Source organism: Bos javanicus, chromosome 28 (genome assembly GCF_032452875.1).
Source record: "Bos javanicus breed banteng chromosome 28, ARS-OSU_banteng_1.0, whole genome shotgun sequence".
In the NCBI taxonomy this organism is placed as follows: Eukaryota; Metazoa; Chordata; class Mammalia; order Artiodactyla; family Bovidae; genus Bos; species Bos javanicus.
Window position 1 is genome coordinate 5,483,322 of NC_083895.1, and position 144,179 is coordinate 5,627,500.

General features: G+C 40.5%; 1 protein-coding gene across 2 annotated transcripts; it reads right to left on the reverse strand.

Annotated features, from left to right (window-relative positions):
* Window positions 1–4,990: 4,990 nt before the first annotated feature.
* EGLN1 (egl-9 family hypoxia inducible factor 1) lies at window positions 4,991–66,979 on the reverse strand. 2 transcript variants are annotated; one of them, XM_061404823.1, is made up of 5 exons: window positions 65,717–66,979; window positions 15,597–15,716; window positions 9,504–9,640; window positions 6,871–6,938; window positions 4,991–5,855 (listed from the first exon to the last, which is right to left on the reverse strand). In XM_061404823.1, the coding sequence occupies exons 1-5, from the start codon at window positions 66,587–66,589 to the stop codon at window positions 5,791–5,793; spliced, it is 1,263 nt and encodes a 420-aa protein (XP_061260807.1). In that variant the 5' UTR covers window positions 66,590–66,979; the 3' UTR covers window positions 4,991–5,790. The 2 variants fall into 2 exon arrangements, with proteins under 2 accessions (XP_061260807.1, XP_061260808.1); XM_061404824.1 differs by lacking the exon at window positions 6,871–6,938 and having other exon boundaries at window positions 5,693–5,855; window positions 65,717–66,974.
* Window positions 66,980–144,179: the final 77,200 nt, after the last annotated feature.

Sequence of the window (144,179 nt, forward strand, 5' to 3'; positions counted from 1 at the left end):
GAGGCCTTGGGGGTTTGAAACAGAAGATCATGCAAGACTTTAAGAAAAAAGTAAACTATAAAAGTCATCATGATTTATTCTACATCTCACCTTTGAATAGCACAAATACTTTTTTTTCTTTTGCTTTGGCTGTGTCACATGGCATGTGGGATCTAGTTCCTAAACCAGGAATGGAACTCTTTCCCCCTGCAGTGGAAGCACAGATTCTTAATCACTGGACCACCAGGGAAGGATCACCAGGGATGTCCCAAATAGTCTTTGACTATTCATGTGATCTAAAGTTACAAGATAGTTATGTAAGGAGGTCAGGGAGGTATGGTAGAGGCAGAGGAGGAGGGCTGGAGAGACACCTGTATTCTTACCTCCCACGTATGGAAGTTCAGAGATAATGAATAATCTAGAATGTGGCAATGCAACTCTATTATTTAGAACTAACTGGGCACAAATGGAGAAGGAAATGGCAACCCACTCCACTATTCTTGCCTGAAAAATCCCATGGACACAGGAGGCTGGCGGGCTACAGTCCATGTGGTCACAAGAGACAGACACCACTGAGTGACTAAGCACAGCAATTGGGCACATACCCAAAAAATCACTTAAAAGAGTTAAAATCTTTTCTCAGGGGAAGAACACAAGGGGCTGTTTTTCTTACCAAGCCTCACATAAAACAAGCTGACTTAACCTACAAGTGCACTGTAACTTTGACTTAAAAAAAACTGTAATGCTATTCTATAGAAGACCATAGAAATAAGACAATTTTGGCAGAAAAAGGCCTATCTCAATAAATATAGACCTCATCCAGTAACTTCTTATCCAGTAACGTCTATAACACCTGTTCAGAGCTCAGAAATGATCCATTTGATAAGAAGCTGCCTGCAGCTGTTCAGGCCCTCTGTGTCTTATGACCTGGTTTATATTTAAGTGTTTTCTACTTGTAAAACTCTTCCCAGCTCATGAGGCCAGGCCCTTTATACATATCATTGGTCCAATGGTGTGTCCTTGAGCACTGCCATGTTCCAGGTGAAATTTACTTTCTGGTGATCATGAAAAAGCAAGAGAGTGGCGGAGAAACATCTATTTCTGCTTTATTGACTATGCCAAAGCCTTTGACTGTGTGGATCACAATAAACTGTGGGAAATTCTTCAATAGATGGGAATACCAGACCACCTGAGCTGCCTCTTGAGAAATCTGTATGCAGGTCAGGAAGCAACAGTTAGAACTGGACATGGAACAACAGACTGGTTCCAAATAGGAAAAGGAGTACGTCAAGGCTGTGTATTGTCACCCTGCTTATTTAACTTATATGCAGAGTACCTCATGAGAAATGCTGGGCTGGAGGAAGCATAAGCTGGAATCAAGATTGCCTGGAGAAATATCAATAACCTCAGATATGCAGACACCACACTTATGGCAGAAAGTGAAAAACTAAAGAGCCTCTTGATGAAAGTGAAAGAGGAGAGTGAAAAAGTTGGCTTAAAGCTCAACATTCAGAAAACTATCATGGTATCTGGTCCCATTACTTCATGGGAAATAGATGGGGAAACAGTGGAAACAGTGGCTGATTTTGGGGGCTCCAAAATCACTGCAGATGGTGACTGCAGCCATGAAATTAAAAGATGCTTACTCCTTGGAAGGAAAGTTCTGACCAACCTAGACAGCATATTAAAAAGCAGAGACATTACTTTGTCAACAAAGGTCCAACTAGTCAAGGCTATGGTGTTTCCAGTAGTCATGTATGGATGTGACGGTTGGACGATAAAGAAAGCTGAGCTCCAAAGAATTGATGCTTTTGAACTGTGGTGTTGGAGAAGACTCTTGAGAGTCCCTTGGACTGCAAGGAGATCCAACCAGTCCATCCTAAAGGAAATCAGTCCTGGGTGTTCATTGTAAAGACTGATGTTGAAGCTGAAACTCCAATACTTTGGCCACCTGATGCGAAGAGCTGACTCATTTGAAAAGACCCTGATGTTGGTAAAGATTGAAGGCAGGAGGAGAAGAGGATGACAGAGGATGAGATGGTTAGATGGCATCACTGACTCAATGGACATGAGTCTAGGTAAACTCTGGGAGTTGGTGATGGACAGGGAAGCCTGGAGTGCTGCAGTTCATGGAGTCACAAAGAGTCGGACATGACTGAGTGACTGAACTGAACTGATCATGAAAAGACTCTGCCTTAAAATCAACAGCAGAATCTGGGGAGTGCATTCTTGACAGTAAGAGGCCTAAGAGCCTATTCCTGAAGCAGTGGAGACTGGGTACTTCTAAAAACCCAGGTACAATTATTAAATATATGGCATAACTACATATAATTGCCATCCACAACCAAGATAGAGCTCACATTCTCAGACCCTCTGCATCTTGAGAATACTCTGTGTTTCACTTGGGTTGTGCACAACTAACTCTCTGTAAGACTGGAGCCACTGTGTTTATTTTCAGATGCAAAAGGCTCCGAAGGTCACACAATTCAGTGGTTGCATCAGAACTAAACAGATCTGTCAATCCTGTCTGTGCTCTTTTTGCCACAACACCAAAAATAATCAGTTTTCATCCCTAACTCACACTGGCCCTCCCCTTTAATCCATTCAGCTATATTTCAGTAGAATTTTACAAATGCCCTAAGGGAAAGTCGCTCAGTTGTGTCTGACTCTTTGTGACCCCATGGACTTCTTCAGGCCAGAATACTGGAGTGGGGTTCCTTTCCCTTCTCCAGTGGATCTTCTCGACCCAGGAATCGAACCAGGGTCTCTTGCACTGCAGGCGGATTCTTTACCAACTGAGCTATAGAGGGAAGCCCTAAGATAGGTTGAAACATAACAAAAACACCACACCAAAAAATATTTTAAATAAGAGGTAAATGAATATGTATATTGACCTCATGTTGTAAACAGCTCTTTAGTTCATGACCACACCGATTATACTTTTCTGCATATATACACACAGGATACCTGTGACAGTTAAGAGATAAACCTCATGGCCCTTCGTTTCTGCAGCAGAGGAGCAACACAGATTGGCTCAGTAGTGTATTAGAGTCATTAAAAAAAAATCCTATCAAAAGGGCAAGAACCTAAATGTTGAGAATACAAACACAGAGCTCATGGATCCCATGGACAGTCCAGCTACTCCCAGGATTGCTGAACTTGTCACACTCCATGTTTGCTGTTCTCTTTCCCTTGTTATCATTTATAAAAAGTAGTACCAAATGCTCTGGGCTAAGCCAGAGATGAGTGAGAGAAAAACACAGTATCTGATGGAGGAGCCCATTAAGAAAGTCAGTAGTATATGATAAAGAATCAAAAAACAACAAGAGACAGGTGGAAATAAGCATAATTTTTTTCAAGAACATTTATACATCTGTTTAATTAGATTAGCTTTACAAGCATTTTGAGAGCTTTTTCATAATGAAACACTGCTTTTCAAATTACATGACTTTATAGTCTATCTGTATGTAAATCCTGAAATTCTTTGCCTGCTGTTGATAAAGGTCTGTGTTTTACAGCTGGTTAATATGTTGAATAAAAACAGTATTAGAAGCTTTATCTTTTACCAGGATTAAACACATATAGGCCACAAATAGTTTTAAATTTTGTTTTATATAGAGTCCTGCTTGGTGACAAGTTAACAGTCCCACTAACATGAAAAGAACAGATTTTAAATGGATATTAAAAGAAATGGCTATCCTGATTTCTCCATCCTTTCACTACAATCTCCAAGAAATTATAAACTTTTCCAGAAACAAACAAAAAAAAAACCCACAACAAAATTTAAAACCTGTCAGGCAAGCACAACCCACAGACAGTAGAATCGGACACTTTGCACAACTGCAGAAATACATACAGAATGACACAGGGGCTCCCAGATTAAAGGCTGTTATTGTACACCTTGACAAACAAACCTCCCACCAACATCACGTCATTTCTACTCCACCTAAAAATAATAGCGGTTTTGAGCTGTGGCCTAAGGCAGTGCACCGCACTGCAGCCCAGGCTGGGGCGGGAGGGGAGAGCGGGGGCAGAGGCACTTACTGTTGAGATGCTGCATTGGACTAATGTTATCTGGGACTAGGAAGGAAGTAGAACAAAACTGCAGTGGGTGAGGAAAACCAGCAATCACTACAATTGTCTCCTGCAAGTTCTCCAAAGTGAGATCACAGTACTGAATATTTAATCCCACCCTAAATCCATGCTGCCAGTTCACTAAACAACTTTTTTTCATGTTTTACATGAACAGTAGCAATCTTTTAATAAAAATTACTGAGCTTTCCATAGAAAAGGTCTCTAACTGAATACAAACTATACAGATGCTAAAACTGTCATAGGTTGAAATATACAGAAATATTTCTGTACACTCACATTATTTTGGCAAAGAAGATCAAGGACAGAGATAGAAAACTGAAGTGGGCAAGGTCTTACACCCATAATTCATGCAAAATACAGATACCACCTTTTGGGCTTTGCTAAACAGCCTAGGAAACTCAAGTCTAAGACATCCATCCTAACTGAGGTGTTACGTAACTCAAGTCTGGGAGGACTTACGTGATTTTGTAGGATTCCCTCTTTTTTCTGAAAAATAAAAAAGAAGACTCATAGAAGTTATCTGGTTTTTTGCTTCGTGCTTTGATTTTTAAGCCGAACATCCATCTTTCAGTACTGACGGAGAGCACCGCCTCTAGGGAGTGCACCAGCAGTGGCCTGAGGAGTCACTGATGTTAAGTCTGTAACAACACCATTCGGTCTGGAGGCACAGTCTCCCCCTGACGCTACCCAACAGGAATGAGGTTCTGATCTGCTGGCCAGATGGGCACAGAAGTAGGAAGAAAACAGCAAAACTCAAAAGTACAATCAACCTGACGGGAAGCACAAGGAAAAGTCTAGGAAAGGGGACAGTACGTTCTACATCTATAGGCTGTACCTGAAAGCAGAAGAAAGCCCTTTATCTTGGGAACTTGATGCTGAGGAGAACCTCAAGTTCATTTAGTGCCAGTCACTGTAGTTTTTTGTGTTTTTTTTTTTTTTTAATGTAACTTAAAAGATAAAACCTTTTTACTGTGTATTTTTCTTATAAAACATGAACTAAAAGTTACTGGTAGTAAATGGTAAAGTAAACAGTGACGGTTTTACTGTTATGTTTCACTATTAACAATGTCAGAAAAACAGCAGCAGCAGTCTTTTAGGAGTTCAAATTAGTGTAAGGATTACAAAACAATCTGATTTTTCAGTTGGTGATTAAAGTGCTCCTTTTCTTATTTTAAGTAAAAACAAAATTAATCATTAGTCACTGGCAACAATCATTATAAGAGGCTTTTCAGGGCAAAATTTAATAGTACGAAGAGGTTTACAAAAATAGATTGATGCTATTTTGGGAAATAATACTGTAATTTTTTCTCAATTCAGTTTTGATAAATTGTACCTGATTATACAAAAATTATTTCAAATTCAAACTTGACTATATAAAAAAAGGGAGAGATGAAATGAACTCAGCTAGATGACAGATCTGGTAAAATATAAGAATGAAAAAAATTCTACCTAGGGCACTTATTTCATGTCCAGATGTAAACACCACTTTCAGTTGGTAACTCATATTCCTCCCATCACAGGTCTGGAGTCAATCATGCAGTACAAAGCCACACAGTCAAAATCTTTGTTTTGATGCAACACAAAAAAGTCGTTTCTGTTTCCTTAAACTGCCAACTGGTTGTCTATTTTTCTTTATCCCATTTATTTGTATTCACAAGTTAACAAAGAGCGTCAATAATTATTGTAGGTGAAGTGGGGTATTGCTGATGAAAGGCTCTATAAGACGTCTTTACTGATCGAATCAGAAGGTTTATTGAGTTCAACCCTCACACCTTTTTCACCTGCAAAGTAAAAAAAAAAAAAATTCATTCATTCATTAAGTACCAGAGAGCTTCTGTTCCTGCATCCCACTGAGCTCCTAACAGTGTGCACAGCATTTCAACTTGCAAACACACATCATTTGAGAGTGATCACACCCAGATTCCCAAAAGTTACCCTCAGGGTTGATTACGGTAAATGCAGGGACTCTGGACTAGTAAACCTTCAATGGGAAAAACCACTCTCTACACAGGGATAATGATTTTTGTCTTTTTTTTTTGAAAAACAAACTGAATTGCTATAAAATATTAATAGCAGTGGGTTCAGCCTCACTGAAAGCACACTACTAGGCTTCTGTCACAAACAGTGACTTTGAAAATAAACAGAAACTCGTGAATATTCAATTTTTATAGTTTTATAGAAGGCTGATGTGGGATTATCCATGGCTGGTGACTGTACAGGTAGTCAAATCAGTAATGTGAACTGGAGCAGATTTGTGAGATACAAAGTGGGGTTAAAGAAAAGACAGGTCAGCAGTCCATCTGCTGGAAGCCTCAGGCCCAAGTGCTCCAGGAGGGCATCCACAAGTGGCGGTGACTAGACGCCACTTGCAGATTGGACTCCGCATGCCTGTCAGATCCACTGACTACAGCATCTCAATTCATCTCCTTTGCGTTAATTCTCTTCATATCCACATTTAACGTGGGAGACCTGGATTATTCTCCAGAGCATGTACATCTAAAGAGGAAAGGATATGACCTTTCTTCCATGGGGAGAATGAGATGAAGACAGCCTATGACTGAGAAGGATAATCACAGAAAACTCAGTTTGCTCAAACCATTTCCCCAGATTGCTTTGTTTCAAACTTGCCTCACCTTTGGGCAATTCTGATGGTTAAAGGTGACTTAAGAGCAGCCTTCTTCTAAATAGAGGAATTAAGAATCTGACAAAAACAAAGAGCAAGCCTTCTGGCTCGTGGACAGCACCGCCTGGCTGCGAGTCTCTTCCTTCTAGTGTACCCAGGCCCCAAATGTTTACCTGTTAGATATTTTACTTTAGCTCGCGCTCTCTCATCTGCATCAAAATACCAAACAGTTATTGCGTACCTAAAAGAAAATTTAGAACAGGGTAAGAATGATCACACTGGGAGGAAAAAAGGGAATGCTGTCGCAAAGATCTAGTAAAACTCATCATGGCAAAACAACACCTAACTTGGAGGGAATGACATCAGGTGATACGTGGGCACAGTATCACTTGGATAACCCACTTATCCAAGAACCCCAACGGTCAAGAGCATAACACAGAGGCAGGACTAGCTCAAATTAACACTGCAGAGTTTGTGACTTTTTATGGTTTTCTTAGTACCTACATAACCAGTTTATTATCTGTTTTGCAAGCCTATAGCAGATTAGAAACAGACACCAAGAAGGAAAGAGTGGCTGTCAGAGAAAAAGCATGTTATCAATAGCGTTCCAGAAGAAAAGAACAGAAACAGGAGGACACCAGAGCAGAGGCCTGCAGAGCAGGGGAGAGTGGGCACTCTCAGCAACATCAGAGGATGTCACTACACTCGTAACAACAAAGAGTCATGACAGGCGTTTATAATTTTACAACCTGGAGTCATCAAGAAAGTTCGATCATGCGAAGAATTTTTTAGGATTTTAATCAAAACAATTGTACTATGTCTTGTTTTATTTTTCTGAAAATTTCAATCATTTGGAACATCTCATTTGACAAATGAATGAAGACTCTCGTTTATTAAAGACCACAAAGCGCTTAGTTACACTTTTTGGTACTAAAAATGCAGAAAATCTGCAAACACCACAGGGAGTGAAAGCATGTTGGAAAGGATCAGCTCCTTAGAAGAATGCAGCAATCAGTAAAGTATCCTGCAGATTCTGGCCTGTATTCACTGGGAAAAAACAATACTGATCAAATGAACCAGCAAACTGTCTGCAGTCAAGAGTCAAAGGCAGAGCAGAGGCAGAGCCTGGGAGGCTGGAAAGGGACAGAGCCGAGGTCAAGCTCGGCTCCAGAGATCCAGCCCCTATCCTATCACACAGGTGGCCATGGCAATGGGGAAGGTACACAAATATTTTCCTCTGTCTTTTGCACCCGCCCCAAACTCTTAGTTCCTCAGTAACCAGAGTTCAGCTATCTGCATCAGGTCCCTGCACTGTCCAAGGCCTTCCCAGAAGACAGCTGTAAACCACCACACATCACTGTTTCTCCTGCCTCATCCCCTATCTCTTTAGATTCCTCCTCCACATATCTGCCTCTGCTCTGACTCCACAGCCTCGCCCTTTCCTCCCAGCCTTGCCAATACTGTCTACTCCTTGCTTCTCCTCACTCCAGGCCCAGCAGCTACACTAGACCAATCGATTCCAATGTAAGACCACTTTTTCCTCCTCCAAACTCCTGGAGCAACCCATAATTGCATGGCATCTATTCATTACCTAAAATATTCACTCTATCTCCATTGAGAAAGGATACACCACATCACATTCAAGACTCAATACAAAGGAAGATCAATGAAGCAGTTTCAAGTTCAGAAATGATTTTTAAGAAGCAGTTGGGGCTGAGATGGGCACTGGGGTGATGGAAGGAGAGACAGGATCCAGGACAGAGTCTGCGATGTGATGGGATCCCCGGGTTCCACCCAAGAGCTCTTACGGCCTCAAGTCACACCACTCAGCCCGCTACTCACTAAGATGCATAAGGGCTGAGGCAACACGGCTCAGAAAGAAGGAAGGAGGGACAGGTGACAAAACCTTCACCGTCTGAACCTCATGAAATAATACAACATCACTGTCAAGAGGCAGCTCTTCCTGTGTTTCTAAGGGATCTCACCAGATCTAAGCCACTGTGTGCCAGTAATTCACTATAATGTCCCAAATCCCTTCTATAATGAAAAACAGGTATTGAAAAAGTACAGCTTTTTTTTTTAAAACAAATATATATTTTGCTAACAATGTAACATCTTCCATTTTAATAGTCTACATATTTTAATTAGGTCATGGTAAATGGTAAAAAAAAACTTTAAGAATACAGTAAAAAATTGGTTTAGAAAATGAAACCTTGTAGAAAGAGTATAAAGCAGAAAATGTAAAAAACAGTATAAGCCTAAAAGATGCTGTATATTAAAGCAGAAGGGTAATTTTTTTTAACACACCTTTTCTCTACTTCTCTTTGCTGTATTCTTTTTTCTCTACACTTCCACTCTCTGATTATGTATTTTTCTACCCTGTATCATTTTTCCATACCATCCCTCTGCCCCCCACTTCTGCTGGACCCCCTTTAACAAAGCTGCCCTTTCTCTTCTCTGCCTAGTCCTTATTCCCCACGTGAATACTCTCACCAGGTCTGAGAATGGATACTAGTTAAGAGATGCACAAACCAAGGAGACAGGCCTGGGAAGACAAGAACCCTGAGCCTCCCCGTCTCACCCTAGACAAGGAGGGGCTGCACAGAGACTCAAAGACATTTGGGACTAACTGTGAACACCCTTATAAAATCATTCAGATTAAAACAGTCATGACTGAAGCCTTATGATAAAGGTAACTGAAGGACAGGAAGATATTCATTAGAAAATGTTCACGTTTATGCTATTGAGCCCCTCCTATCTTACTATGCTCTTTACCAATTTTTTTTTTCCTTTAAAGGAATACTACCTTGTAGCATATGCTGGTTGTACTTCATGAGGGTTGCGACGGTCAGACCAGAAAAACAGCAGTCTATCAAATTTGGGTTCAATGTCAGCAAACTGGGCTTTGCCTTCTGGAAAAATTCGAAGTATACCTCCACTTACCTAGGAAAGGAGCCAAATATGTAAATATGAGCAACCAAGAATGCAACAAAATTAAATTTAGGGGGAAAAGACCACTTCAGTAAATCGAGTCTTAACTGAATTGTTCACATAACATCTCAATTAATAATGTCTGGAATTGAGATTTCAAGTACATGCAGAGATACAAGGAAAAATTCATTCCTTGTTTTAGGGAATTTTGTAAATATTTGATGAAACAGATGAATATTCTCTGAACTCAAAAGTCTTAAAGTGACACTTGAAAGTCTGAAAAACTAGTAAGCATTCCTTATTTATGTATGGTGATGACTTGCTTTACCTACTCTTTTTTCAAATCATTCTGAAGAAAATTACTACAAATGATTAACTGTGTCAAAGAAATAGTTCATCATATTTTAAAAGTTCAACAGATAATATTAATAGAGCAGTCTTATTTAAGGAACTCAATCTATCAGGAGAAAGTGTCATTTATCATCAGCACTGGGCCTATATAACTGAACTCGTCCACAGAGGGCCACTACCATTTACCCCAGTAGGTATCTGTCTCTACGGGAGACCAGAGGGACTCCCCATGCATTCTGATACTGACTCTTCCAGGATCTGTTGCTGGCCCTTGGTGCAGTTCAGTTCAGTCGCTCAGTTGTGTCCGACTCTTTGCGACCCCATGAATCGCAGCACGCCAGGCCTCCCTGTCCATCACCAACTCCCAGAGTTCACCCAAACCCACGTCTATCGAGTCGGTGATGCCATCCAGCCATCTCATCCTCTGCCGTCCCCTTCTCCTCCTGCCCCCAATCCCTCCCAGCATCAGGGTCTTTTCCAATAGTTAACTCTTCACATGAGGTGGCCAAAGTACTGGAGTTTCAGCTTCAGCATCAGTCCTTTCAATGAACACCCAGGACTGATCTCCTTTAGGATGGACTGGTTGGATCTCCTTGCAGTCCAAGGGACTCTCAAGAGTCTTCTCCAACACCACAGTTCAAAAGCATCAGTTCTTCGGTGCTCAGCTTTCTTCACAGTCCAACTTTCACATCCATACATGACCACTGGAAAAACCACAGCCTTGACTATATGGACCTTTGTTGGCAAAGTAATGTCTCTGCTTTTGAATATGCTATCTAGGTTGGTCATAACTTTCCTTCCAAAGAGTAAGTGTCTTTTAATTTCATGGCTGCAATCACCATCTGCAGTGATTTTGGAGCCTCCCAAAATAAAGTCTGACACTCTTTCCACTGTTTCCCCATCTATTTCCCAAGTAGGGAACAATTCAGACAGATGTCATTGTGGTGATTATAATCTTGGCAGGACTTAAGCAAGGTAACCCCCACCCAACTGAGTAACTCTTTACTCTTGAAAAACTAAACTCCTAACAAGCAGACTCCTGAATTGAACGGAATGTTGATACTTGATCAAGACACTGGAGGCTGAGCCTATTCCTCAGTTCCGCAACAGTCAGAGAAGCTGTTCACCAGGCTCATAGTCAAGTGAGTTAGATTCAAGCTACTTGGTGCCCTTGCCCGCCTTCTGCAGGTTCAAGCATTGCCCTGAGAGGCTCCCAGGGCACTTGTGAACATCTAAAGGGGGTCTAGACTGTGACAGACAGCGTACCTTCTTTTCTCTTCCTGCTTCTCTCTGTCCTTCCCCTGGAGTCAATGGGAATAGAGATAGGTTTTAAAGCTTCCTATCTTCCTCTGCAAGGAGATCCAACCAGTCCATTTTGAAGGAGATCAGCCCTGGGGTTTCTTTGGAAGGAATGATGCTAAAGCTGAAACTCCAGTACTCTGGCCACCTCATGTGAAGAGTTGACTCATTGGAAAAGACTCTGATGCTGGGAGGGATTGGGGGCAGGAGGAGAAGGGGACGGCAGAGGATGAGATGGCTGGATGGCATCACTGACTCGATGGACGTGAGTCTGAGTGAACTCTGGGCGCTGGTGATGGACAGGGAGGCCTGGTGTGCTACGATTCATGGGGTCGCAAAGAGTCAGACACGACTGAGCGACTGAACTGATTTTCCTCTGGGAAGAGTTCCCTGACTCCCGCATCAGGTAGCCTTGCCATGTGTTCCCACAGCAATCTGTCCTGCACTTGGTATAACCAACTGTAATCACCAGTCCATCTGGTCTGCACCCTCCACTGGAGCCCAGCTCTGTGAGGGAGAGCTCCGTTTCTGCTCGGTTTCCAGTGCCCAGAGCACCCTCTGGTACGGTGTACTTATTCAGAGCAAAATCTTGCAAGGAAAGTTTTCAGTTTTACATATAAAAGCACTGAAGACTTTTCTCTGCTTATGTACTAATTTAAAAATTATATATTGATGACCTTAGATAGGTCATATAAAGGATCAGCCTAGAAAGAACCTAGACTCTAACAAAATGTGGAAGAGTTGATCAAACATATTTCTAATTTTCTAGAGATTTACAAAATGTGAAAAAAAAATGTTAAGTTTTAACTAAATTTACACCAGTTGTTTTGTATGTTGAGCTCAAGGTGAATTAACAATTTCTTGATTTCAAACTTTGAAAGTTTTAACAAAAAAACCGTGTTTGTTGATATATGGCCTCAAAATATACTAGCAATAAAACTTACCTCCATTTTGAACTTAGAGTATAGGACAGAGGAAATTCTTTCTTTTCAAAAAACAACAATATTTTTTATTTTTAACTGCTTGTCACGCTTCTATAATATTCTTGCATTTGTTACTTGCTCTTTAAAAAAAAAAAAATTCATTCGTTTTATCTTTGGCTGTGCTGGGTCTTGGCTGCTGTGCACAGGCTTCCTCCAGCTGTGGAGAGTGAGGGCCACTCCCTAGTTATGGAGCGTGGGCTTCTCATTACAGTGGCTTCTCTTGCAGAGTACAGGCTCTAGGGCGCATGAGCGCAGTAGCTGTGGCTCCCCAGCTCCAGGGGACAGGCTCAGGAGTTGCACAGGCTTAGGTGCTCCACGGCACGTGAGACCTTCCTAGACCAGGGATTGAACCTGTGTCTCCTGCATTGGCAGGCGGATTTGTTACCGCTGAGCCCCCAGGAAAGCCTTGTTACTTGTTCTTTATTTATTCATTTTATCGAGGTATAGTTGATTGACAATACTGTAATAGTTTCAGAGGTACAGCAAAGTGACTTGGTTACACATATATATGTATTTTCCTATACTCTTTTCTGAAAATTCTTTTCCACTACAGTTTATTATAAGATACTGGATACAGCTTCCTCTACTAAAAGTAAATCCTTGTTTATCTTATATATGGTAGTGTATACCTCTTAATCTCATCCTCCCAATTTATCCCTCCCCACCTTCCCCTTTGTTAACCACAAGTTTGTTTTCTAAGTCTGAATCTATTTCTAAATATTTTGTAAATAAGTTCATTTGTAGTATTTTTAGATTGTACACATAAATCATACATAATAATATTTGTCATTCTCTTCTGACTTACTCTGCTTAGCATGATAATCTCTAGGACCATCCGTGTTGCTGCAGATGGCAGTTTCATTCTCATGGCTGAATAGCGTTCCCTTGTAAGGACTTCTCTGCCCATTATCTGCTGGTAGATGCTCAGGCTGCTTCCATGTCCCGGCTACTGCAAACAGTGTTGCTAGGAACACTGGGGGTGCATGTATCTTTTTGAATTAGAGTTTTCATCTTTTTTGGACATATGTCCAGCAGTGGGATTGCAGGATCATATGGTAACTCTTCTAGTTTTTAAAGGATCCTCCATATTGTTTTCCAGAGTGGCTCCACCAATTTACATTCCCACCAACAGTGTAGGAGCGTTCCCTTTTCTCCACACCCTCTCCAGCATTTATTATTTGTAGACTTTTTGATGATGGCCATTCTGACCATTTTGTGAGGTGTTACCTCATTGTACTTCTGATTTGCATTTCTCTAATAACTAGTAATGTTGAGCATTTTTTCACTTGTCTATTGGCCATATGAATGTCTTCTTTGGAGAAATGCCTATTTAGGTTTTCTGCCATTTTCTGACTGGGTTTTTGTTGTCATTATTGAATTGTATGAACTGTTTGTGTATCTGGAAATTAAGCCTTTGTCAGTCACACTGTTTGCAAATATTTTCTCCCAGTCCATAGGTTGTATTTTTGTTTTAAGTTTGACTAAGTCGTATTTATTTTTGCTTTTGTTTCTATTGCCTTGGGAGACTGACCTAAGAAAACACTGGTACAATTTATGTCAGAGAATATACTGCCTATGTTCTCTAAGTTTTATGGTGTCATGTTTTATATTTAAGTCTTTAAGCCATTTTGAGTTTATTTTTGTGTATGGTGTGAAGGAGTGTTCTATTATGTGTGTGTGTGTGTGTGTGTGCGTGTGTGTATATATATATATATATAAAATATAGCAACTTCACTGATATACATGCATCTGTCCAGCTTTCTTAACACCATCTGCTGAAGAGACTGTTTTTTTCTCCATTGCAAATTCTTGCCTCCTTTGTCAAAGATTAATTGACTGTAGACGTGTGGATTTATTTCTGAGCTCTCTATTCTATTCCATGGATCCACATGTCTGTGTCTGTGCTAATACCATGCTGCTTTGACTACTATAGATTTACAGCACTGCCTGAAGTCTGGAAGGGCTGTGCCTCCAACTTTGTTCTATTTCCACAAGATTGCTTTGGCAATTCTATATAAATTTTAGGATTACGTGTTCTAGTTCTGTGAAAAATGTCATGGGTAATCTGATAGGGATTGCATTAAATCTGTAGATTGCTTTAGGTAGTATGGCCATTTTAACTATATTAATTCTTCCAATCCAAGAGCATGGGATATCTTCCCTTTTCTTTGCATCATCACTGATTTCCTTAATCAGAGTTTTATAAGCCTTAGCATATAGATTAGGTATATTTCTAGACACATATTTTCTGACGTGATCTTAAACAGGATTTTTTCTACCTTCTCTTTTCACTGTTGGCATAAAGAAATGCAACAGACTTCTATATATCAATCTTATACCCTGCCACCTTATTGAATTCATTTATTAGTTCTAATAGTTTTTGTATGGAGTCTTTAAGGTTTTCTATAAGAGTATCAAGGACAGAGGATATTCTTTAAATCAGTATGGTACAGAAAGATTACTGGATCACTAAGTTTTAGGATATGCTTTTAGAACAGGACTAAGTTTTTGGACATTTAGGACCTGGTGATTTTCATTTATGCATATGTATGTGTGGCAAAGGAAGGTGTTTTAAAGGTTATTTGATTTTTAAAAATTACCATGGCTACACAAGTGTGTTCACTCTGTGAAAATCCACTGGGCTATATATTATGTTCACTTTTCTATTTTGCTTCAATATATGTAAATAAAAAAGATTTTAGAGAAATCAACCAAAATTAGTTTATACAATCTCCAATGCAATCATACATGACACATTTCTGAAGTTTAAATCTTTTAAACTTAAGTGAAACTAAGGCTGATATTCAGGGAATATATTTTTGAAACAACAGAGATTAGCTGTATTGTACATTCTGACTGTACCATAGAATCTGTCAGTATTGATAAACTTCATAATCAGAGAAAGAAGTCCTGTCTCCAACAGTCTAACAACTCAATGCCAAACAACATCTCTGCAACAATGCAAAAAATAAAATGTAGGAGTTAAATAGCAAATAATTCTTAATAATCATTTATACATAATCTCCCTCAAAAGTCGAAATAGAGCAAAAAATTCTCATAAGTGTTTTGGGTATTATTTTAACAAAAGATACTTTTGTAAAAGTTAAATTTTGGATGAATGCTTCAATATCCAAAATAAGGGAATCTACTTTTTGAGCTATATTAGTATCTGTTTCGTTTTAATAAAGATCCACCCCTAATACCTTACAGTAAAGCATATCTAAGGAGAAATGTTTAACTGTTCCACATTTTAAAGTCAGTCTCACCTATGAGGAGTATTTGTGAGAAAAGAACACCTGTAAGATAAAAAATAAATGCTCAATTAGGTGGCATACCTTGGCATCCCAGTCTTTATTAAGATAATATATACATGTCACACATCTTCCATCTCCATTTGGATTATCGACATGACGTACGTAACCTGTTCCATTGCCAGGGTAACAAGCAACCATGGCCTGTAACAATAATAATAATAATAATAATAAAAAATTTAATAGTCCAACTATGAGTAAAAAGGGAAAACAGCTTATAACAAAGATCTCTGATTTTTGGCTATTCTGACTTACATTTAAATTCTTTCTCTAGTAAAAAATCATGTTTGTAGATAAGAAGAAGTAAAGACCTTCTACATTTATGTGTATAAAAAGCACAGGGTAGGCTGGTGAACAATGCAAGGTCTGGAGAACTGTCTCACAGTGATGGGAAGAGCTGACATGGAAGGATCAGAGAGACTGCAGAAAGGCCTCTCTTTTGTGACCTTTATTCATGCTGATAATCAAGATCAAGTGGGCTTTGTCCTGCTCCATGGAAGATGGCCATTCTCCCTGAGCTCACCACAGAACATCTATGTTACCATTTGACAGTCACAAACCACCTCCAACACTGTCTCTGAGTGGAACCAATTTGGAAAGACACAATTTAGAAGATCAATGCTGAACATTAACTCATTTAATATTAATGAGACTAAATGACAAATTAGCATGTAACACTCCCCTCTGTTAAGGAAACTGAGGCCCAGGACGGTTAATGTTCTTAATGACACATGACAGGAGATCAAGTATGAATGTGGGCAATCTGGCTTCAGAACCCAAGTTACTGACACTACACTATGTTATCCATGTAACACACCGCTACACTCGTGTGTGTTGGGGGTCAGGAGGTGGAGAGTGAAAAAAGAAGACTGCTAGCTGGCTATTGCAGTTTGTTTCCAGGAGAAAAACAAAAATCAGGTTGACTAAGGTGGCAAGGTAGGATGTATTGTGAAGGCAGAAAACCAACAGGGTTTGCTCATGGACTGGAAGTGGAAAAAAAGGAGAGTGAAGGATGATTCTGCTGTTTCCAGCCTATGTAACTGAATGAATGGAGTATTTACTAAAAACAAAAAAAAAAACCCAGAAATACTAGGTGAAAGAGTTAACACCATGCACAGGGTACAAGAGGAGCTTCCCAGCAGGGGTCCTGATAAGCCAGATATTCCAGAGTAGAACAAAACTGAAGACACTATGATTATGCTTCAGAATGAGAAGTTTGTGTTAGGCTCTTCTACATTGTTCTCCTTTAGGGTTCTATGGCGGTACCTAGGGGTGACTGATAGGCAGTCCAGAAAAATGTTGTTCAGTCGCTAAGTCATGTCCGACTCTTTGCAACCCCAGAGACCCATAAAATGACAAGAGACCAAACAAACAGGTCTTGCCCCAACCCTCAACTGGGATACCATTTATCTGGTTCCACTGAATTCCAAGCGAGACTTTTTGGAAAAAATAAAAGATGTAATAAAAGTTTTAAACAACTGTATTAATTAAATTTTATAATCCTGAAGTAGCTCAGTTACCTCCACCTAAATGTATTATCTGAGGGGCCATTATCACCGGAGCCTTGTCTGCTGTTCCCTAGAGCCCTTTAGCTCTGCTCTGGTGACAGGGACACCACGGAGTGAAGAGAAAGGAAGGCAGGGGAAGGGAGTCAGTGCTACACAGGGCCTGCCTGTTTGCTGACTCAACCTGTCTATAGCAGCCATAGCAAAGGCAGCAGGACATTATTACAACTGTAAAAAGGATAAGATGAGAAACCCCACCACAACCCAGCAAACTAGAAGGCCTACTGATAATCAGAGCTAAATGCAGGTGGCTATAAATGAGTAATGTATAAAAGAGAAAGAAGCAAGAGGATCCTACTCCCAGAAGACAGACAAGCCCTTCTGTGCCTACAACTAGAGACTCTAAGAGGAGAAGGGAAAACCAAGCACAGCCAGAAAAAGCAGATCACCTTGGAAAACCTGAAACCTGAAGGAGTCAAACTCCTAGAGGTTCTGGGGAAAGATAAATACTGCAGGAAACATGCAAAGATTTGGGAGGGTCATGAATTCATTCAAATATCCGCATGGCCTAAACACGACACAATGAAACGCACTGAGCAATTCACGCATGTCCTGAAACTCCTCCCCACTTGGAGTCTAAAAAACATAAAAAGACATTTCTATAAAATCTCATGAAATCTAGAAGCTGTTATGTTTAAAATAAGTATTCACATTTAAACAAATGTGAATTTAAACAAAGTTATCCTTAGCTACAATTTGGACTATCAAAATTTTAAGTTTCTTAAATGTTACACAGTGCTTATAGGTTTTAAATAACATTTATGCTTTATGTCTTAATTGGTAATTTTGTTTTCTAGGTATATTATATATATATATATTTGTGTAAAAAAGACTATTGCTATTCTTGACTTTTTTTTAATATACAGGTTCTTGTTCACAATACTTTTAATAAATTCATCTTCTCTTAATCTCTTGGTAAAACAATAACAACTCATTCCACACCTGGTTTTACCTGCTTGAGACCATTATTAGTCTAGAAGTCATTAGCAGTATTAAAAAGTATTATGAAATACCTACAATATCCCACTACAAAAAGGGTCAGTATGGTATGTCTGAAAGGGCTTAGCTGGAAAGAAAGAAAACACCAGGCACTTGCAAATCAACTGATAAACTGAATAGTGCAGATAAGAAACAGAAAAGGAATTCGGAAGAAAGGAATTATTCATGTGGGATAAAATAAAAGGACAAGGCTCTGAGCTACACATGACCTTGGCTCACCTTCAAAGGACAGGTGTGATTTGGAAAGGTAAAGGGATAAAAAAACCAACAGTACGGGCATGGCAAACACAGGAAACAGCTGAGTGACAGCAGGGTCGTTTATAATGGTCTGCTTTGTCACTTAATAACTAATTAAGCAGGTAAAGTTAATTTGGCACAAATAAGATGAAATCTTGGAAATTCAGCAGAGGAAGAGCAACAGTGAGCCACTGTGGTCCTTCTGCAGGGATGGCTACAATGAAAGCTTTGAAGAAGGCAGATTCCTTATTCTAGGATTTATATGAAAGATTATGTAAGTAAGATAAAGGACATTGCTATGATCTGAATGTTTCCATCCCTGCATAGATTCATAGGCTGAAACTCTGAAGTCCCGAATATTTAAGAGGTGGAACCTTTGAGAGCCACTGAGGTCACAAGCAGGGAGCCCTCATGAATGGATAAGTGCTCTTACAAAGGGGCTCTGAGAGTAACCCTGACCCTTCCTCCTTGCGAGGACACAGCCAGAAGTGGCTATGAACCAGGAAAGGGGCTTCACCAGACAGTGGCGAGCATGGTCACCTTGATCTTGAGCCTGCCAGCCTCTAGAACTGTAAGCAATACATTTCCGTGTTTATAAGCTACTCAGTCTGTGTTATTTTGCTCTAGCAGCCCAAATGGATTAAGACATACCTATACCTATAAAGATAGCAGAAAATTCAGCAGAGGAAGAAGGCATACCTATAAAGGATAAAATTGTTTCAAGAGATTTACACTGTATATAGTGGTCCTAAGGATAAGGAAAGTCACTGAAGTCTATCAAGTAAAACAACTCTCTCTAGAGATTTGATGAGGACTGGAGTGCTACTCCCTGGGTATTCTTCTATCCTTTCTGAGGAGTAGCAGACATGACCTCACACTCCCATGAGGGCAGGCTGGAAGACAGTGGAAAAGACTCGACATTGCCTGAAAAAGAAACAATGCAATTGCCTGCTCTACCATTCTGAGGCACATTCCTAATCTGACATGTCTTTGAGACACCAATTTTAAACATTTCAGTTTCTCGTTGGGAAAAACCTATTTAAACATAAGCAAAACAATTAAATGCTATTTTTTTCCCTTTCTGACATGAAAATATACATGATTGAAGATGTTCTTAGGATAAGAAAAACCATAAATTTGTTTTTTACTCTTAAGAATAAAAGGAAGGAAGAGGTTTGTGGTACCTCTCTGGAATCTGAAGACATTTATTTCTGGCATTGGAAGGCTTGTATTCAATATGAAGTTGAACCAGGAAACTCACTTTTTTTCCTTCTTGAACTGAATTATTTTAAAACACTGATTCAAAGCTAAGAAAAGTAAAATTTTATGGCTAACAAAGTATTATTTTTTACCTGGAATGTGGGGAAAAGCTTTACTATTTGAAAATTTATTCTATTAAAATATATTGTCCCAGGTCTACAGCCCTCTGCCCTTTGCAGACACAGACAGTTAACGTTTAGTAAGCACTCACCATAAGCCAGGCAAGGATCATCCCGTTCACTCCTCACAACAAACTTATGAGGTAGGTCCAATTAATCTCTTCATTTTGGAGATTAGAAAACATAGCTATGAGAATGAAAACCTTGCCAAACGTCACAGAGATCCTGAGGAGTCTGGAGGGGAAAACCGCCTGCTTTACGTCCTCCTCAGTTCCTGCTTCCAGTAAGGCTGTGTTCAGTCCGAGTGAAGAGTTCAGGTGAACCAGGAGCCGGCTCCTGAGGGACTCCCCACCGGCCACAACAACAGACGGACACATACACACGCACGCACACACGCGTGCATGCACGAGGTTCAGTTCTCCCACGCGCTTTGGGAGGTCTCCTCCAACTCTGCATTACTGCTCTGAAGTCTCTTCCTCCTCCATTCCCACAGCACAGGTACCCACCACGAGCACTATCATTCGGGTTTACGCAACTCTAGCTCAAATATGGTGGGACACATATCATTGCAAGAACTAGACTAAAAACGAGTTGGTATCTACTATAATCTTATTCCTTAAACTGCAGATTTCAATTATACTTGTTTAGGTAATCTCATTTCCTAAAAGATATAACTAAAAACTTTATAAAATTATGAATTTTGTTCACTGTATTAATTAGCCTGTTAAACAGAGGTGATAAGGAAGGACAATCCATAGGCATTTAAAAATTTAAATCTCTTGACTTATTTGCTAAACTTTAATGTTATAAATAACATACAGTGTTAGTTGCTCAGTTGTGTCCAACTCTTTACAACTCAATGGATTGTAGCTGGCCAGGCTCCTCTATCCATGGAATTTTCCAGGGAAGAATACTGCAGTGGGTTGCCATTTCCTTCTCCAGGGGATCCTCCCCACCCAGGGATTGAACCTAGGTCTCCTGCATTGCAGGCAGATTCTCAAATTCTTTACCATCTGAGCTGGTGGGAAATCCCAATTTATGAGATTTTTCATATTTTTACTTGCTGTTTCATTCTTTTGTCAACTGCTTACTCACATCCTTTATTCACTTTCCTAATGGGTTATTCATCACTTCTCTCTTGATCTTTGAGAGATCTTTAAGTATAAATCTTCTATCATATGATAAAACAATTTCAACATTTTTATATTCCTATAGAATATTTAATACGAGCTAGTTATAATTTGTATACAAAGGCCGAGTATAATCATATTAATTATAAATTAAAGTTTTAAAAAGTCCAAGAGACTCCTCTGACCATACTCATCGGAATGAAATGCAGGGGGAAAAAGGAAAGATAATATAATAGTATTGCTACAAATTACTCCTTAAATAGCCCAAGAATGATAGGTTGTTTAATTCAATACCAGACACACTATTTTCCTTCTTGGGCCCTAATTCTAGCCTGAGAGAAAACAACTCCAATATACATTTAAAAATCAACTTACTTAAGAGCAGTGTTTCAACAGGTAGTGTATTCATCTTTAATGAGGCCTTACTGCACTCTTCCCTTTTAGCAAGGAATTGATAAAATTCTACTTTACATGTCAGGAACTGGTCTGTGGAGCAGTTTATATTTGGGCTGCCTGGCTCTGCTGTCAGAGGAGACCTGTGATTTGTTAGCCTCGGCTGCAAGCTCACCAGCTCTGCACAGCCCTTCCTCAGGTCCCCAGGCCAGGCTTTGCAGTTATGCCATTCACCCACAGCACCTGAGGAGGGCCGAGCAACCTCTCCCCACAAGGAGGCAGGGGTCCAGGCAGGCCTCAGCTTGATCTCCAGGAGAGACACTATTGCATTCCAGCCCCGGCAGGAAGGCGCTCTGCTAAGACATGGTCTCTGACAGCTGTGGCCAACTTGTTTTATTAATAAAATAATTCTCCGGCAAGCTTGCAATTTAGCATTCAAACAAAGAAAACAAACAAAACCCCCAGCTGCTGAACATTACCAACAATAATTTCAGCACCTCTTAAGGCCCACAGAACAGGCAGTGCACTAAGCCTGGGGATACAGAGATGAAAAGTTCAACACCTGCTTCCTGAAATTCCAGAGTCTGGAAGAGAGGTGTGATTTAAACTATGTAAGTTATTTCAGCATAGAGAGTGTTGATTTGCTTTGATGGAATGGAGGACTTGAATTAGAGGGTCCTATTATTCATCCTGGATCATTAGTGAACATCTGCAAAACCACTCCAGGACAGAGTTACTGATTAATGATGAAAGCTTCTAATCAAAAACCTCAGGTAAGCCCTCGATCCTTATCTCTTTTCAAATCGACAGACGTTGGTAATTAGCATAACAGGTATTAGAAATGATGACAGTATAGAAGAGCGGTGAATAAGCTATGTGGTTTGGTTAGATACCACACAGGGACCACTGCTCTTACATGAGTACATGCATAGGAGTCTAATGAACCCAGGAGCCTATTCTCTTTGGGATGGTTCCCTAGGGCTTAAGATTCCTACAGGTTCTGTGATAAGTCCCCTACAAGGGAATTTTGTTGTCTGATCCTACCTATGTTAAAATGAATACTAAAACCAGATTAGCACTTCTGCCTAGAATAAACCTTTCCTAAGCTTTCTAAAATGGAGAGTCTCTAAGACTACTTTTGTGGGTGTAGCAGAGCTCTGAGTTTTGTTTTCATAGTAACATGCCATCTAGAAGCTGTTTAGCAGGACTAGGTCAACACCGCTCATTTATCTGAAGCTGCAAACTTGAGCATTATCTCTCAAAGAGAAGCTAATACCTAAACTGAACTGGCTCAGGTAGGTCGTAACAGGGAGACAGTCACGCAAAGGCATCCAGGACAGTGTAATAAACAAAGCAGGGTCTTACACAAGGTACCCAGACAGCAAGGATGATAAATGCTTTAATGGGAATGGGGCATCAGAAAACATTTTATAGGGAAAGTGACAAATGAGCATAATTTTGAAGGATAGTAATAGAACTTTTCCAGAGTAGAGGGAGTTTTCAAGTAAAGGAAACAGTATTTTCAAAAACCATGAACAAATATGGCACCCTGAGAGGACCACCACCAGGTAAGTACCATTGGAAGATGAAGTCCCACCAGGGCTGTGGGAGACAGGGAAGGACAGCTGGGCAGGGGCCAGCAGAAAGGCCCTCGCCAGATGTTCAGGTTTTTTTACAAGTCAGTGAAGCCAAATGAATCACCTGGTCTTCTTCTTAAACTATGATTCCAAACGCCATACTTGAAATCCTGATTTAGTAAGTATGGGATGAGGCCTGCGATCTCAGAATTTTAAACAAGCACTCCATAGGATTCTGATTAACAAAGGCCCAAATTTCCACTCAATCCTAAAGGAAATCAACCCTGCATATTCATTGGAAGGACTGGTGCTGAATGAAGCTCCAATACTTTGGATACCTGACGCAAAGAAATGACTCATTGGAAAAGATCCTGATGCTGGGAAAGATGGAGGGCAAAGAGGAGAAAGGGGTGAGAGAGAACGAGATGGATGGCATCACCAACTCAATGGACATGAGTCTGAGCAAACTCAGGGAGATCGTGAAGAACAGGGAAGCCTGGTGTGCTGCAGTCCATGGGGCCGCCTAGAGTTGGACATGACTGAGTGACTGAACAACAGTAACAAATTTCAAATAACAGTAGCAAAAAAATATTTCAACTCTCCAAACATCACTTAGGCTACTCATAGGGGATGGAGTGGATGACCTGGAATTAGAGATTACTGACACATAGACAAGAGATGCTAACCCGGATGAGGGGCACAGGACTGAAGCACAAGGGAATTAAGGCAAAATGAAGACTGTGAAACAGTCAGGACTTGGTGCAGTGACAGAGAAGGAAGAGTGCATTAAAAAACAACAACCTCAAAAATGTCCACTATTGTTCATTCATTCAACAAATCTTTTCTGAGCATTTCTGAGCATATGTCAGGTACTGTTCTAGATCTTAGGGATACAATAATGAAGAGAGAAAAAAGTGACTGCTTTCAGGGAACATATTCTGGTAGGAGGAGAAAGGACAAACAAAAAAATTAAGTTAACACAGAGCATAATAAATAGTATGTGAGAAGATTAGTATTTTGAAAACACAAGGCAGGAATGGGGAATACAACGCTGGGGTGTTAATGGGGTGGGTCCAGCAGACCCATCTGAGCAGACCTGAAGGAGATGAGGAGTGAATGTTCCAGGTGGTGGGCCTGGCCTGTGTGAGGAAAAGGAGGGTCAGTGTGCCTGGAGATGAGAGAGCAAAGCCGTGGACAGTGCAAGATGAGGTCAGAGAGGGGAAGAGCTGGGGCTTTAGACACCACTGAAAGGACTAAGAGAGAGGTCACTGGAGGGCTTTGAGCAGTTTGGCTGCCATGTGGAGAGTGGCTGGAAAACTACTACCCACTGCCCGGTTTTGTAAGTCAAGTTTCACTGGAACACTCGTTTGTTTATGTATTATTATCTATGGCTGTTTTCAGGCAATAAAAGAATTAAGTAGCTGTGATAGAGGGTATGGTCCACAAAGCCTCAAATTTTTTACCACCTGGCCTTTCGCAGAAGTCTGCAACCCCTGATGTGGAAAACAGACCAAGGCTGGCACAAGTGGAAGGCAGAAGATGAATGAGAAAGCTTTCCCCACAATAAATCAGATGAAGTATGCTGACTGCTTGGATCACAGTCTTAAGAAGTGACTGGATCCTCAACCTGTTCTGAAGGAATCATAAGCAGGATTCCCAGAAGGACTGGTACAGAGTAAGAGAGAGAGTATGACTCTAAGGTTTTTGGCTTGAGAAGCTGAAAAACTGAAATTACCTTAAATGGACAAAGACAACAGGTGGCACAGCCTCAGTGCAGGGGCCTTGTGAGGAGTCCAGTTTTGAACATGCTGAGACTTAAAGAGTTCACTTGCTCGGAGGCAGGAAGACAGTCTGTGAAGAATGTATAGTCCAATGGAACAGAAAAGGAAAACTCACCATTTCAATCAACCAACCATTAGGGGAAGCTGGGATCGGGGAAAGCTTCTTGATAAATGGGTCTTGAAAGAAGAATATAAATTGACCAGGCAGAGAGGAGAGTGAGACTATTCCAGGAAAAGAAGTCACAAACAAAGACGAGGAAGAGCACGGTCAATGTGCTCAGGTGTGCGCTTTGTATAAACTGCGACTGGGGGGAGAGGGGCCCAAAGTGTGAGCAAGGGGTGTGACAGACAGGGCTGGACACATCCGAAGTTGCTTCCTAGAAGGTCAGCATTCTTTAAATTAACTCGGTTTTATCTCATGGGTAATGGAGCCACCGAGGAGTTTTGAGTGACGAAGTGACACGATCAGCTCAGCAGGTTCTCATTCACTTGAGTAGGTGACAGAGTAGCACCAAAGTACAACTGCAACATAATGAGTCTGCTTCTCTTACCAGAGTTGGTACACAGCTAGCCATTTCCTCTTTGTGTTACTCGATAAAGGAGAAAAAACAGTTTAAAAAAATTTTTTAAATTACAAATCCTGTAGTTTTGTTTTTTTTAAGTACAGTTAATTACCATGTTGTACCAACCTCTGCTGTATAGCAAAGTGACTCAGTTATATACATACATACATTCTTTTTTCATATTCTTTTTCATTATGGTTTATCAAAATGTTTGGTTTTAATTTTCTTGATGTAGAATCAATGCAACAGTAACAACAACAATCTGACTTTTTAAAGAAAATTTCCAAAATGAATGAGCTCAAATGCAGTACTTAAATGTTTAAACTTAGCCTGAGCCTTAATGTTTAGAGAGATATTTAGTAGTCACTAAATGCTTTATTCATTTTAAAACTTAACAGAGTCAGCATTCTGTTCATAAGAACATGTAACGCATGGTTATAAAAATATATAACTCAAGACTTAAAGAGATCAATAACTCCAATAACGAGCTGATTTTTTCTATAACAGCGCAACTCTCTTTGTAGGCAGACAATCAAGCACTTCTGAAAAGCTTTTGTGGTGTGACTGACAGAGACTCAGGCTGCAGGCTTTGTGAGAGGACAAGTGTTCCCGGGAGAGAACCCCGTCTACAGGACATCTCATGTCAGTCCTGCCACGGCTCCGTGAGTCAGGCAGTGACTATCCACATTTTACAAGGAAATCTATCTGGGCCTTGTTTTAAGTTCTGCCTCTCCAAACCACTGCCCAAGAGTGTAACCAGTGTAAGAGCCAGATCTGGTCTTAGAAAATAATAATGGCCCAATTCAAATAATCTTAATCTCTATTCTACTTTCATCACCTTGAATGAGTTATGTTCTTTACTGTTCTTCGCTCATTCTAAAGATAGCTGCTTAATTGTTTATGAACTACCGTATCCAGACACCATTATAATACTTATTTTCTGGATTTTCCCAATCAGATTCTGGATTCCTACAGGGTATGAATCAGGCTTTATTAATCTGTGCCAAATACAAGTGCTCAACTATCTGTTGAATAAATTAGTTAATGACTAAGGGGGTGGTGGGATTAATGTAAATAACTTATATTTAAAATAGAAGTTGAGTTTTACCATCTATGCTAAAGGTTGACAGAAACATTGTTAGGTTATAAGAAATAAATTTGAAGTTCAATAGCTTTCCACTTGCAAGGGATGACAAAAATTACATACACACACACACATTCTTCTGTATTTGATATGATGTCGAGACGTGAGCTATACAAACCTAAGAGACTGCTTCTCCCCCATCTCTAGATGTGAGATAAAATCCCACATCTAAGTCTCCGTCTGCCTGGAAGGAGATTCTGTTATGTCTCAGCCTCTAGTTAATCTATATTTTTATCAATGATTTTTTTTGGGGGGAGTGGTGTAAACATCACATTATTTTTTGGCCGCACCACACAGCAAGCAGGATCTTAGTTCCCTGATCAAGGATTGAACTTGTACCCCCTGCAGTGGAAATCCAACTTCTTAACCAATGGACCATGAGGGAAGTCCTAGACATTATATATTTCAAAAGGCTTTGCAGAGGATAGTACTGCAATAATACAAACTTTTCTTCTCCCACACATGTAACATGTAAAACCAAACGACAGTGACCAAAATTACCTAATATTATTTAAAACGAACAGCAGAAGCATGAGAATATGATTCTCAAATGTTACTTCCCATTTCTCTACAATCCTTCCTTAAACTTAACTTCACTTACATTTATTTCTACTCAAATATAGCTGCTCAGCAACTTGATCACAAATTTTTATCATTACCAATGATCTTGAATCACAAAAACAGAAGAATCTATCCATATAACTTCTGACTAGGAAAAATTTAGATAAATATATGTAACAGGAAAACCACCACCATTTACTGAGGTATCACCACCTGATGGTCACTGTGCCAAGAACTTTATACTCACTCTTTCATTTAATTCTAGTAACTCCCGGAAGGCAGAGTAAAACTATAAAATGGGGATAAGACAATTTCCAGAAGATAGCTTTAAAAAAAAAAAAAACCTCCCCAAACCCAGGAGTTTAGGTTGACCATAAACTTAAACCAGTTACTACGTTGCTAAAAAGCCACTACAACATTAAGCAACATTAAATGGTTCCTAGATTCTGTACTACTCAGGCCATATCTAAGCAGTATAATGGATCTACTGTATCCATTTCTGGGGATACATTAGAGGAAGACTACTGACAAGCTGCAGTATTATCAAGGGAAAAAAAAGGCGGAAATGCTAAGGGCAACGTCTAGCAGATGGGAGAACTGAGGAGGTTTAGCGTGGAGAAGACATATCCCCAGTGGACTGTAATCTCCACATCAGATAAAACAGCACTGCATCGTACATAGAGCTTTCCAGTTTGCAACATGGCTCTTTACCATCCCCAAAGGCCACACAAAATAAAGGAACGACACAGAAACTGCCTGCACTCAAATCCCAAATCTACAGGCTCAGTCACTGGAAAGTTAACCAAACCTTTGTGTGCCTGATTTCTCTTGTCTGTACAGTAAAAATAACAACAGTACACCTGACTTACATGGCAAATCAGCTAGGACACAAAAATTACTTAAACACTGCCTGGGAAACACAAAGCGTCAACAGTGCTGGCTAAGACCAACAGCTGCAGGGCGCAGGAGAAGCCCCACACCTTCAGAGCCGCTGCCTCACTGGAGAACTCAGAATTATCCCTCTCACAGGATGTGAGCCAAGCAAGACAACAGATGAAAGAGTTCTGTAAATCTTAATCCCTTTCTACCTCCATCATAATCTCTACAAGGGCCTCCTATATACCAGGCACCATGCTAAGTATAATCTTTAGTAGCTCATTTAATCCTTACAACTACTTACCTGAGGACGCAGAACTAAGCGGGCAGCTAGATTGTGGACCCAGATTTGCTGGGCTCCATATTCCCTCATTAATGCATCTTGGCAGCTAGCAACATTCCTAATAAAAATGCCTCATAGGTATAAAATAATCCAGGCAAGAATACTGCAGTGGGTTGCCATTTCCTTCTCCAGGATATCTTCCCAACCCAGGGAATGAACCCAGGTCTCCCGCATTGCAGGCAGATGCTTTACCATTTGAGCCACCAGGGAAGTTGTATAAGATAATCAGTGTTTCTTTAATCAAATAAACACCAGGTACAACTATTCTGAGGAAAGTGTGGAGCAGCAGAGATGGGAAAGCCCCACCCCTGCAACGCCTCCCCCTTAGCTGTGGAGCTCATGGACCACATCACCGTGCCGGGGTTCTCAGTCTCCGGAACTAGGAATCTGGACTGCCATAACCTTCCAATCTAGTTTGAAGACTGTGTGTTCCATCTGGCACTACTTCTGATACAGCAGAGACTTAAAATAAATAAACTCCAGAATTTAAAAATGAAGAGACCATAAAGATCCGGCCCAAATTCTTCAGTTAGATTCATCTAACTAGAGAGCCAAAGGATAAAATCTGGGTCTCCCAATTTCCAATCCTACATTGCATCTCTTACAAAGACATACAGCAAACATTTTAAATAGATGGGATTAAAAGAAATATAACTGGCATAACAAAGCATGGAACAATGGATGCCAAAATTAAACAGTACTTGATAACTTTTATTACTCTAAAAATGCAAACCTTGTTAGTACAGAACACTCATTGCTTAAAATACACAGCTCACACAAGGACACCTTAGGATACTGTCTCAGTTTTGTGAATACCCAATTGTAATAAAAAACAGGGTGACCTCAAATAAATTACTTTGATAACAAAAGCCCTGGAGAAGCACTATTAGTTTTATTTTGCTTTGGTTTTCTGAAAAGTATTTATAGAAATACTTGATAAGATGCTGAAACTACTGTTAGAAAGGTTTATCCAAGATTAACAGAAAAAGTTTCATTATCTCTAGAGATACACTAAAATGCAACAATTCAACTAGAATTTTACATAGTCAAGAATGGTATAAAAAGTCTTAAAAAAAAGAAAGTGTTCTGGGGCTGATTGTAAAAAGCCACGTGTGAGATTAAAATAGAAAGCACAGAGAATCCCGCAGCAGCCCAGTGGCTAGGGCTCTGTTCTTTCACTGCCAAGCAGCCTGGTTCAGTCCCTGGTTGGGGAACAAAGATTCCACAAGCCATGCAGCACAGCCAAAATAAACACACACACACACACACATATCACAAAAACATTTTTAAAAATAAGAATTTAATTTTTTAAAAAACAAGCAACCCCCACTATAACATTTAAGGTAAATGTTAAGTCACATTAACAAATGTTTATTAAGCATGTTATTAATGTATAGAATGGGGTAACCTAGGTCTTCACTATACTCTAAACTGCTGTAATGGAGAAGGCAATGGCACCCCACTCCAGTACTCTTGCCTGGAAAATCCCATGGACGGAGGACCCTAGTGGGCTGCAGTCCATAGGGTCGCTAAGAGTCAGACACGACTGAGCAACTTCACTTTCACTTTTCACTTTCTTGCATTGGAGAAGGAAATGGCAACCCACTCCAGTGTTCTTGCCTGGAGAATCCCAGGGAGGGCGGAGCCCTGTGGGCTGCCGTCTATGGGGTTGTACAGAGTCGGACACGACTGAAGCGACTTAGCAGCAGCAGCAAACTGCTGTAATTCCCCAACAATAGTAGACAAAATGTAAAAAATACAATGAAAAATAAAACACAAATAAAATATTATGGTAGTATAGAGGAGATAAAAAACTTATAGTATAATGACTAAGTATATTAAGATTGCAGCTGGCCAACCTGTATTCAAGTTTCAGCTCCACTACTTAGGAGCTACATGTGGAGACACCAACAGTGTAACTGTCCCTCAATATCAATGGTGATTTGTTTCTCGGATACAAAAATCATGGATGCTCAAGCCCGTTATATAAAATGGCATAGTATCTACAAATAATCTATACATCCTCCATACATTTAATATCATCTCTAGATTACTTGTTTCCCTGGTGGCTCAGACGGTAAAGCATCTGCCTAAAATGCAGGAGACCGGGGTTTGATCCCTGGGCTGGGAAGATCCCCTGGAGAAGGAAATGGCAACCCACTCCAGAACTCTTGCCTGGAAAATCCCATGAACGGAGGAGCCTGGTAGTCCATGGGGTTGCAAAGAGTTGGACATGACTGAGTGACTTCACTCACTCACTAGGTTACTTATACTGTTTAATACAATGTAAACGCTATGTAAACATGGCTGACTCTTGAACAGAGATTAGGGGCACCAACCCTTCACACAGCCAAACACCAAGTATAACTTACAGTCAGCACTCCATATCCGAGGTGTCACATCCACAGATTCAACCAACTACTGACAATAGGGTGGTGGTGGCGGCAGTTTAGCCTTTCAGTCGTGTCTGACTCTTTGCAACTCCATGGACTGTAGCCCGCCAGCTCCTCTGCCCATGGGATCTTCCAGCCAACAATACTGCAGTGGGTTGCCATTTCCTTCTCCAGGGGATCTTCCCAACCCAGGGACTGAACTCGCCTCTTCTGTCTGGCAGGTGGATTCTTTACCACTAGGCCACCTGGGAAGCCCGCCAATGGTACACTACTGCAATACTTATTAATGACAAAAAGGGCACTGAAGTGGACCTGTGTTGTGTAAACCTGTGTTGTTTGATGGTCAACTCTAAGTAACCAGCACTGCAGCAAATTTGGGTTTTGCTTTTGGAACTTTCTGGATTTTTCTCCCAATATTTTTGATCCACAGTTGGTTGAATCCATGTATGGGGAACTTGCAGATAAGGAGGGGTGTCTGTATATAATCTCAAAAGGCTACTGTGTGAATTAAAAAGAAAATGTATATACAGATAAGCCTAAAGCAGAAGTAGAGACAGATGTAGAGAACAAACATATGAACACCAACGGGGGAAAGGGAGGGAGAGATAAACTGGGAGAATGGGACTGACACATAAAACAGATGGCTAATAAGAGCCTACTGTACAGCCCAGAGTGAAAAAAAGTACAATCTGTTTGTATGACATATATTAAGTTAACCTTAAAATGCATTCCAGAGGGAACAAGATGGCGGCGGCGGAGGTGGACGTGGAGCACATCTCTCGCCACAGATACATCAGGAATACACCTTCAGACACAGAAGTGCATTCAGAACACCAGCGGAGAGCAGACAGGAGTACCTGACCAGCGGAAAGAATGTGTAGAATCATGCAAAACTCGGTAGGAGGAAGGAACTAGGGAGAAAAACAGGAGTGTTTGTAGGACAGGACCTGCCCTTGGCGGGTGGCGGAACTGAAGCAGGGGTCCAATCCCCACATCAGGGCAACTGTCTGAGTCAGAGGAGAAACATTCAAGGCTGAGACTGAAACAGCTGATCTGTGGCAGCCTTAATAGAATGAGAATCAGACAGTCCTTTCTGCAGCCATACATACCCAGGACAGGATGCAGGTCCTCTATAAGGAGCAGCAGCTGGGAGCTGAAGTTTGGGGATTGTGGAGCAATCCCAGGGCGAGGGCTGCTACTGACTTCGGAGAGACGGATCAAGGGGATGTCAGGGAGGAGACTGTGGTGGGAAATACCTGTGGAAGAAAGCCGGGCAGCCATGGGGGCAAGGCGATACCGCTGAGTCACACATAGAGGGTGGAGCCATCACCATAGCCTCTCTCCCCACACGCCAACATTGGCAGGGGAACAATAGAGAGGCTGGCCCCATCAAACACCTGATGGCACTGAACTACAGAGCAGGACCACACCCAGAGTGCCCCTTTAAGTGCCTGATGCGCCGATCTGCAGAGTAGGACCTCAGTCAGGGGGGCCCCTCTATGTGCCTGACGCACCGAACAACAGAGAAGGACCCCAGGCAAGGGAGCCCTCTAAGTACCTGAACAGGCAGAGCTACGAGAAAGACTGGCCAAAGAGGCCTTGTGATGGCCAGCTACAAGAGGCTTGAAAAGACTCTGATAGGGTCATAACTCCTGCGGTGGAGGCAGTCCGTGTCCCTGCACACTTGGTGCCACCAAGTTGCCCGCAAGCCAAGCAGCTGTGCCACCTTCATGCTCAACTCTAACTGGGGTAGAGCTGCCACAGGCAGAAAAAGACTTGCAGTCTATGCATACAGTGTCGCTTTGGTCATGCCCACCTCTTTGTGACCCTGTAGACTGTGGCCTGCCAGGCCTCTCTGTCAGGGAGGGGGGTTCTCCAGGCAAGGATATTGGAGTGTATGGGCCAATACTGGTTGCCACACCCTTCTAGAGCACTGTATTTCCTCCTGCCCTAGCCGCCAACTCCCCTGAATGTCTGATGGTGCCAGAACCCCTGCAACCCAAGCAGCTGCACCATCTCCACACCTGGCCCCCACAGGGGCAAACCTGAGTCCTCCAGGGCAGCCTCAGAAGCAAACCCCAGTGGACAACCCACATGCAGAGGTGGAAATAAAACCACAATTGAAACCCAGGGGCAGTGTGGCTAAGGAAGAAGACCCAAAACCTTCCCGCCAGCTGCACAAGCTGCAGATTAAATCCACACAATCAACTAGGCAGACTCTGTGTCTATGAAATAGATAAAAGGCCACTGAGAGCTTCCAGAAAAGAAACTGCACTAGCTCTGATAGCTGCAGACACTGGAGGCAAGAACACACAGAAGTAGGACCAGACTAGAATCTGAGCTGCCCCCACAGCAGGTCCAGAGACTAGCACAGTGCTGGAGAGCATCCCAGGGAGGTGAGGCGGACTGTGATTCCCAGCGAGCGGAAGGGACTCTGACAGCAGTGACTCAAGAAAAACGTTTACTATTCTTATGTTTTGACTTGTTCTGTAGATTCTTTTGGATTTTTTTCCCCGCCTCTGTTGTAGTTGTCAATTTTATTGGCACTATGAAATCTAATTAAGCTTTTGAGCTTTTTTTCTTTTTCCCCTCAGTCACATTTTTTATTGTTGTTATAAACCTCTGCCTCTACGTTTGGCTTTTGCAGTTCTGTGGAGTTTTCCTTTTTCCTCTTTTTTAATTGTTTAAATCTATTATTATTTTTTCTATATCTATTCCTTTGTTTGTTTTTCCTCTTCTTTTCCCCTTGCCGTTAATCTTCAGTGTATATAATCTTCTTTATCTACCCCTATTTAACTCTACATATGTATTCTTTCTTTCCTTTCCTCTCAATATATTTGTTAGTTTAGTTTTCACTGCTTTATTCCCCAATTGGCACTTTGCTTTAGTTTTGTTTTCCAGTTTGTGCTTTTATTAGTTTTGTTCTGGTAGATGTCATTTTTGGCTTCCTCTGTTCGCTGGGTCAATCTATTGTACTTTATTTTTGTTCGACTGTTTTAATTTTGCATATGGGTGTATATGTATATGTGTATATTCAGTCACAGTTTTTATTGTTGTTATAAACCTCTGCCTCTACGTTGGGCTTTTGCAATTCTGTGGAGTTTTCCTTTTTTTTCCCCTTTTTTCTTTCTTCTTCCATTTTTTTCCTTTCTTTTTTTTATAATTTTAAGTTTTAATTTTTTAAACCTATTATATTTTTTCTAAATTTATTCCTTTGTTTGCCTTTCTTACTGTCCTTTTCTCCTGGCAGTTAATCTTTAATGTATATAAATCTTCATTTACCTCTATTTAATTTTGCATATCTTTCCTTTCTTTCTTTCCTTTCCTCTCAATATATTTGTTAGTTTTGTTTTCATTGCTTTATTCCCCACTTAGCACCTTGCTTTAGTTTTGTTTTCCAGTTTGTGCTTTAGTTTTGTTCGTAACTGATAAATATAATTTTTGATTTCTTTTGTTCACTGGGTCAATCTACTGTACTTCATTTTTGCTGGACTGTTTTCACTTTGATCAAAACAGTGTATATGTAAAAGGGTGTATATGTATATGTGTATATTTCATTGTTTTAATTATTATTTGCCTGATTTTAAGTGCCTTTTCTCGTTTTTGGATATTTGTTTTAATCTCACTAAATGCCATAACAAACCACTTGTGGAATCTTTGTTCCTGACCAGAGATCAAGCCATGAGTCTTTGTAGTGGGATTATTGACTCCAGACCCTAGACTACTAGAGAACGAACCCTAGTGCTATTGCTAAGTCACTTGAGTTGTGTCCGACTCTGTGCGACCCCATAGACGGCAGACCACCAGGCTCCCCTGTCCCTGGGATTCTCCAGGCAAGAACACTGGAGTGGGTTGCCATTTCCTTCTCCAATGCATGAAAGTGAAAAGTGAAAGGGAAGTCGCTCAGTCGTGTCCAACCCTTAGCGACCCCATGGACTGCAGCCTACCAGGCTCCTCCATCCATGGGATTTTCCAGGCAAGAGTACTGGAGTGGGGTAGAGAACTAACCCTAGGGAGTATCAAATAGTGAGAACTTACACAAAGGAAACCACCTGAATACAAGACTCGGCATCACCCAACCTCCAGATGTGCTGGACGCCTCATCTAAACAACAGACAAAACAAAAATACAAACCCAGTCATCAGCAGACAGGATTACCACCTCACTCAGCCTTGCCCATCAGAGGAAAAACAAACAAAAATTGAGCACAAATCTCACCCTGCACAAAGCTTACACAAACCACTGGATCAATCTTTGGAGGGCAGAAACCAAAAGGAAGAAAGAATTCAACTCTGAAGCCTAGGAAAAGGACACCTCAGACACAGTAAGTTAAAAATAATGAAAAGGCAGAGAAATACTACACAAATGAAGGAACAAACTAGAAACACAGAAGTCCAAATAAATGAAGAGGCAACAGACAAACTACCTGAAAAAGAATTCAGAATAATAATAGTCAAGATGATCAAAAACCTTGAAAACAAAATGAAGAAAATGCAAGAATCAATTAACAAAGACCTAGAAGAATTAAAGAATAAACATAGAGACAAACAACACAATTACTGAAATTAAAAATACTCTCAGTTCAGTTCAGTCACTCAGTCGTGTCCGACTCTTTGCAATCCCATGAATCGCAGCACACCAGGCCTCCCTGTCCATCACCATCTCCCGGAGTTCACTCAGAATCATGTCCATCGAGTCAGTGATGCCATCCAGCCATCTCATCCTCTGTCGTCCCCTTCTCCTCCTGCCCCCAATCCCTCCCACCATCAGAGTCTTTTCCAATGAGTCAACTCTTCGCATGAGGTGGCCACAGTACTGGAATTTCAGCTTTAGCATCATTCCTTCCAAAGAAATCCCAGGGCTGATCTCCTTCAGAATGGACTGGTTGGATCTCCTTGTAGTCCAAGGGACTCTCAAGAGTCTTCTCCAACACCACAGTTCAAAAGCATCAATTCTTCAGTGCTCAGCCTTCTTCACAGTCCAATTCTCACATCCATACATGACCACAGGAAAAACCATAGCCTTGACTAGATGGACCTTTGTTGGCAAAGTAATGTCTCTGCTTTTGAATATGCTATCTAGGTTGGTCATAACTTTCTTTCCAAGGAGTAAGCGTTTTTTAATTTCATGGCTGCAGTCACCATCTGCAGTGATTTTGGAGCCCCCAAAAATAAAGTCTGACACTGTTTCCACTGTTTCCCCATCTATTTCCCATGAAGTGATGGGACCGGATGCCATGATCTTCGTTTTCTGAATGTTGAGCTTTAAGCCAAATTTTTCACTCTCCTCTTTCACTTTCAGCAAGAGGCTTTTTAGTTCCTCTTCACTTTCTGCCATAAGGGTGGTGTCATCTGCATATCTGAGGTTACTGAGATTTCTTCCGGCAATCTTGATTTCAGCTTGTGCTTCTTCCAGCCCAGTGTTTTTCATGATATTCTCTGCATATAAGTTAAATAAGCAGGGTGACAATATACAGCCTTGACATACTCCTTTTCCTATCTGGAACCAGTCTGTTGTTCCATGTCCAGTTCTAACTGTTGCTTCCTGACCTGCATACAGATTTCTCAAGAGGCAGGTCAGGTGGTCTGGTACTCCCATCTCTTTCAGAATTTTCCACAGTTTATTGTGATCCACACAGTCAAAGGCTTTGGCATAGTCAATAAAGCAGAAATAGATGTTTTTCTGGAACTCTCTTGCTTTTTCCATGATCCAGCAGATGTTGGCAATTTGATCTCTGGTTCTTCTGCCTTTTCTAAAACCAGCTTGAACATCAGGAAGTTCACGGTTCGTGTATTGCTGAAGCCTGGCTTGGAGAATTTTGAGCATTACTTTAGAAGGAATCAATAACAGAATATCTGAAGCAGAAGAACACATCAGTGAGATGAAAGATAAAATGGTGGAAATAATTTCTGAAAAGCAGAATGAAGTAAAAAGAATGAAAAGAACTGAGGACAGTCTCAGAGACCTCTGGAACAATATCAAACACACCAACATTCGAATCATGGGGTCCCAGAAGAAGAGGAGAAAAAGAAATGGTATGAGAAAATTTTTGAAGAGATTACAGTTGAAAATGTCCCCAGCATGGAAAAGGAAATAGTCAATCAAGTCCAAGAGGCACAAACAGTCCCATACAGGATAAACCCAAGGAGAAACATGCCAAGACACATACTAATCAAACTAACAAAGACAAAACACAAAGAAAGAATATTAAAAGCAGCAAGGGAGAAGCAACAAGTAACATACAAGGGAAACCCCATACGTTTAACAACTGATCTTTCAGAAGAAGCTATGCAGGCCAATAGGGTATGGCTGGATATATTTAAAGTACTTAAAGGGAAAAATCTACAACCAAGATTACTGTACCTGGCAAGGATCTCATTCAAAATTGATAGAGAAATAAAAAGCTTTTCAAACAAGCAAAAGTTAAGAGAATTCAGTACCACCAAACCAGCTTTACAACAAATGTTAAAGGGACTTATACAGTCAAGAAATACAAAAGAAGAAAAAAGATCTACAAAATCAACCCCAAACAATTAAGAAAATGGCAATAGGAACACATATATCAATAATTACCTTATATGTAAATGGATGAAACACTCCAATCAAAAGACACAGACTGGCTGAATGGATATAAACAAGACCCATATATATGCTGTCTATAAGAAACCCACTTCAAACCTAAAGACACACATAGACTGAAAGTGAGAGGATGGAAAAATATATTCTATGCAAATGGGAAGTAAAAGAAAGCTGGAGAAGCAATCCTCATATCAGACAAAATAGACCTTAAAATAAAGAAGATTACAAGAGATGAGAAAGGACACTACGTTAACGGTCAAGGGATAAATCCAAGAGGAAGACATAACAATTGTAAATATCTATGCACCCCACATAGAAGCACCTCAATACGTAAGAGAAACACTAACAGACATAAAAGGAGAAATTGGCAGTAACACAATAATAGTAGGAGACTTCAACACCCCACTCACACCAAAGGACAGATCATCAAAACTGAAAATTAATAAGGAAACACAAGTCTTAAATGATACATTAGATGAAAAGGATCTCATTGAGATCTTCAGGACATTCCATCCAAATGCAGAAGAATACACCTCCTTCTCAAGTGCACATGGAACATTCTCCAGGATAGACCACATCTTGGGTCACAAATCAAGCCGCAGTAAATTTAATAAAACTGAAATCATATCAAGCGTCCTCTCTGACCACAACACTATGAGACTAGATATGAATTACAAGAAAAAAAACTGTAAGAAACACAAACACATGGAGATTAAACAAGACGTTTCTAAATAACCAAGAGGTTACTGAAGAAATCAAAAGGGAAATTAAAAAATCTCTAGAAACCAATGACAATGAAAGCACAACTCAAAACTGATGGGACGTAGCAAAAGCAGTTCTAAGAGGGAAATTTATAGCAATACAATCCTACCTCAAGAAACAAGAAAAACATAAAATAGACAACCTAAGTTTACACCTAAAACAACTGGAAAAAGAACCCCCAAAAAAACAAAATTAGTAGAAGGAAAGAAATCATAAAGATCCAAGCAGAAATAAATGAAAAAGAAATGAAAGATACAATAGTAAAGATTAATAAAACTAAAAGCTGGTTCTTTGAGAAGATATACAAAATTGACAAACCTTTATCCAGACTCATCAAGAAAAAGAGAAGAATCAAATCAACAAAATTAGAAATGAAAAAGGAGAGGTTACAAGGGACAATGTAGAAATACAAAGTATTGTAAAAAACTATTATGAACAACTATATGGCAATAAAATGGATAACCTGAAAGTTCAATCTTCCAAGACTGAACCAGGAAGAAATAGAAATTATGAACAGCCCCATTACAAGCACTGAAATTGAAGCTGTGATCAAAAGTCTCCCAAAAAACAAAAGCCCAGCGGCAGATGGCTTCACAGGAGAATTCTATCGAACACAGAAGAGCTAATGCCTATCCTTCTGAAACTTTCAAAAAATTGCAGAGGAAGGAACACTTCCAAACTCATTCTACGAGGCCACCATCACCCTGACAGCAAAACCAGACAATGACAACATAAAAAAAGAAAACTGCAGGCCAATATCACGGATGAGCATAGATGGAAAAATCCTCAACAAAATGTTAGCACACAGAATTCAGCAACACATCAAAAAGCTCGTACACCACGATCAAGTTGGGTTTACTCCAGGGATGCAAGGATTCTTCAGTATACACAAATCAATCAATGTGATACACCATATTAACAAACTGAAAGATAAAAGCCACATGATCATCTCAATATATGCAGAAAAAGCCTTGACAAAATTCAGCACCCATTTATGATTAAAACTTCAAAAAATGGGCATAGAAGGAACCTACCTCAACATAGTAATGGCCATATACGACAAGCCTGCAGCAAACATTATTCTCAATGGTGAAAAACAACGTATTACCGCTAAGATCAGGAACAAGACAAGGGTGTTCACTTTCACCACTATTATTCAACATCGTTCTGGAAATCCTAGCTACAGCAATCAGAGAAAGAAATAAAAGGAATCCAGATCAGAAAAGAAGCTCTCACTCCTTGCAGATGACATGATTCTGTACATAGAAAGCCCTAAAGATAGTGTCAGAAATTACTAGCGCTAATCAGTGAATTTAGCAAAGTTGCAGGATACAAAATCAATACACAGAAATTAGTTGCATTTGTATATGCTAACAATGAAAAATCAGAAAAAGAAATTAAGGAATCAATCCCATTCACCATTGCAGAAATACACTGCCCTAAGGAGACAAATGAACTGTACACAGAAAATTGTAAGACACTGATGAAAGAAATCAAAGGCAACATAAACAGATGGAGAGATATTCCATGTTCCTGGGTAGGAAGAATGAATATTGTGAAAATGACTACACTACCAAATGCAATCTACAGATTCTATGTGATCCCTATCAAATTACCAATGGCATTTTTCACAGAACTACAACAAAAAATCTCACAATTCATGTGGAAACACAAAAGACCCCGAATAGCCAAAGCAGTCTTGAGAAAGAAAAATGGAGCTGGAGGAATCAACCTTCCTGAATTCAGATTTTACTACAAAGCTACAGCCATCGAGACAGTATGGTAGTGACACAAGAACAGAAATACAGGCCAATGGAACGAGATAAGAAGCCCAGAAATAAACCCACGCACCTGTGGGTATTTTTGAGAAAAGAGGCAAGAATATACAATGGGGTCAAGACAGCCTCTTCAATAAATGGTGCTGGGAAAACTGACACTACATGTAAAAGAATGAAATTACAACACTTCTTAACACCATACACAAAGATAAACTCAACATGGATTAAAGACAAGACCAGAAACTATACAACTGTTAGAGAAAAACACAGGCAGAACACTTGATAACATAAAGCAAGATCCTCTATGACTCACCTCCTAGAGTAACGGAAATAAAAACAAACAAGTGGGACCTGATTAAACTTAAAAGCTTTTGAACAGCAAAGGAAACTACAAGCAAGGTGAAAAAAGAAGCCTCAGAATGGGAGAAAATAGTAGCAAATGAAACAACTGACAAAGAATTAATTTCCAAAATATACAAGAAGCTCATACAGTTCAATACCAACCCAATCAAAAAGTGGGAAAAAGACCTAAACAGACATTTCTCCAAATAAGACATACAGATGGCTAACAAACACAAGAAAAGAAGCTTAACATGGCTCATTATTAGAGAAATGCAAATCAAAACCACAAAGAGGTGTCACCTCACACTGGTGAGAATGGCCCTCATCAGAAAGTCTACAAACAATAAATGCCGGAGAGGGTGTGGAGAAATGGGAACACTCTTGCACTGCTGGTGGGAATGTAAATTGATACAGCCACTATGGAAGACAGTACAGAGACTCCTTAAAAAACTAAGAGTAAAACCAACCTATGACCCAGCAATCCTACTCCTAGGCATATACCCTGAGGAAACCAAAACTGAAAAAGACACATGTATCCCACTGTTCATCACAGCACTATTATAGCCAGAACACAGAAGCAACCTGGATGTCCATGAACAGATGAATGGATAAAGAAGTTGTGGTACATATACACAATGGAATATTACTCAGCCATAAAAAGAACGCATTTGAGTCAGTTCTGATGACATGGATGAACCTAAAACCTATTATACAGAGTAAAGGGAGTCAGAAAGAGAAAGATAAATATCATATTCTAACACATATATATGGAATCTAGAAAAATGGTTCTGAAGAATTTATTTACAGGGCAGCAATGAAGAAACAGAGAGAGAATAAACTTGTAGACATGGGGACAGGAGAGGAGAGGGTGAGATATATGGAAAGAGTAACATGGAAACTTGCATTACCATATGTAAAATAACATAGCCAATGGCAATTTGCTATATGGCCCAGGAAACTCAAACAGGGGCTCTGTATCAATCTAGAGGGGTGGGACGGGGCAGGAAATGGGATGGAGGTTCAAAAGGGAGGGGATATATGTATACCTATGGCTGATTCACGTTGAGGTTTGAGAGAAAACAACAAAATTATGTAAAGCAATTATCCTTCAATAAAAAAAAATTAATTAAAAAGAAAAATGCATTCCCATCTACATGAAGTGCAAGTACTGTATGATGATTCCACTTACACGAGATACTAGAAGAGTCAAATTCATATAGAGTCAGAAAGGACACGGGTAGACTCCACACTTCCCCATCCAAAAAAACCCTGCTTCACTGCAGAGCAATGTCCCTGGAGAGCAATTCCTCATTAATAAAAGTGTACTGTAAAGCAGTCTCTAAAACCAGAACTCTAGGAGTCATTCTAGTCATTCTTCCCTGTTAGCCAATCACTCACCAAGTCCTGATCAATCTCTACAGCCTGACAAAAAAGAATTTACCTCTTCCTGGTAGACAGGAATAGGGCCAAACTCCTCCAAACCCAGGATGTGTGACCTTTTCATTGGCTTTCGAGACCTCCAATCCTTCTACCCACCTTCTCATATTTCTCCTTGTGATTTCTTTCTTTTTTATCCAGGATAGAGTTTTGGTTAGCCCTTTTATTTGTCCCTTAACCTCACCCTGCAAATGAACAAATTTATACCCCAAGCTATTCAGCACCACAGGAAAAGGTTATAACCATGCAGACAAACACCTGAACAACTAAAAGTAGTCTCTGACCTCAGCCAGACCTTCAGAATTGCTTGCCAATTTCTACATTCCTAGTCAATTTGTTTGCACTCCTCAAAATGGTTATTCTGTAACTCACCTCTTCCAGCCATTATTTCAGCTCTAACTTTTCAATTCAATAGATGCAGAGATGTTTCCTACTTACCGGAGGTAATTAAGGCAATCAGGTAGAAACTTCAGCTTCTTAGACTCAGGCTTCTTAGAAAGTATGTAAATCTATAGGCCTCACTAACTCACTTTCCTCAGTCAGAATGGCTGGTGTGTACAAGACACACATGTGGTGATGGAATTTTAAAAAGGGTCGTTCTTTCTCCTATGGAGGGATAATCCTGCCTATATAGTGCTTCTGAAATTTTAACATGCATTTCCTCACCTAGGAATCTTACTGAAAATTCACATTCTGATTTAGGAGGTCTGGAGTGGGATGTGAGACTCTGCACTTCTTCCAGCAAACCAATGCTGCACGTCTGGAGCAAGGTTTGGGAAAGTGGAAGTGAAGTCACTGTTGTGTCTGACTCTGCGACCCCATGGATTTAATAAGCCTGCCACACTCCTCTGTCCATGGGACTTCCCAGGCAAGAATACTGGAGTAGGTTGCCATTCCTTCTCCAAGGTTTGGGAAAGCAGGGTCCAGATTCCATCCTGTCTCATCTCTTCAGAGACTTTCACTCCAAGTTAACACCTTTCTTTATTTGCCGTATCTTCAGATCTGTTTCTCTCTCAGCTGCTCCCTCCCCCAGCAGGTAACATACCTGTCTTTTCTATCAATACTTTAAAATAAAGCCCTTTCTCAGCTACCATCCAATCTCCAGTTGCTTTGCTCCACAATAAGTTTCTATGAAGAACAGTTACACCAACAGTTTCCAAATTTTTTTTTGTTCAAGAGTAATTAGTGTCACAGTAATTTTTTCATGGCACTCATAGGCCAAAAGAAATATCTAATGGTTCACTTTATTAAAGAATACAGGCCAAACTACTTAGCAAGTACTTAAATCCTAATAATTTAGCATCTGTCGGGCACTACATAATTTTTCAAACTGTGGAATCAGCCTCATTTCCTGTTTCACACTGATTTTTAGGCAGTACTTACTTTTCCTTTTTTTTTAAAATAAGAGTAAACACTGAAAACCCAGCTTCACAAAGGTATGACAGCACCAAAAGGAATACAGTGTGGTGTCCAAGAGATACTACTGTACTTTCCTTGAAATTTAAAAATAGTCATGCACCCCTGTGAGTTAGCTACAGTGCCCTGGGATGCCTTCAATGTACAATCTGTTAACTTTAAGTCTGTGTAGTTTTCAGAATGGCAGCATTTCCACTGCTTGGGAAGTTCTTGGAAATGCAGAATCTTGGGATTCACCCAGACTCACTGATTTCAGAATTTCTACTTTAACAAAATATTCAAATGACTCACTGATTCAAGTTCAAGAAGACTGGTCCTTGCCTACATCTTCTCACTTACCATTCAACTCACTGAAATCACCACAAGTGAAGTCCCAAACTATGCCCCCCAACCTTTTTAATAAAAGCACTGCATGCCATCAGTTCTAATCCTAATTAACCCTCTTTGCAGTACTTGATACTATCAATTTTCTATTCTTCCTTGGTTTCTAAAACATCATTGTCTTCTGGTTTCCTTCCTTTTCTTTCAATACACTTTCCTCTCATGCCCTTTCTCCACCAATGAAGAGTTTTGTTTCCCACAAGGCTTCTGTAATTAGCACTACCATTGCTGTAAAAAATGCTTTCTCCAGGGGACTGCATTCAATCAATCCTGTGGCTTCGGCTAAGGTCTATATGCTAACCATCCTAGTCTAGATGGCTCTCTGCAGTCTTAGACCTATAAAACAATTTCCACTTGTATCTACACAGGCTTATTAAACTCAACAATTCCAAAACAACTTACCTGGCTGTCTTCCCTGGCCTTCAAGTTGCTGTTCTTCATATATCCTTCCTTTACCAAGTGGCGTCCTCGGTCAACCAATTTCCCTAGAGAAGCTCAGAAATCATTTTTTACTTCTTCTCCTCCACTGCCCTTGCTTATATCATCAATCAGATCAAACATCTTTTGCTATGTATGTATGGATATCTCTACCTCTATTAATTCTATTTTAAAAGAGGTCCTTAATCTTTTTTTTTTTTTTTTTGGCTGCTATATTCTTTTTTTTTTGACAGCTTTAATTTTTCAGCACTTTATTTTTTTTTTTATTTGATAAATTTAACGCCTTTTATTGCCATACCTCATTTTACTGTGCTTTGCTTTAGTGAGCTTTATAGATACATGTTTGTTTGTTTTTTTTTTCCCTTGTTAATTTTCTGTTTAGTTGATCTATCCGTAAGTGTGAGTGGGGTATTAAAGTCTCCCACTATTATTGTGTTATTGTTAATTTCTCCTTTCATACTTGTTAGGATTTGTCTTACATACTGCGGTGCTCCCATGTTGGGTGGATATATATTTATAATTGTTATATCTTCTTCTTGGATTGATCCTTTGATCATTATGTAGTGACCTTCTTTGTCTCTTTTCACAGCCTTTGTTTTAAAGTCTAATTTAGGTCCTTAATCTTTTCCTTGGATTCCTATTAACAGCCTCTTGACTCCTCTCCTTGCCTCCAGGACTGCCGTGACCTGCTCTGTATCATTCTCCATATTCCATCCAAGTTAACTTTCTAAAATCAAAATCTAATGTCATTGCCTGCCTCTAACCCTTGCATGGCTCCAAATGCCTAGCAGTGCTTGTCAAAGTTTTCCAGCAAACAGCAGAAGGGTTTGCTGATATAGATCTTAGAAGCTCACTATAAACAAGACATTTCTTGCAAGGCTCCATTTTATCTTGAATAGTCATTTTCATTTTGCAACCTATTCCATGGTTAGCCACTTGTGTTACGACAGATTCGAGTAGTTGCAACAGAGACCACATAGCCCACAAAGCCTAAAATAATTACTATCTGGCCCTTTGGGAAAAAAAAATCTGCTGACTCCTGCATTACACCATGAGTACAGTTAAGACGAGGATTGTGTTTTACTTGTCTTTATGCCCCCAGCACACGTCTAGAGAAAGTACTAAAAAATATTAACTGAAGGAATTAGAATGTTGTTAGGAAGAGCTCCAAGGGCTCATAAGGGATGTGTTCACCAAGTTGATATGGAATGCCCTCAAGCCCTAAAGAAGATACACAAGATCAAACAGAGATGTTCTTCAGTAAAGGCACAAATCCATATCACTTGCCTCCTGGTAAGAGGCACTGAGAAGAACACAGCAACACCTGAGTAATATTCCTGACAAAGACAAATAACTCTAATCTAATGGTTAGACAATGTCAGAGAAACCCAAACTCAAGGACATTCTACAAAATAACAGGCCTGTACACTTCAAAAATGTTAGTCATAAAACAGGAGATCTGAGGGACTAGTTCAGATCAATGGAGACTTAAAAGACATGATAACTGAATGCAGTGCATGATCTAAGATTTTCATTTGTTACAACAGACAATACTGGAATAAGCTACCATATCAGAATAAGATCTGTATATTAAATAATAGAATTATATCAGTGTTAGTTTCCTAATTTTGATTATAGTTGTGTGCTTATATAAAAGAATGTACTAAGGGAACATGTATCATGCCTGCAATTTATTTCCAAGTATTTCAGAATATACTGGTATATTTTGAGAGAAAAAAATGAAGATCTCAAAGGCTGAGGCAGGCAAAATAGAATACTATTATACAGAGGTCAAAACAGGTTCTGAAGAAACTGACACTAAGTCCTTCACTATGTGTGAAAGTCGCTCAGTCGTGTCCAACTCTCTGCAACCCCATGGACTATATACAGTCCATGAGATTCTCCAGGCCAGAATACTGGAGTGGGCAGCTGTTCCTGTCTCCAGGAGATCTTCCCAACCCAGGGACTGAACCCAGGTCTCCTGCACTGCAGGCAGATTCTTTACCAGCTGAGCCACCAGGGAAGCCCAAGAATACTGGAGTGGGTAGCCTATCCCTTCTCCAGCCGATCTTCCCGACCCAGGGATCGAACTGGGGTCTCCTGCATTGCAGGTGGATTCTTTACCAGATGAGCTACCAGATGAGCTACCAGGGGAGCTCTAAGCCCATCAGATCTAAAGCTATTTTCCTAAAGAACTTCCATGTACCACTGTATCCCTTACACACACATTAGAATGACTAAGAAAGTGTTAGGAACTACCATTCAGAGCAATTGGTATGAGAATTAATATTTCTGAAACCTTGCATCATATTTTTCTTCTCCAAACAATGAGATGTAAAACACTTAAAACCAAAATACTTTAGATAAGACTAGGAAAGTAGGTCGCTAGGAAGACTGTTCTACCTGGCAGTATTTTTTTAAAGGAAATTATTTCAAGAAAGAAAGGTAGGGAGGGAGAAAAATTTAAAAGAACACACAGAGTGCTTACTCTAAGACCTTAACCAACAAAAGAACCATGAGATGCCCTAATTAAGCATGGCATGTCCAAAGAACAGGTCGTTCCGTTTGCTAAAATAAACAATGTACAACAAGGAGTAAAGGGAAATAAAGCTAACTTGAGGCGGCGGATCTCAAGCACTAAGCTAAGGAATTCAGTTTTATTTTTCAAGCTACAGAATGCCTGAAGTCATATAAGCAAGCACTGACAATAATCTGAGTTGTCATTTAGGATAGCAATCAGCAAACTCTGACCTAAGGGCCAAAGCTAGCCCACCTCCTATTTTTGTAAATAAAGTTTTACTGGAACACAGCCATGCTCATTCATTTACACATTGACTATGGCTGCTTTCCTGTCAAACAGTAGAGTTCAGTAGCTGCAACAAAGAATGTTTGACCCACAAAGCCTAAAACACATAACCCTTTTGGAAAAACTTGCTGACCCCCACTTTAGGAGGATGAATGTAAAGATAAAATAAAGGATAGATTAGGGAGAACATGGAATACTGGAAACAGGGAGATGACATATATGGCTATTAGGAAAAAGAACACACAAAAAGACAGTGCGAACTGAAAGCCAAAGATGGGTGTTTGAGCTCAGTGTTGGTGAGAATGGAACCCCAACTGGAAGAGGAAGCAGAGACAGAATGAAACGAAGTATGATTCAATCCAGTGCTAAGGTACCACAACTGGGAGGATGGCCGAAAAATGGAACACACAATAAAGAGCAAGTTTCCCAGGGAAGATGACAGAGGAGTAATTTGATATCAGATAGGAAAACTCTAAAATACCAGTAAGACATACAGAAAGTACACAGTGGGAGAAGAAAATCTAACTTGGGAAACAGAATTAAGAATCAAAAGTTCAGCAAGCTAGAAATGACAGCAGAAGCAGCAGATCCATCAGCTCAGCCCTATACTGAACATTCTGTTACCTTTAATCTTCCCAATAATCCTGAAAAAAGGAATTGCCCTTAATTTACAGAACAAAAACATGAGCTCAGAAAGGATTCAGGTTAAAATTGGAGGTCATACAGCTAATATGCAGCAGGGGTAGAACTGAAACCCAGGTCTACTTGATCGCAAACCCAGTGCCCAATCTCCATACTACGTGTAAAGAGAACAATGCTGATGCCAAAGAGAGGGAAGTACCTGCACTTAGAAGGAAGCCAGCAGAGAAGGAATAGTTTGAGAATTACAGAAAGCCAGGGCAGTGCAGTATCAAGTCAGCCAAGGAAGGAGAAAGAAAAAGGGATGGGTGGATAACAACAGGTGAGAATTCTGATAGCTTACCACATGCCAGCTACAACACTTTTCATGCTCATTTCAGTTCAGTTCAGTCGCTCAGTCGTGTCCAACTCGTTGCGACCCCATGAATCGCAGCACACCAGGCCTCCCTGTCCATCACCAACTCCTGGAGTTCACCCAGACTCACGTCCATTGAGTCAGTGATGCCATCCAGCCATCTCATCCTCTGTCGTCCCCTTCTCCTCCTGCCCCCAATCCCTCCCACCATCAGAGTCTTTTCCAAAGAGTCAACTCTTTGCATGAGGTGGCCAAAGTACTGGAGTTTGAGCTTTAGCATCATTCCTTCCAAAGAAATCCCAGGGCTGATCTCCTTCAGAATGGACTGGTTGCATCTCCTTGCAGTCCAAGGGACTCTCAGGAGTCTTCTCCAACACCACAGTTTTTGGTCATAACTTTCTTTCCAAGGAGTAAGTGTCTTTTAATTTCATGGCTGCAGTCACCATCTGCAGTGATTTTGGAGCCCCCCAAAATAAAGTCTGACACTGTTTCCCCATCTATTTCCCATGAAGTGATGGGACCGGATGCCATGATCTTCGTTTTCTGAATGTTGAGCTTTAAGCCAACTTTTTCACTTTCCATTTTCACTTTCATCAAGAGGCTTTTTAGTTCCTCTTCACTTTCTGCCATAAGGGTGGTGTCATCTGCATATCTGAGGTTATTGCTATTACTCCTGGCAATCTTGAGTCCAGCTTGTGCTTCTTCCACCCCAGCGTTTCTCATGATGTACTCTGCATATAAGTTAAATAAACAGGGTGACAATATACAGCCTTGACATACTCCTTTTCCTATCTGGAACCAGTCTGTTGTTCCATGTCCAGTTCTAACTGTTGCTTCCTGACCTGCATACAGATTTCTCAAGAGGCAGGTCAGGTGGTCTGGTATTCCCATCTCTTTCAGAATTTTCCACAGTTTATTGTGATCCACACGGTCAAAGGCTTTGGCATAGTCAATAAAGCAGAAATAGATGTTTTTCTGGAACTCTTGCTTTTTCCATGATCCAGCAGATGTTGGCAATTTGATCTCTGGTTCCTCTGCCTTTTCTAAAACCAGCTTGAACATCTGGAAGTTCATGGTTCACGTATTGCTGAAGCCTGGCTTGAAGAATTTTGAGCATTACTTTACTAGCATGTGAGATGAGTGCAATTGTGCGGTAGTTTGAGCATTCTTTGGCATTGCCTTTCTTTGGGATTGGAATGAAAACTGACCTCTTCCAGTCCTGTGGCCACTGCTGAGTTTTCCAAATTTGCTGGCATATTGAGTGCAGCACTTTCACAGCATCATCTTTCAGGATTTGAAATAGCTCAACTGGAATTCCATCACCTCCACTAGCTTTGTTCGTAGTGATGCTTTCTACGGCCCACTTGACTTCACGTTCCAGGATGTCTGGCTCTAGGTCAGTGATCACACCATCGTGATTACCTGGGTTATGAAGATCTTTTTTGTACAGTTCTTCTGTGTATTCTTGCCACCTCTTCTTAATATCTTCTGCTTCTGTTAGGTCCATACCATTTCTGTCCTTTATTGAGCCCATCTTTGCATGAAATGTTCCCTTGGTATCTCTAATTTTCTTGAGATACTCTTGCTTTCATGCTTTCATGCTCATTTAGTCCTCGCCAAAATCACGACATGAGTACTACTGTTATCCCATGAAACAAATGTGAAAACAAGGTGGGTAACTTGGTAGCATCACACAACTAACCAATGGCAGAGGAGGGCTTAGGATCCAGGCATTCTGACTGAATCCTTCATTCTTCACCAGTTATATCACATGCCCTCCAGTCAAATGCTACAGAGTAACAAAGGAGAATAAAGGCAGGAGAGAGCAAAGGACAGGTCCTCATATAATAGAGGAGTAATAACTTAAAAACATTCCTTCCTTTTAGAACATCACTTGAAAGCACATGTCATGTTACAAGTAGGTTAAGGAATAAATAAGTGATGACCAAGTGAAGGCAGATACCATCACCTACTTGTAAAAGCCCTGGGAGAAAAAAGATGAGAACATTAATTTATGGGATTAATATAATCAAGGAAATGTAAACCAGCTGCTTTCATCAACAAAAGACTTCTTTTCTTTGCTAACATATTGGTTGTTAAGAGATATTTAGAATAGTTAATAAATGTCCCTTGGGTATCTGAGATATGACATGTCACATTTTTTTTAATCTCTCTTACTGATCAAGAATATACCTTATGTAAGTTTTCTCGGACCCAAAAATGAATTAGAAACTCTATTCAGTTTTAAGAAGTTGTCTGGCCTTCACCTAGGATTCAAAATTTCTGATTCAGAAGATTTATAGTGGGTTGCTGACATTAACACGATTCCAATGCAAAGCTTACACACTTAAAGGAACTACATCTTCTGCATATATGGCCTATTTGAAAATGGAGCACGCCAGGCCTCCCCATGGCGAGATACAGGGAGGCCCGGTGTGCTACCATCCAGCACGACTCTTTTCACTTTCATGCATTGGAGAAGGCAATGGCAACCCACCCCAGTGTTCTTGCCTGGAGAATCCTGGGGGAGGCTGGTGGGCTGCCGTCTATGGGGTCGCACAGAGTTGGACATGACTGAAGCGACTTAGCAGCAGCAGCAGCATGACTGAACAAAAATCTAAGTAAAGGTTAATTTTACTACTTGACCAATATCTTTTATGATCTACATGAAAAAACTAACCTGCCCAAAGAATTGTACGTTATGTTTGTACACTATAAAAACAGTGTTCCTTGAAGTGAACAATTGGTATTTTTTGTGAATATGATTTTGTCTATCTTAAACAACATTCCAATAGTGCATTTCTGAAATTATTTCAGTAAGGAAAAAGAAAGGCTTGCCTTATCCCCAGTGTTTTAAAATTAAGAAATTTCTGTAATGCATAGTGCAAGTTCAAGCAGGAAACCTAAAAGTAAATACAACTCCCCTAAAACATGCATAAATAGAAAACTACTTCACATGTCGTATGTAGGAGGTCAAGCTCTGGAGTCAGACCATCCCACTTTGTGCCCTGGCTCTGTAAGTCCCCAGCTGTGTGACTTGGAACTTTTTTTTTTTTTTTAATCTGTGCCTCAGTTTCCTCAACTGTAATATAAGGAAAATAATAGTACCTATACTTCATACAGTTATTGTAAAAATTAAACAAGAAAATCTGGGTAGAAGGAGTATTATGTACCATGCACTTATAATAGTGTGTGGTACATAATGAACATTAAGTAAATGTTGGCAATGTAAGTAAATAAAAATCTTCAACTCAGCAATTCTATTATTACTTCTAGAAATTTTTCTTATAAAAACATTACTAAAATGCACAAGGTTCCCCTTAAGAATATCTGATGCAGAATTGTCATAGCAAAAAATTAGAAATAACCCAAACTTTGATCACAAGGAGCTAAATAATTTATGGTACAATGTTTCACTGAGCACAATGCTTCTGAGATTCATCCATGTTGTTGCATAAAAGAGTAGTTCACTTTATGGCTGAAGAGTATCCCAATGTATGATGTACCACATTTTATTTATCCAGTCACCAGATAATGGACATTTTGGGTTGTTTCCTATTTTTGATGATAATGAATAACACTCATATCTTTGGATATGTTTTTATTTCTCTTAGGAGATACTTACAAGTGAAATCCTTAGATACTTAGTTAAGGTCATATGATGAGTCTGTATGTATTTAACTTTTGGGGCAGTGGCTGACCTGTTGCCCAAAGTGGTCATACCACTCTGTATCCCTACAAGTGATGAATGAATGATCAGTGTATAAGGATTCCAGCTGTTTCATATCCTTGCCAAAAGGTGGTATCGTCAGTATTTTAAATTTTAGCCATTTTATAGTGTATGTACAGTGCTTTTTCACTGTGCCTTAATTTTCATTTCCCTAATAACCAATGATGTTGAGAATCTTTTCAAGTACTAGGTCATTCCCATATTTTCTTTTGTGGATTATCTCTTCAAATCTTTTGCCTATTTTTCTGTTGGGCTGTTTCCCTCCTTGTTATTGAGTTTAATGAAAGTTTCCTATATTACAGATAAAAGTTTTTGTCAGATATGTTTTATAAATATAAAACGTATTACTATTTTATGTCAGATATGTTCTATATATATAAAACATATTATATAAAACCCTTTTCTCCTAAAAGGGCTTGTCTTTTTTTTTTTAATGGTGTTTTTCAATAAGCAAACTGCTTTAATGTTTTAAGTTCAATTTGTCAGTTTTTTTCTTTTATGGTTCATCTTTTTTTTTGCCTTAAGAAATTTGCCTATCTCAAGGTCATAAAGATTTTCTCTTATCTTCTTTTAAAAATATCTGTCTTACATTAAGGTCAGTGATTCACTCTGACTTAACTCTTTGTGCATGAAGTGACGTAAAGGTCATGTTCACTTTTTCCATATAGATATCCACCTATTCCAAAACCATTCATTAAAAAAAAATACTATCCTGCTTAGTGTTTTTGTAAACAACAACAAAAAACCAACTGATATTTTTCAATGTGAGTCTATTTCTAGATTCTTATTCCTGCCCATTGACCTCTATGTCTACATCTATTACTTCTTTGACTTATAGACTTTTTAGGAATATGTTTTTCAATTTCCACATATATGAGATTTGCAATCTCACTTCTACCTTAATTCTTCTGTGGTCTAAGAATAGCCTCTAAATGACTTCAATCCTTTCAGGTCCACTGAGACCTGTTTTATGGCTCAGCACAGGGCCTATCGGAGAAGGCAATGGCACCCCACTCCAGTACTCTTGCCTGGAAAATCCCAGGGACAGAGGAGCCTGGTAGGCTGCAGTCCATGGAGTCACTAGGAGTCAGACATGACTGAGCGACTTCCCTTTCACTTTTCACTTTCATGCATTGGAGAAGGAAATGGCACCACCCCAGTGTTCTTGCCTGGAGAATCCCAGGGACGGGGGAGCCTGGTGGGCTGCCGTCTGCGGGGTCGCACAAAGTCGGACACAACTGAGGCGACTTAGCAGCAGCAGCAGCACAGGGCCTATTCCCCATGTGTGCTTACAAAGCAAGTATTTTATTCTGTAATTTTGAGGGGTGTTCAATAGTTGTCAATTAGGTCAAGGTGACTGACAGTGTTCAAATATTTTATACATGCTTGCTGATAATCTATTTGCTTGGTTCTAACAATTACTAGAACGAAGTATTGAAATCTCTACCTATAATTTTTATCTACTGTCCCTTTCTATTCTATTAGTTTTGCCTTCATGTATTTTGAAGCAATTCATTATTTTTATTATCAGACAACATATAAAGTGCCAAAGCAGCAATCTTTCTTTCATATGTAAGATCTTTACAGTTAAGATATACAGCAATTTCTAAACTGAAAGATAGCAAGCATGGAATTATGAAGTATTTAATCTAAATATATTAAATTATAAAAAGTACTGTAAAATTCAAAGAAATCACTCTTCTATATCTAGATAGCATATGTTTCTTTAAAAAAGAAGTACAGCTATGGACATATGCAATTTAACTTCACTCTCCTCTCAATTCTCTATTCCAAATAAGCTTTATTTTATTTGTAAACAAATAATTTTGTCTAGTGTCAACATAAAAAAGTTATTTCCTATAATATGTAAGTAGAATAGTTCATATCTTACTGGTTTCATGTTCCAACTGTTAAAAATGATCAATTTTAGGAAAAAATATGAAAAATATAAGCAATTTTTTAAATCGAGGATAACATGAGCTTCTTAAAATGCATTTTTCACTAGAAGCACAATTATTATGAGTCAAATTCAACAGTGCAGACACCAAAGTAATTCTACAAAATGATAATAGCCAAAAAATAATATTACTAAAGGTAAAAAAGACATAAAGCATGACTGAAAAATAGCTTACTCCAAAAACCCGCCTCATTATTTTAGAGAAGGAAGAATTACCTTCTCAGACTGTTTTAAAAGCCCCATAGCCTATATGGCAAATAAGATAAATACTGTCAACAAATTACAAAATGATCTAACCTATGTTTATATCAATAATAACTATAAAATAAGTATAAATTTATTTGTGTGAGACATGATCCAATCACTTTATAGGCACTTGCTCATTTGTATGCATGACTACCTCTAAAATTAACATCTAAAGGTTTCAATTTTTTAAATGCACCTTAAATGACTCAGTTAATGATTATAAATAAAATATCCATTGCCATTTGACTTCATTCTGCTAAAGGGGAGAACATGGAGAGAAAGAGCCTTTGATACAGGTGTCTTCAGACTGAGTTATTTCATTACCCATGACATAACACAACTTCTGAACTGAACTTCCTTCAGTTCAAGGTGCCCTTATCAACTGACCAGTCTGTTTCCACAATGCCAAGGCTATGAGCCAACTGCCTAAGTAACAACAGATTTCTTTTAATTAAAAATATGGTTCTGGTATCCCATTAAAAGGGCTTCCCAGGTGGCTCAGTGGTAAAGAACCCACCAGCCAATGAAGAAGACATAGGAGACATGAGACTCGGGTTCACTCCCTGGGTCAGGAAGATCCCCTGGAGGAGGGCATGGCAACCCACTCCAGTATTCTTGCCTGGAGAATCCCAGTGACAGAGGAGCCTGGCAGGCTAGAGACCATGGAGTCCCACAGAGTCGGACACGACTGGAGAGACTTAGCAGGCACATATGAATCTCATTAAAAGCAAGTTAAGAATTGTTAATCTAAAACTGAATTTGAATATGTGATGTTAAGATGATGCTAAGTCCCTTGGACAGCAAAGAGATCAAACCAGTCAATGCTAAAGGAAATCAACCCTGAAAATTCACTGGAAGGACTGATGCTGAAACTGAAGCTCCAATACTTTGGCCATCTGATTTGAAGAGCTGACCCATTAGAAAAGACCCTGATGCTGGGAAAGATTGAAGGCAGGAGAAGGGGAAAACAGAGGATGAGATGGTTGGATGGCATCACCAACTCAATGGAAATGAGTCTAAGCAAGCTCGGGGAGATGGTGAAGGACAGAGAAGCCTGGTGTGCTGTAGTCCATGGGGTCGCAAAGAATCAGACACGACTAAGCAAATGAACAAGAAAGGTTTACCAACACAATGAATGCGGGCAAAGGTGTAGAGTTGAGGAGAGCCAAGACCAAGGCTTAGTGATCAAAAAGGCACTGCAGAGAGTGAAATAGTCAGTCACCTTTTAAAAAAGCTTCTTACAATCACCAATGATTCAACATTTCTCCTGTTAATCAGGTCAGCATTATTCCCATTTCAGAGACAAAGAGGCTGGGAGGGGTGCTGAGTGACTTGCTCAGGGCTCAGAGAGCCCAATGACAAGCACTGCTTTGCGAGCAGGTCCGAATCCCACTCCTGGCTTCTATCAGCAGTCACCCCTGTCCCCAGACACTTCTAAGACAAAGAAACACCTGAGAGAATCTTTATATATCAGAGACCAAGCTCACAGTTATTATGCAACACCAAAGCACAGTTCCTCAAAACAAGATGGACAAATTATTCTCACACATCTTTAAAATATTTTCTACCAAAACTATCAAGAGATCCTTCAAATCTAACAGTTATAGGATCTATTTTTAATAAAAACAAAACCAACCAATATGAGTCCTAGTTTCACTTTTGTTATGAGGGTACTGCTCCCCACTCCCAGCCCTAGTGCTCTATTACTACCACAGTTTCTATTTTTTAAAAAATTCAGATTTAATCTTACTGACATGCCAGTTACAAGTTAAAAAAAAAAAAGTGAAATATACATGAACGTATTCAGTGGGAGTAGGAAACAAGACAGTGTAAAGTGTAAAGGGAAAGAAGAAGAGAAAGAATCATAATCCAGTATTATTTTTTGGTAATAACCTCAGTCTTTTATGCCGAAACTGCACATCCAAAATTCTAAAGCAAGGATAACCTAGCAGACGTGCTTGTGGAGGTATGTCCTCTGGGAAGGCATTCTTGCTGAGGTCATGGTTTCCATCCTGGTACACACCAGTTAATTCTGTTCTGTTTTACAGCCAGACAGTACAAGGCAAACATCTTTCAGAAGTCTGTACATATACACCAATACTGCTGCTAAGTCGTTTCAGTCATGTCCGAAATACACCACTAGATTTAAGTTGTAATATAGATCCTTTATCTGGGTCTCCATAACTTAAATTGACTATTATCATGGGATAGGGGAGGGGATTCAAAGCATAGTTCTGTGGACATGGAGCAACAACAGCAACCGAATAAACCATAACCAGACATGAAATGCTTAAAAATGTTTTGTTTTGTTCTTTAGAACTCGTCTTAAAACAGAGATTCTTACTATAGGATCTATGGATAGGCTTTAGTATAAGCAAAACAGGCATGTATGTTCATTTTTAGAATAAGAAGGTGCATGGCTACCATTAGATACCTAAGGGGGTCCAGATACAAAACAAAGCTACAAACAAGTGTATATAATTATCTTGGGGGGAAAAAAACCCTGTAAACTATTATAGAGGGTGCTATTTTATTACTGTACATGATTTTTAGCTGAAATTTTTTTTTAGAGATTTGATTCCAAATACTCTGGATGTAATCATCCACAACTATGCCCATTCTTTGCACACGTATTATCTGTGGTGAAATAGTACATCTTCTGGCTCCTTTCTTCCACCTAAAAAATTGTTCTCAGAGAATGAAAATACATTTTAAATACCACAGTTGAGCAAAATTGGAAAGTGAAATTCTTTTTAAGCATAAAATGTATGAATGCACTTCAAGACCAAACTCAAATGACCTTTATACCGCACAGTCTCTATCATGTGCACCGCCCCCTTTAACACAAGCAAATCAACCGTCTCCCCGAAGCTGACTAAACACACGAACGTGGCTAAACCCACAGATTTTCTGATCATAAAGAAATATTTATCATCTTGTTTAACTCACTCATGCCTTCTCTTGTTAAAAAAAAAAAAACTCTTAAACCTCCTTTAATGTGATCCGAAATTCTGAATAAATTACCAAATACTAAAACCAAATCAAAACTATGATAATTTTGCTCTTGGAAAACTTATTTTGCACATCAATCCCATGGTATAAACATGATGAGCTCTGTGTCAGCTTGCTAGGCACAAGCTTCAAGAGGAGCGTGTGACAGGTCACTTTCAATGTCACGTCTACTATGCAGCTTTATTCTAAAGTGACACATGTTCCCTGGGGATTCTCACTGGGGGCTGAAGGAGGAGAGATGTACATGCCTTTCCCCATGAGATTCATGGATGTGTAGGGTTCTACCACAGTGGCTATAACTTCATTTCACTTTCAGAACTTTCTCCCAGTACTTGCAGTTAAAAATAGTTCAGGCCATGTTGGCCTGGGTTATTTTTATCTGGAAAATAGGGACTAGAAATAGCATAGTAAGCATAGAAAGGAGAGTTGACCACAATAGGCTGCAAATGCTCACAGACTTTCAAAAAGTCTGACTGTAGTCAGATGACATGGAAAGAGGGGCAGCAGAGGAGAGAGGTACAGGCTGAGGGCAATTCACTGAATGTTAACATGTGAGTAATAAATAACAAGAACAATGAAAGGTTTTCTGTCTTGTGTAAGACAGAAGAGTATAAAACAGTGCCTTGTCCTTAGAACTTTCTGAAGAAGATACTTCAGGAATAAAAGATATATAAAGTTTTTGAGAAAAGCAAGATCAATGGAGGTTCAGAGTTGAGGGAGACAACGGGGATGGGGAACGGGACTTAAGCTAGATGCAAAGGAATGTGGAAGATCTGAATTGTGGGAGCATAAAGCAGCCAAAGAACTCACAAATGTACTGAGAGGAGAGAGAAGGGAAGCAAAAAGGCAGAAAATAGTTGTTTGCACCAATATATCAGGAATTACTTTTGATATTTTATGGTCATTCTCCCTCAATTTTCTACAGTGACTTTACTTCCAACAGCAGGCTTAAATGAAGATGTTCTGTTCCTAATTTTATTCTGAAGTTTAATCTAAATCTATGCTTATCTCTCCGGAGAAGGCAATGGCACCCCACTCCAGTACTCTTGCCTGGAAAATCCCATGGATGGAGGAGCCTGGTAGGCTGCAGTCCATGGGGTCGCTAAGAGTCAGACACGACTGAGCGACTTCACTTTCACTTTTCACTTTCACGCACTGGAGGAGGAAATGGCAACCCACTCCAGTGTTCTTGCCTGGAGAATCCCAGGGACAGGGGAGCCTGGTGGGCTTCCGTCTATGGGGTCGCACAGAGTCGGACACGACTGAAGCGACTTGGCAGCAGCAGCAGCATGCTTGTCTCTCACGTTGAACCATCCAATTTTCTACAATTTTCCCTAAATTTCAGAATCTATACAATTCTTTTTATGTGGATCTGTATCTACAAGCCATCTTGAGTGAGCACAACCCTACTTGTGGACAGCACCAGAAGCACCTCAAGACGTCCTGCAAGGATCCCACAGCAGCCCCAGGGCGGGCACGTGGAGCACAGGGTGAAGATGCCAGAAAGCCTCTGGAAAGGGGAGGATGGCGCTGGGAGGTCAGCAGCGGTAGCAGTGAGCACAGCCAGCTGAAAGGAATGTGGAGTAGAGCATGGAACTTTTTTCTTCTGGCTTTGGCTGCGAAATAAGTGTCAACAATTTCTGCTATAAATGGAAGGTTAAAAAGTGGGGCAAGAGGAGAAATGCAGGAGAGTCAGAGCAAGATAAAACAGTAATTATTTCCTTCCAATTGCTCAAGCCAAAACCCGGAGATGTCCTCAACTCCTTCCTTTCTCTCCTTCCTCCATCTAATCCATAAACAAATCTCACTGACTCTACTTTCAAAATATACCCAGAATTCAACTAATTCTTCGCAGGTCTGCAGCTACTAACGAAAGCCACCACCTCCTAGAGCCAAGGCTACTGCAAGAATTTCCTTCCTGGTTCTGTGTGTACTCTCACACAGCAGCCACCAAGATCTTCCAGAACAAACTCTCCAGTGGCCTTCCACAGCACCCAGGATAGAACCCAGGGCTCTCGCCATGGCTTAGAGTCGAAATATTCCATAAATGACCCTGTTTCCCAGCCCCCTCTTCACTGACCACGTCTATCATGCCCCCTCCCCCTCTCCCTCCACTGTGACTGCAGTGACTTTCTCCTCACTGTTTTCTGAACACACCAAGCACGTTTCACGTCAGGGTCACTGTTCTGGCTATTTAATACTTTTACTTGGAATGTTCTTCTCCCATGTTTCCCTAGAATCCAGCCCCCTTCACCTCATTCGAGTCTTTTATAAATATATCATTTAACCAATCCTACGTAAAAAAATACCCGCCTTGATCATCACTCGGTCCTTACCGAGTTCAATTTCTTGTCTTAATGTTTACCATCTAACATATCATGTACTTACTTACACATCTCTTTATTAACTCCCTCTCCCCACCCCACACCTCAAGGGGAATTTACGCTCCATGAGAATGGGGGCATTTTTGTTCCCGTTGTTCAGGTACTCCTAGCCCTGAGGATAGCACCTGTGCATAGAAAGTACTTACTTCATATTATCTGGTGAATCAACAAACAAATGAAAAGATTATCAAGACGGGACTCAGAGAATATGACAAGGAGGAGCCAAGAGTACATGTATTTTGCTTTGGAAAAGAAACTGGACTGGGGACACTAAATAAAGAAAATGAAAAATCCAAACCTAAGAAAATTTTATAGTGATTTCTATGAGCAAACAGACAGAGGGTACAGATACTATCCAAGCTCTTCAGAAATAAAACTGTGGGGCTTCCCTAGGAGTCTAGTGGTTAAGAATCGACCTGCCAATGCAGGGGACATGGATTCAATCCCTGATCTGGGAAGATCCCACATGCTGCGGAGCAACGAAGCTTTGCACCGCAACTGCTGAGCACTCTCTCTAGAGCCGTGCTCCCCAGCAAGAGAAACTCCCACAGTGAGAAGCCCATGCACCGCAGCTACGACAAGCCCCTGCTCATCACAACTGGAGAAGGCCCGGGTGCAAGAACCAAGACCCAGCACAGCCAAAAAGAAATAAGCACGCTTTTAAAAAAGAAATAAAAACTGTGACTTGGTTCTGAAAATAAAGAGTCTGGATTAAGAAATACGGTATGAAACAAACCAAAGTAAGGGAAGACTTTGGTTAATCATTTGTCAGTTTTTTTTTTAACTGTTTCTTAGAATGGAAAGTTTTTAGCTGGAACAGAAAGAGTCAAAGACAAGCTATGAATATGGTTCAATATGATCTGAAGGCCATCCTGTAGTCACAAACAATGTTTCAAGTGCAGACACAGGGCAAAGTGGAAAGGGAGGTAGAATACAAACGCAGCATTAAAATGCATCTATGAAACGCTGTCCAGGAATGTGTGCAAATGAAAGGCAGACTGAAACAGTGGGTGCTGCTTTAAAAGCCTAAAGAGAAAAATTAAATAAAAACAACTAAGCTGATAACATCAATCCAAAGGCATACTGGGAAGGCTAAGGCTTCAGAAAACGTGCTAGAAGATGAACAAAGACAGATTTCATGCCTGATAGGGGAAAAGGGGGAAAGGAAAGCAGAGAATGAACACATAAATCAGAAACACAGAGCGGGAAGACAGTTCCAACTAAGGAAGTGAGAGACAGTAGGCCTGCTTCAGGGAAAACGGCTTTAACAGCAGAGCAAAAAAAAGAGGTGGATAAAGAACACCTAGGGCGGTCAGGGAGGAGTTAGAGAGAGGAGGAAAGTTTAACTAGACTATAAGATAAGCCAAACAAACCGTAGAGTGATGGGAATAAAAGGGAGAAGGAAGTCATAAATGTTCAAGCATAGCCTCAAAAATGGCACAAAACACGCCAAAATTAGTTAAGTGGGAATAGTTAACTTTTATAGGAGACGCGGCATCAAGTTGCAGATACAAGAATGAAGTAAGTCAAAAAGTCAGTCAGTTTTGTCACTCACCAGCCCTCTGACCTTGAACAAGTCACTTAACCTCTCCGGGACTTATTTCCTCTCTTTAAAAAAGAGTGTGTATGTGTATGTGTGTGTGTGTGTGTGGGGGGGGGAGTAAAAAATGGGTGATCATTCTAAGTCTTTTTTTCCTCCAGCTTATTAAAGAGGGAAAGACAAGAAAAGCACAGAACTCTTTTAAAGAAAGAAATCAGAAAAGGAGAAATTTTTTTTAATAAGAAAAGTTAAAGAGTTTTGCATAGTGCTTTACAATTTAAAAAGTACTTTTACAGGCTTGATTATACACACTCCTCACAGGAAGCCTGAGACAGAAAAGGCAGGCATCATTTAACACTATTTTCCAAATGGAGTAACTGAGGCTCAGAAAGCTTAAGCAACTGGCTCAAGGACACAGAAACACTGGCAGATCCAGGATCCAACCCAGGTGTCATCGCAGCACAAAGTCCACTATCCTTCTGAGTTCAGATGGCCTCCTCCTGGGTGACTAAGGTGTTTCAGGACGTTTCTGAGGCTTATTAGATAGTAGATAAGGGAAGAGTTATACACATTTAAACAACAATCTGTTAATTTAAAATGAAACTCCTTTAGAATTAAAGAAACTCTTGAGAGTCCCTTGGACTGCAAGAAGATCCAACCAGTCCATTCTGAAGGAGATCAGCCCCGGGATTTCTTTGGAAGGAATGATGTTAAAGCTGAAACTCCAGTACTTTGGCCACGTCAATCGAAGAGTTGACTCACTGGAAAAGACTCTGATGCTGGGAGGGATTGGGGGCAGGAGGAGAAGGGGATGACAGAGAATGAGATGGCTGGATGGCATCACTGACTCGATGGACGTGAGTCTGAGTGAACTCCGGGAGTTGGTAATGGACAGGGAGGCCTGGTGTGCTGCGATTCATGGGGTCGCGAAGAGTCAGACACGACTCAGCGACTGAACTGAACTGAACCCTATATGTAAACTACTTCACCATACAAAACTATTTCCTAGAAAGTTGAACTTGTTTGTCATAACCTATTAAGACTATTCTTTCAGGGGCTTCCCTGGTGGCTCAGTGGTAAAGACTCTGCCTGCTAATGCAGGAGACACTGATCCCTGATCCAGGAGGAAGCCACATTCCCCACAGCAACTGAGCCCATGCACCACAGCTACTAAGTCTACGCTCTAGAGTCAGGGAACCCCAACTACTGAGCCCACACACTGCAGTTTTGTTTGGTTTTCTTTGTAGTATCTAAAAGGACTGACACCACATCTCTGTGGTAGTGATGATAAAGGATCAGGTCGGTCCTTTGCTCTAAAAGCCATCATCAGCTGCTGCTGCTAAGTCGTTTCAGTCGTGTCCAACTCTGTGTGACCCCATAGATGGCAGCCCACCAGGCTCCCCCATCCCTGGGATTCTCCAGGCAAGAACACTGGAGTGGGTTGCCATTTCCTTCTCCAATGCATGAAAGTGAAAAGTAAAAGTGAAGTCGCTCAGTCTGTCCGACCCTCAACGACCCCATGGACTGCAGCCTATCAGGCTCCTCCGTCCATGGGATTTTCCAGGCAGGAGTACTGGAGTGGGGTGCCATCATCAGCTAGAGCTGCCCAATTAATTGTGGGACTGGTGGAAAATCTCAGGAATACAATCTGCTGCTTAATGGTCTTGTTTTATCATTCCTTAGAGTAAGCTTTAGACAAAATTAGAAAAATACGTATACGATCCTGGCAGTTTTATTTTAACAGGCAAATGGTTTCCTTCAGAGTGGTTAAGAAGCTCCTACTGAACAGTTCCTCGTTTCCCCAGGACTTGCATTCCTCTGAATTATTCTTCCTCTACCCCACAAGTTAAAGGAACCTATGATTTCTTGTAGCCCACACAACATTACCCTTCACAATCAGCTGGCCATGATTCCCTCCTCTTGGACACCACAGCAAGTCGTCTTGACGAAAGAAAGGGTATGAAAAAGCATTAAAATCCATTAATTAAAGGATTAAAGGGCAGTTTAAGGGCAGAAAGGAGGAAAATCCCAAGAAAGGACCAGAGAAAATGGAAACTGGAACTCAGTGACTACAATCATGTTCCTTTTTTTCTCCTTCATGTTCCTGTACTTTTTTCATCCTTCCCTTCCAGTTCCTCTTTTAAAGTAGCTGGACAAACAGTGGCCAGATAAGCATACCGGAAGCAGAAACTTGGGAGACATTGAAAAAAATACCAAAAGAGCCACAGCCAATTATAAGTTATACATCATCTCATCAGCACGCCCTGACATATACAAAGACCATACAGAACAGATAATGTAAATGAAGAATATAAAATCTTGGTCAGAAAACCTGAATTTAAGTCCTGGTATGCTTCAGGATTAGAAGGAAATGGCAACCCACTCCAGTACTCTTGCCTGGAGAATCCCACGGACAGAGGAGCCTGGCAGGCTACAGTCCAAGGCATCATAAAGGGTCGGACACAACTGAGAGACTCACTCACACACACACACGCTGCAGGATTTCCAACAAATGACCTAACTTTTCTGAGGCTCACTTTTCTAATCTATAAACAGGTATAATACACCAACAACCTAAATATTTTACAGAGCTGCTGTGAAAATCTGAGAAAAATACCACATATTCGAGGCAAGTACCTTTCAGAGTCACCATAATGTTGTAAAGGATAATAAAATACTTAACTGAAGACCCTCTCTTGCAATCAAATTGTTGTTGTTATTCGTTCTGAATATCCAGCACCCATATATATTATGCCTCTTTTAAGAGTTACACCGAACAGACTTCCCTGGTGTCCAGTGGTTAAAAAATCTGCCTGCCAATGCAGGGGATGCAGGTTTGATCCCTGGTCTAGAAAGATTCCACATGCCATGGGTCAACTAAGCCCGTGCACCCCAGAGGCCATACTCTGCAACAAGCGAATTCACAGCAATGAATACTAGAGTAGCCCCCACTCGTCACAACCAGAGAAAGCCCGCAGAGCAATGAAGACTCAGCACAGCCAAAACTAATTTTTTTTTTTTAAAGAGAGAGAGAGATACTGAAATAAGCATGATGAGGCAGATAAATTTAACTGGCTTTTCAGTCACTACCTGAAACAAATACTGTATAGTCACCTATTAAAACTGTTTATATAGTGCTAATATAAACTACAATTATTCACATACAAGGCTAATGCTCTCACAAAATATGTACACCAAATTTTAGTTCCAATAGTGTGCTAAGCAATCTGTATCTTCTCATTTAATATCCTCCCCATATCCAGTATGGTAGAAAAAGCACCAGGCTTGATGTCTGAATGACCTAAGTTTGAATCCCAGCTAGGTTATTTTAAGTGGTAGGTCTTCACCAGCTAGAAGCTAAAACATCCTCAAACATAAAGTAAGAATAATACTACCTACTTCATAGGATTAAAATTACTGCGACCATGTCTGTATTGAGCCTAATCTGGTAACAGAACACTAAGTGCTAATTATATGGTGGCTGGTACTTTGACTACCTTCCCATTCCTGAAAGTAAGCATCTTCAATTTCTTTTAGGAATGCTTAAAATCACACACCAACAAGATTACCAAAACCTCTCTCATCCAAGAAGTACAATGAAAGGGAGTCCCTGAGACTATTCACAGATCCTGAAACTGTGTCTCTAAAATTAAGGTAAGCAAGCCTAAGATCAAATCTCAAGAGTTTAAAATCCATCCTTCCTTCACATGATCTGTGTAGTCAGGTGATTTAAAACCTCAATGGCCCTTCAGCCACAAGCACTCCCAGGAAGGGGGTAGCTCTTTTCTAACAGCCTCCCATTAGGAGACACTTTTGTAACAGCTGGGCTGACTGCTATTCCTTCCCTGAGAAGGACAGTTAAAAACAGGAAGATCGGAGAGAAGAGGATTTAGCTTAATTTGGAAAGCTAAATTAACTAAGGAAAGCAGCTCAAGGAAGATTTAGGACACTATCTTTTTCATGACTTCACATTAAGCTTGTGCCCCAACCACATACATACTTGGGTCAGTTTTGCACTGTTACATTAATACACCTTCAAGCTGCTCCTGCTCTAGAGTTCATGACTATATTCACATTTGGTCCATAATAAAGTTGAAAAATATACATGCATATAAATGAAAATTTCATTAAAGACCAAAGTTGAGGTTTAATCAGGCCCTTTTTTCCTTCCAGCTTAAAGTTTAGTAAGCGTTCAACTTTTTTCTTTGAGACTGTATGATATTAAGACGTGTGCCTTCATCCAACAGCGAAGCAGCAGTTCACAAATTCGACTTTATATTGTATTTTCTCACCGAATTTTCATGTTTAGAACTTTCCTTATTGCCTATGCTCAGCCTTGAGTCACACATAATGACTGCCAAAACAGATGATGTGACACACACAAAAGAACTACTGGGAAGATTCAGTGTCTGTGTATAAACACCCACGTGTGATGACCTCTTTAAACAATCTCCTCAAACTCACAATATCGGACAGAGATGGATGGTGGAAGAAGGTGGAGTAGAGTGGCCTGGAGTGGAACTGGATACAAAGACAAGACTAAGACCTGGGGAGTCAAACGGAGAGTATAAAGAAGGAAAGAGTTTATCATTTACTGCACTGAGGAGGGAAGAGGGATTAGACCAGGTAGGAATGAAAGAATCTGTTAGGGAAAAATCTACAAGAGAAAACAAAGAGATTTCATCAAATTGAGACGTTAGAGTGAGCCCTCCCTCATGATCCAATTCCGTATTTTTTCCAGAAAGCTAAACAGTTCTTTTTCAACAGAAGGCATTATACTAACAAAAGCAAATAAAGGAAACCCATGCTAAAAATGTAACCTACCTACACAGAGAGGTCTGAAAACGGAAATACTTCTTCTCCTGTTAAGTAATGGGTTTCAAAAGAGTAGGGACAGGGAGATGGATGCGAGCTCTAAGAGGGGGAGGGGAGAAGCCAAGCTCTTCCTGAAGGCAAGGAGTCTTTGGCCTACATGCTTATTTTAAATGTACCTTTTTGTGGTCAGCTGGCAGATTCTTAACTAAACACACAACCTTGGACTGTGTAAGCCAGAGTCTGATGAGTGGTTCAAAGCGCATGGGGACTTGAAGAGCCGATGCAAACATCAGCCGGAGGTAGAACCCAGCACTTGCTCTGGGTTGCACTCCGATAATCCCCATCGCGCGGCTACAACTCCTGCGACGTTTGAAGCGACTAAAACAGTGTAATGGAGGAGACAAAACAGCAGCGTTCAAGGGGAGCCTAAATTTAGACAGAAGACCAGACAATTAGACCAAGTGCGTGAACCGGTAGTAGGTGGATGATATCCGTTTTCTCCACGGGTTGCTGCACAAGAAGGAAATCCCTTTTACACACACAAACTGCGTTCCTCGCCCCGCGCCCACCCCTAGCACACACTTACTTTCGTCCGGCCATTGATTTTGTAGTTGCCCAGCTTCCCGTTACAGTGACGGATCAGGTCGTCCATGTTGTTCATGAGCAGCCCGATGGTTTCGCAGCCGGGCTCCTTGCCCTCGATCCAGGTGATCTTATCGCCTCGGATGTCCTTGGACGAGTCGCTCTTCTGGCTGACCAGCTGCCCGTCCGTGAACTTGCCGGTGTCGTGCAGGGCGCGCACCTCGTCGCCGATCTGCTGCCCGGTCTCCTTGCCGAGGAAGTCGTCCACCACGCAGATGCCGTGCTTGTTCATGCAGGGCACGATGTACTCCAGCGCCAGCTTCAGTGCCGGCAGCGGCTTCGTCTGCCCGTTGGGCCGCAGGCCACCGCCGTGGCTCAGCCCGTCGCCCGGCGTGTTAATAAACGAGCGGGACAGCAGGTCCTCCTTCGCGGGCTCCGCCTCGGCAGCCGCCGCTACCCGACCCTGACCACCCGGGGCCGCGCGGGGCGGGGACGCGGCCGCCGCGGGGTCGGCCGTGGGCTTGGCCTTCGCCTTTGCCTTGGCCGCGTCTCCGGGGGCCCGCGGGCCCGCGGTCTCGACGGCTCGATCCCGGCGCGGCGCCGCCTTCCTGGCCTCCCTGGCTCCGGTGGCCCTGGGCAGCGGCGCGGGGCCCGGCTGCTGCTGTTCGCCCGTTCCGGGGGCAGGAACGTTCTCGCCGACCTGGCACACGAGCTTGTGCTTCTTCCAGTCCTGGCGCTGGTGCTCCTTGCTGCAGTAGAAGGAGCTGCGGCAGCGGCTACAGCGCAGCAGGTTCTCCATCTTCCCGCACAGCTCGCAGTACTGCCGGTCTCGCTCGCTCGGGCTCGGCCCGCCGGGCCCGCCGCTGTCATTGGCCATGGCGGCGACTGCGGCGGCAGTGGAGGCGGCGGCCGAGCAGGAGGGGTGGCGGCCGGACGGCCTACCCTGGGGCCGGGGAGCGGGCGGAGCTGCAGGGGCCGTCACTGCGCCATGCGCCCGCCGCCCCTCGCCTCAGGAGACCGGCGCCCGCGCCCTCGGCCCGGCCGCTTCCTCGTCCTTTGGTCGCGCCGCGCAGCGCCGGCCGCCGCCTCAGCGCCTCATCACTGCCGCGGGCTGAGGGAGCGCGGCCTGCGCGGCGGACGGCGACCTCCGCTCGGGCACGCGGGCCCGGCGCGCGAGACCCGCCACCTTGGCCGCCGCCGCCTCAGCGTTCCGGGCGGCCGGGCCCGGCCGGCGGAGCAGCGCAGGGCGTGCGGGCGCCACTCGCTCGGCGCGCTCTGCACGTACACCACGGCCCCGCGACGACCCGGGCGGGCGGGGGGCGGGGCAGGGCGAGGGGAGGGCCGAAGGAGCAGCCGCCGCGCGTTCGCGCCTGGGCCCGGGCGGCGCCGGGGCCGCCTCCGCGCTCCCGCACTCGGCCAGCCGGGCCTCAGAGCCGGCTCCGGCCCCCCTCCCGCCCCCGCTGACCCCGCCCCGAGCGAGCCTGGGACGCTGAGGGGCAGGCCTGCGAGCGGCGGAAGGGTGGGGGCCGCGCCGCCGCAGCAGGGCCCGCGCCCCGCACGGTGCCTACACCTGCTGGGCAGAGCGCGGCCGCGGAATCGCCGCGGAGCTGGGCGGCCTTAATATGGCTGCTGTTTGTGTGGGACCAACTGGCTGTGTTCCAGGCGCGCTCCAGACTAGGTTGCAAGGTGGCTGTTGCCATCGTCGTGTCGCGTCGGAGGAAACGGAAATTCAGAGAAGTAAAGAAACTTGCCCAAGGTCACGCAGAACTGAAACTGAATCCAGGAATCAGATTCTGCAAGATTCCAAGGCTCCTTTTCCTTGGTGTATGGTAAACAAGATGTAAAACAAGGTGTATTGTATTTCAAGAAGGCCTGGAATGGTTAAAAGCAAAAATGTATGGTGTCAACCTGTGTGGTGTCAACCCAAGCCCCTGCGCCCATTTTGAGCCAAATTTAAAGGTACTGAAGTGTGATTTTTTTTTAAAATCATTTTTAAGCCCTGTGAAATCTTGCCGAGTTTAAAACCTCGTGAAAAAAATGTTTGGCTACCTGGTTAATTAAGGTAATCAATGTTCACTTCAGTGTCCACATTCAGGCACTGAAGCTCAGACTGCTGCAACGACTCCTGAAAAGTGGATGGGGGCGGCGGGCGTTACTACATTTACGACTTCTTAAACAAAAATATGTTACTAAAATATTTGCTATGCTGATGAATACAATTCTTTCTTTTATAGAACATAAAAACCTTACCAGAAATAAGCCAAGGGTGTTTCTTTCTGCCTGCCATTTATTTTTAGAATAAAAAGGGCTGTGATTTAGATTTTTACAGTCTTTTGAGCACATGCTAATGTGGGAAGTGCTGTGTTAGACTTGTGTATCATTTGAATAGACTGCAGGTAACTCCAGCAGTCCTTGAGATGAACAACACAAGAGCTGAAATGTGTGAGGTTAAAAGCAGAAGACCATAAGGAATTATAATTCACTTTATAGAATATTTTTAGAAAAACTGGTCTGAATCCAAAAACTCTTGATCAACTACACAGAACTTAAAACTGTCATTAAATTCTGCTGTATAAGTAAACAGTATATTGGGGATCCAATCTGGTGAAAGTAATTGCAATTAGCTTGACCTTTGGAATACTCAAGTAAGTATTTTGTCCACAGCTTCAAATTCCAAACCAAACTAAAAATCCAACTCTGTAAAAAATAAATACTTGGATCTATCTCAGATGTATATCCAATTTTTCTCAGAGCTTTATTAAATAAAGTGTCATTGTTTCATATATTACTGATTCGACTGTTTAACAGTGTATTGGGCTTCCCTTGCGGCTCAGGTGGTAATCTGCATGTAATGCAGGAGACCCAGGTTCCATCCCTGGGTCAGGAAGAGCCCCTGGAGAAGGGAATGGCTACCCACTTTGTGTTCTTGCCTGGAGAATTCCAGGTACAGAGAAACCTGGCAGTGTACTAGGAGAATGCTGCCTGCCAGAGAGTCCAGTGTCACACCAGTGAAATAGCTACTCTACATACACTCAGGAGGTATATAGTTCAATGCAGGAGGCAGAAATGTAAACAAATAATGACAACCTGGAGTTCAGAGTAAATGCCTTAAGAGAGAGATCCGGGTAGGGTGGGATGGGAAAGAAGAAAAAGGAATTGCTCAGATGGTAAAGAATCTGCCTGCAACATGGGATTCCTGGGTTGGATCCCTAGGTGGGAAAGATCCCCTGGAGAAGAGCATGTTAACCCACCCAGTATTCTTGCCTGGAGAATCCCATGGACAGAGAAGCCTGGTGGGCTACAGTCCATGGGGTCACAAAGAGTCAGAGATGACTGAGCGACTAAGCAGAGCCCTGGCCATTGCACTAATCAAGATTTCAAATAGATTAATTTAGAAAGTCTTAAAAATGGCTTTTAAAAGTTAGCTTTTAAAACATTTTGATGTATGTGAATTATAAAAATAAAATAATTTCAATACAAGTGAAATCTAAAACTTCTTTGACTTCCTTTTGCATAATAATGATAACTGATTCTTAACAATTCTCACATTTACTAAGATAATTATTCTACAAAGACTTTGATTCTTCTAAATTTAATTTTTTGTAGATATTAAAAAGTAGTCCAGCTGTATCTTTGAAACTTCCTATTAGGTCTATGGCATTCAAAGAAGCATTCAATATGCCAGCAAATTTGGAAAACTCAGCAGTGGCCACAGGACTGGAAGAGGTCAGTTTTCATTCCAATCCCAAAGAGAGGCAATGCCAAAGAATGCTCAAACTACCGCACAATTGCACTCATCTCACATGCTAGTAAAGTAATGCTCAAATTCTCCAAGCCAGGCTTCAGCAATACGTGAACTGTGAACTTCCTGATGTTCAAGCTGGTTTTAGAAAAGGCAGAGAAACCAGAGATCAAATTGCCAACATCTGCTGGATCACGGAAAAAGCAAGAGAGTTCCAGAAAAACATCTATTTCTGCTTTATAGACTATGCCAGAGCCTTTGACAGTGTGGATCACAATAAACTGTGGAAAATTCTGAAAGAGATGGAAATACCAGACCACCTGACCTGCCTCTTGAGAAATCTGTATGCAGGTCAGGAAGCAACAGTTAGAACTGGACATTGAACAACAGACTGGTTCCAAATAGGAAAAGGAGTACGTCAAGGCTGTATATTGTCACCCTACTTATTTAACTTATATGCAAAGTACATCATGAGGAACGCTGGGGTGGAAGAAGCACAAGCTGGAATCAAGATTGCCGGGAGAAATATCAATAACCTCAGACATGCAGATGACACATACACTTATGGGAGAAAGTGAAGAGGAACTAAAAAGCCTCTTGATGAAAGTGAAAGAGGACAGTGAAAAAGTGGCTTAAAGCTCAACATTCAGAAAACGAAGATCATGGCATCTGGTCCTATCACTTCATGGGAAATAGATGGGGAAACAGTGGAAACAGTGTCAGACTTTATTTTTGGGGGCTTCAAAATCACTACAGATGGTGACTGCAGCCATGAAATTAAAAGACGCTTACTCCTTGAAAGGAAAGTTATGACCAACCTAGACAGCATATTCAAAAGCAGAGATATTACTTTGCCAACAAATGTTCGTCTAGTCAAGGCTATGGTTTTTCCTGTGGTCATATATGGATGTGAAAGTTGGACTATGAAGAAGGCTGAGCACCGAAGAATTGATGCTTTTGAACTGTGGTGTTGGAGAAGACTCTTGAGAGTCCCTTGGACTGCAAGGAGATCCAACCAGTCCATTCTGAAGATCAGCCCTGGGATTTCTTTGGAAGGAATGATGCTAAAGCTGAAACTCCAGTACTTTGGCCACCTCAATTGAAGAGTTGACTCATTGGAAAAGACTCTGATGCTGGGAGGGAGGGATTGGGGGCAGGAGGAGAAGGGGACGACAGAGGATGAGATGGCTGGATGGCATCACTGACTCGATGGACGTTGAGTTTGAGTTAACTCCGGGAGTTGGTGATGGGCAGGGAGGCCTGGCGTGCTGCGATTCATGGGGTCGCAAAGAGTCGGACACGACTGAGCAACTGAACTGAACTGATGTGTTCTTTTTCCATATATTTCACTGATATCTACTTAATAGCTGTCCATATCAAAACCTTTATTAGCTTTCATTTTGTTCCAATTAAGTATACAAAATCACAAACTAAACATGTATGTTTAGTATGTATGTATGTTGATAAACATGTATGTATGTTGAAGATACTTAGTCAAATGTGACACTTTCAACATTTCCATGTGTAGAACGAATATAAAATGTTTCAAATATTTGCAAAGATCAGTGATTTCAGAGTTTTCACTTATTCGGGTTTAATAATCTGTGAACTCATTCCAAATTAGTGAAGTTTCACCAAACTATCTGCTGACCATGCAATAGCCAGTGAATGACCTGTTCACCAAGGAGATCCTAGAACTCCTAACAATGTAGCTGTTGTCATTTATTCAAATATTATAGAGAAGATCTACACTGCCATGCAGGAATTTATGTTATAAACCCTATAGAGGGTACTTTGTGCCAAAATCTCTGTTCTAAACATTTTACAAGTATTAACTCATTTAATCTTTATAATGACCATGAGATGAGGACTATTCTTATGTCCATTTATAGAAAATGAAACGAGTAAGGCAATGAGGTGAGTAGCACTAGAAGTGTTACCTAATGCTTCGGGGAGAACAAGAGCTTGTGTCTTCCCCAAGCCAGGAATTAGTACAACTCATTCCCTTCCCCCAACCTAATCAAAATCAACTGTTCTAAAAATTGAAGGAAGAATTAAAAAAGTAGAACTGCTGTCATCACCATATCAGACCAACTTGGACCAACACCTCTTTGGTTTTCCTGTGTTCTTCTGGCAATGTTTACTGAAACTATAAAGCAGTAACCTCTATGAACTGACAAGAGTCTTCCAAAAACAAAAAAAAGAGGCAGAGCTGAGGTTAAATGCAAAGGACAGAGTTAAATGAGGAAATGAATTTAGAGCGACTGTGTTGACTCTTGAGGAAAACCCAGTGAACAGGCTTTGTCGTCAAGGGACTAGTCCTATTTCTCCTTTAAAAATGTTTAAAATGCACAACAGAGTGTCTTTTCTGCTCAGGAAATCAAACATCTGATTATTAACTAATGACCTCTTGTTTTCCCATCTGTGACAATCTTGTTTTAATAGGTTACAGAGAGCAGAAAAATCACAAGTATAATATAGGCATCCCACCAAGATAAACAGGAAAGCGATCTTTGAGTTCTGGGAAAAGCAACTAAAAATTCGAGCCATTTTCTAACTATAGTATCGGGACACACACAAGGAGGTGTTGTTGGAAAACAGCACCTGCTCTTCCCTGTACTGGGGGTTCTGCCAGTGGCACACATGAGCTATGAGTTTTTCCACGTAGTTGAACCAGCTTTACTGCTCACCGGGCTTGTTTCCTTATGAAATAAAACACTTAGATAGACTTTCTGTATACGCAGGAAAATTTATCTATCACCCACCTTATCAGCTAATGATTTAAAACTTACCCACTAATCCAGTTAATAATCAATCATCTCATCTCAGGAAATATAACGTGAAACTTTACAACCATTGCTCATTATAATGATTTATAATTCTGCAATGCGGGAGACCTGGGTTCAATCCCTGGGTTGGGAAGATTTCCGGGAGAAGGGAAAGACTACCCACTCCAGTATTCTGGCCTGGAGAATTCCAAAGGGGGTCACAAAGAGTTCGACACAACTGAGTGATTTTCACTTTCATTCACTTATTTATTTATAAAATATGAGTAAATATAATCGGTTGATGTAATTACACTGTGAGTTGTGTTTTTGCTGTTAACAAACATTACCTTAATGTTGAACCACCTTTTAATGTAGTCCCAATCAGTAACTTACACCATCCCAGGTTAAAAACAGCTCCATTTTTTCTGTAACTTTTTTTGTAGAAAAACATAAACATACACCAAAATAGAGATAATAGTATAATCAACCTCAGTCCTAATTAGGTCAATAATTATCAGCTTCAACAATTATCAACATTTTTATACTCTTGTGGCCTCCCTACCTTGCCTTTTATTTTGGGGAGAGGGCTGCACTGTGTGGCTTGGGAGATCTTGTTTCCCTGACCAGGGATTGAACTCAGGCCCATGGCAGTGAAAGTGTGGAGTCCTAACCACTGGACTGCCAGGGAATTCCCTCCATTTCATCTTTTTATTTAAATTTATTTTTTTGGGTTATAATTGATATATGACAATTGTATTCATTTTAGATGTACAATATAATGACTTAATATGTGTACATTTTGTGAAACAATTACCACAGTAAGTGTAGCTAACAGTCATCATCCCACACAATTACAATTTTTTGTGTGTGGTGAGAACTTTTAAGATCTACTCTCTTCAGTTCAATTCAGTTCAGTCGCTCATTCGTGTCCGACTCTTTGCGACCCCATGAATCGCAGCACGCCAGGCCTCCCTGCCCATCACCAACTCCCGGAGTTCACTCAAACTCAACGTCCATCGAGTCAGTGATGCCATCCAGCCATCTCATCCTCTGTCGTCCCCTTCTCCTCCTGCCCCCAATCCCTCCCTCCCAGCATCAGAGTCTTTTCCAATGAGTCATCTCTTCAATTGAGGTGGCCAAAGTACTGGAGTTTCAGCTTTAGCATCATTCCTTCCAAAGAAATCCCAGGGCTGATCTCCTTCACAATGGACTGGTTGGATCTCCTTGCAGTCCAAGGGACTCTCAAGAGTCTTCTCCAACACCACAGTACAAAAGCATCAATTCTTTGGCACTCAGCTTTCTTCACAGTCCAACTCTCACATCCATACATGACCACTGGAAAAACCATAGCGTTGACTAGATAGACCTTTGTTGGCTAATGTCTCTGCTTTTGAATATGCTGTCTAGGTTGGTCATAACTTTCCTTTCAAGGAGTAAGAGTCTTTTAATTTCATGGCTGCAATCACCATCTGCAGTGATTTTGGATCTCAAAAAAATAAAGTCTGACACTGTTTCCAATGTTTCCCCATCTATTTGCCATGAAGTGATGGGACCAGATACCATGGTCTTAGTTTTCTGAATGTTAAGTTTTAAGCCAACTTTTTCTCTCTCCTTTTTCACTTTCATCAAGAGGCTCTTCCATTCCACACTTTCTAGCATAAGGGTGGTGTCATCTGCATGTCTGAGGTTATTGATATTTCTCCCGGCAATCTTGATTCCAGCTTGTGTTTCTTCCAGTCCAGCGTTTCTCATGCTCTCTTACCAACTTTTAAACCTGCAATACAGTGTTGTTAGCTATAGACACTATTCTGTACATTAGAGCTCCAAGACTTACTTATGTGTAACTGAAAGTTTACAGGTTTGGACTATTTCACCTACCCTCTACCTACCACTTCTGGCAACCATTAATCTTTTCTTGGTATCTGTGAGTCAGTTTTTTATTTTAGTTTTTTAGAAATCACATGCAAATGGAATCACACAGTATTTGTCCTTCTCTGACATTTCACTCAGGATAATGCCCTTGCAGTCCACCAGTGTTATTGTAAAAGGCAAAATATACTTTATTTTTATGGATGAATAATATTCACATATATATTTATAGTTATACATCACATTTTATTTGTCATTCATCTATCAATGGTCATCTAGGTTGCATCTTTATCTTGGTAATTTTATGTAATGTTGCTATGAACACGAAGGTGCAGATATCTTTTCCAGGTAGTGTTTTCCTTTTCTTCAGATAAATACCCAGAAGTGTAATTGCTAGATCATTTGTAAATTCTACTTTTATTTTTCTGGGGAACCGCCATACAGTTTTTCACAGTGGCTGCACCAATTTACATCCCCATGAAAAGTGCACAAAAGGTTCTCTTTTTATCATATGCTCGCCAACACGCATTTCTTGTCTCTGATAACAGCTGTTCTAACAGATGTGAGATGATATTTCATGGTGCTTTTGACTTATGTTTCCCTGATGATCAGTGACGTTGGGCACCTTTTCATATACCTGTGACCAACTGTACGTCTTCTTTGGGAAAATGGCTATTCAGACCGTCTGCCCACTTTTTAGTTGAATTGTTTATTCTTTTTCTGTAATATATATAGCATATCAGATACATGATTTGCAAATATTTTCTCCCATTCTGTAAAGGCTTTTTTATTTTGTCGATGGTTTCTTTTGCTGTACAGATCTTTTTAGTAAGCATGCAGTCCCATGTGTTACTTTATTCCGTTGCCTTGTTTTTGGTGTTAAATCCAAAAAAATCACTGCCGAGACAAATGTCAGAGAACGCCCCCCTGCCGTATTTTCTTCCGAGAGTTTTATGGCTTCAGGTATTACATTCAAGTTTTTAATCCATTTTGAGCTAATTTTGCGTGTGGTGTAAGATAGGAGTCCTGTTGCATTCTTTTGTATGTGGCTGTTTAATTTTCCCAACACAACTTATTAAAGAGACTATCTTCTCCCCATTATATATTCTTGATTCCTTTGTCATAAATTAATTGACCATATATGTGGGTTTCTTTCTAGGCTTTCTGTTCTATTTCTTTGACCTATGTGTCTGTTTTTATGCTAATACTATATGTTTGTGTGTATTTTTCATCTTTTATATACATTTTCCCTGATCCCATCTCTTTGTCAGGAGACATTCTTATTTAAATATGCTTGACAGTCCTACCCACATCAAATGGAAGGTCCAGTTCTCTCCCTAGGGGTCTGCAAATCTCTGAGCAGGAGCAAAAAGATGGGGGAAGTTGGGCAGGGGGAGCACAGTTTTCATTCTTACAACCATCCTTGACTCTGAATTTCTGCTCTCATAAATCTAAAGTTCTCACTCTTTTCCTTGTTCTCTTTCTTCTGCTCTGAAAAGACCCTCGATTACTTTTGGACTCTGTGGGAGAGGGCGAGGGTGGGATGATTTGGGAGAATGGCATTGAAACATGTATAATATCATATAAGAAACAAATCGCCAGTCCAGGTTCGATGCAGGATACAGGATGCTTGGGGCTGGTGCACTGGGATGACCCAGAGGGATGATACGGGGAGGGAGGTGGGAGGGGGGTTCAGGATGGGGAACACATGTACACCTGTGGCGGATTCATGTTGATGTATGGCAACACCAATACAATATTGTAAAGTAATTAGCCTCCAATTAAAATAAATACATTTATATTTAAAAAATAATAATAAAATAATTTTTTTTAAAACTCAACTCTTTTTAAAGGTCTTTTTCTTCTGTTCCTCCTTGGGAGTCTTTTCACATTGTTTTGGCTACTCCATTTTAGGGTACCCTTCACACTAAACTCTGCAGGAAACGGAACTTTCTTGTTATATAGCTTAATCCCTGGGCTCTGGGTTGGCCTTCAGATATCAGGCTGCTCACTAACATTATCTCTAAGGCAGTATACTCAGGGACTTCTCTTGAGTAGCCCAGAACTGGATGAATTTGAAATTTCACCCTTTCATATGGAAGAAAATGATATGCGATTTATATTCCTACTCATATGGTATTTATACACTCTTCCTCCACCTTCAGGAGGCAAAAGTAGTCATAGTTTAAAATAAGATTTTTCCTCCATTACATTCCTTCTTATTAATATTTAGTCATTATTTTATTTTATTAAAATGTTTTCTCAGCTCATTCTTTTTTTTAAATTACTCATTATTATATCATACCATTTCCCCACAGCTGACTGATCTCTTTTCTGCAAATCTAACTCCTACTCACTCAACAAAGATCATCTGAAATCCCGTTTCTCTCACAAAATGTGTGAATACAAAAGCTTGTGTAAATAAACACCCCACTAATCTTAATGTAGTTTTTTACACTTCACAAAGGACTTGCACATACAAATTCTCATTTGATGCTCTCGATGTTGTTAGGACTTTCATTTTACACAAGAGAAAATTCAATCTTTGTGCAACCGAACAACTAACCCAAGGATATACAGTTAAATTGACTGGAGCTGCTGCTGCTAAGTCGCTTCAGTCGTGTCCGACTCTGTGTGACCCCATAGACAGCAACACACCAGGCTCCCCCGTCCCTGGGATTCTCCAGGCAAGAACACTGGACTGGGTTGCCACTTCCTTCTCTACAGTTTTGCATTTCAGGGAAAGATCTGTTTTCCTTTTACCTTTTGACCCCTTCACTCAAGGCCTGTTTGTTTTTTAGTTGTTGGCGTTTACTATAGCTTTGCAATATAGTTTGAAATCAGAAACTGTGACATCTCCAACTTTGTTCTTCTTTCGCAGGATTACTTTGGTTATTCAGGGTCTTTTGTGGTTCCACACAAATTTTAGATTTGTTTTTTTCTGTTTCTATGGAAGTCTCCTGTGGGGTCACTGCTCCTGTCTCTTGGGTCCTGGTGCACACTGGGTTTTGTTTGTGCCCTCTAAGAGTCTCTGTTTCCCCAGTCCTGTGGAAGTTCTGTAGTCAAATCCCACTGACCTTCAAAGTCAGATTCCCAGGGGCTTCCCAGTCCCTTTGTCAGATATCCAGGATGGGAAGCCTAGAACTTTCACAACAGTGTGAGAACTGCTTTGGTGTAATGGTGCTGCAGTTGGTATATCCCCCACCTGGTGGCTCAATAGTGGGCCTAATGGCAGCCTCCTGCACAGTGACTTATAACTTCTCTGCAGAGTGCATCATGTGAAATGCCAGACTGGATGAAGCTCAGGCTGAAATCAAAATTGCCAGGAAACATATCAGTAACCTCAGATATGCAGATGACACCACCTTTATGGCAGAAAGTGAAGAAGAACTAAAGAGCCTCTTGATGAAAGTGAAAGAGGAGACGGAAAAGTTGGCTTAAAACTCTACATTCAAAAAACTAAGATCATGGCATCTGGTCCCATCACTTCATGGCAAATAGATTGGGGGAAAAATGGAACAGTAACAGACTTTATTTTCTTGGGCTCACTGTGGATGGTGACTGCAGCCATGAAATGAAAAGACGCTTGCTCCTTGGTAGAAAAGCTATGATAAACTTAGACAGCATATTAAAAAACAGAGACATCACTTTGCCAGCAAAGGTCCAGTCAAAGCTATGATTTTTCCAGTAGTCATGCATAGATGTGAGAGTTGGACCATAAAGAAGGCTGAGTGCTGAAGAATTGATGCTTTGCAATTGTGGTTCTGGAGAAGACTCTTGAAAGTCCCTTGGACTGCAAGGAGATCAAAACAATCAATTCTAAAGGAAATCAATCCTGAATATTCATTGGAAGGACTGATGCTGAAGCTGAAACTCCAATACTTCAGCCACCTGATGGAAAGAACTGACTCACTGCAAAAGACCCTGATGCTGGGAAAGATTGAAGGCAGGAAAAGAAGTGGATGATTGGATGGCATCACCGATTCCACGGACATGAGTTTGAGCAAACTCTGGGAGATAGTGAAGGACAAGGAAGCCTGGTGTGCTGCAGTCCATGGGGACACAAAGTGACACAAGTGAGTGACTGAGGAGCATTTCTGTGGGAAAATGCCATGGGAATTTTCATAGAGATCACATTGAAACTGTAGAATGTTTTGGGTTGTATGGACATTTTGAAAATACTAATTCTTCCAATTTATGAGCGTGGAACATGTTTCCACTTATTTGTATCTTCTTCAGTCTCTTTCATCAATATCTTACAGTTTTCAGTGTATAAGTCTTTCACCTCCTGGTTAAATTTATTCCTAAGCATTTTATTCTTTTTGATGCAATTTTAAATGGCATTGTTTTCTTAACTTCTCCTTCTGATAGTTTGTTATTGGTGTATAGAAACAAACTGATGTATATGTATATAGATCTTGTATCCTGAAACTTCACTGAATTGGTTTCTTTGTTCTAATAGTTATTTGGTGGAGTCTTCAGAGTTTTCTATATACATAATATCATGGCATCTGCAAATAGAGAACTCTCTGTGATTTGGATTCCTTTTCTTTTTCTTGCCCAGTTACTGTGGCTAGGACTTCCAATGCTCTGCTGAATGAAAGTGATGAGAGTGAGCATTCCTTTTTTGTTTCCGATCTTAGAAGAAAAGCTTTCTACTTTTCACCATTGAATATGATGTTATCTGTTACTCTTGTTGTTGTTCAGTTGCTAAGTCATGTCCGACTCTTTGTGACCCCATGGACTCCAGCATGCCAGGCTTCCTTGTCCTTCACTATCTCCCAGGATTTGCTCAAACTCATGTTCATTGAGTCAGTGATACCATCCAACCATCTCATCCTCTGTTTCCCTCTTCTCCTCCTGCCCTCAATCTTTCCCAGAATTGGGGTCTTTTCCAGTGAGTCAACTCTTCACATCAGGTGGCCAAAGTACTGGAGCTTCAGCTTCAGCAACAGTCCTTCCAATTCAGGGTTGATTTCCTTTAGGATTGACTGGTTAGCTGTGGGCTTCTCATGTAAGCCTTTATTATGTTGATGTAGATGGCTGGATGGCATCTACAATGGACGTGAGCTTGAGTGAACTCCGGGAGTTGGTGATGGACAGGGAGGCCTGGTGTGCTGCGATTCATGGGGTCGCAAAGAGTCAGACACAACTGAGCAACTGAACTGAACTGAACTGATGTTTCCCTTGCTACCCAGTTTGAGAGTTTTTATCATGAATGGATGTTGAATTTTGTCAAAAGCTTTTTCTGCATCTACCGATATGATTTTATGGTTTTTATCCTTCATTTTGTTAACATAATGTATCACATTGATTCATTTGTGGACAATGAACCATCCTTGCATCCCTGGAATAAATCTCACTTGATCATGATGTATACTTTTAATGTATTGCTGAGTTTGGTTTCCTGATATTTTGTTGAGGATTTTGCATCTATGTTCATCAGGGATATTGGTCTTGAATTTTCTTTTTTGTGTGATATCCTTGTCTGGTTTTTGTTTGGCTTCATAAAAGGAGTTTGAAAGTGTTCCTTCCTCTTCATTTTTCTTTAAAGAGTTTGAGAAGGATGGGTAATAAGTCTTATTTAAGTGCTTGTTAGAATACACCAGGGAGATGTCATCCTAGACTTCTGTTTGTTGGGAGGTTTTTGATTACTGTTTCAGTCTCCTTACAAATAATCAGTCTGTTCAAATATTCTATTTCTCCATGATTTAGTCTTGGTAGGTTGTCAGTTTCTAGGAATTTGTCCATTTTTTCTAGTTGTGCAATTTGTTGGCATTTAATTCATAGTATTTTCCAATTTTATCCTTTTTTTTCTGGCTAAGGTATTATAAAGCATACTCAATTTCAGTATGCATGTCCAATAAGGACTTAAATAAAATCATATCCCCATATCATTATCAGACGCACCAAAATTAAGAAAATCTCCTCATACGACCCATCATCCAGCAAATATTAGAATTCATATGATTGTCTCACAGATTCTCTCTACTGTTGCTTTATCTTATTTAAGAGCTAAGCAGAGTTTACACCTTGCACTTGACTGTCATGTTTTAAGTTCCTTTTACTCAATTTAACTACTACCCTGCCATTTTTTCCCATACCATTAATTTACTGGAGAAATAATATCACTTGCACTGTAGAATATTCCCTGAATTTACAGCTGATTGTTTCCTTATGATATTCCTCTTATTTTTTTAGATAGTTAGATCTGGAATGTTTATTAAATTTAGGCTCTATATTTTATGTAAGAATACGTCATAGTGCTTGGTATGTATTTCCTATTTTATCACCTGTTGGAAACATAATGTCTAATAGTTTCATGTTTCATGATGAAATATGGCTCCTGGATTTAAATGATACCAGCTTCATTCCTATTTAGAATATTTTTCATCAACTTTTCACCTGTTTTAGCAATTGATAATTGTGAATAGATCCAGCATTTCTTTCAGTTCAGTTCAGTTCAGTCACTCAGTTGAGTCCAACTCTTTGCGACCCCATGGACTGTAGCTAGCCAAGCTTCTTTGTCTGTCACCAACTCCTAGAGCCTGCTCAAACTGATGTCCGTCAAGTCAATGATGCCATCCAACCACTCATCCCCTATCATCCGCTTCTCCTGCCTTCACTCTTTCCCAGCATCAGGGTCTTTTCCAATGAGTCAGTTCTCTGCATCAGAGGCCAAAGTATTGGAATTTCAGCTTCAGCATCAGTCCTTCCTATGAATATTCAGGATTGATTTCCTTTAGGATTGACTGGTTCAATCTTCTCGCAGTTCAAGGGACTCTCAAGAGTCTTCTCCAATACCACAGTTCAAAAGCATCAATCCTTCAGCGCTCAGCTTTCTTTATAGTCCAATTCTCACATCCATACATGACTACTGGAAAAACTATAGCTTTGACTAGACAAACCTTTGTCAGCAAAGGTTATGTCTCTGCTTTTTAATATGCTGTCTAAGTTGGTCATAGCTCTTCTTCCAAGGAGCAAGCGTCTTTTAATTTCATGTCTTCAGTCACCATCTGCAGTGATTTTGGAGCCCAAGAAAATAGTCTCTCACTGTTTCTCCTTTTTACCCATCTGCCATGAAGTGATGGGACCAGATGCCATGATCTTAGTTTTTTGAATGTTGAATTTTAAGTCAACTTTTCACTCTCCTCTTTCACTTTCATCAAGATGCTCTTTAGTTCTTCTTAATTTTCTGCCATAATGGTGGTGTCATCTGAGTATCTGAGGTTACTGATATTTCTCCCGGAAATCTTGATTCCAGCTGGTGCTTCATCCAGCCCAGCGTTTCGCCTGATGTACTCTGCATATAAGTTAAATAAGTAGGGTGACAATATATAGCCTTGATGTACTCCTTTCCCAATTTGGAACCAGTCCATTTTTCCATGTACATTTCTAACTATTTCTTCTTAACATGCATACAGATTTCTCAGGAGGCAGGTCTGGTGGTCTGGTATTCTCATCTGTCAAAGAATTTTCCACAGTTTTTTGTGATTCACACAGTCAAAGGCTTTGGTGTAATCAATAAAGCAGAAGTAGATGTTTTTCTGGAACTCTTTCGCTTTTTTCTATTATCCAATGGATATTGGCAATTTGATCTCAGGTTTCTATGCCTTTTCTAAATCCAGCTTGAACATCTGGAAGTTCACAGATCACCTACTGTTGAAGCCTGGCTTGGAGAATTTTGAGCATTACTTTGCTAGCGCATGGGTTGAGTGAAATTCTGTGATAGTTTGAACATTCTTTGGCAGTGCCTTTCTTTGGGATTGGAATGAAGATTGACCTTTCCAGTCCTGTGGCTACTGCTGAGTTTTCCAAATTTGCTGGCATATTGAGTGCAGCACTTTCACAGCATCATCTTCAGGATTTGAAATAGCTCAACTGGAATTCTATCACCTCCACTAGCTTTGTTCATAGTGATGCTTCCTAAGGCCCATTTGACTTCACATTCCAGGATGTCTGGCTCTAGATGAGTGATCACACCATCATGGTTATCTGGATCATGAAGATCTTTCTTGTGTAGTTCTTCTGTGTATTCTTGCCACCTCTTCTTAATATCTCCTGCTTCTGTTAGATCCATACCATTTCAGTCCTTTATTGTGCCCATCTTTGCATGAAATGTTCCCTTGGTATCTCTAATTTTCTTGAAGAGATCTCTAGTCTTTCCCATTCTATTGTTTTCCTCTATTTCTTTGCATTGCTCACTGAGGAAGGCTTTCTTATCTCTCCTTGCTATTCTTTGAAACTCTGCATTCAGATGGGTATATCTCCTTTTCTCCTTTCACTTTTGCTTCTCGTCTTTTCACAGCTATTTGTAAGGCATCCTCACAACCATTTTGCCTTTTTGCATTTCTTTTTCTTGAGGATGGTCTTGATCCCTGTCTCCTGTCCAATGTCACGAACCTCATTCCATAGTTCTTCAGGCACTCTGTCTATCAGATCTAATCCCTTGAATCTATTTGTCATTTCCACTGTATAATGGAAAAGGATTTGATTTAGGTCATACCTGAATGGTCTAGTGGTTTTCCCTACTTTCTTCAATTTAAGTCTGAATTTGGCAATAAGGAGTTCATGACCTGAGCCACAGTCAGCTCCTGGTCTTGTTTTTGCTGACTGTATAGAGCTTCTTCATCTTTGGCTGCAAAGAATATAATCAATCTGATTTTGGTATTGACCATGTAGTGATGGTCATGTGTAGAGTTGTCTCTTGGGTTGTTGGAAGAGGCTGTTTGCTATGACCAGTGCATTCTCTTGGCAAAACTCTGTTAGCCTTTGACCTGCTTCATTCTGTACTCCAAGGCCAAACTTGCCTGTTACTCCATGTATCTCTTAACTTCCTACTGTTTCATTCCAGTCCCCTGTAATGAAAAGGAAATCTGTTTTGGTGTTAGAAGGTCCTGTAGGACTTCATAGAACTGTTCAACTTCAGCTTCTTTGGCATTATTAGTTGGGGCAGAGACTTGGATGCCGTGATATTGAATGGTTTGCCTTGGAAATGAACAGAGATCATTCTGCTGTTTTTGAGATTGCATCCAAGTACTGCATTTTGGAGTCTTTTGTTGACTATGAGGGCTACTCCATTTCTTCTAAGGGATTTCTGCCCACAGTAGTAGATATAATGATCATCTGAGTTAAATTCACCTACTCCAGTCCATTTTAGTTCACTGATTCCTAAAATATGGATGTTAACTCTTGCCATCTCCTGTTTGACCACTTCCAATTCATCTTGTTTCATTGACATAACATTCCAGATTCCCATGCAATATTGTTCCTTACAACATCGGACTTTACTTCCATCACCAGTCACATCCACAGCTGGCTGTTGTTTTCACTTTGGCTCTGTCTCTTCATTCTTTTTGCAGCTGTTTCTCCACTCTTCTGCAATAGCATATTGGGCACCTACCGACGTGGGGGAGTTCATCTTTCAGTGTCATATCTTTTTGCCTTTTCATACTATTCATGAGATTCTCAGGCAAAAATAGTGAAGTGGTTTGCCATTCAGTGGCAATCCAGTGGACCACATTTTGTCAACATTTCTTTAGAAGTTAAAAAAAAAAGTTTCTAAATCTATCATTCCTTCTGAATTTCCTAACTAAAATCCTACCGTATAGAACTTTTTCATCATTTTTTTTGGTTGCCCTGAAAACAATTTGTAGATGGAAAATAGAATCAATGATTATTTTTTATTTATCAATTTTCAGAATAATGAACTGGTGTTCTAGCAACTTCCAGTTGTGACAAATGAGGGCTTTTAAATATTATTGTGAATGCACTGATTTTCATATATTTGAATTGCTTTAATTATTATTTTTGATGATTAAATTGTCCCATTTTGGTCAATGAAAAATTATTAAGTTGGTTCCTATGTATTTTAGATTTGTTCACCTTAATTTTTGATAACTTTCTTGCTTTCCGGCACAAGATGGCCCGACTTATCTTGTGCATTTACTGTCCCTGACCTGGAATCAGTCATTTTTTCAGAGTCCTGACTCTACTTAGTAGGAAATGGTGGCAAGAGTGGGCATTTTTGTCTTGTTCCAGATTTTAGAGGAAAAGCTTGCAGTTTTTTACTGTTCAGTATGATATTAGCTGTGGGTTGTCATAGGTGGCCTTTATTATGTTGAGATATGTTCTCTCTATATCAAATTTGTTGAAAGTTTTTTTTTTTTCCATGAATGAATATTGATTTTTCCAAGTGCTTTTTCTGTGTCTATTGAGATAAACTGAAAAAGGTCAGTTTCCATTCCAATCCCAAAGAAAGGCAATGCCAAATAATGCTCAAACTACCACACAGTTGTACTCATCTCACATGCTAGTAAAGTAATGCTCAAAATTCTCCAAGCCAGGCTTCAGCAATATGTGAACTGTGAACTACCAGATGTTCAAGCTGGTTTTAGAAAAGGCAGAGGAACCAGAGATCAAATTGCCAACATCTGCTGGATCATGGAAAAAGCAAGAGAGTTCCAGAAAAACATCTATTTCTGCTTTATTGACTATGCCAAAGCCTTTGACTGTGTGGATCACAATAAACTGTGGGAAATTCTGAAAGAGATGGGAACACCAGACCACCTGATCTGCCTCTTGAGAAATCTGTATGCAGGTCAGGAAGCAACAGTTAGAACTGGACATGGAACAACAGACTGATTGCAAATAGGAAAAGGAGTACGTCAAGCCTGTATATTGTCACCCTGCTTATTTAACTTATATGCAGTGTACATCATGAGAAACACTGGACTGGATGAAGCACAAGTTGGAAAAAAATTGCCAGGAGAAATATCAATAACCTCAGATATGCAGATGATACCACCCTTATGGCAGAAAGTGAAGAACTAAAGAGCGTCTTGATGAAAGTGAAAGAGGAGAGTGAAAAAGCTGGCTTAAAGCTCAACATTCAGACAACTAAGATCATGGCATCTGGTCCCATCACTTCATGGCAAATAGATGGGGAAAGAGTGGCAGACTTTATTTTGGGGCTCCAAAATCACTGCAGATGATGACTGCAGCCATGAAATTAAAAGACGCTTACTCCTTGGAAGGAAAGTTATGACCAACCTAGACAGCATGTTAAAAAGCAGGGACATTACTTTGCCAACAAAGGTCCGTCTAGTCAAAGCTATGGTTTTCCAGTAGTCATGTATGTATGTGAGAGTTGGACTATAAAGAAAGCTGAGAACCGAAGAATTGATGTTTTTGAACTGTGGTGTTGGAGAAAACTCTTGAGAGTCCCTTGGACTGCAAGGAGATCCAACCAGTCCATCCTAAAGGAAATCAGTCTTGAATGTTCACTGGAAGGACTGATGCTGAAGCTGAAACACCAATATTTTGGCCACCTGATGGGAAGAGCTGACTCATTTGAAAAGCCCCTGATGCTGGGAAAGATTGAAGGCAGGAGGAGAAGGGGACGACAGAGGATGAGATGGTTGGATGGCATCACTGACTCAGTGGACAGGAGTTTGAGTGAACTCTGGGAGTTGGTGATGGACAGGGAGGCCTGGTGTGCTGCAGTCCATGGGGTTGCAAAGAGTTGGACATGACTGAGCGACTGAACTGAACTCAACTGATTGAGATAATCATGTGATTTTGTTGTTGTTCTTCTTCTTCATTTTGTTAATGCATTGTATTTAATTGATTGATTTGCAGATATTGAACCATGCCTGCATCCCTGGAATAAATCCCACTTGATCAAGGTATTTGAAAGTTTTGCTGCACTCAATATGCCAGCAAAATTGGAAAACTCAGCAGTGGCCACAGGAATGGAAAAGGTCAGTTTTCATTCCAATCCCAAAGAAAGGCAATGCCAAAGAATGCTCAAACTACTGCGCAATCGCACTCATCTCACACGCTAGTAAAGTAATGCTCAAAATTCTCCAAGCCAGGCTTCAGCAATATGTGAACCGTGAGCTTCCTGATGTTCAAGCTGGTTTTAGAAAAGGCAGAGGAACCAGACATCAAATTGCCAACATCCACTGGATCATGGAAAAAGCAAGAGAGTTCCAGAAAAACATCTATTTCTGCTTTAGTGACTATGCCAAAGCCTTTGACTGTGTGGATCACAATAAATTGTGGAAAATTCTGAAAGAGATGGGAATACCAGACCACCTGATCTGCCTCTTGAGAAATCTTTATGCAGGTCAGGAAGCAATAGTTAGAACTGGACATGGAACAATAGACTGGTTCCAAATAGAAAAAGGAGTTCGTCAAGGCTGTATATTGTCACCCTGCTTATTTAACTTATATGCAGAGTACATCATGAGAAACGCTGGACTGGAAGAAGCACAAGCTGGAATCAAGATTGCTGGGAGAAATCTCAATAACCTCAGATATGCAGATGACACCACCCTTATGGCAGAAAGTGAAGAGGAACTCAAAAGCCTCTTGATGAAAGTGAAAGTGAAGAGTGAAAAAGTTGGCTTAAAGCTCAACATTCAGAAAACGAAGATCATGGCATCCGGTCCCACCACTTCATGGGAAATAGATGGAGAAACAGTGGAAATAATGTCAGACTTTATTTTTCTGGGCTCCAAAATCACTACATATGGTGACTGCAGCCATGAAATTAAAAGACGCTTACTCCTTGGAAGGAAAGTTATGACCAACCTAGATAGCATATTGAAAAGCAGAGACGTTACTTTGCCAACAAAGGTTCATCTAGTCAAGGCTATGGTTTTTCCTGTGGTCATTTATGGATGTGAGAGTTGGACTGTGAAGAAAGCTGAGCGCCGAAGAATTGATGCTTTTGAACTGTGGTGTTGGAGAAGACTACTGAGAGTCCCTTGGACTGCAAGGAGATCCAACCAGTCCATCCTGAAGGAGATCAGCCCTGGGATTTCTTTGGAAGGAATGATACTAAAGCTGAAACTCCAGTACTTGGCCACCTCATGTGAAGAGTTGACTGAATTGGAAAAGACTCTGATGGTGGGAGGGATTGGGGGCAGGAGGAGAAGGGGACGACAGAGGATCAGATGGCTGGATGGCATCACTGACTCGATGGACGTGAGTCTGGGTGAACTCTGGGAGTTGGTGATGGACAGGGAGGCCTGGTGTGCTGGGATTCATGGGGTCGCAAAGTGTCAGACACGACTGAGCGACTTATCTGATCTGATCTATATATTATTGAATTCTATCTGCTTATACTTTGTTAAAAATTTTTGCATCTATGGTCATCATGGATACTGGCCTTTAATTTTTTTTTTTTTGGTAGAGTCTTTGTCTGGGTTTGGTATCAGAGTAATGCTGACTCTGTAGAATCAATCTGGGAGTATTCCCTCTATATTTTTTTAAAACAATTTGAGAAGGATAGCTTTTTAACTCATCTTCTTCTGTTTGGTAGAATTCCCCTGTGAGTCTGTTTGGTCCTGGACTTTTGTTTCTTGGGAGTTTTTTGATTACTGATTCAATTTTAATGCTAGTAATTTGTTTAGATTATTTATTTCTTCCTCATTCAGTCTTGGAAGATTTATGTTCCAGGGAATTTATCCATTTCTTCTAAATTGTCCAGCTTGTTCACATACAACTCTTTATAGTATTCTCTTATGATTGTTTGTGTTTCTGTGATATTTTGCTTAGTATTTCCCCACTTTCATTTCTTATTTTATTTATTTAGGTCCTCTTTTTCTTAATCAGTTCAAGTCATTTCAGTCTCTCAGTCATGTCTGACTCCTTGTGACCCCATGGACTGCAGCATGCCAAGCTTCCCTCTCCATAACCAACTCCCAGAGCTTGCTCAAACACTCATGTCCATTGAGTCAGTGATGCCATCCAACCATCTCACCTTCTGTCATCCTCTTCTCCTCCCGCCTTCAATCTTTCCCAGCATCAGGGTCTTTTCCAATGAAACAGTTCTTTGCACCAGGTAACCAAAGTATTGGAGTTTCAGCTTCAGCATCCGTCGTTCCAATGAATATTCAGGGTTGATTTCCTTTAAGATGGACTGATTTGATCTCCTTGCAGTCCAAGGGACTCTCAAGAGTCTTCTCCAACACCACCGTTCAGTAGCATCAATTCTTCAGCACTCAGCTTTTATAGTCCAACTCTCATATCCATACATGACTACTGGAAAAACCACAGCTTTGACTAGATGGACCTTTGTTGACAAAGTAATGTCTCTGCTTTTTAATATGCTGTCTAGGTTGGTCACAGATTTTCTTCCAAGGAGCAACCATCTTTTAACTTCATGGCTGTAGTCACCATCTGCAGTGATTTTGGAGCCCAATAAAATAAAGTCTGTCAGTGTTTCCCTTGTTTCCCCATCTATTTGCCATGAAGTGATGGGACTAGATGCCACGATATTAGTTCTTTGAATGTTGAGTTTTAAGCCAACATTTTCACTCTCCTCTTTCACTTTCATCAAGACACTCTTTAGTTCTTCTTCAATTTCTGCCACAACAGTGGTGTCATTTGAGTATCTGAGGTTACTGATATTTCTCCCGGGAATCTTGATTCCTGCTGGTGCTTCATCCAACCCGACATTTTGCCTGATGTACTCTGCATATAAGTTAAATATGCAGGGTGAAAATATACATCCTTGACTGCTTCCCAATTTGGAACCAGTCTATTGTTCCAAGTCCAGTTTTAACTGTTGCTTCTTGACCTGCATACAGATTTCTCAGGAGGCAGGTAAGGTGGTCTATTATTCCTATCTCTTTTAGAATTTTCCAGTTTGTTGTGATCTACACAGTCAAAGGCTTTAGTGTAATCAGTAAAGCAGATGTTTTTCTGGAACTCTCGTGCTTTTCCAATGATCCAATGGATATTGGCAATTTGATCTCTGGTTCCTCTGATTCCTTTTTCTTAATAAACATGACTGAATCAATTTTATCTTTTTTTTTTTTTTAAATAACGTCTTATTTTCATTGGTCTTTTCTTTTATTTTTTGATCTCTATTTTATTTCCTATCTGATCTTATATCCTTCCTTCTGCTGACTTTGTTTGTTCTTTTTTCCTAATTCCCTTAGATGGTAGATTCAGTTCAGTTCAGTTCAGTCACTCAGTCGTGTCCAACTCTTTGTGACCCCACGAATCGCAGCATGCCAGGCCTCCCTGTCCCTCACCAACTCCCAGAGTTCACTCAGACTCACGTCCATCGAGTCAGTGATGCCATCCAGCCATCTCATCCTCTGTCGTCCCCTTCTCCTCCTGCCCCCAATCTCTCCCAGCAGCAAGGTCTTTTCCAATGAGTCAACTCTTGGCATGAGGTGGCCGAAGTATTGGAGTTTCAGCTTTAGCAGCAGTCCTTCCAATGAACACCCAGGACTGATCTCGATTAGGATGGACTGGTTGGACCTCCTTGCAGTCCAAGGGACTCTCAGTAGTCTTCTCCAACACCACAGTTCAAAAGCATCAATTCGAGGGGGGAGGAGCCAAGATGGTGGAGGAGTAGGACGGGGAGAACACTTTCTCCCCCACAAATTCATCAAAAGAGCATTTAAACGTCGAGTAAATTCCACAAAACAACTTCTGAATGCCGGCAGAGGACATCAGGCACCCAGAAAAGCAATCCAACTCTTCGAAAGGAGGTAGGAAAAAATATAAAAGACAAAAAAAGAGACAAAAGAGGGAGGGACGGAGTTCAGTCCCGGGAAGGGAGTCTTAAAAAGAGAGAAGTTTCCAAACACCAGGAAACCTTCTCACTGCCTAATCTGTGCCGAGCTCTGGAAGCACAGAGGGCAACATAACGGGGAAAAAAAATAAATAAACAATTAAAACTCGAAGATTTCGAGTCCTACGGTAACTCCCCCAGCGGAGAAGCAGCGCAGACGCCTGCACGCGCCATTAGCAAGCGGGGGCTGGGCAGGGAGCCGCAGAGCGGGCTGCATCGCTTAGAGTAAGAATCTGGCCTGAATACCCTGAGCACTATCTGAGTGAAATAATTTGGGCTAGCAAACCAGACTGTGGGATATCTACCACGTGAAAAGCCAGCCCTAACCTAAGACCGCCAGGCCCGCGCACAGAACAAAGAACTGAACAGACATAGCTGGCTGCAGACCTTCCCCCTCCGGTGACAGGCAGCCAGAGCCGGAAGGGGGCAATCGCAGCCCCAGAGAGACATTATCTATAAAACTGTAAGCAGGCTTCTTTGCTAACTAAAACTTCTTGGGGGGTCTGGACGGTTAACATCTGCCTGAGAAGGTGCGCCGGTTTTACACCCAGATAACCAAGTGGCGGGGAGGCGATAAGTCGCAGCATTGGCGCTCGCCAAACACCTCATCACTTGAGCTGCTCGGACCTGGGAAGAGCACAAAACTCAGGCCCAACTGAGTCTGCGCCTCTGAGGACTGCCTGAGTGCCTGAACCTGAGCGGCTTGGACGTGGGAGGTACATGCAGCCCAGGGCCAGCCTCGGATTGTTCCCGGCGGAACAACCTAGAGCCCGAGCAGTGTGGGCAGGGAGGCTACACGCGCCGTGAGCGGGGGCAGACCCAGTGTGGCTGAGGCACTGCGAGCGCACACCAGTATTATTTGTTTGCAGCATCCCTCCCTCCCTCCCCACAGCGCGACTGAACAAAGAGAAGAAATACAGCTCCACCCATCAGAACACCGACACAAGCTTCCCTAACCAGGAAACCTTGACAAGCCACCTGTACAAACCCACACACAGCGAGGAAAAGCCACAATAAAGAGAACTCCACAAACTGCCAGAATACAGAAAGGACACCCCAAACTCAGCAATTTAAACAAGATGAAGAGACAGAGGAATAGCCAGCAGATAAAGGAACAGGATAAATGCCCACCAAACCAAACAAAAGAGGAAGAGATAGGGAATCTACCTGATAAAGAATTCCGAATAATGATAGTGAAATTGATCCAAAATCTTGAAATTAAAATGGAATCACAGATAAATAGCTTGGAGACAAGGATTGAGAAGATGCAAGAAAGGTTTAACAAGGACCTAGAAGAAATAAAAAAGAGTCAATATATAATGAATAATGCAATAAATGAAATTAAAAACACTCTGGAGGCAACAAATAGTAGAATAACAGAGGCAGAAGATAGGATTAGTGAATTAGAAGATAGAATGGTAGAAATAAATGAATCAGAGAGAATAAAAGAAAAACGAATTAAAAGAAATGAGGACAATCTCAGAGACCTCCAGGACAATATTAAACGCTACAACATTCGAATCATAGGGGTTCCAGAAGAAGAAGACAAAAAGAAAGACCATGAGAAAATACTTGAGGAGATAATAGTTGAAAACTTCCCTAAACTGGGGAAGGAAATAATCACTCAAGTCCAAGAAACCCGGAGAATCCCAAACAGGATAAACCCAAGGCGAAACACCCCAAGACACATATTAATCAAATTAACAAAGATCAAACACAAAGAACAAATATTAAAAGCAGCAAGGGAAAAACAACAAATAACACACAAGGGAATTCCCATAAGGATAACAGCTGATCTTTCAATAGAAACTCTTCAAGCCAGGAGGGAATGGCAAGACATACTTAAAATGATGAAAGAAAATAACCTACAGCCCAGATTATTGTACCCAGCAAGGATTTCATTCAAGTATGAAGGAGAAATCAAAAGCTTCTCAAACAAGCAAAAGCTGAGAGAATTCTGCACCACCAAACCAGCTCTCCAACAAATACTAAAGGATATTCTCTAGACAGGAAACACAAAAACGGTGTATAAATTCGAACCCAAAACAATAAAGTAAATGGCAACGGGATCATACTTATCAGTAATTACCTTAAACGTAAATGGGTTGAATGCCCCAACCAAAAGACAAAGACTGGCTGAATGGATACAAAAACAAGACCCTTACATATGTTGTCTACAGGAGACCCACCTCAAAACAGGGGACACATACAGACTGAAAGTGAAGGGCTGGAAAAAGATTTTCCATGCAAATAGGGACCAAAAGAAAGCAGGAGTAGCAATACTCATATCAGATAAAATAGACTTTAAAACAAAGGCTGTGAAAAGAGACAAAGAAGGTCACTACATAATGATCAAAGGATCAATCCAAGAAGAAGATATAACAATTATAAATACATATGCACCTAACACAGGAGCACCGCAGTATGTAAGACAAATGCTAACAAGTATGAAAGGAGAAATTAACAATAACACAATAATAGTGGGAGACTTTAATACCCCACTCACACCTATGGATAGATCAACTAAACAGAAAATTAACAAGGAAACACAAACTTTAAACGATACAATAGACCAGTTAGACCTAATTGATATCTATAGGACATTTCATCCCAAAACAATGAATTTCACCTTTTTCTCAAGCGCACATGGAACCTTCTCCAGGATAGATCACATCCTGGGCCATAAAGCTAGCCTTGGTAAATTCAAAAAAATAGAAATCATTCCAAGCATCTTTTCTGACCATAATGCAGTAAGATTAGATCTCAATTACAGGAGAAAAACTATTAAAAATTCCAACATATGGAGGCTGAACAACACGCTGCTGAATAACCAACAAATCACAGAAGAAATAAAAAAAGAAATCAAAATTTGCATAGAAATGAATGAAAATGAAAACACAACAACCCAAAACCTGTGGGACACAGTAAAAGCAGTCCTAAGGGGAAAGTTCATAGCAATACAGGCACACCTCAAGAAACAAGAAAAAAGTCAAATAAATAACCTAACTCTACACCTAAAGCAACTAGAAAAGGAAGAAATGAAGAACCCCAGGGTTAGTAGAAGGAAAGAAATCTTAAAAATTAGAGCAGAAATAAATGCAAAAGAGACAAAAGAGACCATAGCAAAAATCAACAAAGCCAAAAGCTGGTTCTTTGAAAGGATAAATAAAATTGACAAACCATTAGCCAGACTCATCAAGAAACAAAGGGAGAAAAATCAAATCAATAAAATTAGAAACGAAAATGGAGAGATCACAACAGACAACACAGAAATACAAAGGATCATAAGAGACTATTATCAACAATTATATGCCAATAAAATGGACAACGAGGAAGAAATGGACAAATTCTTAGAAAAGTACAACTTTCCAAAACTCGACCAGGAAGAAATAGAAAACCTTAACAGACCCATCACAAGCATGGAAATTGAAACTGTAATCAAAAGTCTTCCAGCAACAAAAGCCCAGGTCCAGACGGCTTCACAGCTGAATTCTACCAAAAATTTAGAGAAGAGCTAACACCTATCCTGCTCAAACTCTTCCAGAAAATTGCAGAGGAAGGTAAACTTCCAAACTCATTCTATGAGGCCACCATCACCCTAATACCAAAACCTGACAAAGATCCCACAAAAAAAGAAAACTACAGGCCAATATCACTGATGAACATAGATGCAAAAATCCTAAACAAAATTCTAGCAATCAGAATCCAACAACACATTAAAAAGATCATACACCATGACCAAGTGGGCTTTATCCCAGGGATGCAAGGATTCTTCAATATCCGCAAATCAATCAATGTAATACACCACATTAACAAATTGAAAAATAAAAACCATATGATTATCTCAATAGATGCAGAGAAAGCCTTTGACAACATTCAACACCCATTTATGATAAAAACTCTCCAGAAAGCAGGAATAGAAGGAACATACCTCAACATAATAAAAGCTATATATGACAAACCCACAGCAAACATTATCCTCAATGGTGAAAAATTGAAAGCATTTCCTCTAAAGTCAGGAACAAGACAAGGGTGCCCACTTTCACCATTACTATTCAACATAGTTTTGGAAGTTTTGGCCACAGCAATCAGAGCAGAAAAAGAAATAAAAGGAATCCAAATTGGAAAAGAAGAAGTAAAACTCTCCCTATTTGCAGATGACATGATCCTCTACATAGAAAACCCTAAAGACTCCACCAGAAAATTACTAGAACTAATCAATGATTATAGTAAAGTTGCAGGATATAAAATCAACACACAGAAATCCCTTGCATTCCTATACACTAATAATGAGAAAACAGAAAGAGAAATTAAGGAAACAATTCCATTCACCATTGCAACGAAAAGAATAAAATACTTAGGAATATATCTACCTAAAGAAACTAAAGACCTATATATAGAAAACTATAAAACACTGGTGAAAGAAATCAAAGAGGACACTAATAGATGGAGAAATATACCATGTTCATGGATTGGAAGAATCAATATAGTGAAAATGAGTATACTACCCAAAGCAATTTATAGATTCAATGCAATCCCTATCAAGCTACCAACAGTATTCTTCACAGAGCTAGAACAAATAATTTCACAATTTGTATGGAAATACAAAAAACCTCGAATAGCCAAAGCGATCTTGAGAAAGAAAAATGGAACTGGAGGAATCAACCTACCTGACTTCAGGCTCTACTACAAAGCCACAGTTATCAAGACAGTATGGTACTGGCACAAAGACAGAAATATAGATCAATGGAACAAAATAGAAAGCCCAGAGATAAATCCACGCACATATGGACACCTTATCTTTGACAAAGGAGGCAAGAATATACAATGGATTAAAGACAATCTCTTTAACAAGTGGTGCTGGGAAATCTGGTCAACCACTTGTAAAAGAATGAAACTTTCTAACACCATATACAAAAATAAACTCAAAATGGATTAAAGATCTAAACGTAAGACCAGAAACTATAAAACTCCTAGAGGAGAACATAGGCAAAACACTCTCTGACATACATCACAGCAGGATCCTCTATGACCCACCTCCCAGAATATTGGAAATAAAAGCAAAAATAAACAAATGGGACCTAATTAAACTTAAAAGCTTCTGCACATCAAAGGAAACTATTAGCAAGGTGAAAAGACAGCCTTCAGAATGGGAGAAAATAATAGCAAATGAAGCAACCGACAAACAACTAATCTCAAAAATATACAAGCAACTCCTCCAGCTCAACTCCAGAAAAATAAATGACCCAATCAAAAAATGGGCCAAAGATCTAAATAGACATTTCTCCAAAGAAGACATACAGATGGCTAACAAACACATGAAAAGATGCTCAACATCACTCATTATCAGAGAAATGCAAATCAAAACCACTATGAGGTACCATTTCACACCAGTCAGAATGGCTGCGATCCAAAAGTCTACAAATAATAAATGCTGGAGAGGGTGTGGAGAAAAGGGAACCCTCTTACACTGTTGGTGGGAATGCAAACTAGTACAGCCACTATGGAGAACAGTGTGGAGATTCCTTAAAAAACTGAAAATAGAACTGCCTTATGATCCAGCAATCCCACTCCTGGGCATACACACTGAGGAAACCAGAAGGGAAAGAGACACGTGTACCCCAATGTTCATCGCAGCACTATTTATAATAGCCAGGACATGGAAGCAACCTAGATGTCCATCAGCAGATGAATGGATAAGAAAGCAGTGGTACATATACACAATGGAGTATTACTCAGCCATTAAAAAGAATACATTTGAATCAGTTCTAATGAGGTGGATGAAACTGGAGCCTATTATACAGAGTGAAGTAAGCCAGAAGGAAAAACACCAATACAGTATACTAACGCATATATATGGAATTTAGAAAGATGGTAACGATAACCCTGTATACGAGACAGCAAAAGAGACACTGACGTATAGAACAGTCTTATGGACTCTGTGGGAGAGGGAGAGGGTGGGAAGATTTGGGAGAATGGCATTGAAACATGTAAAATATCATGTATGAAACAAGAAACAAAAAACAAAAGCATCAATTCTTCGGTGCTCAGCCTTCTTCACAGTCCAACTCTCACATCCATACATGACCACTAGAAAAACCATAGCCTTGACTAGATGGACCTTTGTTGGCAAGGTAATATATCTGCTTTTTAATATGCTATCTAGGTTGGTCATAAGATGGTAGATTAGGTTGCTTATTTGAGATTTTTCTTTCTTCTTGAAGTATGCTTCTGTTACTATAAACTTCCCTCTTAGAACTGCTTTTGCTGGATCCCATGGATTTTGGAGAAATCTCAATAACATCAGATACACAGATAATACCACCCTTATGTTAGAAAATGAAGAGGAACTAAAGAGCCTCTTGATGAAAGTGAAAGAGGAGAGTGAAAATGTTGGCTTGAAATTCAGCATTCAAAAAACTAAGTCATGGGATCCTGTCCCATCACTTCATGGCATATAGATGGGGAAACAATGGAAACAGTGACAGACTTTATTTTCTTGGGCTCCAAAATCACTGCAGATGGTGACTACAGCTATGAAATTAGAAGATACTTGCTCCTTGGCAGAAAAGCGATGACCAACCTAGACACCATACCAAAACGCAGAGACATTACTTTGCCAACAAAGTTCCATCTACTTTTTCCATTAGTCATGTATGGATGTGAGAGTTGGACTACAAAGAAAGCTGAGCACCTAAGAATTGATGCTTTTGAATTGTGATGTTGGAGAAGACTCTTGAGAGTTGCTGGACTACAAGGATATCAAACCAGTCCATCCTAAAGGGAATCAGTCCTGAATATTCATTGGAAGGACTGATGCTGAAGCTGAAACTCCAATATTTTGACCACCTGGTGTGAAGAACTGATTCATTGGAAAAGACCCTGATGCTGGGAAAGATGGAAGGTGGGAGGAGAAGGGGACGACAAAGGATGAGATGATTGGATGGCATCACTAACTCAATGGACCTGAGTTTGAGCAAGCTCTGGGAGTTGGTGATGGACAGGGAAGCCTGGCATGCTGCAGTCCAGGGGGTTACAAAAGAGTTGGACACAACTGAGCGACTGAACTGAACTGATTGATAGATTTTGGAAAGTTGTGCTTTTATTTGCATTGATCTCAAGGGTATTTTCTGATTTCTTCTTTGATTTCTTTATTTCTGATTTCCTTTGATTTCTTCATTAGTTTAGTAGCATATTGTTTAGTGTCCACATGTTTTTGGTTTCCCATTTTTCTTACATAACTGATTTTTAGTTTTATATCATTATGGAAGGAAAAGATTCTTGATATAATTTCTATTGTCTTTAATTTTTTAGCTTAGTTTTGTGGCCTATTTGTGATCTATCTTGGACAACATTATATGTGTACTTGACAAGAATGTGTATCCTGCTGGTTTTGGACAGAATGTCTTACAGATATCTGTTAAGTCAAGCTGGTCTAATGTGTCATTTAAGACAACCACTATTTCCTTATTGATTTTCTCTCTGGAAGATCTGTTTATTAATGAATTGGGGTATTAAACTTCTCTGCTATGATTGTATTATTGTTAATTTCTTTATGTCTGTTAATATTTGCTTTACATATTTAGATGCTCCTATACTAGGTTCCTAAATGTTTATAAATGTTTTACACTCTTCTTGTGTTGATTCTTTTATCTTTATATAATGTCTTTCTTTTCTTTTCTTGTAGACTTGTTTTAAAGTCTACTTTGTCTGTTATGAGTATTGCAACCCAAGATTTCTTTTTATTTCCACTTGCATGCATCATCTTTTTCTATCCTCTCACTTTCAGTCTGTGTGACTTTAGCTCTGAAGAGAGTCTCTTGTAGGTAGCATATAAATGAGTTTTGTTTTTTAATCAGTCACCCTAAGTCTTTTGATTGGAGCATTTAGTCCATTGACATTTAAAGCCATCATTGATAGGTGTATATTTATTGACATTTTGTTATCTGTTTTCTGGTTGTTTTTGTAGTTCTCTGTTCTTGTTTTAGTCTCTTCCATGGTGGTTTTCTAATGTTTTGTGTTATGTTTTTGTTCCTTTCTCTCTAGATTTTGTATATTTGTTATAGGTTTTTGATTTGTGGTTACTATGTAGTTCATATGTATTGACCTATATCTACTTTTTAAATTCATTATCATTTAAGTTCAACATTCTAAAAGCTCCACATTTGTTACCTCCCACCCCTACGTTTTGTGGTTTTTTTTTTTATGTCATATTTTACATCTTCATGTCTATCCCTTAGCTATTTATTATAGTTTTAGTTGGTTTTATAACTTTTCCTTTTAACTTTTGTATAAGCTATATAAATAGTTGTTCCATAGCCTTTATTATATATTTTTCTTTACTAGTGGGATTTAAACCTTCCAATGACTTCTTCTTTCTTACAGTAGTCTTTTGTTTTTCATTTAAATATGACCCTTTAGCACATCTGGTCGGAGAAGGCAACAGCATCCCACTCTAGTACTCTTGCCTGGAAAATCCCACAGATGGAGGAGCCTGGTAGGCTGTAATCTGTGGGGTCACTAAGAGTCGGACACGACTGAGCGACTTCCCTTTCACTTTTCACTTTCATGCATTGGAGAAGGAAATGGCAACCCACTCCAGTGTTGTTGCCTGGAGAATCCCAGGGACAGGGGAGCCTGGTGGGCTGCCGTCTGTGGGGTCGCACAGAGTCGGACACGACTGAAGTGACTTAGCAGCAGCAGCAGCACATCTGGTAAGGTTGGTTAGGTATTGATGAACTCCTTTAGTTATCTTTTTGGTATTTATTATTTATCTGACTGTGTTGGGTCCTAGCTGCGGCATGCCTGGTCTTTGCTGTGCCATGTGGGATCTTTTGTTGTGGTGCACAGCCTCTCTGGTTGTGGCTTACAGACTCAGTAGTTGTGGCGCCTGGGCTTAGTTGCCCTGTGGCATGTGGGAACTCAGTTCCCCAACCAGGGATTGAACTCATATTCCCTGCATTGCAAGGCAGATTCTAAACCACTGGGCCACCAGGGAAGTCTCAAACTCCTTTAGTTTTTGGTTGTTTGGGTGGTTATTTATCACTCCTTCAATTCTGAATGACAGTGTTAGGTGGAATGTCCCAGGTTGCAGGTTTTTTCTTTTCAGTACTTTAAATATATCACGCCACTCCCGCTGGCCTACAGAATTTCTGCTGAAAAATCATCTGATACTTTATGAGGATCCCCTTGTATATAAATGTTTTTCTCTTCTTGCCTTTATAATTCTCTCTTTATCCCTTTAACTTTGCCTTTTTAATTATCATGTCTCTTGGTATGGTTCTGAGTTCATCTTGTTTGGGATTCCCTGTACTTCCTGTACCTGGATATCAGTTTCCTTTTTCAGGTTTGGGACTTTTTCTGTCATCATTTCATTTTCTATCTCCTTTTTCTCTCTCCTCCTTCTCGGACCCTAACAATGAAATGTTAGTAAGCTGGTGTTATTTCAGATGTCCCTTAAACTGTTCTTGTTTTTTAAATTTGTTTTTCCTTTTGTTATTCTGATTGGATCATTTTCATTATTTGATTTTCAGATCAGCATGTTCTTCTGTATCTCCTAACTTGTTATTAGTTTCCTCTAGTGTATTTTTTCATTTCAGTTGTTGTATTCCTCAGCCTGACCAATGCTGTTTAAAAAAAAATAAATTTATTTATTTATATATTGCTGCACTGTGTCTTCATCGCCACACACAGTCTTTTTAGTTGTGGCAAGCAGGGGCTGCTCTCTAGTTGTCGTGTGCAGGCTTCTCATCGTGGTGGCCTCTCTTGTTGCAGAGCACAGGCTGTAGCGCGCAGGCTCCATAGTGGTGACACATGGGCTTAGTTGCCCTGTGGCATGTGGGATCTCCTTGGACCAGGGATTGAACCGGTGTCTCCTGCTTTGCCAGGCTGATTCTCAATCACTGGACCACCAGGGCAGTCCTGACTGATTCTCTTATGTTTTCTAGTCCTTTGTCAACATTCTCACTATATTCATCTGTTCTTTTCCTCAGTTCAATAGCATTCTTAATTACTTTTACTTTGAACTCTTCATCAGATAAATTATTTATCTCTGCTTCACTAGGGTCTTTTCAGGGTTTTTTCTTTATGCTTTTCTTTGAAACATATTTCTGTCTTCTCATTCTGTTTAACTTTCTCTGTCTTTATGAAAATAGTTGAAACAGTCACCTTTCTGGTCTTGAAGGTGTATCCTTGCATGTGAGTGGCCCTATGCAGTCTGCATGTATGTAGAAATTTTGGTGAAAGAGCTGGATTTGAAGTGAGCAGGGATGCATATTTCTGTGTGGTGTACTGGCAGCCTTTGTCATGTGGGAAGTAGGGCTGGGGTCAGAGGGGCTAGCCAGAGCTTCTGATGTGCTCAGTGGTCAATCCAGTCCTATCAGATATGAGGTCAGGAACCCTGAGGGAATTAGGTTTTTCCTGGATGTGATGGTAGTCTCCACCTTGATGTGTGATGCACTGAGGCTTAAGGGCTTAGGGCTGAACTGTGCTGGTTTCACGTTTTCCCTAGTGTGCAAGCCTTGGCTAAAGGTTAGTGGGCAGCAATGCCAGAGCAAGGGGGGCTGAGCAGGAGCCTGGTGTGAGCTGTGCAGTGTGCACTGGAGTGGTCCTGGCAGGCCAGCCAGAGCCCCAGGCAGTGTTCAGTCTGTTGCCTCCTTGCTGTGTGTGCCCAGGAGGCTCAGGTTTCTCTGGTGAGCCCCACTGGCTTTCAAACCAGCTAAGGGTACTTGTCTTCCTCGGGTCAGGCCTCAGGTCTGGTGCGAAAGTTGTTCAGTTGTGTCCAACTCTTTGTGACTATACAGTCCATGGAATTCTCCAGGCCAGAATACTGGAGTGGGTAGCCCTTCCCTTCTCCAGGGGATCTTCCCAAACCAGGGATTGAACCTAGGGCTCCCGCATTGCAGGCAGATTCTTTACCAGATGAGCCATCAGGGAAGATGCAGATGCCTGGGAAGATGCCTCAAACCCTTTGCTCCCCAGGGAGGATCCCTGAGCTTGCAACATCCTCCTCTTCTGTGTTTCCTACTAGGGATGTGGATCCCAATCAGGTCACTTTTCCTCCATTCCTACCAGACTCTGTGTGGCTCTTTATTTATAGACTTGATCGTACAGGAGCTGTTCTGCTAGTCCTCAGATCAATTTCAGTGAGGATCACTCTATATGTAATGTAGTTTTGATGTTTTCATGAGGGGAGGTGAGGTCAATGTCCTTTTACTTTGCAGGACTGGATCTCTGCATTTTACTATTTCTTTCTTTTCAATATTTTCAAATTTTTTCCCAAAGTTTATCTTTTTATTTAAAAAATAACATAGATTTTTATTCTATAATGTATTTTTAAGAAACCATTTTATTGACGTATTATTAATTCATAAAAAGCTGTATATGTTTCATATATACAAAAGGTGAGCTTGAATATAAGTATACATCCATGAAAACATCACCAAAGATTATGCTGTAAAAAAACCCATCTCCAAAAATCTCCTCCTTCCCTAATTATTTATTACTTTTATATTTTATGATGGAATACTTAAGATCTACCCTCTTGGCAAATTTTTAAATACACAATACAGTATTGTTAACTACAGTCACTATGCTGTATGGTAGATCTCTAGGTCTTACTCATTTTGTGTAACTGAAACTTTGTATCCTTTGACTAATACCTCCTTGTTTCCTCCTCCCCTTAATCTCTGGCAACCACCATTCTCCCCTCTACTGTTGTGAGTTTAACTATTTTAAACACTTCATATAAGGGATATCATGTAAGATTTGTCCTTCTGTGTCTAGCTTATTTCAGTTGGCATCATGTCCTCCAGGTTCATCCATATTGTTTCAAAAGGCTTGATTTACTTCTTTCCTTAAGACTGAATAATATTCTGCTGTATGCTTTTATCACATTTTCTTTAACCATTCACTCATCCATGGTTATTTAGATTGTTTTCCTATCTTGGCTATCATGGTTAAAACTGCAGTGAACATGGGAGTCTAGATATCTCTTTAAGATCATGATTCAATTTTTTGGATATATACCAGAAGTGGGATTGCTGGATCTATTTTAATTTTTTGGAAGACCCTCCCTAATGTTTTCCATACTGATATCACCATTTTTCATTCTCCTCAAAGGTGTACAAGGATTATAATTTCTCCACATCCTTGACAACACTTTTAATTTTTTTGTTTTGTTTTTGATAATAGCCATCCTAATAGGTTTGAGTTGATATCTCATTGTGGGTTTGATTTAAATTTCCCTGATGGTTAGTGATATTGAGCACTTTTTCATGTACCTATTGGTCATTTATATATCTTAATTGGAGAAATGAAGTTTATTGTCCATTTTTCAATTGGGTTATTTGGGCTTTTTTTGTTATTGAGTTGTAGTTGCAGGAGTTCCTTGTGTGAGGATATTAGCACCTTAGATATATAGCCAGCAAATATTTCTTTCATTCCACAGGCTACTTTTTCACTATTTTATGTTTCCTTTGCTGTGCAGAAGCTTTTTAGTGAGATATAGAGCCATCTGTCTATTTTTGCTTTTGGTGCTTAGCCTTTGTGTGTAATAGATAAGAAATCATTTCCTAGCTAACATTCCCTAAAAAAGGGAACTAAATGGGAACTAAAAATGCAGCATTCAGGTAACTCCTATGAGCAAAGGACTCAAAGGATCCATCTAATTTTATTCTTTTGAATGTAAGTATATAGTTTTTCAACACCATTTGCACCTGAAATTTCTCATATTTGACTGTTTGTGATCCATAAAGAAAGCATGTTCATGTCATTCAACCTAATATGTCCCCCTAATAGGTCCCCCATAAAAGTATATTATTAACCATTTATATAAACCCTTGGTGTACCTTGTTAACCCTGTTTCCTTTGCTCATAGGAGTTATCTGAATGCTATGTTTTTAGTTCACATTTAATTCCCTTTTTGAGCCCACTTGGATCTCGTTTCTAACTCCTTTGCTACTAAAGTTGTCAGTGATTTTCCAGTTGTTAGATTTAAAAGGCATTTTTATTTTGTTCTCAGTTTTTAACTTTCTTTTATGACATGGATTGTTTCAAAGAATATATGTCCATTATTTTATAGAATGTCCTTCAGTTTGGATTTGTCTTCCTCATGACTCGATCTAGATTCAGATTTTGTTCCAAATGACTCTCTTGTCAAAATACTAAAGAAGTAATGTCATGTCCTCTGTGTATCGTATTTGGAGATCCATGGTGTCGTTCTATTGTTAACTTGTAATACTAATTTTCATCATCTGGTCAAGATATCTCCACTATTGTCTCCACTATTGTGTCTCCACTACTACAGTTACTACTTTTCTCTGTGGAACTAATAAGTAATTTGTGAGGAGACACTTTTTAAGACCTCATCAAACTACACAGAACATTCCTTAGTAATTCTTGCCTGAACCAAATAGTATTTATCCAACACCACCACTCCCTCCTCACTAATTAGTGAGCATTTTACTTTAAGGAGAAGCCTTCCTTTCTTTATTTGATCATCAATATAGATTCATGGATCTTATTTAATTCAGTAATTTATAATACATTGAATCCTTATTCAATATCACAGTAATCCAAGTCTATGCCCCAACCAGTAAGGCTGAAGAACCTGAAGTTGAACGGTTCTATGAAGACCTACAAGACCTTTTAGAACTAACACCCAAAAAAGATGTCCTTTTCATTATGGCGGACTGGAGTGCAAAAGTAGGAAGTCAAGAAACTGGAGTAACAGGCAAATTTGGCCTTGGAATACAGAATGAAGCAGGGCAAAGACTAACGGAGTTTTGCCAAGAAAATGCACTGGTCATAGCAAACACCCTCTTCCAACAACACAAGAGAAGACTCTACACATGGACATCACCAGATGGTCAACACCAAAATCAGATTGATTATGTTCTTTGCAGCCAAAGATGGAGAAGCTCTATACAGTCAACAAAAACAAGACCAGGATCTGACTGTGGCTCAGATCATGAACTCCTTATTGCCAAATTCAGACTTAAATTGAAGAAAGTAGGGAAAACCACTAGACGATTCAGGTATGACCTAAATCAAATCCCTTATGATTATACAGGGGAAGTGAGAAATAGATTTAAGGGCCGAGATCTGATAGATAGAGTGCCTGATGAACTGAGGTTCATGACATTGTACAGGAGACAGGGATCAAGACCATCCCCACGGAAAAGAAATGCAAAAAAGCAAAATGGCTGTCTAGGGTGGCCTTACAAATAGCTGTGAAAAGAAGAGAAGTGAAAGGCAAAGGAGAAAAGGAAAGATATAAACATCTGAATGTAGAGTTCCAAAGAACAGCAAGAAGAGATAAGAAAGCCTTCCTCAGTGATCAATGCAAAGAAATAGAGGAAAACAACAGAATGGGAAAGACTAGAGATCTCTTCAAGAAAATTAGAGATACCAAGGGAACATTTCATGCAAAGATAGGCTCAATAAAAGACAGAAATGGTATGGACCTAACAGAAGCAGAAGATATTAAGAAGAGGTGGCAAGAATACACAGAATTGTACAAAAAAGAACTTCACGACCCAGATAATCACGATGGTGTGATCACTGACCTAGAGCCAGACATCCTGGAATGTGAAGTCAAGTGGGCCTTAGGAAGCATCACTACGAACAAAGCTAGTGGAGGTGATGGAATTCCAGTTGAGCTATTCCAAATCCTGGAAGATGATACTGTGAAAGTGCTGCACTCAATATGCCAGCAAATTTGGAAAACTCAGCAGTGGCCACAGGACTGGAAAAGGTCAGTTTTTATTCCAATCCCAAAGAAAGTCAATGCCAAAGAATGCTCAAACTACCACACAGTTGCACTTATCTCACATGCTAGTAAAGTAATGCTCAAAATTCTTCAAGCCAGGCTTCAGCAATACGTGAACTGTGAACTTCCAGTTGTTCAAGCTGCTTTTAGAAAAGGCAGAGGAACCAGAGATCAAATTGCCAATATCTGCTGGATCATGGAAAAAGCAAGAGAGTTCCAGAAAAACATCTATTTCTGCTTTATTGACTATGCCAAAGCCTTTGACTGTGTGGATCACAACAAACTGTGGAAAATTCTGAAAGAGATGGAAATACCAGACACCTGATCTGCCTCTTGAGAAATCTGTATGCAGGTCAGGAAGCAACAGTTAGAACTGGACATGGAAAAACGACTGGGTCCAAATAGGAAAAGGAGTATGTCAAGGCTGTATATTGTCACCCTGCTTATTTAACTTATATGCAGAGTACATCATGAGAAATGCTGGGCTGGAAGAAGCACAAGCTGGAATCAAGATTGTTGGGAGAAATCTCAATAACCTCAGATATGCAGATGACACCACCCTTACGGCAGAAAGTGAAGAGGAAGTAAAAAGCCTCTTGGTGAAAGTGAAAGAGGAGAGTGAAAAAGTTGGCTTAAAGCTCAACATTTAGAAAATGAAGATCATGGCATCTGGTCCCATCACTTCATGGGAAATAGATGGGGAAACAGTGGAAATAGTGTCAGACTTTATTTTCTTGGGCTCCAAAATCACTGCAGATGGTGACTGCAGCCATGGAATTAAAAGACACTTACTCCTTGGAAGGAAAGTTATGACCAACCTAGAGAGCATATTCAAAAGCAGAGACATTACTTTGCCAACAAAGGTCTGTCTAGTTAAGGCTATGGACTTTTCCTGCAGTCATGTGTGGATGTGAGAGTTTGACTGTGAAGAAAGCTGAGTGCCGAAGAATTGATGCTTTTGAACTGTGGTGTTGGAGAAGACTCTTGAGAGTCCCTTGGACTGCAAGGAGATCCAACCAATCCATTGTGAAGGAGATCAGCCCTGGGATTTCTTTGGAAGGAATGATGCTAAAGCTGAAACTCCAGTGCTTTGGCCACTCTTGTGAAGAGTTGACTCATTGGAAAAGACTCTGATGCTGGGAGGGATTGAGGGCAGGAGGAGAAGGGGACAACAGAGGATGAGATGGCTGGATGGCATCACTGACTTGATGGACATGAGTCTGAGTGAACTTCGGGATTTGGTGATGGACAGGGAGGCCTGGCGTGCTGCGATTCATGGGGTCACAAAGAGTCGGACACGACTGAGAGACTGAACTGAACTGAACTGAATCCTTATTTATTTTGTGCTCAAAGTATCCCAGATGTTTTGTTTTGTGCCCAAAATATCCCAGCAGTCCCTTCAAGCTGACTTCTGTGTCTTTTTCCATGCTGCATGGGTTTGTGTTTTTTTTTGGTTTGAGCATGTTATTACCCTCTGGTTCAACAAGATGTTCCAGGCCCAACTTGCACGTTCCCTGCCTCAACCCTGGTACCAGTCATTTCATCAGTAAGCCCTGCATCGTTTTAGTGAGTAATGGTATCTGGAAAACAAGATCCAGATGCTAAATGTGCTCATTGCAGCCTGGGAATCATTGCTTCTAGACCATTTCAGCCCACAGATCTAGGTAATCATGAGTTCATACTGATACCTCCAGTTCTCATGTAATACCACAAGGTCCTTCCTTTCCTTCCCCTGTACTTTATTTGTATATTCTTTCTTCTGTAGAGTGAACTGTGGCTACTGATGTTAACACAATTTGCTACAAGTAAAATAGTTTCGTAATTACCACACATCTACTACTACTACTACAAATAAAAGCAAATATTGAGTTCAAGATTTGTTTGAAGTTCTTTTTTCCCTCCTAGATTGAAAATGGTCGAAGTACTATTTTCAAAAGTTATTGATTTAGTTTTCATTTTTATTCCCTTCAGTGCAGTTGTGTTATGAATTTGCAATTCAGCTGGGGTTGTTTGGTTGTGTTTGCACTCATTGCTATTTGCATACATTTCCTTGTTGATTTAATTTTTTAGATATGTAAAATGTTAACATGGTTTTAAAAGGGAAACTATAAGAAAAGTTACATTCAGAGAAGTGTCTATCCCTCCCTATTCCTTCCATCTATCTACTTCACCTCCCTGCCTCTGTGAGTAAACAGTCTTATTATTTTCTGCTTTATCCATCCTATATATATTTTTAAATTTATTTATTTTTATTGAAGGATAATGGCTTTATATAATTTTGCTGTTTTCTGTCAAATCTCAACATGAATGTATAAAATAGATAGCCAATGGGAATTTGCTATATGGTTCAGGAAACTCAAACAGGGGCTCTGTATCCATCGTGTATTTTTGTATTGAATTATAGTTGACATATAACATCATGTAGGTTTGAGGCCCACAGTGTGTTAATTTGATACATTTATATATTACAGTGTGATTAGTGCTCCTGACACCTTTACCACGTGGCAGAACTTTCTTTTTCTGTGTTGAGGACAACTAACTCTGCAGTTTGTAGTACAGTATTGTGGATCATAAACACTCTGTTGTGCATTAGAGCTACAGAACTTAATTACTTGCTAGTTGCAAGTTTGTATCCATAAACATTTCTCCAATTTTCTCATCCCCAGCCCCTAGAAACCACCATACTATTCTCTGTTTTTATGAGTTCAGCTTTTTTAGATTCCACATATAAGTGATATCATACAATATTTGTCTTTCTCTGACTTACCTGATTTATTTCACTTAGCATAATGCCCTTAGGGTCCACCTACGTTTCTCCAAACGGCAGAATTTTTTCCTTTTTCATGGCTGAATTATACACACACATACACATTTATCCCGCAACTTCTTTATCTATTCATTGGTGGACAAACAAGCTGTTTCCATATCTTGGCTATCGGAAATAATGCTGCAGTGAACACGGGTATGCAGATGTCTTTGAGATACTGATTTCAATTCCGTCAAATGTGTGCTCCACAAGTGGGACTGTTGAATCATTATGTTAATTCAATTAAAAAATTTTTTTGAGGAACTGCCATATAGTTTTCCATAACAGCAGTACCAATTTATATTTCCACCAATAGTAAGGGTTTCCTTTTCGACACATTATGGCCAATGTTTGTTATCTCCTGTCCGTTTGATAAAAGCATAACAAATGTAAGGTAATAACTCATTGTAGTTTTGATTTGCATTTCCCTGATGATTAGTGGTGAAATACAGGTGTCCAGTTTCATTCTTTCGCCTGTCAATATTTCCCCCAACATCATGTATTTAATAGAGTACCCTTTCTTCATTGTGTGTTCTTGGCACCCTTCTCAAAAACTAGTTGACTAGGACCGTATGGTTTTGATTACTTTAGCTTTGTAATATAGAGCTGGAAATCCAGTATTGTGAGGGCTCCAGCATTGTTCATCTTTCTCTAGTTTGCTTCAGCTATCTGGAGTCTTTTGTGGTTTCACAAAAATATTCAGTTCAGTCAGTCGCTCAGTCGTGTCCGACTCTTTGTGACCCCATGAATCCCAGCATGCCAGGCCTCGCTGTCCATCATCAACTCCCGGAGTTCACCCAGACTCATGTCCATTGAGTCAGTGATGCCATCCAGCCATCTCATCCTCTGCCGTCCCCTTCTCCTCCTGCCCCCAATCCCTCCCACCATCAGAGTCTTTTCCAATGAGTCAACTCTTCGCATGAGATGGCCAAAGTACTGGAGTTTCAGCTTTAGCATCATTCCTTCCAAAGAAATCCCAGGGCTGATCTCCTTCAGAATGGACTGGTTGGATCTCCTTGCAGTCCAAGGGACTCTAAGGAGTCTTCTCCAAAACCACAGTTCAAAAGCATCAATTCGGTGCTCAGCCTTCTTCACAGTCCAACTCTCACATCCATACATGACCACAGGAAAAACCATAGCCTTGACTAGACAGACCTTTGTTGGCAAAGTAATGTCTCTGCTTTTGAATATGCTATTTAGGTTGGTCATAACTTTTCTACCAAGGAGTAAGCGTCTTTTAATTTCATGGCTTCAGTCACCATCTGCAGTGATTTTGGAGCCCAGAAAAATAAAGTCTGACACTGTTTCCACTGTTTCCCAATCTATTTCCCATGAACTGATGGGACCAGATTCCATGATCTTCGTTTTCTAAATGTTGAGCCTTAAGCCAACTCTTTCACTCTCCTCTTTCACTTTCACCAAGAGGCTTTATAGTTCCTCTTCACTTTCTGACATAAGGGTGGTGTCATCTGCATATCTGAGGTGATTGATATTTCTCCCGGCAATCTTGATTCCAGCTTGTGCTTCTTCCACCCCAGCGTTTCTCATGATGTACTCTGCATATAAGTTAAATAAGCAGGGTGACAATATACAGGCTTGACATACTCCTTTTCCTATTTGAAACCAGTCTGTTGTTCCATGTCCAGTTCTAACTGTTGCTTCCTGACCTGCATACAGATTTCTCAAGAGGCAGGTCAGGTGGTCTGGTATTCCCATCTCTTTCAGAATTTTCCACAGTTTATTGTGATCCACACAAAGGCTTTGGCATAGTCAATAAAGCAGAAATAGATGTTTTTCTGGAACTCTCTTGCTTTTTCCATGATCCAGCAGATATTGGCAATTTGATCTCTAGTTCCTCTGCCTTTGCTAAAACCAGCTTGAACATCAGGAAGTTCATGGTTCATGTATTGCTGAAGCCTGGCATGGAAAATTTAGAGCATTACTTTACTAGCGTGTGAGATGAGTGCAATTGTGTGGTAGTTTGAGCATTCTTTGGCATTGCCTTTCTATGGGATTAGAATGAAAACTGACCTTTTCCAGTCCTTTGGCCACTGCTGAGTTTTCCAAATTTGCTGGCATATTGAGTGCAGCACTTTCACAGCATCATCTTTCAGGATTTGGAATAGCTCAACTGGAATTCCAGCACCTCCACTACCTTTGTTCATAGTGATGCTTTCTAAAGCCCACTAGACTTCACATTCCAGGATGTCTGGCTCTAGGTCAGTGATCACACCATCGTGATTATCTGGGTCATGAAGATCTTTTTTGTACAGTTCTTCTGTGTATTCTTGCCACCTCTTCTTGATATCTTCTGCTTGTTAGGTCCATACCATTTCTGTCCTTTATTGAGCCCATCTTTGCATGAAATGTTCCCTTGGTATCTCTAATTTTCTTGAAGAGATCTCTAGTCTTTCCCATTCTATTGTTTTTCTCTTTTTCTTTGCATTAATCACTGAGGAAGGCTTTCTTGTCTCTTCTCGCTATTCTTTGGAACTCTGCATTCAGATGCTTATATCTTTCCTTTTCTCCTTTGCTTTTGGCTTCTCTTCTTTTCACAGCTATTTGTAAGGCCTCCTCAGACAGCCATTTTGCTTTTTCGCATTTTTTTTCTATGGGGATGGTCTTGATCCCTGTCTCCTGTACAATGTCACGAACCTCAGTCCATAGTTCATCAGGCACTCTATCAGATCTAGCCCCTTAAATCTATTTCTCACTTCCCCTGTATAATCACAAGGGATTTGATTTAGGTCATACCTGAATTGTCTAGTGGTTTTCCCTACATTCTTCAATTTAAGTCTGAATTTGGTAATAAGGAGTTCATGATTTGAGCCACAGTCAGCTCCCGGTCTTGTTTTTGTTGACTGTATAGAGCTTCTCCATCTTTGGCTGCAAAGAACATAATCAATCTGATTTTGGTGTTGACCATCTGGTGATGTCCATGTGTAGAGTCTTCTCTTGTGTTGTTGGAAGAGGGTGTTTGCTATGACCAGAGCATTTTCTTGGCAAAACTCTATTAGTCTTTGCCCTGCTTCATTCCGTATTCCAAGGCCAAATTTGCCTGTTACTCCAGGTGTTTCTTGACTTCCTACTTTTGCATTCCAGTCCCCTATAATGGAAAGGACATCTTTTTTGGGTGTTAGTTCTAAAAGGTCTTGTAGGTCTTAATTGAACCATTCAACTTCAGCTTGTTCAGCATTACTGGTTGAGGTATAGACTTGGATTACTGTGATATTGAATGGTTTACCTTGGAAACGAACAGAGATCATTCTGTCATTTTTGAGATTGCATCCAAGTACTGCATTTTGGACTCTTTTGTTGACCATGATGGCTACTCCATTTCTTCTGAGGGATTCCTGCCCTCAGTAGTAGATATAATGGTTATCTGAGTTAAATTCACCCATTCCAGTCCATTTGAGTTCGCTGATCCCTAGAATGTCAACATTCACTCTTGCCATCTCTTGTTTGACCACTTCCAATTTGCCTTGATTCATGGACCTGACATTCCAGGTTCCTACACAATATTGCTCTTTAAGCATCGGACCTTGCTTCTATCACCAGTCCCATCCACAACTGGGTGTTGTTTTTGCTTTGGCTCCATCCCTTCATTCTTTCTGGAGTTATTTCTCCAGTGATCTCCAGTAGCACATTGGGCACCTACTGACCTGGGGAGTTCCTCTTTCAGTATCCTATCATTTTGCTTTTTCGTACTGTTCGTGGGGTTCTCAAGGCAAGAATACTGAAGTGGTTTGCCATTCCCTTCTCCAGTGTTATTTTTTCTGTTTTAGTGAAAATATGCCATTGGCATTTTTAGCAGGATGACACTGCATCTGTGGATTGTCTTTGGTAGTATGGACATATTCACCACATTAATTCTTTCAAGAACATGGAATATCTTTCTATTTATTTGTATCTTATTCAATCTCTTTCTTCAGTGTCTTCTAGTTTTCAATGTAAAGGTCTTTCAACTCCTTGGTTAAATTTCTTTCTATGTACTATCAGATGTTGAGAAAGGATTTTGAAATCTCCTGCTATACTTATGGGTTTTTCTTGTTCTCTCTGAGGTTTTGCCTTGTATATTTTAATGCTCTGTTAAATATGCAATTGAAATTGTATGTCTTCTTACTGAATGGATCTTTTTATCATTAGGAAACTCCCCCTTTTATTCCTGCTAATTATACCTTTCCCAAAGCTTACTTTGGTATTAAAATAGCCACTTCAACTATCTTACAGTTAGTGTTTGTGTGGTGTATTCCTTCCAAGGTGGCGCTAGTGGTAAAGAACCCACCTGCCAGTACAGGAGGCATAAGAGATGTGAGTTCAGTCCCTGGGTCAGGAAGATCCCTTGGAAGAGGGCATGGCAACCCACTCCAGTATTCTTGCCTGGAGAATCCCATGGACAGAGTCGTCTGGTGGGCTACAGTCCACAGGATCACAAAAAGCTGGACATGACTGAAGTGACTTAACATGCACACACATGTGGTATATTATTTTCGTCCTTTTCCTTATGTCTCTCTATTTTAAGCATGTTTCTTGGAGATAGTGTACAACTGGATCTGCTCATAGAAAACTAACTCATGGTTACCAATGAGTAAGAGGAGAAGGGATTAGTTAGGAATTTGGGATTAACATATACACACTACTATATATAAAAAAGATAATCAACAAGGACCTACTGTATAGCACAGGGAACTATACTCAGTATTTTGTAATAACCTATAAGAGAAAAGACTCTGAAAAAGAATGTGCATATATATTCTGATGTACATCTGAAACTAACATAACATTGTAAATCAACTATACTTCAATAAAATAAGAAAGATTGTCTGTTCCACACTGTTTCTGGGTATGTTGCAATTGGATTAGTTTTTATTTGTTTATGGATTACATTTCCCTGCTTCTTTAGTAATTTATAATTTTCATTGAAGTATAGTTGATTTATAATATTGTGTTAGCTTCTAGTATACAGTAATTTTTACTGCATTTTAAAATGCATTTTAAACATTGTGAGTATTTCATTGTTGATTTTTTCTAAGCTATATCTCAGAGTTCATCATAACAGGTCATTTTTCCCACATATGTTTTGAACCTTTTCAATGTTTATATTTAAGTGTTCTCACTTTTGCAAAGTTGTGTCTTTTTCATTTTAAACACTAGTGTTATTCTACTGTTTCATTTCTCTTCTTAGATATTCCAGTTATGTATATGTTGATTTTGTGTGTGGCTGTTTTCCATTCCCATCATATTCTCTCTAATCCCTTTTAAAATATCTTGACTTCAGTTTAATTCTCTTGTTTCTTTATTGTTTTATTTTTTAAATTTTTACTGAAGTATAGTTGTTTTCTGGGGGCTTCCTTGGTGGCCCAGTGGCAAAGAATCTTCTTGACAATGAAGGAAACTCAGGAGACTCAAGTTCGATTCCTAACTGGGAAAGATTCCCTGGAGGAGGAAAGGGAAACCCACTCTGATGTTCTTGCCTGGAAAGTTCCATGGACAGAGGAGCCTGGCGGGGGGCAGTCCATGGGGTTGCAAAGAGTTGGACAAGATTGAGCATGCATATACACATGATAGTTGCTTTACAATGTTGTCTTAATCTCTACTGTACAGCAAAGTGAATCATATGTGTGTACATATATATATATATACCTTCTTTTTGGATTTCCTTCCCATTGAGGTCACCACAGAGCCCTGAGTGGAGTTTCCTGTGTCATACATTACTTGTCTATTTTATACATGTTATCAATAGTATATATATATGTCAATCCCAATCTCCCAATTCATCCCATCCTCCCTTTTCCTCCTTGGTGTCCATAGATTTGTTCTCTATGTTTTGTTTCTTATCAGATCTTTATTTGAATTCCTTCTTCTGTGGCATTTTATAGTCTTTCATTTTTTAGATCTTATGCTTTTTTCTTCAATTACTTTGCTAAATTTGATCAATTCTTATTGCACTTCTTTTTTTTTTTTTTTGGTTTGGTTTGTTTATTTGTAAGGGATAAGGAGTCCATATTTCTTATTAGTGTTTGAATTATGATTCTAAGTTGTTTTTCTGAAATTTTCTTTACAGGATTTTTTGAGAATATATAATTCATAGTTTTATGTCACAGCATACTACTTTCTGCTGGTTTTGGGGAGTGAGTTTTCATCAACTAAAAGAGTGATTCTTGGTTTGCTTGTTTTGTTTTATGTCCTTACAGTTTCTTTGTATGGAGTTGGTTTAAGTTTTTGCTCTCACACGCTTGTAAAGTAATGCTCAAAATTCTCCAAGCCAAGCTTCAGCAATACGTGAACCGTGAACTTCCAGATGTTCAAGCTGGTTTTAGAAAAGGGAGAGGAACCAGAGATCAAATTGCCAATATCTGCTGGATCATCAAAAAAGCAAAACAGTTCCAGAAAAACATCTATTTCTGCTTTATTGACTATGCCAAAGCCTTTGACTGGATCACAACAAACTGTGGAAAATTCTGAAAGAGATGGGAATACCAGACCACCTGACCTGCCTCTTGAGAAATCTGTATGCAGGTCAGGAAGCAACAGTTAGAACTGGACATGGAACAACAGACTGGCTCCGAATAGGAAAGGAAGTACATCAAGGCTGTATATTGTCACCATGCTTATTTAACTTCTATGCAGAGTACATCATGAGAAACGCTGGACTGGAAGAAGCACAAGCTGGAATCAAGATTGCCGGGAGAAACCTCAATAACCTCAGATATGCAGATGACACCACCCTTATGGCAGAAAGAGAGGAGGAACTAAAAAGCCTCTTGATCAAAGTGAAAGTGGAGAGTGAAAAAGTTGGCTTAAAGCTCAACATTCAGAAAACAAAGATCATGGCATCTGGTCCCATCACTTCATGGGAAATAGATGGGGAAACAGTGGAAACAGTGGCAGACTTTATTTTGGGGGGCTCCAAAATCACTGCAAATGGTGACTGCAGCCATGAAATTAAAAGACACTTACTCCTTGGAAGGAAAGTTATGACCAACCTAGATAGCATATTCAAAAGCAGAGACATTACTTTGCCAACAAAGGTCTGTCTAGTCAAGGCTATGGTTTTTCCTGTGGTCATGTATGGATGTGAAAGTTGGACTGTGAAGAAAGCTGAGCGCTGAAGAATTGATGCTTTTGAACTGCGGTGTTGGAGAAGACTCTTGAGAGTCCCTTGGACTGCAAGGAGATCCAACCAGTCCATTCTGAAGCAGATCAGCCCTGGGATTTCTTTGGAAGGAATGATGCTAAAGCTGAAACTCCAGTACTTTGGCCACCTCATGGAAAGAGTTGACTCATTGGAAAAGACTCTGATGGTGGGAGGGATTGGGGGCAGGAGGAGAAGGGGACGACAGAGCACGAGATGGCTGGATGGCATCACCAACTTGATGGAGGTGAGTTTGAGTGAACTCTGGGATTTGGTGATGGACAGGGAGGCTTGGCGTGCTGCAATTCATGGGGTCACAAAGAGTTGGACACAACTGAGTGACTGAACTGAACTGAACTGAGGCATTTAACACGAGTGTCAATACCCAGTTCAGTCAGGATATGGACACACAGTTTCTTTTAAATAAATGAGTTTATGGTAGTGTAGGAGCATGGGAGTGTTGGTGTGCCTAATTTTTAAAATCCTTAGCTTTGTTTATTCCCCTCACTGTGGTGTCTCCAAAGTGCCCCACACCTTCCCTTTTCACAGACACTCTCACTGTTTGGAGGCAGCTGCTTTTAGCCCTGTCACCTTCAAACATCTTTCAAGTACCCACAACTATCAACGATCACCTCCCAGACCTGAGTTCTGACACTCAGTGTAGAATGATTTCTCCCTGGGGTGACTTTGGTCAATGCTTTGTTTAAGTCCTTTGCTCCCCTCTTTTCTTTTGAATGGAGCTGTTTAAGCCACTGTCCCCTTACTCTTAGCCCCCAGAAGCTTGTAGAATCAGGGGTTCTATTGAAATAAGAGCCTCCTGATGAAGGTGAAAGAGGAGAGTGAAAAAGCTGGATTAAAACTCAAAATTCCAAAAACTAAGATCATGGCCTCTGGTTCCATCAGTTCATGGCAAATAGATGGGGAAACAATGGAAACAGTGACAGACTATTTTCTTGGGCTCCAAAATCACTGCAGATGGAGACTGTAGCCATGAAATTAAAAGATGCTTGCTCCTTGGAAGAAAAGCTATGACAAACCTAAAGACTGTATTAGAAAGCAGAGACATTACTTTGACAACAAATGTCCATCTAGTCAAAGCTGTGGTTTTTCCAGTAGTCATGTATGGATGTGAGAGTTGGACCATAAAGAAGGCTGAGCACCAAAGAATTGATGCTTTTGAACTGTGGTATTGGAGAAGACTCTAGAGACTCTAGAGGGTGGACTGCAAGGAGATCAAACCAGTCAATCCTAAAGGAAATCAATTCTGAATATTCATTGGAAGGACTGATACTGAAGCTGAAGCTCCAGTACTTTGGCCACCTGATGCGAAGAGCTGACTCATTAGAAAAGACCTTGATGCTGGGAAAGATTGAAGGCAGAAGGAGAAGGGGACATGAGAGGATGCGATGGTTAGGTGGCATCACTGACTCAATGGACATGAATTTGAGCAAATTCAGGGAGATGTGAAGGGGAGGGAAGCCTGGTGTGTTGCAATCCATGGGGTTGCAAAGAGTCAGACACGACTGAGCTACCGAACAACAGTAACTTACAGTTAATTAGAAGTGTGAGTTGTTCTGTCTCCTACTAATTCTGAAAGCTGGTAATGTATGGTTTTATTTGCATTTTGTTGATTTTATGGTGGAAGTTGCATAGATTGATTCTGATCTGGGCATCTGACATTATGTTCTAGACCTGGATGCTCTATTTGGAATTGTGTCCTTAGTACCAGCATATGGTGATTTGTGATCATATGGGCCAGAGAAGCTTTGAGCAGGAATCACCACTGTAGTATCAGTGGTGTAGATCACTGTAGATCAGCAAATCTTTTCTGTAAAGGCCTGGATATTAAATATATTTAATAATTAACTGTTGGCCAGCAACTAAAACAGCAAAAGACAAGCAACTAAATGAATGTGGCTGAGTTTCTATAACATTTATCACAAAAACAGATAGTAGGTCAGGTCTTACCCTCAGGCCATAGTTTGCCAACCACTGGTATATAGCAACCCATAGGAAATAGCTTCAAAGCAGAGAAATTACAAATGTTATGATGGATGGTTGTGTAGAAAACTCAGACTCTGTTGTTCAGTTCCTCAGTCGTGTCTGACTCTTTGTGACCCCATGGACTGCAGCATAAAATAATAATTTAATTTCTCTGGAGTTTCTCATTAAATACAAAAATATTAGCTTGTATCCTCCAATAAATAAATTTATCTTAAAATTTTACAATGTAACAACTGTGACCATAGAAGATATTCCATAATGGGAAGATGTTTACAATATATTGTAATATAATCAGACATTTCAGCATTCAGTTAATGCTTATTGAATGAGTAATTCTTAAAACCTGACTACAAAACCATACTGCAACCTGATCTTCAAGAGACTGAAAAGATGTTTACAAAAATGTTAACAGTAAATAGTTTTAAATGGTGTGACATGTACAGCTCTTTTCCTTCTTTAATCTTTTCTTATTCTGCAGTGATTCTATGATAAATGTGTAAAACATTTATTAAATACATTTGTTTTGATCTAAAAAAACAAAGCAATATTATAATCATTTGTTTGTAATAGAATAACAGTGTTCAAATAATGAAAGGATTAGAAGACTTAAAAACAAAAGATGTTTTAGTAGATGGTCACAGAAGAGAATTGACATGATTCAGTCAGTTCAGCTCAGTCACTCAGTCGTGTCTGACTCTTTTCGACCCCACGGACTGCAGCATGCCAAGCTTCCCTGTCCATCACCAAGTCCCGGGACTTACTCAAACTCATGTCCATCAAGTCGGTGATGCCATCCAATAATCTCATCCTCTGTCATCCCCTTCTCCTCCTGCCTTCAATCTTTCCCAGCATCAGGGTCTTTTCAAATGAGTCAGCTCTTCCCATCAGGTGGCCAAAGTATTGGAGTTTCAGCTTCAGCATCAGTCCTTCCAATGAATATCAGGACTGATTTCCTTTAGGATTGACTGGTTGGATCTCCTTGCAGTCCAAGGGACTCTCAAGAGTCTTCTCCAACACCACAGTTCAAAAGCATCAATTCTTCAGTGCTCAGCTTTCTTTATAGTCCAACTCTCACATCCATTCATGACTGCTGGAAAAACCATAGCCTTGACTAGATGGTCTACTGGGAGAAGAATGGATTTTGGAGAAAGAACTGAATTCAAATTCAAACTCCCTTAATATTTATGCAAAATTTGAAGATGAGACACCTTCCTGAGTCTCAGTTTGCCCATCTATAAAGAGGAAATAATATTACTGCCTCAATCTTGTGGTAAGAATTAAGAGGCAATTTACACAATTAATTCAGAGTGCTCTGTAGTACTCTCCAGTGGCTTTCCAAATCAATTCCTTAGGGAAAGAAAGTCAAAGTATTAGTCACTCAATCTTGTCCAACTCTTTGTGACCCCGTGGACTGTAGCCTGCCAGGCTCCTCTGCCCATAGAATTCTCCAGGCAAGAACACTGGAGTAGGTAGCCATTCCCTTCTCCAGGAGATCTTCTCGACCCAGGGATGGAATCCGGTCTCCTACATTGCAGGCAGATTCTTTACCATCAGAGTCACCAGGGAAGCCCCAATTCCTTAGAGCCACCTTCAAAAATTTGTTTTGATTTGGGTTTTGATCCATTTTGTCTTTTCTTCTATAATCATCTGAATGATTTATATATAATCTCTACATCTTTTAATGCTGTGAATGCTTATGTATAATGTCCAACCCATACATCAAAAGAGTACCAAAAGAATTCCAGCATACTTCTGGAAACTGCTACCCATGTACTTGCTACAACAACCATTAGATGTAGGTGATAGAAGGATATAGTTTTGCATACCTGAATTTTTCACAGATATGATATTACATGCTTACATATCGATCTGCAGATTGCTTTTTCACTAGACCATTTCTTTTCTCCCTTGCCGTTAGAACTATTGGGACCTTGCAAAATGTCCATCACGATTTCTTTCCTGTTGATCAAATTTTGCTTCTGTATGTCAATTTCAAAAACTGTAAAAAGGCAATTTCAAAAACTTTTGCAAGCAGTGGCCTCCAAAAATATTTCTCAGTGCTTGACTCCCAATTAAGTCAATGTTATTATATAAAGGGAGTTTTTGTTAAAGTAATGCCAGTGTTAGAGTAAATATTACTAGTATTATATCCTAGGAGTCACTGGCAGGGATGTGGAAAGGATTAAGAAAATGATTAATAGCTTCGGATGCTCTCTGTATTCAGGTTTCCAAGAAAGAGCCTTCCTTTGCAGTAGCTGGAGCTTTGGATCATTCCTTTGATATTTTTTGCAGATATCTGTAGTCTGAAAAGGTCTCAATGAAAATAAAATTATCTTCTGTACACAACGATTTCCACTGACTTTAAAATGAAGGTGCGAAAAGAAAGAAGGGGAAGATTAATGCCAATCACCTGAATATAATAAACAAGTGAAGATGATGAGAGATTCGTTGCTGCAGAGAAGTCCCTTTTTTTCTTTGGCTGCACTGGGTCTTCAGTGTGGTGTGCAGGCTGTTTGCTGTAGCTCGCGGGTGCTTCTCTCTGGTTGCAACTTGCTGACTTCTCTAGTTGAAGCCCACGGGCGTAGTTGTCCCACAGCATGTGGGATCGTAGTTCCCTGACCAGGGGTCAAACCTCCATCCCCTGAGTTGGAAGGTAAATTCTTAACCACTGGACCACCAGCGAAGTCCCAAGACTTACTTCTTGAACAAAGTGTTTAAAAAAATTTTTCCGAAGAATTTCCTGGACTTACCTGGTTGTCCAGTGGTCAAGACCCTGCGATTCCAATGTTGGGGACACAGGTTTGGTCCCTGGTATAGTGTGGCCAAAGCAAATAAATAAATAAAATGTATATTGAGAAACTTAAAAAAAAAAAAAAGAATTTCCTTTGCTACTTATGTTGCATGCACTTTATTAACTGGATTTTAAAATTATTTTCAAAATAAGCAAAATACTTCAGAACTCTTCAGCAATGTTTATGTCATTGAGATATGTGTGACATTTCCCATGGTCTCTGATAAGTTTTATGAATGCTGTTTCAGAGGGAAGTAGAAATAGAGACTTCCTCAAGTGGATCTCAAACTACCAAAGAATGCTCAAACTACCGCACAATTGCACTCATCTCACAGGCTAACAAAGCAATGCTCAAAATTCTCCAAGCCAGGCTTCAACAATACATGAACTGTGAACTTCCACATGTTCAAGCTGAATTTAGAAAAGCCAGAGGAACCAGAGATCAAATTGCCAACATCTGCTGGATCATGGAAAAAACAAAAGTTCCAGAAAAACATCTATTTCTGCTTTAGTGACTATGCCAAAGCCTTTGACTGTGTGGATCACAACAAACTGTGGAAAATTCTGAAAGAGATGGGAATACCAGACCACCTGACCTGCCTCTTGAGAAACCTGTATGCAGGTCAGGAAGCAACAGTTAGGACTGGACATGGAACAACAGACTGGTTCCAAATAGGAAAAGGAGTACATCAAGCCTGTATATTCGTAGCCTGCTTATTTAACTTCTATGCAGAGTACATCATGAGAAACACTGGGCTGGATAAAGCACAAGCTGGAACTGAGATTGCCAAGAGAAATATCAGTAATCTCAGATACGCAGATGACACCACTCTTATGGCAGAAAGTGAAGAAGAACTGAAGAGCGTCTTGATGAAAGTGAAAGAGGAGAGTGAAAAAGCTGGCTTAAAGCTCAACATTCAGAAAACTAAGATCATGGCATCTGGTCCCATCACTTCATGGGAAATAGATGGGGAAACAGTGGGAACAGTGTCAGACTTTATTTTTGGGGGCTCTGAAAGCACTGCAGATGGTGACTATAGCCATGAAATTAAAAGACACTTGCTCCTTGGAAGGAAAGTTCTGACCAACCTAGACAGCGTATTAAAAAGCAGAGACATTACTTTGCCAACAAAGGTCTGTCTAGTCAAAGCTATGGTTTTTCCAGTAGTCACGTATGGATGTGAGAGTTGGATTATAAAGAAAGCTGAGCTCCGAAGAATTGATGCTTTTGAGCTGTGGTTTTGGAGAAGACTCTTGAGAGTCCCTTGGACTGCAAGGAGATCCAACCAGTCCATCCTAAGGGAAATCAGTCCTGGAAGGACTGGTGTTGAAGCCAAAACTCGAGTACTTTGGCCACCTGATGGGAAGAGCTGACTCATTTGAAAAGACCCTGATGCTGGGAAAGATTGAAGGCGGGAGGAAAAGGGGACGACAGAGGATGAGATGGTTGGATGGCATCACCGACTCAATGGACATGAGTTTGAGTAAACTCTGGCAGTTGGTGATGGACAGGGAGGCCTGGTGTGCTAAAGTCTGTGGGGTCACAAAGAGTCAGGCACGACTGAGTGAGTGAACTAAACTGAACAAGTGGATCTTGACTAATCCATGAGTAATGGTGTAACGATGAAATGACTTTGTTTTAGAAATATCTTATAAAGGTAATCCATTTAAAGTTTAAATGATCTATAAAGATAATGTCATTTTGTATTAAGTGAATCTGATACTAGAAGAGAAAAATCAGCTTCATCAAAATTGGCCTGCTAAACATTCTATCTGGGGCTTTCCCAATGGCTCAGTGGTAACGAATCTGCCTGCAATGCAGGAGACACAGGAGAGTGGGGTTTGATCCCTGGGTCAGGAAGATCTCCTGGAGGAGGAAATGGCAACCTACTCCAGTATATTTCTCTGAAAAACCCCATGGACAGGGGAGCCTGGAAGGCTACAGTCCATGGGATTGCAAAGAGTGGGACACAACTGAGTAACTAAGCAGCATAGCAGCAAAGATTCTAATTATGTTTAACTTACATGAATAAGCAACATCATTTTATTGGTTAGGAGGTAATATCAACATCCTAATGCTATATGTTTCAGAAGCTCTGAAGCAGAACATAAAGCAATTACTTATAATTTAACTTTACTCCTTAAGTGTAATTAGATCTGGAATCAGTAGTGTGGGTAGTCATTGTTTTGATAAACATATTTACGAATATTTTACAATAATTTTTATAATCCCACTCATGTGGGTCTACTTGCTAATATAAGGTTCGAATGTATGTGAAATGTTTTTTAAATTTACTTTTTCTTTTATTTATTCAGTAAATATTTTTGTGTGTGCCTAGCATGTGCTGTTGTTCTAGTCACAAGGGATACAGTAGTGAATAAAACAGAAAAATGATCTTCACTTGTATGTGACTCATAGTGAGAAAGGCAATGAAAGAGATAAATATAATTATGGCATGTTACACTCTGATAATGCTAAACAAAAGTAAAACAAATATTCAGGAAGATTGAATTGTTGAATAGAATGGTCAGGGAAGTCATTGCTCTGAAGGTGACTTGTGAACAGAGGTGGAGAGGAGTGAGGAGTTCAGTTGAGTTCAATCGCTCAGTCATGTCCGACTCTTTGTGACCCCATGAATCACAGCACGCCAGGCCTCCCTGTCCATCACCAACTCCCAGAGTTCACTCAGACTCATGTCCATCGAGTCAGTGATGCCATCCATCTCATCCTCTGTCATCCCCTTCTCCTCCTGCCCCCAATCCCTCCCACCATCAGAGTCTTTTCCAATGAGTCAACTCTTCGCATGAGGTGGCCAGAGTAGTGGAGTTTCAGCTTTAGCATCTTTCCTTCCAAAGAAATCCCAGGGCTGATCTCCTTCAGAATGGACTGGTTGGATCTCCTTGCAGTCCAAGGGACTCTCAAGAGTCTTCTCCAACACCACAGTTCAAAAGCATCAATTCTTCGGCGCTCAGCCTTCTTCACAGTCCAACTCTCACATCCATACCTGACCACAGGAAAAACCATAGCCTTGACTAGACGGACCTTTATTGGCTAAGTAATGTCTCTGCTTTTCAATATGCTATCTAGGTTGGCCATAACCTTCCTTCCAAGGAGTAAGTGTCTTTTAATTTCATGGCTGAGTTACCATCTGCAGTGATTTTGGAACCCCCCAAAATAAAGTCTGCCACTGTTCCCACTGTTTCCCCATCTATTCCCATGAAGTGATGGGACCAGATGCCATGATCTTCGTTTTCTGAATGTTGAGCTTTAAGCCAACTTTTTCACTCTCCACTTTCATTTTGATCAAGAAGCTTTTTAGTTCCTCTTCACTGTCTGCCATAAGGGTGGTGTCATCTGCATATCTGAGGTTATTGATATTTCTCCCGGCAATCTTGATTCCAGCTTGTGCTTCTTCCAGCCCAGCTTTTCTCATGATGTACTCTGCATAGAAGTTAAATAAGCAGGGTGACAATATACAGCCTTGACGTACTCCTTTCCTATTTGGAACCAGTCTGTTGTTCCATGTTCAGTTCTAACTGTTGCTTCCTGACCTGCATACAGATTTCTCAAGAGGCAGGTCAGGTGGTCTGGTATTCCCATCTCTTTCAGAATTTTCCACAGTTTGTTGTGATCCACACAGTCAAAGGCTTTGGCATAGTCACTAAAGCAGAAATAGATGCTTTTTTGGAACTCTCTTGCTTTTTCCATGACCCAGTGGATGTTGGTAATTTGATCTCTGATTCCTCTGCCTTTTCTAAAACCAGCTTGAACATCAGGATGTTCACGGTTCACATACTGCTGAAGCCTGGCTTGGAGAATCTTGAGCATTACTTTACTAGCATGGGAGATGAGGGCAATTGTGCAGTAGTTTGAGCATTCTTTGGTATTGCCTTTCTTTGGGATTGGAATAAAAACTGACCTTTTCTAGTTTTGTGGCCACTGCTGCGTTTTCCAAATTTGCTGGCATATTGAGTGCAACACTTTCATGGCATCATCTTTCAGGATTTGGAATAGCTCCACTGGAATTCCATCACCTCCACTACCTTTGTTCATAGTGATGCTTTCTAAAGCCCACTTGACCTCACATGCCAGGATGTCTGGCTCTAGGTCAGTGACCACACCATCATGATTATCTAGATCGTGAAGATCTTTTTTGTACAGTTCTTCTGTGTATTGTTGCCACCTCTTCTTAATGTCTTCTGCTTCTGTTAGGTCCATACCATTTCTGTCCTTTATCGAGCCCATCTTTGCGTGAAATGTTCCCTTGGTATCTCTAATTTTCTTGAAGAGATCTCTAGTCTTTCCCATTCTGTTGTTTTCCTCTATTTCTTTGCACTGATTGCTGGGAAAGGCTTTCTTATCTCTTCTTGCTATTCTTTGGAACTCTGCATTCAGATGCTTATATCTTTCCTTTTCTCCTTTGCTTTTCACTTCTCTTCTTTTCACAGCCGTTTGTAAGGCCTCCCCAAACAGCCATTTTGGTTTTTTGCATTTCTTTTCTATGGGGATGGTCCTGATCCCTGTCTCCTGTACAATGTCATGAACCTCATTCCATAGTTCATCAGGCACTCTATCTATCAGATCTAGGCCCTTAAATCTATTTCTCACTTCCACTGTATAATCATAAGGGATTTGATTTAGGTCATACTTGAGTGGTCTAGTGGTTTTCCCTCCTTTCTTCAATTTCAGTCTGAATTTGGTAATAAGGAGTTCATGATCTGAGCTACAGTCAGCTCCCAGTCTTGTTTTTGTTGACTGTATAGAGCTTCTCCATCTTTGGCTGCAAAGAACATAATCAATCTGATTTTGGTGTTGACCATCTGGTGATGTCCATGTGTAGAGTCTTCTCTTGTGTTGTTGGAAGAGGGTGTTTGCTATGACCAGTGCATTTTCTTGGCACAACTCTATTAGTCTTTGCCCTGCTTCATTCCGTATTCCAAGGCCAAATTTGCCTGTTAGTCCAGGTGTTTCTTGACTTCCTACTTTTGCATTCCATTCCCCGATAATGAAAAGGACATCTTTTTTGGGTGTTAGTTCTAAAAGGTCTTGTAGGTCTTCATAGAACCGTTCAACTTCAGCTTCTTCAGCGTTACTGGTTGGGGCATAGACTTGGATTACTGTGATATTGAATGGTTTGCCTTGGATTCGAACAGAGATCATTCTGTCGTTTTTGAGATTGCATCCAAGCACTGCATTATGGACTCTTTTGTTGACCATGATGGCTACTCCATTTCTTCAGAGGGATTTATGTTGACCATGATCCCTTCTTTGGAGGGATTTTGTTGACCATGATGGCTACTCCATTTCTTCGGAAGGATTTATGTATTTATGTATGTATGTATTTATGTATGTGAGGAGCTTACATACAGATATTTAATGAGGAGCACCCCAGAAAGAGGAAAGAGCAGGTAGAATTGTGCCTGGTGTTTCGAGGAGGCCAGTGTAGCTGGGTAGAGAAAACGGGATAAACTAATAGGAGATCAGCTCATAGATGTCAATGACAGGCAGCCGGATTGTGTAGGGCTTGGTGGTTGTTATAAGGAACTCTGGCTTTTATTCTGAATGCAATGAGAAATCATAGAGAGTTTACAACAGAGGAGTAATAAGATCTGACTCACATTTTAGCAGGAAAAGACTGTAGGAGGCAAGGCAGACATGGGGAAAACACCTGGGAGGCTGTCGCAATCATCTGGGCTAGAGAGAGTGGTGGCCTGAGCCATGGTGGTGAATATGAGATTGTGAGAAGTGTCCCAGTTGTTTTCTAGGTGGAACTGACAGGATTTACTGACAGATCAGCCCTGAGATGAGAGAAAGAGAGTGAGTACACTGAGTTCACCTCAAATGACATCAACATTTTTTTTTTTTAACATGAGCAACTAGTAGAATGGAGTTGCCATGAGCTGAGGGAAGGAGGACTGTTGGAGATGCTGTTCCGGGGGGGCAGCTATCAAGAGATCTATTTTAGACTTGTAAGGTTTGATATATGTATTACTACTCTAAATGGTGATGTCAAGCAGACAGTTGGACATACACGGCTGAAAATAGATAAATCAAAAACAATTATTTTTTAAGGTGAAAAAATAGAAGAGGATCAAGGACTGTGGTAGAACTTGGGGAGAGGTCCAGGCTGGAGATATAAATTAGGAATCCCCTGCATATAGATGGTATATAAAGACATGAGACTCAACAAAAATCACCAAGTGAGTGGGTATAAATAAGAAAGAGAAGAGGGGTTTCCCTGGTGGCTTAGTGGTAAAGAATTTGCCTGCTGGTACAGGAGACTCGGCTTCAATCCCTGATCTGGAAAGATCCCACAGGTCATGGAGCAACTAAGCCCGTGCACCACAACCATTAAGCCTATGCTCTAGAGCCTGGGAGCGGCATCTACTGAGCCCACATGCCACAGCAACTGAAGCCCACACGCCCTAGAGCCTGTGCTCCACAAGAGAAGCCACCATGCTGAGAAGCCCATGCACCATAACTAGAGAGCAAGCTCCACTACTGCAATGAGAAAAAAGCCCATGCAGCACAGCTGAAAATAAATAAAAATTATTTTTTTAAAAACAAGAAGACTAAGGACTGTGGTTAAGGGAACTCCTACATTTACAGGTTAGAGAGATGAGGAGGACTGAAAAAAAAAAAAAAGACTGAGGAAGAGTGGGCAGGGGATTGCGGAAAGGACCAGGAGAAAGCAATGTCCTGCGAGCTGAGTAATTCAAGTGACTCAAGGAAGAGAAGGTGACCACCCATGACAAATGTAGCTGATAGGGGAGTAAGATAAAGACTGGAGGGTGTCCAGGGGCTTTGAAAAAGTGGCGATTATTCTGTGCCCTGAGGAGAGCAGTTTAGGACTGGGCACAATGCACACCTGATTGTAGTAGGTTCAAGAGAGAGTAGAAAGAGAGAACTGGAGAGAAGCAGCATAGAATTTTCACTCTGAAGTGAAAAGAAATAGGGCAGTAATAGAAGGGAGTGGTGGAAGCTGGCAAGGGATTTTCGGAGAGATGAGAGCAAAAACATGTTTGCCAATCAGAATGATCTAGGGAATCTTCATAAAAAGAATGAGTAACAGTGACCTCAGAATGTTAGGGTGACAGTAGAGGCAGGGGAGGGAATTAAATTGCAAGTGATCTCTTGAGGGCAGCCACAATTTGTACTACAGAGCAGCTGTGGATGTGGTTGTTGTTGGTGATTAAGATTTTGTTCAGAATTAATCATGGTCCATTTGTTAAAGAGCCTTGGCATACTATGTAATGCTTATTTTCAGTTATTGCTTTTATCAGATCAGATCACATCAGATCAGTTGCTCAGTCACGTCCGACTCTTTGTGACCCCATGAATCACAGCACGCCAGGCCTCCCTGTCCATCACCAACTCCCAGAGTTCACTCAGACTCACGTCCATAGGGACAGTGATGCCATCCAGTCATCTCATCCTCTGTCGTCCCCTTCTCCTCCTGCCCCCAATCCCTCCCACCATCAGAGTCTTTTCCAATGAGTCAACTCTTTGCATGAGGTGGCCAGAGTAGTGGAGTTTCAGCTTTAGCATCTTTCCTTCCAAAGAAATCCCAGGGCTGATCTCCTTCAGGATGGACTGGTTGGATCTCCTTGCAGTCCAAGGGACTCTCAAGAGTCTTCTCCAACACCACAGTTCAAAAGCATCAATTCTTCAGCGCTCAGCCTTCTTCACAGTCCAACTCTCACATCCATACCTGACCACAGGAAAAGCCATAGCCTTGACTAGACGGACCTTTGTTGGCAAAGTAATGACTCTGCTTTTGAATATGCTGTCTAGGTTGGTCAGAACTTTTCTTCCAAGGAGTAAGCGTCTTTTAATTTCATGGCTGCAGTCACCATCTGTAGTGATTTTGGAGCCCAGAAAAATAAAGTCTGACACTGTTCCCACTGTTTCCCCATCTATTTCCCATGAAGTGATGGGACCAGATGCCATGATCTTTGTCTTCTGAATGTTGAGCTTTAAGCCAACTTTTTCACTCTCCACTTTCACCTTCATCAAGAGGCTTTTTAGTTCCTCTTCACTTTCTGCCATAAGGGTGGTGTCATCTGCATATCTGAGGTTATTGAGATTTCTCCCGGAAATCTTGATTCCAGCTTGTGTTTCTTCCAGTTCAGCATTTCTCATGATGTACTCTGCATATAAGTTAAATAAACAGGGTGACAATATACAGCCTTGACGAACTCCTTTCCTTATTTGGAACCAGTCTGTTGTTCCATGTCCAGTTCTAACTGTTGCTTCCTGACCTGCATACAGATTTCTAAAGAGGCAAGTCAGGTGGTCTGGTATTCCCATCTCTTTCAGAATTTTCCACAGTTTATTGTGATCCACACGGTCAAAGGCTTTGGCATAGTCAATAAAGCAGAAATAGATGTTTTTCTGGAACTCTCTTGCTTTTTCCATGATCCAGCACATGTTGGCAATTTGATCTCTGGTTCCTCTGCCTTTTCTAAAACCAGCTTGAACACCAGGAAGTTCATGGTTCACATATTGCTGAAGCCTGGCTTGGAGAATTTTCAGCATTACTTAACTGCATGTAAGATGTTTACTTCCTTGGAGGTTCAGATGGTAAAGAATCTGCCTGCAATGCGGGAGACTGGGGTTTGATCCCTGGGTCAGGAAGATCCCCTGAAGAAGGGAATGGCAACCCACTCCAGTATTCTTGCCTGGAGAATTCCATGAACGCAGGAGCCTGGTCGGCTTTAGTCCATGGGGTCACACAGAGTGGGACACAACTGAGTGACTAACACTTTCACATGCGATGTTTACACTTCGTCCCTGTTGGAGCTGACGTGTGTTGCTGTAGTGCGTACTGTATGGATACAGATAGAGTGTGTGTGGGCTTCCCTGGCAGTTCAGCAGTTAAGACTCTCCCAGCAGTGTAGGAGACCAGAGTTCAGTCCCTCCATCAGCAAGATTCCCTTGAGGAGGGCATGGCAACCCACTCTCGTACTCTTGCCTAGAGAATCCCAAGGACAGAGGAGCCTGGTGGGCTGCAGTTCATAGGGTCGCAAAGAGTCGGACACAACTGAAGAGACTAAGCAGCAGCAGCAGCATAGTGTGTGTGTGTATACATCTGTAAGTATTGTATATATAGTCATGTACAACGCTATACAGCTGTCTACACACACATTAGATGTACATATGTAATATATATATAATGGGATATATATGTGTATATCCTATTATAGGAGTGTATGATGGCTTCAATTACAGCATGTATATACGTCGTATGGGATTCCCATAGCCATTTCTGTGTACACACACAAACACAGACACACAATGTGTTTTTGTGTGTGCTACAGTGAGTGCTATATATTGTCCATTGCTATATGTATGATGTAAATCACCGAAAACAAACTACTGCGTATAAAATGGATACATTTTATATTATCCTTTGGATCCTACTGTATAGCACAGGAAAAATATATTCAATATCCTGTAATAAATCATAATGGAAAAGAATATGAAAAAGAATATATCTATATCTGTCTGAATCACTTTGCTATATACCAGAAAGTAGCACAACAGTATAAATCAATTATATTTCAATTGAAAAGGACAACTCAAATAAAAAATGGGGACAAACTTTAACAGCCACATTTCCAAAGAAGATATACACAGTACATGAAAAGATAAATGTTCAACATCATTATACATTAGTGAAATGTAAAAAGACAAACAATTAAAAACGAGGCAAAAAATTTGAATGGTTAATTTCTCCAAAGAAGCTGTACACATGGTCAAAAAGCATGTGAACAGTTTCTCAAAATCCTTGGTGATTAAAGAAATGCAAACTGAAAAGCACCACTTCACACTCACTAGTATGTCTCTAATAAAAAGAAAAAAGTAAACTATTGGTGAGGTTGTGGATAAATAAGAACCCTCATACGTTGCTGATGGGAATACAATATGGCACAGCCACTGTGGAAAATAGATTGGAGGTTCCTCCAAAAAGTTAAACACATAATTACCACATGATTCAGCAGTACTACCTCTAGGTATATTTGCAAAAGAATCAAAAAGGGCTATCTAATGAATTTGTATACCGAAATGTTCATAGTAACATCATTCAAAATAGCAAACTGTGTCCAACAGATGAATAAAGAAAATGTAATTTATACATATAGTGGAGAATTATATAGCCATAAAAGGCAATGAGATACTGGCACATGCTGTAACATAGATGAACCTTGAAAACATTATGCTAAGTGAAATAAGCCAGACACAAAAGGACAAATATTGTATGACTCCACTTATATTAAATATCTAGAATAGGCCAGAGACAAGTAGATTAAATGTTCCCAGACTCTCAGGTGAGGGGAAATGGACAGGATTTGTTTAATGGGTACAAAGTTTCTGTTTGCAGTGATGAAAAATTCTGTAAATTGTTGTGATGGTTGCACAATACTGTGAATGTAATTAATGCCACTGTATTGTATATTTCAGTTCAGTTCAATCACTCAGTCGTGTCCGACTCTTTGCAATCCCATGGACTGCAGCACACCAGGCTTCTCTGTCCCTCACCAGCTCTTGAAGCTTGCTCAAACTCATGTCCATCAAGTTGGTGATGCCATCCAACCATCTCATCCTCTGTTGTCCCTTCTCTTCCTGCCTTAGATCTTTCCCAGCATCAGGGTCTTTTTCAGTGAGTCAGTTCTTCACATCAGGTAGCCAAAGTACTGGAGTTTCAGCTTCAGCATCAGTCCTTTCAATGAATATTCAGGACTGATTTCCTTTAGAATTGACTGTATATGTCTCCTTAGAGTCCAAGGGACTCTCAAGAGTCTTCTCCAACACCACAATTCCAAAGTATCAATTCTTCAGCACTCAGCTTTCTTTATAGTACAACTCTCACATCCATACATGACTACTGGAGAAACCACAGCTTTGACTAGATGGACCTATGTTGGCAAAGTAATGTCTCTGCTTTTTAATATGCTGTCTATGTTGGTCATAACTTTTCTTCCAAGGATCAATCATCTTTTACTTTCATGGCTGCAGTCACCATCTGCAGTGATTTTGGAGCCCAAGAAAATAAAGTCTGTCACTGTTTCCATTGTTTCCCCATCTATTTGCCATGAAGTGATAGGACCAGATAATCACACTGGTGTGATCACTGACCTACAGCCAGACATCCTGGAATGTGAAGTCAAGTGGGCATTAGGAAGCATCACTATGAACAAAGCTAGTGGAGGTGATGGAATTCCAGTTGAGCTATTTCAAATACTAAAAGATGATGCTATGAAAGTGCTGCACTCAGTATGCCAGCAAATTTGGAAAACTCAGCAGTGGCCATAAGACTGGAAAAGGTCAGTTTTCATTCCAATCCCAAAGAAAGGCAATGCCAAAGAATGCTTACATTCACAATTGCACTCATCTCACATGCTAGTAAAGTAATGCTCAAAATTCTCCAAGCCAGGCTTCAGCAATATGTGAACCGTGAACTTCCTGTTGTTCAAGCTGGTTTTAGAAAAGGCAGAGGAACCAGAGATCAAATTGCCAACATCTGCTGGATCATGGAAAAAGCAAGAGAGTTCCAGAAAAAACATCTATTTCTGCTTTATTGACTATGCCAAAGCCTTTGACCATGTGGATCACAACAAACTGTGGGAAATTCTAAAAGAGATGGGAATACCAGACCACCTGACCTGCCTCTTGAGAAATCTGTATGCAGGTCAGGAAGCAACAGTTAGAACTGGACATGGAACAACAGACTGGTTCCAAATAGGAAAAGGAGTACATCAAGGCTGTATATTGTCACTTGTTTATTTAACTTATATGTAGAGTACATCATGAGAAACGCTGGACTGGAAGAAACACAAGCTGGACTCAAGATTGCCAGGAGTAATAGCAATCACCTCAGATATGCAGATGACACCACCCTTATGGCAGAAAGTGAAGAGGAACTAAAAAGCCTCTTGATCAAAATGAAAGAGGAGAGTGAAAAAGCTGGCTTAAAGCTCAACATTCAGAAAACGAAGATCATGGCATCTGGTCCCATCACTTCATGGGAAATAGATGGGGAAACAGTGGAAACAGTGTCAGACTTTTTTTTGTTTGGGCTCCAAAATCACTGCAGATGGTGACTGCAGCCATGAAATTAAAAGACGCTTACCCCTTGGAAGGAAAGTTCTGACCAACCTAGACAGCATATTCAAAAGCAGAGACATTGCTTTGCCAACAAGCGTCCATCTCATCAAGGCTATGGTTTTTCCTGTAGTCATGTATGGATGTGAGAGTTGGACTATAAAGAAAGCTGAGTGCCAAAGAATTGATGCTTTGGACTGTGGTGTTGGAGAAGACTCTTGAGAGTCCCTTGGACTGGCAAGGAGAACCAACCAGTCCATCCTACAGGAGATCAGTTCTGAGTGTTCATTAGGAGGACTGATGTTGAAGCTGAAAGTCCAGTAGTTTGGCCACCTGATGGGAAGAGCTGACTCATTTGAAAAGACCCTGATTCTGGGAAAGATTGAAGGCAGGAGGAGAAGGAGATGACAGAGGATGAGATGGTTGGATGGCATCATCGACTCAACGGAGATGTGTTTGAGTAAACTCTGGGAATTGGTGATGGACAGGGAGGCCTGGTGTGCTGTGGTCCATGGTGTTGCGAAGAGTCAGACAGCACCGAGAGACTGAACTGAACTGAACTGATGGGACCAGATGCCATGATCTTTATTTTCTGAATGTTGAGTTTTATGCCAAGTTTTTCACTCTCCTCTTTCACTTTCATCAAGAGGCTGTTTAGTTCTTCGTTTTCTCCCCTAAGAGTGGTGTCGTCTGCATATCTGAAGTTATTGATATTTCTCCCATCAATCTTGATTCCAGCTTGTGCTTTATCCAGCCTGGCATTTCATATGATGTACCCTGCATATAAGTTAATAAAGCATGGTTACAATATATAGTCTTGACACTCCTTTTCCAATTTGGAACCAGTCTGTTGTTCCATTTCAAAATGGTTAAAATGGTAAATTTTATTATATATTTTTAATCAGAATAAACAGAAGATATATAAACCTTATTCCATCTGCATATAATCATGCTGATTTCCCTTATTTTAATGAACATTATCTTATGAACACAGCATCAATCATAGTCAACAGTGAAAGACTGAAAAGTTTACCAGATCAGGAATAAGAGAGGAATGCCTATGTTTGCCACTTCTATTTATCATAGTTCTGAAAATCCTAGCCAAAGAAGTTAGGCAAGAAAAAGACATAAGAGGCATACAAATTGGAGAGGAAGAAGTGAAATTATCTTTGTTCACACACACATACACACACACACACACACACACAAAGTTGAAAATCCCCAAAGTCCCAATTCCAATAGTCTTTGTGTTTGTCACACCACATACAACATGTCAGTTCCTTACTAAAGTGCCAAGTGTAAAATATACAATATATGGGGAGGAAATGGAAAATGGAATCAAAGAAGTAGGCAAGGGCTAGAGCTTGTATGGTGAGCAGTCACAGTACAGGTGAGTAGTGCTAAAATAAAATGAAATGTACATGCAGTGCCTGAAGCTCATAGAAAAGTCACACCCACCCACTTTGCAATGACCCGGAAAGGTTTTCTGGATGTGGTACTTCCACCCTCTCAGAGGACTGAGCATGCACACATCCTCTCAGAATGACCTTTCCTAAGTGAATTTCAATTCTATCTTTCCCATCAGAGCTGAGACGGGAAAGATCTCATGTTCTTTCTTGGCTTTCAGCATAAACTTTGAAGGATTCATGTTGGCTTTGGCCCCACGAATTTAATGCATTCACAGAGCCATATTTGAACTATTGAGGCAGGCTATAAATAAATACAAATAAAAGGTATAGTCATACCCTTTCATTTATATAGCATTGAACACAAACCAATAATTTAATATTATGCTGAAAGCAATATGACTTAAGATAAACTTCAAAAAGATTATCACCAGCCTATAGAAAAATATTCATAAAATTATTTATGTGTGTGAAACAAACAGTTAAGGCAATTTTCATCTTCTTAATTCTCACAACTTCCTGGAAGTGAGTGGAATAGGCATACTTTAATTATCACCAATTTTTAGGGATAGACGATGATAAATTTGACAAATAAGCAAGGTCTATAAATCAAGGAAGGAGGTAAGAGCTGGTATATAAATTAAGGGTTGAGGTGCTGGAAAGACCATAAAGAAAAACAGAGGGTGTCACACACCCTTTGTAAGGATTTTAGACAGGAAGCCTCTGGCTAGGCTTTTACATACTGTCTGACATGACATGGGGGCATTTGGCTGCAGGTGAAGAGTCTCAAGTGGAGAATACACTATCAGTGCTTCCAGCTCTCTGCCAGAGAGCTACCTTAATGTCCTGCAGGCACTTCGAACTCCAGAAGTTTCAAACAGCTTTCAGCCCAGTCTACTCTTTATTTCAGATTTTTGCTAATCATGCTGTTGTCTGAGATGGACACATCAGAGCTGCCATTGGGTTATTTTCCTGTTGTTTATCTCTCCACATCTCTTTAGTTGTCAAGTAAGCCCTCCCAGTCACAGCCATGAAAGGGTCTTCAAGCCACCCTCCTGAGTGTCCCCACCACCACTCGTACAGGGTCTCGTATGGGGTGTAATGTCAGGCTGCACAGGCAGAAACTGGGAAGAAACTGTTGTCAGCTCCAGTTAATCCAGGGCTTCCCAGGTGGTGCTACTGGTAAAGAACCCTCCTGCCAATGCAAGAGGCCTGAGAGAAATGGATTCCATCCCTGGGTTGGGAAGATCCCTTGGAGGAGGCCATGGAAACCCACTCCAGTATTCTTGCCTGGAGAATCCCACGGACAGAGGAGCCTGGAGGGCTACAGTCCATAGGGTCGCACAGAGTGAGACATGATTGAAGTGACTTAGCATGCACATAGGCATGCATGAATGTAATGCTGATTTAAGAAATAGTGCAGGATAGTAAAGAAATCAATCAACTCTGGTTCAGGCAGGAAGGTCAGATAGATCAAGTTCAGTCAGGATAGTCTCTTGAAGAACAGGCAGACACTGGTCAGGCTACTGAGAGTTCCATCCACACCCAGTTCTTTCCCATGCCACCCTTCCTTCTCACTGGTATTTGATGTGGGGACACTCCTGCGGGTCACTGGAGTTTTCCCTTCATTGTTTCAAGGATAGGGACCCCTCTGATGGCACAGAGGTAAGGAATCCACCTGCAGTGTAGGAGATGCAGGGAATAACGGTGTGATCCCTGGGCTGGAAGGTCCCCTGCAGGAAGACATAGCAACCCATTCCAGTATTCTTGTCTGGAAAATCCCATGAACAGAGGAGCCTGGTAGGCTACAGTCCATGGGATGGTAGACAGTCAGATGTGACCGAGCACACATGCACGATTTCCAGGATGCTGTGAGCTGAGACACAGCTGACTTTCCCCTGTGTTACTGTAATCATCTCCTGACTTGTGCCCCTGCTTCTAGTACCTATCTCTCACTATCAATCCACCTTCCAAAACCAGTAGTACAGGATTATCTTTCTCAACGTGGAAACCACACACTGCTCCCGGGTTAAACAAATAAACAAACTTAGGTGGTTCCTCACTCAGCATGACAAGTCAGATTCCTTGGGTGTTATATTGGACCCGCCACAAACTGGCTCTACTTTGCTTTTCCAGCCCCAGTTCCCACCACGTCTTCCATTGTACCCATAGGAGTTCCACAAATAAGTGCACTTCCCTCACGCTATAGTGTGTGCACACTCAGTTGTGTCTGACTCATCGCAACCCCATGGACTGTAGCCCACCAGGCTCCTCTGTCCATGGGATTTCCCAGGCAAGATTACTGGAGTGGGTTCCCATTTCCTACTCCAGGGGATCTTTCCACCCCAGGAATCAAACCTGAGTGTTTTGTGTTTCCTGCATTGGCAGGTGGATCCTTTACCACTGTGCCACCTGGGAAGCCCTCATGCCTGTGTCTTTGGTTAATTCTTTCTTCTACCTAGGATTCCCTTCACTTTTTTTGCCTGAAAGAGGAAAACAGAGACAAAGAGATGTCTATTACTTAAATAAGAGTTTCATTACAGTTCAATACAAAAAAATGAGGACCCCATGGAAAACAGAAATCTTCAGCCTTACTGAGAAGCCTAACATAGAATTCTATTATGTATGTCATGGTATGGACCTAACAGAAGCAGAAGATATTAAGAAGAGGTGGCAAGAATACACAGAAGAACTATACAAAAAAGCTCTTCACAACCCAGATAATCACGATGGTATAATCACTGACCTAGAGTCAGACATCCTGGAATGTGAAGTCAAGTGGGCCTTAGAAAGCATCACTATGAACAAAGCTAGTGGAGGTGATGGAATTCCAGTTGAGCTATTTCAAATCCTGAAAGATGATGCTGTGAAAGTGCTGCACTCAATATGCCAGCAAATTTGGAAAACTCAGCAACGGCCACAGGACTGAAAACATCAGTTTTCATTCCAATCCCAAAGAAAGTCAATGCCAAAGAATGCTCAAACTATCGCACAATTGCACTCATCAGAAGGAAATGGCAACTCACTCCAGTGTTCTTGCCTGGAGAATTCCAGGGACGGGGGAGCCTGGTGGGCTGCCGTCTATGGGGTCACACAGAATCAGACACGACTGAAGTGACTTAGCAGCAGCAACAGCAGCACACGCTAGTAAAGTAATGCTCAAAATTCTCCAAGCCAGGCTTCAACAATATGTGAACCGTGAACTTCCATGTGTTCAAGCTGGATTTACAAAAGGCAGAGGAACCAGAAATCAAATTGCCAACATCTGCTGGATCATCGAAAAAGCAAGAGAGTTCCAGAAAAACATCTGCTGCTGCTGCTGCTGCTAAGTCGCTTCAGTCGTGTCTGACTCTGTGCGACCCCATAGAAGGCAGCCCACCAGGCTCCCCCATCCCTGGAATTCTCCAGGCAAAAACACTGGAATGGGTTGCCATTTCCTTCTCCAATGCATAAAAGTGAAAAGTGAAAGTGAAGTCACTCAGTCGTGTCTGACTCTTAGCAACCCCATGGACTGCAGCCTACCGGGCTCCTCCATCCATAGGATGTTCCAGGCAAGAGTACTGGAGTGGGCAACAGTCCATGGGGTCACAAAGAGTAGGACACGACTGAGTGACTTCATCTTCAACTACTCCAAGAAAAACATCTATTTTTGCTTTATTGACTATACCAATGCCTCTGACTGTGTGGATCACAATAAACTGTGAAAAATTCTGAAAGAGATGGGAATACCAGACCACCTGACCTTCCTCCTGAGAAATCTGAATGCAGGTCAGGAAGCAACAGTTAGAACTGGACATGGAACAACTTGTTCCAAATAGGAAAAGGAGTATGTCAAGGCTGTATATTGTTACCCTGCTTATTTAACTTATATGTGGAGTACATCATGAGAAATGCTGGGCTGGGTAAAACACAAGCTGGAATCAAGATTGCCGGGAGAAATATGAATAACTTCAAATATGCAGAGGACACCACCCTTATGGCAGAAAGTGAAGAAGAACTAAAAAGCCTCTTTATGAAAGTGAAAGTGGAGAGTGAAAAAGTTGGCTTAAAGCTCAACATTCAGAAAACGAAGATCATGGCATCTGGTCCCATCACTTCATGGCAAATAGATGGGGAAACAGTGGAAACAGTAGCAGAGTTTTTTTGGGGGGGCTCCAAAATCACTGCAGATGGTGACTGCAGCCTTGAAATTAGAAGATGCTTACCCCTTGGAAGGAAGGTTCTGACCAACCTAGACAGCATATTAAAAAGCAGAGACATTTACTTTGTCAACAAAGGTTATGGTTTTTCCTGTAGTCATGTATGGATGTGAGAGTTGGACTATAAAGAAAGCTGAGTGCTGAAAAATTGATGCTTTGAACTGTGGTGTTGGAGAAGACTCTTGAGAGTCCCTTGGACTGCAAGGAGATCCAACCAGCCCATCTTAAAGGAAATCAGTCCTGAATACTCATTGGAAGGACTGATGTTGAAGCTGAAACTCCAATACTTAGGCCACCTGATGGGAAGAGCTGACTAATTTGAAAAGACCCTGATGCTGGGAAAGATTGAAGGTGGGAGGAGAAGGGGACGACAGAGGATGAGATGGTTGGATGGCATCACTGACTCAATGAAGATGAGTTTGAATAAACTCTGGGCGTTGGTGATGAACAGGTTGGCCTGGTGTGCTGCAGTCCATGGGGTCACAAAGAGTTAGACAGGATTGAGCGACTGAACTGAATGTGTATCATGAGGACTTGAAGAAATTCATAGATAGAGAAAATCAGTCAGCTCAAAGAAACTTAAATATAACCTGATTATTCTGCCTCAAAAGGGGTAAGTGAAAGTTGCTCAGTCGTGTCTTGACTCTTTGCGACCCCATGGAGTAGACAGTCCATGGAATTCTCCAGGCCAGAATACTGGAGTGGGTAGCCTTTCCCTTCTCCAGGGGATCTTCCAAACTCAGGATGGAACCCAGGTCTCCCACATTGCAGGCAGATTCTTTACCAGTTGAGCCACAAAGAAAAAGTAATTCCATGAAACCACTGCTTAAAATAAAGACATCTCATGTTGACAAGTTGACTGTAAGACAGGCCATGAATACACTGATCTTCAACCTACCTTCTGATTAAAGTCGTGCTGTACACCATATGGGTTTCCCAGGTGGCTCAATGGTAAAAAAATCTGGCTGCCAATGCAGGAGACACAGGAGATGCAGTTTTTTGGTCCTTGGGTCAGGAAGATCTCCTGGAGGAAGAAATTGCCAACCATTCCAGTACTCTTGCCTGGGAAATCCCCTGGACAAAGAAGCCTGTCAGGCTAGAGTCTAGAGGGTCACAGAGAGTCAGACACAACCGAGTGACTGGGCACACATAAGCACACCATATGCCAAAGTCAAATTTCGTCCAGAGAGAAACTGTAGCTAACTATGTGGGAAATAATCTGGACAAGAACTTCAGTTCTTTAAAGACGAATGTACCGGATAAGAAAAAAAGTTGAAACTCCAGGATATTTGAAAGTCAAGATCAGTGGGTTTGATTAAAATTCTGGAGAACAAACAATTTTTTTAAAAGATGGAATGCTAACAGTAAATAAATATTTGAAGAAACCAATAAACAAAAATACAAGTATCTCTAATGAAGGGATTGAGATTAAAGATATAATCTTTGGGTTTGAAGAAGACAGAGAAAACATGTTGAAGTATCTACCTACCATATCAAAATGAAGAAAGAATACTATGTAAAGAAATGGGATAAAATATTGAAAAGACAGAAATTTATACAGGTATTATAAGTATTTAAATGGAAATCTGAAATTTTTTCAAAAACATAAAAATATCCCTCATGAAGTACAGGCAACAAAGAGAAGATAAAGTTTAAAGTCCTGCTTCTAACTGAAGTAGAAATACAAGCCTGGAGAGGAGTTTGGAGGATTAAGCAGCAGCCTGGAGTTCAGAAGACAAACTCAAGACATTCAGAAGTCTTAGACATAGAAGGGCTCTTGTTTACAAGGCGAATGACATTAAATATTTTAATCATTGCATCATGGAAGTGAAATAGCCACATCATTCTGAATCAGGTGGCAAATACAGCAGAACAAGAGAGAAAATGAGAGGTGTAATTCAGTGAATGGGCATCAGGCATATCTTTGGAATGAGGTGCTAAGAGATCAGGAAAGAGACGATTTATGTCCTGTGTGCAGAAGCTGTTATCGAATGCAATTTCATGTATGCAGCATACAGTGAGGCCAAGTAATACCAATTCATCAGAGTTTGGAACAGAGAAAGGTTTACTGCAGGACCATGCAAGGACATGGGTGGCTTATGTCCTCAAAACCCTGAACTCCTCAGAGGGTTTCAGCAAAGCACTTTTAAAGGCAAGGTAAGAAAGGGCCGTGATTAGTTGCTGTAAAATTCTTGGGGTCTGAATCCTTTGTTCTTACAACTGTCCGTGTAGGTCAGGTCACAATGTTCCTGTGAACCTCCAATAAGACAAATGTTACTCTGTCCTGCAACTTTCCATCTCTATATGAGTGGACTCTTAAAGGTTGCAGCCCTGAGAATAAGATATCCTGGATATTTTAGGCTATAGGCAACACTGTTTTACAAAATATGCAGAGCCAGCAACAGACCAGCAAAGGTTAAAGTAAAAAATCTAATATGCAGCCAATTCTCTCCTTTTCTTTCATACTCCTCAATCTTGAGTAGAACAGGTGTTGGACAAGAAGGGGAATAATGTTTTGAATAGACAAATTAATCATAAACTTGACAGAGGAATTCAGTTTTAGGGGAATTTGGTTTCAACCTTCAATCCTGTCTCATCATTCACCAAATATTTCAGGGAACGGGACAAAAACTATTCTGGCTACTTCCTGCTGAAATAGAGCATAGCCCTAGTTTGATTTGGGGAATGGACACTAAACTGGAAATATTACCAAGTTCTAAGTCCTGGAGTCAATTCTTGTATGATTAAGACCTCATTCCCTGAGATATTCAGGAGAATAAAACTGAAAGCCAGTCAGGACCTGGCACCTTCGGGAGACTTGTCACCAGGAAGCCAGTTGTCTACAAAAATAGGCTTTAAATTCTGATATGGTATTAACATTTACATAACAGGAGCTGTTGGCCACTACATGTCTCCTTTTATTTTTCTGCTAACATCTGATCTAAGGTAATTTTATTGTCTAAAAATTTAATAATTACAAGAGGAGACCTTGAGGTCAAAGGTTGTAGCTACCAGCTGCCAGCAGATACTGCTTTGAGAAAAGCTGGTGGAACCCTGAGTATGATACAGCTCAGAAAACTCAAGTTCTCAGCAATACGGAACTTGTCTGAAATCACAACCACAATGGCCACCCAGTTTTCCCTTGGATGTCTGAACCACAGCTACTCCATTTTGGCTTTCAAATGTATTCCCTTCCTCAATGGCCAAAGCAGATGTACATGTGCTTTGAGCAACAGTCTTAAAGCAAATGGTGTTATACCTCACGAGTAGCTATGCTCTATGACAAACACATAAGAGAATTTTCTTCCTATCCTGAACATTTGGGGCAATAGTGTAGTCAGAAGTAAAACAACTTTCAATATTGATAGGGAGAGAAACATTTGGTAAAGAGCTCAGTTAAAAAACATAGATTAAAAGCCAATAATATTTCAAATAAAACAAAAATTATAACCATACTTATCAGTTTACTCAATCCTATGTAATTAACCTAGGTTTTGCTAGACTTTTTAAACATCTTACCCAGTTTAGCATTATGATTTAAAAGAAAAACAGTCTTTTTCATGAATCTTCTTGAAGCAATTTTGCAAAGCATCAGTCTATAAAAGACTTAAAAAGGCACAGTTAAAGATCTGATTACAATGTTTTGACAAAGAAGCTTAATCAATTTGCTCTGACATAAAGTATTTTAAGATAACAGGTAAAATTATGACATTATAGTAGGACATATCTAAATTTTGGAAACTTTCTAGACTGTCTATATTAATAACATTTATCCATATCATATATTCTGAGGAGGCTTATCACTCATTTGATAATGCTTCCCATGTAATTCAATATACCAAACAATTCTAGTTTAACACTTCTCTGAGATGCCTCATGGGCCCTCTGAAACAACCCAAAGTTAGCTGAAGTCAAAAGAACTTTAATTAGAATTTGATAGAAAGCTTGTCAAAAATATAAAAAGTTTTCAAAAACGTTTGGTTAGATATAATCACGGAGAAGGCAATGGCACCCCACTCCAGTACTCTTGCCTGGAAAATCCCGTGGATGGAGGAACCTGGTAGGCGGCAGTCTATGGGGTCGCGAAGAGTCGGACACAACTGAAGCGACTTAGCAGCAGCAGTTAGCAGATAGAATCATAGGTCACTGTGGATATTTAAAAACAAATACAGATCACTTAACGGTAAGAAGGTTCACACAATCTGTTATCACAAGTGGCATTCTAAGTATACCTGTTCTCTTAGCAGAGAAGAACCAAATCTAGCCCTGCACCAGTCTACTTTTAATAATAAAATCCGTTTACCTAGTGAAGTTTAATCTAATCTCAGCCAAACCATGCTCAAAACACCTATCCTACTCTCCTGCTGTATACTTTATGTTTCCTTTATTACTTTTAGTAGCTTTAATTACATGTTTAAATTAGAATCCTCCCCTCTCAAAAACCTTAATTTCAAGTGAAAACTAGGAGGGAAGCCGTTGTGAACTGTTTGTCATACCCACATAGGCTGATTGGAAACTTACGCTTTGGTTTTCTTCTCTTAACAAGGAAAAGGAAGGTAAACTTAGATCTGCCCAGTAGCTAATGTTCCAATATTTTATCCTATTTGAAATGACCCAGATAGTCAATCAAGTCCTACCACTCAATTTAGTTTAGTTTGAAGTTACCAAAATCTGGAGAGCCTATTTTAGATAGATGTTTTCAAAACATAATTATTCCTATAGAGTTTACCTAAAAGCTCTTATCTCATTTGCATTTACTTAAAGTTTCGTCATATTATTTTCCTTGCTTACAAATGTCTATGTTAATCAAACCAAAAGATGGCTCAGTACTATTAATAAATATTTCTTAGATCATGTGAACCTGAAATCTGCTCTGTCCAACTTCCCCTATACCTAGAAGTAGAAGTCAATTCCCATATAAAGACAGACAGAACCAGAGATCTGTTGGTTTTTCCACTTCAGATTTTAGAAAAACTTCCCCCCTTTTTTTTTTCCAGTTCACAAATATCCACTTCAGACTAAAGAAATAACAGCAACAGACAATTACATATTTATAGTTTGTTCACATTCACATGTCTCACTTTCAGCAAAACCAGGAAGAGAGAATAGGATTTGGACTCAGATACTGACACACACGTGTGTAAAAGCCTACTTTGCAAAAGGCCCACTTTTAAAAAACTAAGTTTATTTGTGTTTGGCTGTGCTAGATTTCCGTTGCTGCCTGGTCTTTCCTCTCGCTGTGCCTCATTGCAGAGTGGCAGTGATCCTCTGGCTGCAGTGTGCAGGCTTCTATTCCAAGTGGCTGCTCTTGTTGCAGATCACGTGCTCTATGGCACATGGGCTTCAGTGATTTCAGCACATGGGTTCAGCAGTTGAAGCTCCTGGGCTTTGGAGCACAGACTCAATAGTTGCGGCACATGGGCTTCATTGCTCTGTAGAACGTAGGATCTTCTCAGATCAAAGATCGAATCTGGATCTCCTACATTGGCAGGTGGATTATTTACCCCTGAGCCACCAGGGAAGCCCCAAAGGCACACTTTGATATCATATTTGAAATGGATAGCAGAGCCATTAGGGGCTATTGTTTTCCAGATCTCAGGGAATACTGAGATCATACAGTGTTACAATAAAAATATTATTGTCTTTCATTTATGGGAGCATAGCTGAAGATCTCCCAATTTTGCAAAACTCACCCTAGGGGGACTATAATATGGAACAGAACTCTGATTATCCAACTTAATTATTCACGACCAGTGTTATCAATTATTAAGCACACAACTCACATTGGTCTTTTAGGGTCTGTAGCCCCAACAGGGAGATTCTCAACCAGTGCCCTGTCAGTCCAAAAGAGAAGAGTCTTAACCAATGTCCTGTTACAGATGAAACTGAATGAATGACTAAGGCTAGTCCAAAAGGGAAAATCCCAACCAACGCTCTGCCACAGGCAAAGCCCAACAAAACGGGGGAGGATGCCCTGCTGTCGTGGCACATGAGCCCTGTTACCAAAGAAGTTTCAGCGGCCAATGCAAGTCCTGACACACACACATATGCACAAAAAACACAGGTACACACAGGAATCACAAACAAAAATTAAGCTATGGTTGCACAGATAGAAAATAAGAGGAGACGTAGTCTAAAAATTTCACTTTCATTCCCAGATGGAGGCCTCCAAACAGAGCGGCCCACCTCTCAAAGGAGAACAGGCTAAATAGCTCACTTCCCACAAGGGGATGAGCCGAAACAGGGTGAGAGAATTCTCAGCTTGCTCAAGCTAGAGGTCCTTACTCTAAAATGACTCTAAATATAGACCACAACTCAGTGTTTTGTGGCTCCAAACAGCCTCATGCCATGCAGCTGCTGGCTCCTCTCAGGGACAGTCCCTCTGAGATACCCAGAGTGAAACGAACTTTGGCAACTGCTGGGGGATTCAGAGAAGCAGCTACCTCAACAGATTGACCTGCCATGGGAACAGACTCCTAGACTGACTTTGCTAAAATTATTACCTAATGGAAGATTGTGAGACTGATGCATAGTGAGGCCAAGCTGAAACGCTGGAGGAGACAAAGATTTACTGCAGGGTAAAGCAAGGAGGTGGGTGGCACATGCCCCCTCAAACTCCTTGAAGGATTTTGGCAAAGCACTTTCAGTGGCAAAGAGAGGGAGGGGGCAAGGAGAGTTGTTGCAAATTTTTTGGTGTCTGAATCCTTTGTTCTTGCAGCTGTCCATGTAGGTCAGGTCACCACGTTCCTGTAAACCTCCAACAAATGTTATTCTCTGTTCTTCACCTTTTATCTCTATGTGAATGGACTCTTCAAGGTCAGAGCCCCGAAAAAAGGCTCTCCTGTATATTTCAGGCTATAGGCAACATTCTTTTACAGAAGGTGCAGAGCCAGCGTGACTAAGCACAGGCAGCACCAAAGGTTAAAGTAAAAAAGGAATGGATTGAATATGGAGGCAGATTTGCTCTTCCTTGTTACAAACCTACATCAACATTAGTTGAAAATGATAGAGACCATCTACAATAAAAAATAAGTGATGTGATGTGAGCTTGGCATGAACAAGGAGAACAACAAAAAATTATAGCAATTTTTGACCACTGCAGTTAACAAAAACACAACTAGAAATAAAAACAAAGCCCTAAAAATAGATGGTCTTAGAGAACTTCCCAAGCAGATGGACGTTCTTTAAAAGAAACCGATTCAAAAAGAATATAAGGACTGAACAGAAACCGTCAGTGTAGAGGAAACATATTTACAGGCAGGGAATTCAAGAC

What these genes read in the sequence shown, in the direction of transcription:
- EGLN1 (XM_061404823.1), bottom strand. Translation starts at nt 66,589, where the DNA reads ATGGCCAATGACAGCGGCGGGCCCGGCGGGCCGAGCCCGAGCGAGCGA. An exon ending in AAATCAATGGCCGGACGAAA is followed by an intron (nt 15,717 to 65,716) that starts GTAAGTGTGTGC and finishes TTATTGTTACAG; the next exon opens with GCCATGGTTGCTTGTTACCC. An exon ending in ATAAAGACTGGGATGCCAAG is followed by an intron (nt 9,641 to 15,596) that starts GTATGCCACCTA and finishes CTCCTTTCCTAG; the next exon opens with GTAAGTGGAGGTATACTTCG.